At 41.9% G+C, this 144,179-nt stretch overlaps 1 protein-coding gene and 1 long non-coding RNA gene across 3 annotated transcripts; both read right to left on the minus strand.

Annotated features, from left to right (window-relative positions):
- Positions 1-9,910: 9,910 nt before the first annotated feature.
- Positions 9,911-27,922, minus strand: LOC310909591. The gene is made up of 3 exons (XR_014590112.1): positions 27,812-27,922; positions 12,784-12,844; positions 9,911-10,013 (listed from the first exon to the last, which is right to left on the minus strand). It is a non-coding gene; the product is annotated as an uncharacterized lncRNA (long non-coding RNA).
- Positions 27,923-45,284: 17,362 nt separating this feature from the next.
- Positions 45,285-115,489, minus strand: FAM53A (family with sequence similarity 53 member A). 2 transcript variants are annotated; one of them, XM_083862394.1, is made up of 5 exons: positions 115,417-115,489; positions 94,625-94,869; positions 87,851-87,905; positions 83,271-84,070; positions 45,285-46,485 (listed from the first exon to the last, which is right to left on the minus strand). In XM_083862394.1, exons 2-5 carry the CDS (start codon positions 94,700-94,702, stop codon positions 46,162-46,164), a joined length of 1,257 nt encoding a protein of 418 aa, XP_083718520.1. In that variant the 5' UTR covers positions 94,703-94,869; positions 115,417-115,489; the 3' UTR covers positions 45,285-46,161. The 2 variants fall into 2 exon arrangements, with proteins under 2 accessions (XP_083718520.1, XP_083718519.1); XM_083862393.1 differs by having other exon boundaries at positions 83,271-84,073.
- Positions 115,490-144,179: the final 28,690 nt, after the last annotated feature.

Raw genomic sequence — 144,179 nt, forward strand, 5'->3', positions numbered from 1 at the left:
CAGCAAAGTAGGGTGACTTGTCTTTTGCCAGGGAGGTTTTCTCCTTTTCTTCCCCTTAGTGGTGCTAAAGATCCCACGTTTTCCAGAATGAAGGACTTAACTGGAAGTCAGCTGAAAGAAGGGTTGCCTTTGGATGAGTCCAGGTTCAGCAAAGAAGGATTTGAAGTACAGGTTGCCCTGGAATGACTCTCACTGCACCTCTCACAGGACAGTCTGTTCTCACGCTCACACCCTTGTTTCATGTCTTTCAGGCAGATTCAACTCTCTCCAAATAATTCCTGGATTAAAAGTGCAGGCTCATGCTCATCCAGTGCTCAACGCCTCTTATTTCTTCTGCAGGAGGAATGAAGCTCAATAAACTGTGTAACATGCTGAGCTCAATAAGCTAAGTAACAACTCAGCATTACCCAAAAATAGGCCAGGTGTGAAGAGAACCAGAATTTCCTGAAGCTAAACTGCATGTTCATGCAATGGAACACCTTTCTCTATCACATCCAGTGCTGCAGGGGCTTTTTTCCTTTCTTTTTTTTTTTTTTTTTTTTTTTTTTTTTTTTTTTTTTTTTAAGAGAACTTTTGTTTTCAGAAAATGATCAAATCAATAACAGCATTAAACATGGATCATGGTAACAAGGAACTGGTGGAAGTTTATGGCCACTCAATCCACTTAACTCTGCCGAAGCAATAAACCAGCACTGGGGTTATAAATTGTTGAGCTGAGTCTGCAGTTTTGAAATGTTATCCAAAATCAATTGCCTCCCTCCTATTAGACCATTCGTTGTCAACAACTTTGTTAAAGAATAAGCCAGTGGTTCACATCTGCTTGGGAGCAGAGTCAGGCTTGAGCTGTTTCCCTGGCTACTCAAGCTGAATCCACATCTGTTATCATTAACGTGAATGTGGGTAGGAAAGCAAAAAAACTATGCTGGAAATGAAATCAAGCTCTCCTCCCACTGCCCGAAGCACATAAATCTTCTCAGTTAATGGTGCCACAGAATAGGTCTGATTGACTGCAGCGGGGTCAGGGATGCACCAGGAATGTGGGGTCAAGCCCCGTGTACCACTGACTTTTGGGAGGAGGTGTGTGTGTCACTGCAGCCCCCCCCCAAATCTGCTGCTCAGTGCCCATCCAAAGTCATTAGTATCTATCTCCACGCAGCGCTGACGGCCCCCGCAGACCCTCTGCTTTGCTCCGTTGCCATGTGAGCAGCTGTGGGAGGAGCTGGGCTCTTCAGAAGGCCCAGAAGTATGGGAAACTCAGCTGGGGTCAGTGGTCACAGGTCATCAGTGGGGAGATGGCTCCTATCTGAGGTCAGCTCCATCCTTTCTCTCCATGGGACAGAGACACTGCATGTAAGGGGGAAGATGAACCTGTGAAATACGACCCAGGACAAGAGGAAGAGAATAGCTGGGGTACACCAACCCTGGGGCAGGGGGTCACTACAAAGTTTGGGTCACACCAGACCTGGCCTGGTGTCCTGGGCACATCCCTGCTGTGCCAATGTGCTTCCTTGTCTGGGTATAGCTCAGCACAGCACTTGGCAGTGTAGTGGTGGTGGGGTATTGTGTGCTGCAGTGAGGGTGGACACTGCAACGGCCTGATGTCAACCCACTTCACCTTGTTTCTCCAGTGGGACCACCAGGAGTCAGGATTTTAGCACAGACCACACTTTGAACATTAAAACTAGCAAATAAATACAATCAGCAAGGCTTCTCACACCAGTTTTATGCTGTTGACTCTTTGAGGACATCAGTGATGTATCTCCTGGACTTGCAACACCAACTGCAACTACATCAAGCATTTTGCATTCACTTTTCATCATTTGACAGCACCATTGCTCAAAAAAGAGGCCACTGATTTGCACTTCTGTAGCTGAGCAAAAGAGGTAGATGACCAGGTTGTTTGCAGAAACACCAAGAGCCCAGCTATGTCATTCACACAGCAGTGGTACTCCTGGACAGCAAGAAATTAGGTTTGGAACAGAAAGAAAATTTATTTAAAGCTGTTCTTAACTATACTCTTCTTAAATTTTTTTTTTTTTTTTTTTTTTTTTTTTTTTTTTTTTTTTTTTTTTTTTTTTTTTGCCCCTGGTAGCTTTTCCACTGGTGTCCAAGCAGATGACTCTGGCATTCTGGATTCACCTTTTCTGTCAAGGGTGTCATGAAGGCAGCTAATCCATAAAGAAACTTAGGAAGAGCTGAATTTGATGACTAGGACACAATGTCACACAGGTATTCTTGCCTGGTTTTTAGCACTATTCTCTACATTTTCAAGACAGCAGAGCCACCTTACCCAGAGATGGGAAAGCAGAGACCAGCAGACCTCACACTGAGATGGGAAAGTACAGACCAGGAGATCTCCAAACAGCTTTTTTCCTTGCTCTCACCACCATATTACACGTGTAAAGTACAAGTGGGCATAAAACCTTCATGTTAACATCATTCAAAGCCCAGCTCTACCCTCACACTGCTCTTTCCTCTGGAGCACATCCCATCCTCCTGTGTGCAGTTATTTATATTTCTTCATGCTGTCCTTTCCGGCAGGCTGTTCTACTTAACACCCCCCCAGCAGAGCATTCCCAGCAGGACCTCTCTGCAGCAGCACTGCTTTTAACCTACCATCATAATGACCATAATTTACTGCCATTGTATTGCTACCCCCTCTCAATGTTAAACATTAACCTTGGGCCCACTATTGACTGCAGAAGGCATCTGCTGCAATCATATGGGAAATACTGGGCATTATTTTGCTCTTCAGGAGATGGAGGCATACAGAGGTCCATGCTGTGTTGTTTCGGGGAAGAGCAGAAAATGTCTGTGCATAGCCATTTTTAAAATCAGCCTCTAAATTGAGCTTTCATAACTTCTGCTTCCAAAGGTTGGTTCGGTAAAGCACGAAATCTTTTCCACAGCCATAGGATTCAGAAAGCACAGAAGTTTCCTTGATGATCAACCTTGTTAGCTTGAAGGACCTATTCTTTCAGAGTCCTCACTGTGTGGCAAGAAGAAAGAAGAAATGAGTTCTTGGATGTAAAAACCCTCCTTCTGTTCAGGTTTGAATAAAGAAAGGGTCACTGCCCCTGAAGGCTTGCCTCTCTCTTTTCCTTTTCTTAGACCACATAAATAGAAGAGTAACACCAGCCCATAAGCTGAATACATCAGGTTCTGATCACACACCAAAGCTTTTGCAACACATGAAACTCATATTTGCCATCACGTGCACAGGGTGTAAAGTCCACATTAATGCTACCCAGGATTGAATGGGAAGATTCTTGTTGTTTTGTGGTGTGTATCTCCCATACATAATCTCCAAACAACACTCTGCCCTGGGAAGGAAAATTTGAGAATGTTTTGAACTTTTTTCAACCTGCAAATTGAAGGCTGGTGGTAGGATTAGTAGGTACCTATGAAAGTACTAGCAAGTGGGAATCCTGAAAAATATCTCCTTTTCCTTTGTCTTCAAAAGCCTTGACAAGCTTCTCTCTCCCTGCTTTTATCCCACCCAAACTTACCAGTAAAATCCCTCCCACCAAGTCATCCATGACTTCCAGCCTTCTTTTACTTTTTTGGTGTTTTGAAAACACCTACCATGCATAAAAGCAAGGGAAATCTAATTGGCTCATCCTCCTCTCTCTCCCTGTACAGCTCACAGTGGCAGACTGGAGGCATCCCACAATAACATCCTTCATGTGAGTGCATCCAGCAACTTCAGTGTGAGGGCTCCCACCTCTATTGCACTTAGGAGCATTTAAATATCCTAAGATGGTCCTGTTTGCAAACCCAAACAGTTTATGGTCAGAGCAGTGAAAATCTTATTGTTCTCCCACGTAATAGGGATGCAATTTATTCCACATTTTTGGGGATGGAAGGGACATTAAATATTATCCAATTCTAACCTCCCTGCCATGGGCAGGAACACCTTTCACTGCACCAAGTTGTTCAAAGCCCCACTCAACCTGGCCCTGAACATCTCCAGGGATGGAGCATCCAAAACTTCTCTGGGCAGCCCGTGCCTCTGCCTCTCCACACTCATAGTAAAGAATTTCTTCCTAACAGCTAAACTAAATCTGTATCTACCATTTTTCAATTTAAAGCCATTCACCCTTGTCCTATCAACACATCCCCTTGTAAAGTTCCTCTTAATTTCTTTTGTAGCCCTCTAGGTACTCACAGGCTGCTCTAAGGTCTCTCCACTCCCTCTCCCCTCCTCCCCCTATTTTCACTGGAGAGGTGCTAAAGCCCTCTGAACATTCTCATGGCCTCTTCTGGACTCACTTCAGCAGGTTCATGTCCTTCTTATGCTGGAGATCCCAGAGCTGGATGCAGCTCTGCAGTTGGGGTTTCACCAGAGAAGAGGAGCAGAATCCCCTCCCTCATCTGGTCTCTTTCTTTTGTACCCTCTAGTGAATACATTCAGTTTAATCACAACGTCCCTCATCTGTTCTTTTTCTCTTCTGTTTTTTCTCTTGCCAGCTTTGTGAAGTGTTTGGGTTCTTTTTGTTGGAGAAAAGTGAAGCAAAAGGCATTAAATATGTTTGCCTTCTCTAGGTCATCTGTACCACTCCTGTTTCTCATTAGATAATGGGCTTATGCCTGCTGCTGTCTTTCTCTTACTTTACTGTATTTATAGCACCTTTCTCCTTGTATCCTAACACTCCACACTGGTTGTAATTCATTTAGCACGGAAACCTTTGTGCCCCATATGCTTATTTTATTCCTTGATCTCATCCTCAGTAATGTGACCTCATTCTCCTTTTTAAAATTATTCTTCTGGGACTCTCCTATTCTTACCCTACCCTCTGGCTATCCACAGTGGGTAGAGGTGGATCTTCTACTGTGAGCAATATCCCCTGGCTGAGATGCTTGCTGCCCATGAGGGCAGCTCCTCGCCCCTGGTCCTGCTGAGAAAACCTTGTCAAGTTGTGGGATCTCACTCAAACAGCAAGGCTTTGTCCAGCACACAGCACTTAAGTTGTTCCAAATCCTTCCAGGACCCACAGGAAGGAGATGTGCCCCATATAGATGATGAAGGCAATGGTTTTCCCCTGCATTCAGTACTGGTGAGGTCACATCTTGAATCTTGGATTCAGTTTTGAGCCCCTAACAAGAAAAAAGATATTGAGATGCTGGAGTAAGTCCGGAGAGGGGAAGCAGAGCTGGAGAATGGTCTGGAGTACAAATTTTACAAGAAGGGGCTGAGGGAACTGGAGGTGTTTAGCCTGGAGAAAAGGAGGCTCAGGAACTTATCCCTTCCTACAACTCCCTGAAAAGAGGTTGTGGTGAGGTGGAGCTCAGGCTCTTCTCACACGTAACAAGTGACAGAACAAAAGCAAATATCCTCAGGTTACATGAGGGGAAGTTTAAATGGAGTATTAGGAAAAATTTCTTCACTGCAAGGGTGGTCAGGCATTGGAATAGGCTGCCTAGGGTGAAGTCACCTTCCCTGGAAGTGTTCAAATGTGCATGGATGTGAGAGATGGGGTCATGGTGGTGCTGGGTTAACAGCTGGACTTGATGAACATATGGTCTTTTCCAACCTTAATATTTCTATGATTCTATATACCAGGGATATGCCAAAGGAGATCCTCCGTATCCCATGTTGCTGACATGTTGTGAGAGCCAAGGATGGGAAATGGTGGGCCTCAATCCCACCAGCACAGGACAAGGGAGCATCCAGAGAGAGGGGATCAAGGCATTGCAGAAAAGTCTCTGGCCCAAATCAGTGAGTAAAAGCCACATTTGCCCTCCAGTTTTCATGTCTGATGGATACCTTAATTTCAGCTAGATACTTGGTTTTCTTCTGCAGCAGAGATGGGCATTTGCCTGTGCAGATTCTCTGCAGCAAAGTTAAAAGGATGCAGGTCTGCCTTGCTCCACTCCTCCTCCCCACTCACACAGGAACCAACACTTCCTAAAACCACCTCTGTAAAGTCTGCAGGGAGTTAACACAACAACAGGGGCTGTAAAAAATTGTGTTTAAAACTTTAAAATAGATATCTCCTTTGGCAAAATCATCTGACATGGAAAGCCCCATGGTACAGATAACTCAAACAGCACCAGGAGCTTTGTGTGTGTTCAGTCAGTGTGTGCTGCAGATGGGGGATGTTGGAGCAAGAGTCTCACCCATATTTGACTTGCTGAAGACATGAGGGGGTTGTAGCCTTACCTGTTCCCTCCTCAGTGCTCAGTAGCTCCCACACTGAAGTCCCTGCAGTGTTCTGTTGTACCCAGCAGCAGCTGAAATGCCTTAGGCCCCTTTCATGCAGTTTCAGTGGGGGTGGCCCTTGGAAACACTGGTAAGGGAATAATTAAAAATAATAATTTAAAAAAGCAGATAAAGAACTGATCACAGTCCCAGTACAAGCAGGACATGAAGAAAAGTTGATTGCAGCCCTCTAGGTAGGACACCCTAGACTTTCTCTGTCCAGTTTGGGTTTGATGAAAACTACAGTTATTCTGCTAATACTTGGTCTCTCCAGGTAGCTTTCCTCCACAACACAAGATGTCAAATAATTTGCAAAATGTTTGTAATTGCATTCATACATGCTGGCTGTACTGGCCATGTGGGTTCTTTGGGAAGTACCTCAATCCAAGTGCCTCCTCAAATCTTTTCCTCTCTGAGATTGCAAGGACTCAGGACTCAGAAGCTGAGGGGAGGGAAAGCTGTTGTGATTTCTGAAATAGGGTGTTCTGTTTCAGGGCACCTAGAGGCAAATAGCTCCAGAGAGCCCTGTCTCTGTCATTAGAGACCACAGTTAATGCAGGGCTGAGAACACAAATCAACAGCACTTGTGGAGTGCTCTTCCAGCTTTCCTAGATGAAAACCTGATTCTAAAACATTTTAAAGATGAGTTTTTATAACACTCACTTATCACATGTATGTCTGAGTACTGTGGTGTGTTGAAGTATCAGTTTTAATATCACAGCACCACTCTCCTGCTGACATATCCCTAAATGATCTCAAACCTCTCTTTATCCAGAAAAGGTTGGGGCTTTATTGCCTTAATTCCTTACATTCAGATAAACTCCAAGGAGTTTCCCAAAGTCAGCCTTGAGCCTGGAGGGAGATCAGCAGGGCTGGTTGTTTTTCAGCCCACAGCTGATCCAGGGCCTGGTTGCTGCCTGTCTCACCCAGTGAGACCTTGGTTGAACCAGCCTGGCCCCACCAGCTACCGTATCAGGTTGTGTGAATGCAATCTAAATTCAGCAGGCAGCCCTAATTAATGCTCCTCATGTTTATTTGACTCACCGAAGATACACATCGACCTAAGTAGTAAATCTCATCGTTGCATAGGAACTACAGGGATCAGTTCCTTTCCAAATGTGTCCTGGATAGAGCCCAAGATATCCAATACTGTGGGGAAAACACATATTGAGTGTCAAATAAAAGCAACAGCGGCTCTGCAACAAATGGCAACTTCCTCTTGGAAGAGTCAAAGATGGCTGTGACTGCTGATGGTTTAAAATGTGCTTTCAGATTATTAATAGATACAATTTAAAATAGTTCCTCTCACTCCAATTCCTGCTTTAACTCATACCCAACTGCTAAACATACTGTGGCTGCTCCTGCTAATACACTCTCTAACAAATCACAGCCATGCATAGGTTTCCTCTCAGTATTTCCAATTTACTCTTTAATGGGAGACAAATGTATCTTATTTGCTGACTGCTCAATGAGTTTGAAAGAATTTCCAGGCATGCAGTGGGATGGTGCTTATTAGAGTTGCTTGCAAATTGTTTTACTTGCTTAAATCTGTGGCCATAGGATATTCACTAACACCTAGATGCTGGACTGGCTGGTGCAACACTAACATGTAAATCAGCATATTTTGTAAAAGAAATAGAAATTTTGGTAGGACTGTTCCTATTTACATTTGACAAGAGTCAGAAACCAACATATTGAACTGACGAGATGTACATGTAAATAGTTGCTTTGCTTGTGTAGTTGTAGTATAGTAATTGTTGTCTGGCTTCTCATCATAGAAATTCACTGAGTAGCTGATCCTGGCAACTTCAGGTCTGTTGAATTTCATGCTCCTGAGGTTTACTATTGATTATTCAGAGGGACTCTTTGTTTTGGTGGCCATGCAAAAGAAATATGCCTCTCTGTGGATTTGTATGTGTATTTTGGGATTTGGGGGTTTTTTTATAACTTTTTCTGAGTGTGACAACTCCACCAGGAAATATTTCCAAGCACAGACTTCCTGACATAAATATTTATATTATCACCTGCCTTTCCACCTGCTCCCAGCCACTGGGTCAGAGGTAGGAAGTATGGATTAAGGGCTGGGGACAAGGAGAAATGCAGCAGGGAGAGAAGCTGAGCAGGCTGAGCCTGAGGCAAGGGTACTGGGGGCGTGAGAACAGCTGGAGGAGTTGAGGGAGGGCAAGGCATGGAGTCATGGGCAGGGGATTTGTAAAAATATAAGATAAAAAATTTAATTTGGGGCAGGATGGAAGCAGGCTTTCATTGGCAAATCTCTTGGTGTCCATCACTCTTCCCTCACAAAGGAAGGGTGGTTTGTGGGTGCTGGGTTTTGTGTGGGCTGTGGGTCCGTGGCTGCAGACATTGCAAAGCAACAAAGAGCCAGATGCGGCGAGTTTGATCAGAGTCAGATGGGGTTTGGGGGAATAAAGCACCCCAAAATAGGTGGTCATTGGAATAGAAACAAAAAGAGAAATTGTACATTGACCCTGAATTCATGTGACCGAAAAAAAAAAAAGGAATAAATCCCTCATTTTTCCAGCATGAAAACCTACACTGTTTTTAGAGACTAAAAGGCCTTAGATCTTATTGCTTTGTCTTTCTTACTGCTAGTAGGGCATTCAGGCTTAAGAAAACCATTAAGGATATGCTTTCTCAGGGTATCCGAGGCTTCTTGCTGTACAATAACAGGGGAAAAAATGAATTAATATTATTCTGTTGGTTTCACAAACTGAGAGAGGGGACTTTGAGGTTTTCCTCTCTTAGAAAAGTTTTACTTTTCAGATCTCAACTGTACCAAAATCACCCACATTTAATGCAGAATAGCCCTATCAGTGTGTAGCATGTATTTGAAATATAGAGGCATGCCAGATGAAAACCAGCAGTGTGAAATCAGTGCAGCAAGAGAAAAAGGCAAGGATCGGATCAGACCCTCTGGGCTGGCTGCTGGCAAGCCTGCAGCCTGTGTGTGCTCTCCCCTCTACTCCCAGTGCCCTTGATTTCTCAGGCTGCTTTGAAAGACAAAAAGAAAGTTGGTAATCATACACCGACAGATGGTTCCTTGGTTAGTTACTCTTTATTTAGATGGAAACAACTGCAATTCATCAGCTTTTTTTTTTTTTCTTTTTTTTTTTTTTTTTTGTAGCTACATCATGGTGAACTTTCAACTCCTAATCTATTTCTAAGAAGTATTGTGTAGCAAGCGTCTATTAATAACAAACCTTGGGCTGAGTGGAAATTTCCTTTTCTGTATTAATATTCCAGTTTTTGAGATGTTTTCACACAATTTTGTTTCACTTTTCAACTGTAGAACTATCCAGAAAGTTTTCCAGTGAATATCATATTAAAGATATTGCTTATATGCCTATAAATAGAACTTAGATATTTCTTTCTTATTCTTGGATTTGCTTTCTTTATCTTAATTATGAATTGATAGCTAATTAACTGCTTGTTTCTTATTTTGATCATGAACAATCTTGTTTGATTATTGATATGCTTGTATCACCTTCCTAGGCATATCAGAGTCAAACTGTTTCTATGAATTGTCCTTTTGAATAGTATTTTAGAGAACTCGATATGCATTTAATCTAAGAATGTCCAAAAATAACATTTCTAGATGAAAGCCTGAAACCAAGATTTGGAATGAGTGACTTAAATTTGAAGAGTGGCTGTCTGCAATAAATGGAAAAAAAAGCTTGTATTACATACCTGCTCGTGCCTAGAGGTTCATTTTCCTTTTGGCTCTTTTGGGTTGATGTAGGATTTCACTGCATGTTTTAGACCAAGTGAACAGTGATTTCTCCAAGATTCACTAATTAAAGGAAAATCTTGTTTTAAAAAATCCGAACAACAAGAGATTCAGATTCTTTGGGGGCTTTTGTTTCACATTTCCCATCATCCATCATTACAGGCCAGCACCAGAATTACTGAGTGCAAACAAAGCTGCAGATGAAGTAGTGTCCAAATTTTCTTTAACAGACACAGAGGAGACTTTCACTGATACATTTTTTTTTCAGCAGCACAAACTCAAAATATCAGAATTACTCAGTTTTTCAGGCATTAAAATAGCTTGAATAATAATAATAATAATAAAAGTTACCTTGATCTTTCAAAAATACATTAAAATATTTTAGATTTGAAAAACAGAAGGGCACCATCTCTATGCTTAGTTACCATAAAGCACTTAATGCATTTGTGGCTATTCCTTTTTTAAGGAATTCATTCTGAATATTTTGAGGGGAAAATCTCAGAGAACTCAAATGGTCAATTTAATGTCTTTAATTCTAAAAGAATGCAAGTGAGCTCTAAATCATCTTCCATTTGGACCTGATCTACCTCAAATCCAGTCCATAGCTGACCATTTTCACATCACTCAATATTATGCAAGTTCAACTTGGAAATTCTTCCCTATTAACACTATCAAATTTTTGCCTCAAGGTTTGTTCTTTAATGGGCAAAGTGAAAGAAAGAGTCCCTTTTTCACAGGATATGCCACACTGCTGGCCTTCTAGACAAAAGCTGTGTACTGGTTACCCATGAGGTGCAGCATGCTGTTAGGAGATGGGATCATTGGCATGAACAACTCCCTTCATTACAAACTGCTGTGTTCTTCATCTCCCTTTGGCAAAAAGCTCCCATTGATAAAGCTCAGCAGGCAACTGGGCATTCCCCCTGTTGTTTTATCCTCAGTTCACCTGTCTTGGCTTGAGCTGGCCCAAGTGCTGCTGAAAGGCATTGGGATGATGCCATGTTTTTGCATGGACGAAGAAGATTCAGTGGGAGGTCCCTTAGACAACACCTATCCAAAGGCCTGGACCACTATTTCAAGGATTCGTTTTGTGCATGTCCTCCTTGCAGGAGAGCTCAAGGTAGCCAGGACCTGCTGACCTTCTCCAGCTCCTCATGGTGAGCAGTGGTCACATCCCCAGCACTCAGCTCAGAGACTTGCCCTGCAGGCACCTCCCTTCCCCTGACTCCACAGATCCTCCAGCTGCCCTCCTTCTCCTCCTCTTCCCCTCTTTGGCACTGATCTGAAACCCCCATGGGTCACACAGTGGGCAATGAGATTAAGGCTGGGATTTGTAAAGATGATGCCTTTTTAGAGAGCTTAATAGGCCAGATGCTCAGCTGAGGATCAGGCCATCTGTCCATTCAAGCCCTACCTGTACAGCAGGTTATTGCTAAGAGAGAGAGGGTGACAATTTGGGACTGCAACCCTAAAACCCAGGGACACAAAAAACTTCAATGAAAAAATGGCAGATGATGTTCCTGGCTGATATAGGGACTAGTAAGGAGACAAGCCCAACTGCATGCATGGCAAAGGATTTCTTTGCTCTTCCAGCAGATATTAAGGAGCCTGAGAGTCAGCAAAACTCATAATTATGCTCACTTTTAAATCCTTTACTCTACCAGAGTATAGTGAAGTGAGCTCCCCCCCCGCCCCAGAAATGAGAGTCAGGCCCAGACTCCAAAGCCAGCTGCTGCTTTAGTGCAGTGATCTGTCTCCATACTCCCTGATAAGCAGTCTATGCCCTGTGACTTATAATAAAAGGGAACGGTGGTCCCTGCACAAACCCAGAGAAGAGGTATTGATTTGCAAATAGTTTAAAAGAATATTCAAGGGTCATGAGCTGACCCTTTTTCAGCTCTGACATTTTATATCAGGGGGGATCCCATTGAGATGGGAATTCATATCCTAGACATTGTTTTGTCCTGTTTCATAAATAAATTGAATAGCTTAATTGATTGACACCCACTGCACTTTCCCAGCTTCCTCAGGCTCAAAAGTACACTGCTGTTTTCTGCCATAAATAATATGAACTTTCAATCAGCCGCCAGGCACAAAAAGGAACTGAAAATTCTTCATACAATAGCTGCAATCTGGCATACGAGGCAGTGCAGGTCTGAAGGGAGAGCAGTATTTGGTGTCACCAGGTATTCTTTTTTTTCCTGTGGCACCAATAGAATTTTCCTACCCAAATGACCCAGATCCTAAAGAAGCACCCAGGGGGCCCTGAAAGGGGGAAGACTGGTTTGTCCTGGAGTTTATGTGTGGGTGAAGAACCTGGTTTACAATACTGTGAACACAACGTGGAACCACAAGCTAGACCATGGAAATGCTGGTACAGGATTCCTTCATATCTCAGATTCTGATCCAATTTCATCTCAACCTGAGTGACATTATTCTCCTCCAAGCTCCCATCTGTCCCCAGACCTCACTTCTCTGATTATTACAAATCATCTCCTAATTTTCAGTCCATGCTTATTTGTGTTCAACTAAGATAAATCTGTTCTCATATTTATACTTTTACTTGAAGTTCTTTTCCTCTTTGGATATTTAGTCCCCAGTGCATTTTGTTTTCATTGCCCCTCCTCATTCTTGGTTGCACTAAGGGAATGAGCTACACATTTTATATCTCTTATTTTTAATACAATTTAATGGCCTTTTCCATAATTCTGGTGACTTTTTGAGAGCTCTTGGCTTAGATATAGCCCACACTTTCAAAAAACAGATGCAAAAAGAGTGTGAAAGTGTTGAGGACTTCCTCTCAAGGAAGGAAGGTGTGGATGTAAGTGCTTACCTTCAGTTGCCCAAGTTGGAAAATGTTACCTTCTGACCTCCCTGTGCTTTAATTTCCTCATCTGTAAAACAGAAAGAACAACACAGACCTCAAAGGGGAGTAATTAAGTTTTCCAAAGTGCTCCAAGATCTTCAAGTGAAAAGTTCAGTTCTAAATGTGAAGCCCTTTTGTCTGTTGTTCTTTACATGTTACTTCTTAAGTAGTGCAAACCCTGGAGTGAGGGCACTGAGCCAGACTAAAGCCAAGGCAAGTTCCTCCATTGATTACAGTGGGAACCCTTTATGCAAAAGGTTTCATAAGGGGTGGCAGGCATCTGTTGCTAAGACAGAGCAACAAACACTGGGAGAGAAAGAATACTGACTGAAACCATTGCAAGGCCAAGTGAGAAGATCAGTAGTTTTCCTTTAGAAATAGCAGCAAACAGTTAAATCTATTTTTCTTGCTTTGCTTCAGCAGAAATTTCTCCAAGGATGATCACCATTGCACACCCTCATCTGTAATTAATAAATGTTTGGAAGGACACTTTCCCACTCAACATATGAAATTATAGATGATCCCTTAATTCCCCAGACATTTGCAAGCCTTGTCTTGTCAGAATTGAATTTACTACAGCTGATTACCCTGAGAATGCACTGACCTTCTTAGCTCCTGCTGTGGTCTTTATTTTTTCCATGGCAGATAATATGGGGACCAGAAACTGGGGACTTGGTAGTAGGGATTATGTGATACTAATGAGACAAAGCTTATTGTTGATGTTAACTGTTATTACCACTAAAAAAAGTGCACAACTCCAGACAGATGGACTTCACTTTGTTACACCAGGAGGGAGCGAATGCATTTTGACAGTAGCAGCATCTATTTAAAATCTGGACCACATCTGGTGCCTCTCTGAGGCAGACCATATCTGATCAATCAGAATTATGGCTCTTCAGTCTCCAGACGAGTTAGAAGAAATTCATTATCTGTTTTGAGGCCTGCTTCTCTTTCATCTACTAAAAAAATGAATTGTCTTTGGATCCATTTAGCTACTGAAAGAAAAAAAAAAAAAAAAAAAAAAAAAAGGACAGTAATTAAACTAACTAGCAAGCTCCACATCTGAAGATATGATTAATTCTTTGAAACACAGTGCATGTAGGTACTTGGCTCACGCTAGGCTTCAGTCAACAGTTTCTTAGCTGATGAAATAGATAGCCTAGGACTTATCTCCATTTCTGGTTAATTCATAAGCTCTTGGAAATACCCACATGAATTTCTCCAAACTCTGTCAGAAGTCAATATTTGTCTTTCAGTAACATTTAGCCCCTGGGCATGGGGCTTGAGAGTTACCACCATGGGGCCTCCTGCTCCTGGGGATGTCACCCCTGTCCTGTGCATCCCCTTCTAGACCAGCAGTTTCCAATGCTGAAAATTGACACCAAGTGCTGTGAATTCTTCTGTGTGTGGTCTGCTGAACCCAAGAAGGTGGTAAGAGCCTGGGCTTACAAATAAGCAAAAGTAGAATGCAAAAGGATCCTCTTCTGGATCACTTTCATTTCTTCAGTTTTTTCTGATTACAATTTCTTCTTGCCTTTGCTGATGAGCACAATGATCACACACCAAGTGGAACTCAGCTTCTGAAGTTCTTATCACTGCTTCCATCTTTACCGTGTTTTAAGAGCACAGTTCAGAAAGAAGCCTTGTGAAAACAATTGACTTGATCTCCCTCATTTGCAACTTTTCAAACAAAAGTTTTATTAAAAGATAAAGCATTTTTCTAGGTAAAGTTAGTGAGAATAACTAAAGTTAGCGAGAGGTGGAGAAACACAGGTTTTATGTGCATAAATATATCCTTGGAAGAACAAATTAAAATGCTCATCAACATTTGTGAAATATTTCTCAAAATTCTTTGTCAAACTGTTATTTTTAATTTCTGCTAATGAAACCAAGGGAAATTATCTACTTTTCTGAGTGAGGTGGAGGCAGTGAATGTAACCTTCCAGAGGAGCATCAGGTGTGCAAAAGAGACCAAGGCTGGCATTAATTTCTTCTGTAGCACTGATAGCTCAGGAGCAAATGATTTTGACTGCCTGTTGATCATGTCCAGATGGGTAAAGCACAAAATGAGGTTATAATAGCTGCCTGCCTCAATGCTAAAGCACCCTCAAAATTAGGTGGGGCAGCTCCAAAGCCATTTATCTACCATGGGTGCAGGACTGTCATGGGAAAATTGACTCATGATGATATATGTCAAAATCTCCTGCTGGTAGTAGTAACTCCTCTGGAATTTCTACAAATCATAGATGACAATTTTCTAACCAAGAAATAAAAGCTAACGGTAACTAAGGTGGAAATGATTATGTTGGATCCCTGTCTGAGTCAGTTAAAAACACATGGTATTTCAACACAGCCAGGTTCACAAAGCTGAAACAAGTACAAGCCAGTTGTAAGGAAGGACTGAAGACTAAATGTGATGCATGCAATGAAAATTTTAAAATTATTTTGCTAGATGTAAAAAAAACCAGATAACAACAAAATCAGACTAAAACTGTATGTAAAGAAGCAAGCATGGTTCCAAAAATCTAGAATAGAAATGGATGAAAAATAAGCAATAATAATGGATGGATGTTTAGAAGACAGATATTGTAAACACTGAAAATACATCCTGGAGCTATACAAAATTAATAAGGAAGCAAAAGGATGCAAGGAAATATATATGGACAAAAAAAAAAGGCAGTAAGGGACAGATGTTTGAGTCCATTGGGACCAAGAGTAACCCTACTAATACTAAAAGCCCATGAATAGTAAGAGCACCAGAATAATCAGTAATAATGCAAAAAATCAGAAGTGTTTAACCAATATGTATCTTCCCTTCCCAGGAGTAAACCAGGACATGTTTATATCATAAGGAAAGAATGAATATTTTCTACTCAGGTCATTATCAAAATGGAAAGAAAACAGTCACTACTAAGTAACTTTTTAACAACCAGATACGTGGCACCAGGACTACTAAAAGTGCAGGTTAGGAAGTTCCTCTGGATGCTGCTTTTAGTAACTCAGGCCCAGCAGTGGCAGAAACATGAGAAAAAGCAAATACTATTGCAATGTTTGGACAGGGTGAAGGAAATGATCAAATAAGCATAAATCTGTCAGCCTGGCACTCACTAAGGGTTGCAATAACAGAAAATTTTTACAAGACTTAACTACTAAAGATTTCAAGGAGGTACTCTAAATATTTTGCAATTTATGGAAAACAGAGCTTCAAAAAGTTCCTGTTATATAATCACTGCCAAAGACAGAGACAGATAAGACCTGTTGATTTCACTTGTTCTCATCTCCAAAAAAGATGGGAAATATTCCGCGTATTCACCAAGTAAGAAATATTTGGGGTTTAGAAAAATGTGACACAAAATACAGACTTACTTTCTTTGAAAAACATTTGTTATCAATCTTAGAAGGATGAAGGAGGTCTTAATTAATGCTTGTATGATTTGACCTAATTTTTAATTTTAAATTACCAGCTGTAATCTGTAAAATTTTTATTTAGTTGTGATGATGAAGTAATAGCTTTTTGTCAGTATTCTCTTTTAAGAATGGTTTAAGTGTTTAAAGCAGTGCAATCCAAAACACCTGTATCAGAGCTGATACAAAATTCTCTCTCTTGTTACATAGGTTTCAGTAATTAACCTCTGATATAAAGAAATAAAGAATTTGCAAAAGAAGTGGAAGAGAAACAGTCAGTTCCATCTAATTTCCACCCAAGCCAGAAACAGGCATGAAGCATGCTCTCCAAAAATAACCGAAACGCTTCCTCTTTTTTTTTTCCTTTAAAATCTGTCATTTCTCTGCTGAAATAAGGCATATCCATTCCTTGAGATGAAGAGATAAATTCCCTTTTTGTCCTGAACTTTCTGAAATAGTCCCCAGTCCCAGATGGAGCGTGCAATGGCAGGTTACGGAGTTCAGGGAGTGACTGTGGCTCGTGCTGCCATCGCTTTGTGCCACGGTTTCTGCATTTCCCAACAGCCCTTTCACCATATGGAGATGAAACCCACTTTCAAACTCTGAACCATCACACCTGCTTTAAAACTGTCTGTGACTTGAGGGGTGGGATTGGGATCCAAGATTAGGGAGCACAGCAAAGTGCCCAAATTTCCATTGTGGTCAGTGGAAATGGAACCAACACAGTCTGAGAGATCTGGAGAGCTATTTTCCTGTAGAATGCACTCACTCTTATCAGCAGGTTAAATTCCACACAAGTCCCTTTAACATCTAATTTTTTCAGAGAAATTGATCCAATGTTTTGCAGCAGGAAAACAGAGCCCTCTTTTCCAAGGCAATGCTTCAATCTATGTTTCTCTCTAATAAAATTTCTCCCAAGGGCCACAGAGAATACATTGCTGCTGCTTTAAAGGAAATGTTCTTTTAAAGACCCCAGAGTTCCTCAGCTTTTATAAACTCCTCTCCTTCACAGCTCTGTACCCTCAAATCTTAATGTCTCATGGGTGCAACTACACTAAGATTTTTGCAAACACCATTCAAGGATTAGTAAAACCAAAGCTTTGCATTGATATCAGTCTGCTTTTGGCTCTTTATAATTTATTCCTCCTTACTTCTAGATGTGCCTGACTCTCTTAAAGGAAAAGGACAATCTTCTCCCAAATGCTGTGTGTGCCATTCCATCTCCAGCTGGGAAATAACAGCATTGGAGCCAGGCTTGCAGGGGTTGCAAATCCCTTGTACCAAGGCTGTCCTGCCCAGACAGACAAAGCCCAGCCACTCCTGCCCTGCAGCAGCGAGCTTGGAAATGACAGCAGTTTTTGCTCAGGTCACCCTGAGCCATAACCTTCGGTGTGAACTCCTCCACTTTCAGGAGCAAGGTGGGAGGTGCACGGCATGAGAACGCCTGAGGGAAGGAGGCACATTTGCACCACATCTCTGATCATCAAGATACGCTGCCAGGAGACTGTTTATGGGTATGCAGTTATCACACTGTGATTTGCAATATTCCAAAATACGGTATAACAAAGGACCCCGAACTGAGACAATGCCCCGCAGCACCAACTCTGGTGGTAGAAACAGATTCTCCACACCTGCTGACTTCACACCCAAACCCACATCTGTTTAATAAACAGCAGAAGGAATAAAAAATACCAGCTCTGGAGTTTCATCAACAATTAAAGTAAACTTGTTGTTATGTCAACAATCAGCTATTTCTGCTTAATGACTGTCATGCACATTCACATGAGAATGTTTCTGAGTTGCTCTTATCTGGGACAAGGGCATGATACAGGTGCAATTTTAAAAACACTCAACCTGACATGGATTACTTTAAAAAGACTCCCATGGTGGAACTCAGACACAAAGTTATCTTGCTCATATGTATAGTATCAGCACATTTTCATCCCTGATTGAGTTTGAATTTTAAAGTTAATTACATTAAGTTAGACAAGATGAGGAGATTTTCAAGTGTGCTGACAGTCTTTTTGCTTTGCAAGCCATGCCAAATGCATGATTAGCACCTTACAACTTTACAATCTCCTGATCTCCATCCCTTTCTTTTTTCTTTCTTTTTGCTGAAATACTGCATTTTAATTTGTTTATTAAAAAAAATATTAAACACAAAATGTTAACTGTTTTTATGGCTCTTACAAGAACAAACATTCAAGCAAGACACTGAGCTGGACCAAGAGTGTAACAAAGCATTACAGTCCTAATTCCTAAAACCAAGGAAAAATCCAAAATCGTGGCAGATGTCAAGGTTCCTCCAGCTGATTATTACAGATCTCAGTAATCTGAGAACTTTAATGGACCTAGCCCAAACCCTTCAGCTGTTAAATCAGCCTACAAAAGAGAACCCTTTGCTGGGGTCCCACTGAAGCACCGTCTGCCGTCAGCTGGGGACAGGTCCTGCTGGGTCCCAGCAATGCTGGGACATGCTCCCCTTTCAAAGCCAGCCAAATCCATTTGTGTCACACGCTCTGCCTGCCCAGGACTGTCCCCTTTCTGCCCCTGTGCCCATTTGGCAGGGCCCCCAGCCCTTCCTCCAGCCCATGCTCCTGTCACACACACAGATTGCAGCCTGAGCACTGTTTTGGCACCTCAAACACACAACACCTGTTTTGAAGGTTAACAGATAGTGACAAGTATAATCACAGCTTCTGCTGAAGTTTCAGCTTGCCAGACAACCAATTATGCTATTATTTTCAATAGTTTTTTCTTCCCACACCCATAACCCATCACTTTTGCAAGGCAGTGCCACAGGCAGCTGCAACATGCTCTGTTTTGGAAAGGTGTTCACCTTTCCTTAGACTCCCTCCTGATGGTCAGCAGCTCTCAGTTCCATGCCATGGCATTTCTCTGGGATGTTGCTCCTCAAAGGTCACGGTACAAGGATGCTCCAGGAGCTTTTCCTACCTTATGTCCATCAGGTGAGGTCATGCCTAGAGCTCTGTCCTCACATTTCACATTTTGGGGCCCTGGGGTCTGTGGCCAAGAGCAGTCACGAGCTGCCCCAGTTGTGGTGGTGCTGCAGGACTGGGATTGGAGCCAAGGTCACAGCCAGGGCAGGAGGAGGAGGCTCATATATCCTTGTCTAAAGGTTCCCACGACCAGAAAGTTCCTCATAATCTCAGCACAGGGGGCTTTCATTTGTCAGTGAGCATGCTTTGACAGAGGTCTTCTCCCCAGGCAGGCAGCTGGGCTCATTTCTTGTGCAGGAAGAGAAGGAAAAGGGACTTAAAAATGGGAGTGTAGTAACACCCCCAGCTCCCCCAGCTCCTACAATGCACAGTTCACTTGTGTTCAGTCCTGCAGCCTCAGTGAGAACACAATTCCTGGCCATTACAGTGTGAATAAAAACACTGCCCTAAACCTTCATATTTTCAGTATTAGGCCTCCAAAAACTTCAGAGCAGAAGCAATTACTCATTTTTCAGTGCACCATTTTGATTTCATCTTGGCACAGAAAGGAGAGACCAAGCGTTCCCTTCCTTTCCTGGAAGAAGGTCTAAAGATACCTGCAACACATCCAAGGTCCATTTCAAGGTCCATCCCTATTGCAAACCCTGCTGACCTGAGCTGAGCAGCACAGACACAAGTGGGGGTTCTTTCTGCAGGGTGTCTAACACACTCTGCAATTGAATCCCTGGGGCAGAAAAAAAAAAAAACATTGGGCATGGTGGATGTAACCTGGAAGGACAGGGGATAAAAACCAGGTTGTTACTTCACAAAACAGGGGCATACAACTTTTTGAAAAGGCCTTTATTTTTCCAATTAAACTGAAAAAAAGAGGAAGCTTTCAATACTCATTTAAGGAGTCATTAATCCTGTCACCAAAAATAAAACAAATATAGTAGCATGGAAAACAGCCATGATGAGATGACAGTCTGCAGCACTCTTCTCCAGTGAAATCCACTGCTCGTTTCCACTGGACCTGATGTACTTTCTGTAGGACTACACAAAATAAGTAGCCCTGTCCCCGTGTTGTCACCTCCATGAGTGGGGACAACAGCCATGTTTAGAAGGTTTGCAGATGGTGACAGGGACAGGACTGGCATTTTCATTTTGGAAAGTCAGAGGCTCAGGATGTGCCTAGAAAAAAATTACATTACTGCTGCTTATGATGTGCCAGCATAGGAAAACTCAGAGGACTATTTCTTTTGGGGTGGGAAGGATGGATAGGGAATAAGGTTTTCTCTTTGCTTGTTTTCCTGCCACCTGGGATGCAGATGAGCATGGCAATCTCCTAATTTTGGGGAAGGCAATGATTCCTCTGTAACTTTCTGGCAAAATACCAGTTTGGAGAATCCACAATTTCCGTGCAGACAGGAAGATGATGGCAGCACAGTTTCCAGTGGCCTCCCTTACTTGCTCAGAGTTAAGGAAGTTCATAGAGGGGGTAGTCCTGGGGGACCTGGAGTCATCAGATGCCAAAACCTTGTGTCAGCTTTTCCTGAGCTAAGGTTGCACTGGGGATACTTGCAGGCATCATATCCCAGAAAACAAACAGAGGGGCTTGGCATGGGGAAGCGAAGCTGAGGAGATAAACAGCTGTCAACAAGAAGCCCAGATTCCACCTGCCCTGTGCAGTGAGAGGCCTGGGAGAGAGCAAGGAGAACAGGAAAGTAGGATCAGCTCCTCTGCATTTCAGAGTGGCTTCATGGTTCAATTGGCTTCAAGAGATGTGAGATCAGCTTGTCTTACCTGCTGTATTTCCTACATGGACCACGGGGTGGGAGGGGAGTCATGGAACATGACCAAAATTGCAGATGGTGGTTGCCTGACAGGGAGGTTCACAGCAGTTCATGACCCACTTGATTCTGGTGTGGGACTTCCACTCCTCCACATGCTAAAATGTTGGCCACTGTTGTGGATGCTCAAGCGGATGCTGTGTATGAAGAAACAGAACAGCTCAGCAAAACAGTCTGCAGGAGGGAAGAGGTTATTTAAAGGGTGTTTGCCCAGGCTCTGCACCACCAGTGCTGTGTTTGGAGGCTGACAACCCTACTGGGGGGAGCAGTACGAGGTGAGGAGTTAAGTGCAAGTTTTCATCAGCCTTTTCCAACCACAACACTGCAGCTAAATTTAAACAAAATCTGTTCCCGTCCATTCTGCCTGCCGTGCTCTTCCCTGTCACACATGAGGCGACCTGAATTTGATACACCCCCCAGACATTCATTTATTTATTTTCAACCTGTTCACCTGGTGACCACCCACCCCTCCAGAACACCCCATGACCTCTAGAGCAGAGAGTGTGCCAGGGGCACCCAACCACCAATGCATGGGAAAGGACAGAAAAATGCAATAAATCTGCTATTAAGGTGCATTCATAATCTCCAGGAATTAAGGTTGTCCAGTTCTCAGTTGGCTTGGGTAACCATGGAGTACCTTCTTCACTAAAAGTAAGGCTTAGACTTAAATGAAAGCTGTTCCCAAAGAGAGGAAAACTTCACTAACTTTATTTTTTTCTGAGTGCAGATTTCCTTTGCAAATGCTGTTCCTTTTTCTGAGAGACACAGAGGAAATATCTGCTCAGACCTCCTGTGTCCTCAGCTGCAGGACAGGTCAGTGAAGAGCAATGAAACAGCCTACCAGCAGAGCCCATGCTATTAAATTCAAACCAGCGATGCCACACAAGTTTTCCCCGTATCATATAATCAAATAAAACCAAAATTTCCATTCCTTTTCCATCCTGCACTAATGCCACTAGAACGGCGTGTAGGATAACACCAGGAAAGTTACTGCTGCAAAGTAAGGGTTTAGTTTACACACTGCATGAGCTGGGGGTTATTACCCATTTAATACACTTTTTTGTCAGGTATCAGAGGCAGAGCTTTTAAGAAAAACATCTGTTTACATACTGCCTATTACTAACACTGCCAGTTAAAATATTCTGTGGTATATTGTTAATAGGATACCAGAAAAGCCCAAAACAGGAAGAACTCCATTAACAAAAACATAGAGCATGTCCTCAGCAGAAGGAAGAGACAAAACACACCTATATTTCACAATGGTATCCAAAATTTTCCCATTTGGCAAGGACAAAATATTATCCTGAACACAGCACTTTTGAATGAAATCCAAGATGGGTGGGTGGAAATGCCAGACCCATTTATTTTTTCTTAAAAAATTTCTGAAAAAAAGCAATAATTTATGAAACTTTTCTTACTGGTGAAAAATGAGAAAAGGCAAGGCAAGGACAACAAAAAATCCTTGCTACTTATAATCCTGTGAAAGCAGTTTTTGTAATTACTAGCCCAGGAGAGACCTAGGCTCTGAGTTGGGTTTCCCAGTGTTTAATTAATTAAAGTAATACAGAATGACATTAAAGAGTCTGTTTGTTTTGCCATGGTCAGTTATGACCTGACATGGGACCTGTGACCAAACTACCAGGATTTTCATGTGTCTGGTCCTGTCATGCTGGGATTTGGTTTTTATTAAGTAACTCTGCAAAATCTTCACGTTCTCCAAACAAAACCAAGGCTGTGAGCACTCAGTGACATTGAGCACAATCCCCCTGAAGGGCCCAACAGCTTTCAAACACACACCTGCCCAATCTTTTCCCCAAAGATGACATGAAGACTCATCTGTTTTAGCTGGTTACATTAAAGAATAAAGAGGATATTTGCTTTTCCATAATTTTCCTTTAGAGTCTACATAGTGTCATAAACAACAATGGTGGGCTCTGGGAGGATTTTAAAAAATCTCCTCCTGCTTTGAAAATCAGAAGTGAGGCTCTTTGGCACAACACAGGCAAGTGTGCAGAGAATCACTCTGGTAGCTGGACCCAACCTCTTCTACATTTCTGCTTAGCTGAAACTAATCAACTAAATAATTACTGATTAATGCTGGTTAATGCTGAATCACTCTGTCAACCTACAAATGATCTACAGGAGCTACACAGGACACATGACCAAAGCCTTCACCCCGGGATAATCTGGAAGAAGGCTCATATTTCTGATTCAATATCTGTTTTTGCCAGAGAGGATAAATGATTTCTGCAATGCAGACTTGGAGACAGCTCTACTGATGATAACTTGTCAACAGGGTAGCAGAAAGGCAAGGACATTAGCCCTTCAGTTCCTCTGTATGGAAATGTGGATGCATTTCTGGGCTGCTGCTCAAGCCCAAATACCAGCTGTGTTTGGAGCACCAGATAAATAAAGCCACCTACATCCCTTATGAATAACCAAAAATGGTGGACAACAGGGGAGCACCTCCTCAGGCCTCCAGACAAGGGCCATAGCTGAGCTGAGAGCAGAGACTGCTCCCTGACAGCGGGCTGAGGGCACTCCCACACCACTGAGTCATTCCCTATCACCAGGAAAGCAGAATCCATCCCTGGTGGCTTCTCAGGACAGGGTGACCCCAGCATGGAGGTGGCAGAGGGAGAGCATCCACTTTCTTGACTCATCTCTGAGTAGCACTTGGCACCACAGAGCAACACTGTGGGAGACACCAGCCTTGTTCTGACGTGGAGCATCTTCCCCAGTCCCTGCCATGACTCTGCAGTGCCAGGCCTGCCCACAGCCACTCACCACAAGGACACCTCCTGTACATACATTTTAAATATAGAGAGGTGATCCACTCTCCCACCACCGTGCAGCTCAGTGATGCTTAGCCAATTAGATTGATCCGAGTGTCCTAAGTGGAATATAGTCAGCATTTAAGTAGATCATTGACAAAAATAGAAAATCAGAAGGACCTAGGAGCTATTTTGGTCTAGCCTTTGACTGTAAATGGTGTGGCTGATAGCTGAGATGACTGGCTCCATTACAAGTAAAAGCCCCTTCTAGAGTAAACAGATGAACTGACTCAAATAGACCAGCTTCAGTTTTTACATTTTTAAAAGCCTTTTCCTATGAGTACTCTTAACAAGGTCTGCAATGCCTTATCCCAAGGTCCCTTACAAGTGAAACAATTAACCTCTACTCTCACCAAATACCTTCTCTTTTTCAATGTATCCAGTTATTGATGTACATAACCATTTTTAGATTACACCTTTTCATTCTGAACAACAATATCCATATATGAAAATACAGCTCATATCTTCTAGTGCTATAGAGAATTTAGTTTCCAGTGGATAAGATTGCTGCATGAAACCATGTTTGGGAATGCAATATCCAGCCTCTGATCTTTGACTGCTTTAATATTGGCTTCCCACTGTAGCATTTGAGAAATGTTAATGGTCTCTTTTTTTGAACAGCCAACACCTGTGAGAGGGAGGGAAGTGGTATTATCTCTGTTTTACAGAGGATCGCTGGTAGCAGAAACAAGCAAAGGTCAAGGTTATCTGCAATGTCTACAGCTCAGCCAGAAATAGTTCTTCTGGGTTATATGATGGGTATTAAAAAGGTAAGAAAGTTGGTCAAAATATTTCTTGGAAACCAAACTTAGAAGAATGCTTAATCCAGAAAAAAAAATAAAACAAAAACCAGCAAACTAAAACAAACCACCAACACAAATCCCAGAGGATGGAAGCTCAATTAAAGCACTGAAATAGAGAGTATTTTTCCAAGCTGTGAGGATAACCTTACCATGATCTCCTAAAAATGGAGTCCTTCAGTCCTTCATTTAAGAGTTTCACTACAAGCTCATTTGGGAACTCTGAACTTGATACAAAATGATGTTGTATGGTTGAACCATGGGAGAAGTCAGACTGAAAGAACATCATGGTCACTTCTAGCCTGAAAGTCTGTGACAGATCTATGACATTCATATGGATAGTTCTTGATCCAAGCAGGTGCTGAATTATTTCAGCATTTAAGTGTTTTGCTGCTGGCTCTGATAGGATTCTGTGCTCCTACCATGCTGCTTTCCAGCTCTTTATCTTCAGGAGAATGCCCTGCTGGTAAGGGCTGACATGAGCTTTGTCTTCCAGACACTATTTTATTATAAATCGTACCAGATCCAGAAATAGACTGACAATCCAAGATAAGAGAGTGACAAAATATCAGTTTACAGCCTCTTGCTCAAGACAGGCACATCCCAGAAACACTATCAGAACACATGGACAAACTGCTTGTTCACATTGCTCCAGCATGCCAAGGATTCTCAAGTCTACTTGCCTGGACAACTTCCAACAGTACCTGGGATGCCAGAATTGTGCTTTAGTAGATGACACCTCCTAATATGTCACCTTGGACTCATGTCTCTTGTGGAGGAACCTATTAGAGCTCAGCCTAATTGCAAAATCATGGAATAATTTAGGATGGAAGGCACCTCTGGAGACCCCTAAACCAACTCTTACTTAAAATAGGATCACCTCCAGAGTTGTCTGCTCCACTTTTGAGTATCTTCAAGGATGAAGAATCCCCAGACTGAAACTACTGAAAGAAGAGTCATAAGTGATGGAAACAATCTCTTGCCAGTGATAGAGGGTCTGGCAAGAGGCAGTAACAAAGGAGAGCAGAGGAGGTTCCCAGCTGCAGTTCAGAAGGCTCAGACTGGCAGCTTTGGGATGTGTGACTGGAGATGGGGTATAAACTCCACTCTTGGAAGTTTTCCAGGGTAGGTGACACAAAGGCTGTGCTGGCCTCACCTCTTCTGGCCTGCTTTGAATACAGGTTAGATCAGAGATCCCCAGAGGTCCCTCCCAACCAGTGTGTCTGTAATGCTGTCAATAGATTGTTCAATGGATCAATCAATCAATCAGTGGAAGCCAATGTAGTTTTTGCCAAGTTGTACCTGAAAACTGTCTGATATTTTGGAAGGATTGCCAGCCATGGGGGATAGAGCAGCTTGATTCACTGCAGCTGGGTTTTGAAAAACACTGATAATTAGTAAAGTCTCCAAATAATTTATTGTCATGGACTATCATAAAGTCATACCAGATTAAAACATAGGGAATTAAAAGAAGAATAAAGGATGATATGAATGCACACATACACATAGGAGTCCATATTTTTGCATACATTTGTATATTCTGACATATATAACAGAAGAAGAGTTTCTGGAAAATCCCCCAACACCTTGTAACTTGTGCTGGAATTTCAGGTATTTAGTGCAATCATAGTCATCTGGAAAGAGAATGAGTGATGGGTGAAATGACCAATGATCAAGTATTAAAAGTTATCCAAGGTTTTTTGATCTAAGCCTGAATGTGAGTAATTGTGGAAAGATGACAATGAGTAGCCAGGCAATGAAGCCACAGTTAAAAGTCAATACTCAATAAACAGAGATTAATTTATGTGGGAGGAATCATCCTATCCATACACAGAAAAAGAATTGACATAATTGTGAATAATTATCTGAAAATTCCAGGCCAGAGGCTTTGAAAAAGGAGAGTGATAGGGTTTATCAGAGGAGAGCAGAGAACAAAATTAAAAGTCCATTGCACACCCTCAAATTTTGTGGAGGGAAATGCTGGTCAGAGACCTGGAGTGGCATTTGTGTGCCAAGTGACAGCATGAGCTCTGCAGCTTGCAAAGAGCTGATGGTGGGGTGTGTCCCCACATGCAGTGACACCAGAAACTGGCTGTTCCATCTGTAGGTTGCCTTTCCCCTGACCCTGGCATAGGTTCCCTGCAAAAAGCATAACTGAAAAATTCATAGCTGTGCACCCCAGTGCCACCCATAACCTGTGCAGAAGACAGGGCAATTAGCAGCCTGACAGCACTTAAATATTTCATTTTTCATGGCCAAATTTCATGTATGTGACAAGGTCCCCCAGAAAACCCCTCCATTTCAGCTTGCAGAAGGAGAGAGAGAGAAGGGAAGGAAGCAAGAGACAGACCTCTGACTCACAGGTGCTCAAGTGTGATAAGAATAAAAGTGAAATGGCTCAACATAAGATGCATCTTTCACACCCACAGGCTCCATGATGGGACTGTAACAACCATGTAGTGTTCAAGTGGCATCAGGAGGGCAAACAGCAGGGATTCCAGTTTAAGGCCACCACTGTTTACTTATAAATAGTATCAGTGGGTGGAAACTCCTATTTCCAGTTTTGTAAGAGAACTAATTGCTCTAGAAATCTCTGCTCTCTGCAGAAAAATCAGTGTCAGGGGCTGTGGCAGGTTCAACGGCCTGGAGGACAAGGTCTGGGCACCAAGAGCAGTGGACAGGACACTACATTCCATGGGCCAAATTTGGGCTGGTGCACAAAATTTGACTTGCCTGTAGCTGTTCCCAGGTAATGAGTCCAGTGAAAGAAAAGCTGTCTGCCTCTTGGATCATGAAGAGCTTTCTCCATCTCTGGGCCACGTGTTGCCATAAGAGGCAGGGACCTGGACTGCCAAGTGTTTTTCTGACAGCTGAACAATTTTGTGTCTGATGGACAACTCTTTTTAGAAAGATTTTCATACAAAGTGCTTAAATATACCAGGAGATTTACAACACGGGGTTATTAAGAGCTAGGATGTCAAAATGGTTGGGCTCAGAACTCCCACCCATTCTCAAACCCACTTTTCCAGACACTACATCCAGACCCTTGAGCTCTTGGTATGATAACAATCATCCAGATGGATTTGGGCTTCTACTCCTAGTATAACCAATGTGTGAGTCATGGGTGCAGTAGTATTTTTGGCAGTAATACTTTGACTTCTACTTACAGAATGTTGTTCTGCTTCTTAGAAAATGTTGTCACGGAGTCCGGCAAAACCAAGCAATGCCACTTTTGCATTTTAGTTGTGCCTGACAGGTTTCAGAAATCAAAACTCAACCCCACAAAGTTTTGCAAGCAGAGAGTGTGACAGGAAAGTTGGCCAGAACCCAAGCCCGTCCTGACAGGGGAAACTGGCTCAGCTGTTTCTGAAAACACCTACTCAGTTCACCCATGCACCGAGCAGTTTTACAAGTTAGTCATTAACCACCTCACCCCCACTGAGCCACACAGACTATAACAACCTCATGTTGTGGCTCTCTGCAGCCAAGTGCCTTGCAGGTGTGCAATGGATCCAAATCCTCACACACTCTTTTGGAGTCTTGGGCAGGAGGAAAAGAAGGGGTCTTGGGAGGGAACTCCCATCATGGTTTCAGTGGGACTCCAGCTGACAGAGGAGTCGGGAGTGTCTGTGGGTGCAGAGCCAAGTGCTGAAGGTGAGTTACAGAAGGTCAGCTGAAGCACTACAGAACCTGAGAACAGCTGCACTGTGTGATACTGCTTGCTGGCAGGAGCTTACCTAGGGCATGAGAAAAGAGCTCTTCTTCCACCTGGAAAAGACTCAAAGCCTCATGGTGCTTGGAAGATGTCTCAAACACAGGGCATCAGGGCATGTACCCACACAGGAAAGAGTTGTGGGGATAGACAGGTGCCAGGTGGAGAGAAATGAGACCTGGTAATTCAGGCATGCAGGCGAGCCCTCACTCCCACTTCTTGTTCACAACTTAAGGATACACAACTTAAGTGTATCCTTATCACTATACCATGCCTCCAGTCTCCAGGACAAATTCTGCATCACAGAATTTTCTCATATTTTCAGAGGCCAGTTAAATCTGGAAGGGCTGGAATAGATCACACAGAAGAGGACCAGCCCTTTTTTGCTCAATTTTGAAGAGATCTGCTTTGAGAGAGCTGTGGAGCCATGGCTCTTTGTCCCCTCATTAGCACAGGTGAAGATTTCCTGACCACCTTCTGGTACTGTGGGACACTGCAGTGAAAAGCTGGAGAGAACATTTCATAAACAAAAGGCTTCCCTCTCCTTCACATCAGCAACATTACTGAAGGAAACAAACCAAAAAGTGACAGGGGGCTGAGATAATGCCCTGCACCCTTGTACCCCAAAACCCCATTGCAGACAGGGGCTGTGGGGGCACTGACTGTCTGTCCTCTTCTAAGTGAGTCGGAGTGTGGGCTGGCAGGTGGCATGTCTCCAGCTGGAGATGGGCTCCAGGCACAGCCAGGCAGTGAGCTGAGCCACTCAGCCCTCCAGGCTCACCTCAGGCCCCGAAGGAAGGAGTTCCACTTCCATCTGGCAGCTCTCAGAGCAGCAAATCAAGCGACGCCTTGTTGGTTTTAAGACAAAAGGGGAGGGAAAGAACAAAAGGTCAGAGAGGGACTGATTTCCGCCTCTCGTTGGCCTCCCTGTGGGTCTTTCCTGTTTGTTGGAAAGTTTTCTGAGGGCTGCAGATGAGCCTCCAGTGCAGCCTCTGCTCCAGACAGCCTCGAGCACTTGGGAGAAGGAAATGACTCCGAATTTGGCAGTGTGAGGCTCATCTTTGCTGGAATGGCCTGCCACTCCCCCAGGACCAGAAAGCTTTTTGCCATAGGCCTCCAAGCAAAGGCAAACACCCACTGAAACTCTGGCTCTTGAAAGGATGTAGGCAACCCCTGTGTCTGGCAGAGTCATGGCTGTCAAGGAGCCAACAGCACCTCTAGAAATGAGACCCTTCTGCCGTGGGATCACAGAGGGTTTCTCATGAAAGTGACTCCAAGGGAATGAAGATCTCACCCCTCAAGGCTGCTGAGTTTGCTTGTCATGCTCATCTGTGAACACTTTTACCCTATAAACCTCAGGCGTGTGGCCCAATAGTTATGGAAGGACATTGCCCTGTCCAGATTGCATTGGCAAGGAGGCAGCATTTGCTGCAGCACTTCTAGAGCCCTTGTTCCTGCAGTAATGCTTGTAGGGCTCTGGTTTAAGGTGATTTTTTTTTTTTTTAATAGGAGCCAAACCTCAGTTTTCAAACACAAGAGCCACTTTTCCCTAGAAAAAGGCAAATGTGGTTGGGAGGCCTAGCTTATGAGCACAAGATCCTATAAAGCTAAGAGAAAGAATCAGAGGAGATCCTGCAGGGAGCAAGTGCTGTGTGCCCAAAGCACCCTGCAAAGGTAGGAGCTCGTCCTTGCTGGTCTCACTAGTACACAGAGATGCCTCTCAAAATGGGACAGTTACAGGTGCACTGCATTAAAGATGTCCTTACCCTAATCAGCTTTTCGGGATGACGAATTCCTCCTTTAATTGCTCTTCCCCAGTCCTGGGCATTCGGGGCTGTTGCCTTGTGGGGCTCTTCCCTCCCACAGCCTTTGCATGGTCAAGTCCCTCTCTGGCCAGAGGAACAGCCTCCAGAACAACTGTGAGCTGTTCCAGCTCCCCTGGCACAGCCCAGCTCATGCCACCCAGCCCCAGGGAGGTGACACTCAGCCTCAGAAGGGCTGTTTGCCCCAAGGCAAACCTCAGAAGTGTCCCCTGGGGACAGGTCACTGCCAAGGGACACTCTTGAGCTGGGGTGATATATCCCACATGGGCAGTGGCCTCCAGCCCTGCCAGTGTGGTACAGGTGGCCACAGCAACTGCAAGCTGTCCTGAAACTGGAGCCTTTACAACTAGTTAAATAACAGATATGGTCCATTAGTTTGGCAGGCCAACAGGCCCCTGTGCCAAAAAGCCCATCTCTACTCAAAAGGGACACTGTTAACAGTAACTCAAGAGGATGCAACAGAATAAAATAAACAACAGTTGAGGCAGTTGGTGTAATTGGCCAGCAGACGAAAATAAATTTATGCCAGCTTGTGAATACAGCTGCTGAGCATGATTCAGTGAGTAAATCGTGTGGCACAGAGCACAGGACAGGCAGGAATAAAATTAAGTAAGAGACAAAAGCCAGGCTGCCTCTTGGAGAATATAGCCCCTCCAACCACCCAGCTTTTCCCATTTCTGCCCATTTCACTCTCATGTGTCCCCTCATGTTATTAATGTATGGGTTTCCCAGCCAGCCATAATGTTTTTCAGGAGGGACATATGCTTGAACTGCTGCTAAAACAAATACCCAAACCCCACAAAACCCAAGCAGAATTTAAAAAAAAGAAAATGTTCAACAGAAAATCCCAACCATTTCAAGTGCTCTTTGAGCACCATACATGAATAACAAAGAGTGAGCCTGCCATTTATTCCTTTGCGGATCACTTTTAAGATCAGCTTTTGTTCTGTGCTTTTTAGAGCAGCTCAAGTCCAATGGACAAAAATTCCATTCCCAGGAGCACACAAGAAAGAACTGGGAGCCCTGGGCTGCACATTTCACCTTTACTTTTTCATTCTACCCTATAAATGTTCGGCATGGTCTTAACTAACTGAGCCAGCGTCTTCCTTTATGCACTGGGGCTGACAGCTTGGAAACTGGAATTCTGCAAGCAGGAGAGGAGGATGGAGGCTGTAGATTATGTGAATCACCTAGAAAAAAAGAGACCTCAGCCAGAATGGATGGGACCCTACCAAACATTAACATAACTTCTGCTTTGCAGATGTTGCTTCCTGATTTTTAGTCAGCAGAGAAAAGAGCTCCCCTTTTCTCATCCTGCCCTGGATATGTAGAAGGTGTTTTAAGACACCTGTTTATCTCCTGGTTTAGCTGCAAACCACTTGCTCTTATCAGCTCTCTCTGTGAAACAGCAGTCTGTCTTTTTTTTTTTTTTTTTTTTGCAGAGAAGCTCCAGTTCTTGCTGGCACAAAGATGGCTTCAAAGGCAGCAGAACCCCAATGCTCAGGCTGTCTTCCACCTTCAAAGGGACATCCCAGCTTGTTGACAGCTCAAGCCCACCCTTTGCAGAGAGCTGGGGGTTCTCCTTCCTCCAGAAACAAGCTCCTAGGCAGAGTTTGTTTTCTTGCCTTTTTCCTCAAACTGATGGGGGCTTGTTTCCCCCTGGTTTATTCACTCTATCTTTTTCAAAACAGTCAGTCAAATCACAGTGCAAAGCAATGAGGTCGCTATGAACTCCACAGAAGATGTTATCACTACCATCCTATGATTCCCTCAGTCTTTGCTTTGACTGCCTTGTTTTCCTGAGCCATATGGGAGGGTAGTGCCTCTCAGCAAAATATAGGCATGAGAAGTCTCAAGGTCCCTACCTCAGATAACAAAGACACCAGCATTTCCTTGACAATTATAACTCTAAGAAATAGATTTTTTCCTCTTTTTAGTTATAGAAGAAATATTTGGGCCAGATTTTCAAAGTGTATTTCAAGTCCCAGGTAGGCATGGCAAATAAATGGCCTGGATTTTTCCCTAGATCTGAGACACTCTTTGAAAAATCAGGTCATAAAAGTGAGAGTGGGAGCTGCTGAAGGCAGAGACCTTCTACCAAACCTTGCCCTAAACAGCTTCCTGTGCAGACAGTCACTTCACTTTTCAGCCTCCCATGGAGCTTGGGAAATAATGTCACACTGGCAGCATCAGACAGCTGTAGGAGGTAGGGACCACTAAAGTTAATGTTGTTAGGTACAGGTGACACTTTTAAGCAGATATGTTTTCATGCTCTGATAGGATGAAACCAAGGCCAGGAAGACCCACAGCAGGTGTCTAGCCTGGATTTGTATGCCCAGTACAAAAACCATTTCCTTCTTTGACTATGACAAAAACAACTGTAGAGTGGCCACAGAGTCTCCAGGCACAAGGCATTGTAGGGCAAGGTGAACTAATTAACAATGGGCTGTGCATGTTTGAAACAACAACGTTGCTCTGGGAAAGCTCTTGGTGGGCACGTGTGGCTGTGCACAGACACGTGAGGGCACTGGCTGCTGCTCCTCAGTGAGGAGGCTCTAAAGCCTGTCTTTGTACCTGCACAGTCACTCATCCAAAGTCCTCCAACTGCCTTGCAAACATTAATTGTCAGCTTGCATGGTGAGGATGCAGGTAAATATCAACTGCCCTGTTTTACAGACAGGTCGACCGTTGCATAATGTCAGCTGATGCCATTCAGAAACTAAAACCAAAAGGTCATTTTCTGTTTTAAGGACTACGTCCCTTTCCCTAGATTATGCAATTTTTTGTGTGTGTTATATAACCGTTTTTCCTGGTACTTTACATGTGTGCCTATCCTAAATTCTGCTGCCTTCCCTGATTGTCTGTTCTGCAACCACAGATAAGTGTCCTGCTTATTTATTGGAGATATCCCTTATCTGCAGGCTTTCATCACATGTTGGAGTCCCCAGCAGTTCCCAGCCCCAGAGAGCAGCACCAAGCCCCATGTGCAGGTACTCAGGGAGGCTGTTTGGACCCAAACCTTGAGTAGATATCATTGAGGCAGCCTGTGAAACAGACAATCACATATATCTAATGACTGTCTAGACACATCTGGAAATCTGAAATCCTGCATCAAGCCTGGGTGGGAGGCACATCTGCCCAAGTAACAACTGGTAAATTTAAGCTGTCTCTGGAGGCTAATGTTCAGGGTTTGGCACAAATTTCCCCATTTATTTAGAGAAATGCCAGTGTGATCAGAGGATTTGCAATTCCCCAGACCTCCCTAGGTTGGTGGGTGTGTTAAACCACACCTCATAAAGGGAAAAGTTGTGATCTCAGGACAGACAGCTACTGCAGAGTGACACAACCATAGGGATGTGTATCTCAGTTGTGGGGCAATTTCTGCTTGTATTAGTGGGACCTTCAGCTGCTGCTTCATTATTGAAGTGTGCAGTGACAGCCAGCTTCAGAATAACCTTGTTTGCAGCAGGTGCAGCTCCAGATTTCATATCTCCGAGTTCATCTTTTGTTTGCTTTTCTCTTGTTGGCCAAACTTCTGGTAGAGCTCTGCTCAGGGTGACAGCACCAAGTTACAAAAGCTGTGTAGATAAGGAGCAGGAAATGAGTTTCTCTAATGGATATAAAATTCAGCATCCAGATATCAAGGTCAAGCAGAAAATGAGATTTTTTTTCCCCTCCATTTTTATGGTTTTTTTAAACAGGGCAAAACAAGAGTGATATTCTTGTCACAACTCCAATGTAGCTGGTGACAAGAGACATGAGAGGTTATACTTGACTCTCCAGAGTCAAGTCCCACAGAGGATGTCCACAGGAAAATAGCTACTTTAGAGAAGACAAAATCTGAAGTCCAGGATGATCACCATGGGAGCAGCAGGAAGACTGATTTCCCAAGGAAAACCATGGTCTGACAGAACTCACTCATCCACCTCTTTTATTGTCCTGTTGCCCTTGGACCTGGGGCAAGCAGGCTGCACATTTCCTCTGCCCCTACACTGCACAAGGTGTTATTATTCAAAATAACTAGGCAAGGCACCACGCAGCCTTTGCATTTTTTTAGCACCCATTGTAGAAATTCTGTTTTCATCCCACCACAGTGGCAGATCATGCATTTGGACCCGTATCTATCAATCCAATAGCTATGGTGGTGCTTGAGGCTAAACCACCATCTTCTGGGCAAGCTAACTTCAGCTTTAAACCAATTCTTCTCCCATAAGGACAATATGATGTTTCTGTTCCTGATGACAAATACCTGGAAATTATCACAGTTCAGCACAAGTTAGAAAGATGAAGAGTTGGTATCACATAGGAAAGGTGCCCTCCCTGCCCAGCAGCAGTTAAAGTTATACAACACATTCTAGGTTTCCCAAAGGACCATTTTACTCTTAGACAGGCCCTTAAACTTTTTTCTTTTTCTTTCATGCTGCACAGAAGGAAAAACACTAGCCTTCCTGATTGAAAACTGTGTTTCAAGCAGTAAAAGCTGGAGATACTGAGAGGAAACATAAGCTCGAGAAGGAACTGTGCCCCAACGAGTGCCCTGTTGTGAGATAAGTTTTTCTTTTAGTGATGAATCAACATAATAATCCATCTGTAACACTAGATGCGTCTGCCTGTACTACAGCAAAGGGCCATCTGCCCATCTGCATATATGTTCAAAATGCTGCTGGGACAACCATGATGGTCTCTTAATGAAAGGCACTTGGCAATTAGTACTTCAGTGAAATCGTGCCTGGGTGGCTCTGAACCCTCATTTGTCCTTCCCACTCCAACGCAACAAGTGTCTGTAACTTTTCCTCTTTGTTTTTATTCCAGCAATTTCTCTTTAAAGCCCTGTTGGGGAGGGGTGGACACGTTCTGATGCCTGCAACAGCAGGAGCCAAAGCAAGTTGTAATCAACATATGTCCTGTGTGAGCTGCACGGCCGCGAATTAGCAGGACAAACCGCTCCTCGTTTCCAAAATACCCACCTGCTCGGGGGCCAGGCTGCAGCAAAGCCATCCACTACGTGGCTCCATCTGTCTGACAAACAGGCTGCACATTTGCTGAAAGCTGAATCATTTTGCCTCTATTTACTTCCTTTCTTTTCCCCCCTCTTCTCCCCCGCTCTTCTAATTGGGGCTGGTTTGAAAGGTGCAGACACCCACAAAAACAATGCAGCACAATGAGGCCACGGCTGACGTTCGTTAAACTGCTCCAACTGAAACCCGCTGGGGCTGAGCGGGCAGAGGGGAGACAGACCTAGTCAGCCTCCAGTCAGAGAGGGAAAGTTTAAAATAAAAATTAGTCAGGCTACAAAACGGTGCAGAAAATCCATTAGAGAAGCCTTGAGTTACAGTTAGAGGAAGTAGCTGCATCCAGGATGCCAAGGGTAGCACACGGGTCCTGCTGGGAACACCAGGGGAAAGAAAATGTCAGATGTTAAAAGTCCTTAGGACCAGCTCTCCAGCACCACTCAGCAAAGGGGAGATCAAACCACCCTTGAGTCCACTCCCAGCTCTGCTGCAGCTCTGTCAGGAGTTTTAAGGTATAGATCAAGCACAGGCCTTGAGCACAGTCCTCAGGGTGTACAAGAAAATATTGAAAACTGTGAGCATTGGCATTGCAGGGCCTAAGCAGGCACAAGTAGGAAAGTACAGCCTCTTGTATGAGGCCTTCCTTGGGCGTCCACAGCCAAAAATCGGCCTGACAGTCCTGTGGTCAGTAAAAGAAGCATATTTCTATCCCTGCTGCAAAAAAACAAATGATGGCCAGGAATTGCTCCCAGTCTGGAAAGCACAGACTGCTGCATGGAACTTCTAAGCCAGGACATACTGTGGTCATGAATTTCCTTCATCTAATCACTTAACCTCATTAGGGAAATGACAGATTTCTCCACTAATCAGACCTTTCATTTCACTTACAAAGGAGAGACTAAAAAAGGGAACTAATTGTGATTCTGAAAGACATTTTACTAAAAACTTTCAACACTCTACCAGGCAGTAAAGACACATTATTTTCCCAGTAGTCTGGACTATCTCCATAGTAATCAGTTATGTTTTCAGATGGACTACTCACAAAATGCACTAAAATTAGACTGTAAAAGCTATTTGCAAGGATTATCATTGGTAAAAACACCAACTTTCTGGTGACTGAGTGAGACATGGAGAATGAGTCAGGTTTCAAACAAGGTTTTGACAAGTCAAAAAGAATGTTTCTGGAGAAAGCACCTACTCTTTACAGGTGATGGTGAGATTTTTCTTCATTCTTTGCCACCACGTCATTGGTTTTCTGCCTAGCACAGCATGACGAGGATCTGAAAGATGCATCAAGTTAATATTTAGGATAGGAAGACTGTGGGAGAACAAGGTTCACTACACAACCGAAAGTGTTGACACATGCAGCCAATACTGTTGCCAAGTCCAGTAAATTTCTCTGTGGGTTGTTCTGCTCAAACCTGGCTCAATGTCTTTAGAGGTGGAACTCTTCCATTCTTTCTGTCTGCGATTCTCTCTTTTCCTTTAGCTTCGGAAACCCATATACTACTCTGCCCATCCAAGACAACCTTCTTTCCCCACAGACATTTCACCACGATGAGCAGCTTTGCCCCAGCCCCCCATGAGCCCCCACTGCCTGCCTGTCCCTCTTGATTCCCCCTCTCCAAGCAATTCAATTTATCATCCAAGAGCCCAACAATTTACATGCCAAATTGTAGTTCAAAGTTTGCAGGAGTGGATTTCAACACCTGAAACGGTGCTTGGCCTTCAGCCAGATGAATTGCTGATACTATTTTCCCATCCTTTCTCCCACTTCTGCCCAAAAGGAGGGTGCTGAGTTCCCTGAATCCATGTGCCCAGTGCCCTGGCTGCACTGAGGGCAGAGCATCCCTGCCCTTGTCATTCACTGAACTGTGATGGGGGTTTTGATGTCAGTGTGGATACAGGAAGGGCTTTCCAGGAACAATTCTACAGGAGTGTGTGTTGTGCAACCACTTACATGCAGTGACAAAGGGAGAGGTGCTGGTGCAGCTCATCCATTCATAGTGGTTATCTCTGGAGAGATTTAGTTTTATGGCTTCAGTGGGGAGAGCTCCCAGGCACTGAAATGTGTTTGCCAAGGGGCGAGAAACACTATGACTGACAGGGAGCCACAAGGCAGGGAGAAGGGGCCCAGCCCTTTGTAAAAGGTCTATGAGGGATCCCAACCCTGTTTCAGCCCAGCCCAGAGCCACCAGTCCCTGTCCCAGTGATGCTGTAGGGTGCCAGACCACAGCTCCCCACCACAGACACTGTGGAGCCAGGATAGTCATGGGGGCTGATGTCTGTCCCATCCAGCCCTGTGCCTGGACTGCCCCACTCCCTGGCTGGGGCCACCCAGCCCTTGCTCCCCAACATTGATGTCCAAGCCTGAGACCCCATTCCATAGCCTGGCAGGGGGATGCAGCTGTCCCTGTCCTGGAACCCCACATACCCCGTGGGAGCTGAGCTCAGGTGGCACGACCCACCCAGCTGTCTCCCAAACCTGGAGCTTCCCACCTCCCTGCAGAACAAATCTGACACCAGGGCAATGAGGAGAGGTGGGCACACCACCCCAGGAGCCCCAGCACATGGTCAGAGGGATTAAAACAGGGGTAGAAACACGGGATGAGCCAACTGGCTGTGGCAGAGCCTGGATGTTTGCTGCAACACCACAATTTTTCATACCCCTTCAGTGCCCAGTTTCAGACAAAACTTTTCTCATTGCATGGAAGAGATGGGGGTGGGAGGGAAGAGCAGGGCCACAGGCAGGGGAGTCACCCAGCCTGCTTTACCAAACCAGTGCACCCACCTTGGGAATCCAGCATTCCTCCCCTAAACAAGTGGAATCTGGGGACATGCCATGGGGCCAAAGGCAAACTCTCAGCAGGCAAATGGCAAAGCTCATCGCAAAGCCCCGCGGGCACACACAAGGGCCTGGCCAAGGGCAGGCTCATGGTACAAAGCCCAGCTTCCAGCCTCAGCCGTGGTCCAGCTGCCTTCCTGTGCCCCTCTCAATTTGCATAACTATCCCTGGGAGGAGCGGGGCAGCCCCGCAGCCGAACAGCTGGCCATTGGCAAAATGGATTATATCACCCTTTTGTCCCCATGTCTGGCTCACTCCCTTTGCATATTCAAGCTTTTTTCCCCCACCCGGGCATCTCCAGTGCCGGGAACTCGAGGTGCTCCCGGCTCAGCAATTGAGTTTGTTCGGGAATACAAATATCCCGGTGAGGAGAATGGAAACAGATCCACTGGGACAGAGCCCTCACTGTGAGGGAGGCTGGGAGCGTGGAAATGAGGTTGGATGTTACCATTTGCAAGTGGATTTAGAAACAGGTGTAACGCCGAATACTGGAATCTGGGAAAATGCAGCACTACACAAATTAGGAAGAAAAAAAAAAAAAAGATACATTTTGAAGTTGCTCTTTTCCTGTCTGAGAGTCGCTGCTACCATTCTGAACAGCTCTTGCTATGTGAGATGTGTGTCTTCAGAAGTTCAAGGTCTAGACAGCTTTGTGTATGCACAAGTAAGATGAACAGTCCTGTGCTTTCCTGCCTATGGGCTAAACTCACACTTTTTTCCTCAAGGGCAATAGTTTTAGGAAAATTATCTTGGCAAGAACTCAAAGAGATTGGTGCCTCAAGACTGTCCCAGCCATTCCCACTAGCCCTGAGTAAGGCTCACTTGAAGAAATTCCTTCCTTTAGAATGAATGTGTGTTTCAGACCAAAAATATGCTGGGTAGAATAACTTGCATTTGCTGCTGTTCAAATATTTTGCCACAACCCTTTTGGTTTAAATTATGATTGCCTATAGTGGACTTTTTTTCCTATTAAATTTTTGCTATTTCTGTTGAATTCTGTGTGTTTTCCCTCTTTCTTCCTGCCACCATTTTCTCAGCTGTCTAGACAGACTCCAATATAATGACATTTGAAAGCAGAACATCCACATCAGACAGGCAAGTCAGGCACACTCACCTTGCCCTGTATGATGGAGAGGAGCTCCCAGATCAACAACATTTCTTATTACAAGGTCCTGATTTCAGAGTTGTTTCCAATGAGTTAAAGGTGTTCAGGCTGAAGTTCTTCCATGACAGGTATTTGCTTTGGATTATTTCCTTCCATTTGTTGAAAAAAACCTAAACTGGTTCAACACCAAAACCGAAACAAGCCACTAACCATCTAGGTAGGACAACATCTATAGGGACTCACGTTCCTGTGATCATCACTACATTCGTGTAACAAATCAGCATTTGTGATTTCTATAAAGTTTCATCCAATTTTGACCTTTCCTTTAAGGTGGAGAAACACAGCAGTTTGTAAACTCTTATTTGAGACTGGAAATTTCAGCATCTCAGCTCTCTAAACATTTCACATGGGATGGGCACACACCTGCTGTCCCAACCCTCTTTCACTGTCCAGGTAGCCCACACACCACCCAAATCCATCCAACAAACCAGCTCTGGACATAATTTTCCAAACTGAGAGAAGATAATGGATGTAACTGAGCAGTTACATCCATTATCTGTGCTTTCCAGAGGATAGAACAGAATGATGGAGATGGGGAGACATTAGGGATGCTTATGAGTCAGAGGGGAAAACCAGAACTAGATCATCTTGTAACAGCCAGACTAAATTCCAGAGTAAATCCTATGCTCCCTAGGCATGGCTATTGCTTTCTTGGCAAGTGAAAAGCTATGAAGACATCTGAAAAGCATGTATCTTATTTCCTCTCTGGTGGATGCATTCTATCAGACAATAAATGCAGCAATCTTGGGCTGTATGCTTGCATAGAGACTGGCTCTGATGTGGGCCATGCAGAATGACTCAGAGTCATTTGGGTTGGAAAAACCCTCCAAAGTCATTGATTCCAACCTTCTGACCAACCACCACCTTGTCAACTGGACCACAGCACTGAGTGCCATGTTCATTCATCTCTTGAACACCTCCAGGGACAGTGACTCCACCACCTCCCTGGGCAGTCTGTTCCAAGGCTTAACAACTCTTTTTATGAAGGAATTTTTTCTGATGTCCAAATTGAACCTCCCCTGGAGCAGCTTGAGGCTCTGTCCTCTCATCCTCTCACTGGTTGTCTGGGAGAAGAGGGTGGTCCCCACCCAGCTCAAACCTCCTTACAGGGAGTTGTAGAGTGACAAGGTCCCTTTTCAGCCTTTTTTTCTCCAGGCTTTTTCTCTCCGGCTCCCTCAGCTGCTCCTCATGGGGTTTACAAGGGTCATGACAATGCTGATGGCCAAATCTGGACAATTAGCATATTTTCCTATCTTATTTCAGGGGAGGATTTATATCACATAATGTTTTCAAAACTGTCCTAGAGGTAGATGAACATTGAAAAGTCCATCAGAACTAACAAACAGCAGAGTCAAGGCTGCCTACAGACTCACAGTTTGCTCTTGTCCACCTTTCTGCATTATGCAAGATTGTCCATTCATGTAACAACATGCTCTGTTTTCCATGGGAACATGTCTCAGTGCAAGGAAAGAGCTTTGGGACAATGAAGCAGAGACATGCAGCAAAATCAAAAGCAAGGGCTACAGCCCTGACCTTTCCCTTGCTGTACCCACCTCACCATGAGCTCTCACACTTCTAGAAACATGTTCAGTGTCCCAAACCCTCACCTGATGCGGAGTAGATGTAAGATGAAGCAAGGAAGAGAGAAAGGAAAAAAAAAAAAAAAAAAAAAAAAAAAAAAAAAATCCCAGCCCATACCTGAGTGCTCTGGGAGTGCATCCTCACTCACTGCTGCAGGGAGTTCAGCCCAGTCGGTTTGGGAAAGTGGGACACAAGTTTTGAGTACTCTACAGAACAGCCCTCACTTCAATTCACATCACTGCTCACATCACACAAACTTACCTGAATGAGGAGACCACAGCTCTTCATCCAAACTGAGGCATCATGAAACATTTAAACTTACGGTTTGGGTTTTAAAAAGTTTGAGAAATGAAATGCTGCTCTAAGGAAGTTTTAAACTTGTTTCCATGGAGTTCATGCCATACTTCCCTGGCTCAAGCACTCACAGTGTAGATCTCAAAGGCATTTTACAACAGCAAAAATCCATAAAATTACTGCTGATGGGTCCAAGAAGCTGCAGATAGTGAAAGCAGCCCCATTTTCTCCTAGTAAATACCCAGCATTTCAGCATGCCAGTGACTATTGTGATGACCAGATGGTGGTGGGAGCAGTAAGCTGGATGATGTTAACCACACAAAAACTCCAAAACAACTGATGTTCCAAACTCACTTTGAAAACACACCGAAATGGGCTGCTCAGCATATGACAGCAAAGCTCCACTGAAACTGCATTTTGTGTCCTTTAAACAACCAACAAGCCCCACCAAGGGGTGCAAGGATGAGCAGCCACAGCAAGGAGGGCCACAGATCCCAACTATTTAAGGCTCATCCCTTTATAATGGTGATGAAAAGGTGCAGAGACGTGGTGGAAGTGTCAGCCTGCAGGTCCTGGACCAGGTCCAGGTAAGGTGAGCGTGTGTAACACGTCAGCAGAGCAGCTGTGTCCTCTTCTAATGACAAGACCTCGAAGGAAACATCCCAAGTGATCTGCTGAGCTGCACTGGATGATTCCTAATGAAAGGATGAGCCCCGCTGTGAGAGCCCACTGTGCAAGCACACAGATCTAGACTCAGGTACTTTTAAAAACAAACAATATGTCGTTTGCAAAATAAACACAGTGAACAGATTGAGAAAAATTATTTTGGCATCTGCCGACCTCCACTGAGGGCTTTCCAACAAACCTGTGGGTTTTCAGAGGAACTGCAGAGACCATCTTTACACCAACAGGTAAGCAGCAACTTCACCTGTGATTTGAAAGCAACAGTAAATTCACTAGGCACCAGCCCTCAGACTGGACCTGCATACACAAAAATACGTCTTTACGTTTTTCTGAGAGATGATTTAGCCCAACATCAAACCATAGAGGCCTATATCCTAACAATGTCAGCTCTGAGCAGGATCCACAGATCCCAGCTGAACCATGCATGGGAGCTCCTTCCTTTCTGCTCTGCTTGCCACCTTATTTTCAGCTTCTCTTCCTCCAGCAGTTATTTACCTTGAAACTTCAAGGCTTGCTAGGAGATTCAAGCTGCACAGATCCAGAGGAAAATGGGACAGGATCCAGAAGAAAAGGACTGTGGAAAGTCAGCCAGCCATGTCCCCTGCCCCAAAACAAAGCTTTTAACACAGCGATTGCTGCTGACAGATGCTTGCTCTTAACAGATCTCCATTTGTGGAACAGCTACCACTGGCACCCCACACATCTGTTCAGTGACTCCCTACCCTTTTTTTATTATTATTTGGGCTTAGAAGAAACTACCACTCATCCCAGCTACAATTTAAGCCCCATTTACCATATGATTTCAAACTCAGTCCTATCACTGCATCCTCACAAGTGCCTTTTGCCACATTTTCAAGGTATCAGTCACACCACTCTCCATGGCACTTTCCTGCCTTATGTGCAGTGTCTCAAGTTGCATCTCCAAAGTAAAGGATTATCTTGAATCTCACCAAATACACCACGATTTGTGAATCCCAGCCTGAAGTTTTTCTACCACCAGCAGCACCAGCTTTATCTGAAACAGTGCTTACAAGCTGTCACAACTCAGAATTCGTGCAGTTGTTTTACCCTACCTAAATTTAGCACCTTGCTAAAAAGGATCTTGTCTTTCCCCACCATCTCCTCCCTGCTGCAACCATTTCTACAAGTTGCCAAGACTATTTTGAATTCTAATACTATCTTATCTTAAACATCTCTCCAGCTTCCTGTTGACTGTAGATTTAACGTGCATACTACTTCGTTATCCAGGTTGTAATAAAAATGAAAGATAAGTGACCTAGAGCAACTCCCTCAACCCCACGCAACACAGCCTTCCGTTCTGACACTGGGTGCAAGATGGAAGGAAACCACTCCCAGAGCAGAGCTGCTTACAGCCCACTCAGCTGCTTCCAAGCACAATTCAGTCTCTGAAATCACATTTTCCCTTCTTGCAAACCATCCTCTGTTTGCCCAACAGTCACTACACCAGCCTATAAGCAAATGCAGAGGTGCCATGTTCACCATCTGTGATTTTGTTTTAGAGCAGGACTTCAGATCTCATGGGGCAGATGCAAAGTCCAAGCCTGCCCCATCTGAAGGAAGTTTCAAACAATTCCTTTTGCTGTTGGTTCTCAGGGGGGGATTGCATTGGAATCTGCAGACAAAGTGCACAGATTCCTTCCAGCAGATTTCTTCATTTGCCAGTGTCACTGCACAGCTGTTCAACTGCTTATTTTCCTGTCACCGACTAACACGAGCCTAAACTAGATAATTACTACTTCCTACTGTCATGAAATTCATTCTTCAGTATCCAAACCCACTCCTTTCTGTTTGTTTCCATGAAAGGGCTATTTAGAGTTTTAACAGCCGGCTTAGCGGGAGACTGAGTCCTGTGTTACCACGAGCAAATGTATCTGTAACTTCCCTTGGGAAACCCCTTCCTACTCTAAGGATCAGGGTAGGAATGTGGCCTTGTGTTGACTGAAAACAGCACACCTACAAAAGCAACTCATCAACACCACAGGCAGGCTGTATTTCAAAGCTTGAACAAATATTATCTGGTTGTCTACCCTTGCCTTTGCTTTATCACCATCTTATTGATAGCTTCAGCTCTTGTTGCTTTTTCACTGACAATGCACATCTCAACCTCCTTCTATCTGTGTCCTCTGAGGCATTTTCTTCTTTTACTTCTTCCAGCAGCTTGTCTTCCTTAGGGGAGGAAGAGCTAAATGGATTGCCACATTAGCTTTCTCATTCCATGCCATTACACTTTTAACTAGTGCTTGCAAATAGGTAAATTAGCTTTTAAGTGATCCCAGTTGTACCATTGGCCTTTGCTACAATCCTGCATTAAAGCTGATTCACTTTTACTTACCTCTATTGCTCAATTAAGAACACACAGAGAGGAAAAGCAGTTCTGCAGCCAGCAGCTGCAGGAGTGAGCTGGGCTGTTCCATTGCCCAGTGTCTCATCACCACACTGCAGCACTTTTCCCATCTACCCACAAGAGGAACAGGCTGTACCTCACTCACTGTTTCTGGAAGAAGCACCAAGAATAGGGATCCTCCATCAACTAAGATTATTCCAAGTGGCTGTATGTGCCAGCACCTGTCTGCTCTGCGCTGTCCCACAGCAGGCATCTGCAGGGTGAGACATTCCCAACAGCAGCTTCTGAAGGAACTCAAGTCTTTGCTCCAACAGCAACTCCTTTATTTACTCATCCAGAAAAAAAAAGAGAATGATTTTCATGAACAGTGAGTGGCTTCACTGCTCCCACACAATATGCAGTAACACACCAAGAACCTGGCAAGGCTCTGCAGTGTTCTTGCACCTCACTACGCACACATGCCAGTATCAATAGCACAGATCATTGCCACTTGCAGTAGGAGCCATAAAAGGAAAAAGAAAAATGTTAGAGCATCTTACTGAATACCTACCCTTTTTAAATTTTGTTTAGATTCTGAGTTATGTGCACTTGTTCAGTAATTAAGGGCCAATCCTTTTATGATCAAGGCTGACCTGAACCCCATGGCTGCATCCTGTATCATACCATGCCCCAACCTTTGGCACATCCCTCATGGTATATTTTTCATATTTTAATCATATTCCATTAGCTGACTGGTTGCTGTATTTTGGTTTTATGGCAAAAGCTCCAGTAGAAGTTGGCTCATTCAAGTACACTAACATGATGGACTCAAATGCCATTATCAAAGTTTACTTTGCCTATCCCATTTAACACAATTTTGAGATCAATTTCCCCCTTGTTCAGGAAGTTATTTATTATAGCTGAACTAAAAAAAATAAGTATGTGTTGCAATAATTTGCAATGAGTGCAGTATGACATTTGAGATGATTCCAGTGTATGTAATCATTGAGACACTTTTGGGATCCAACATGAGTTATTCTGCAGCTCTCCAGACAAATCTGATGTCACTTTTGTTTCAGATGACCAGAAATCTGCCCTTCCCCTCCACCAAATTCCACATGTAAGTACCACGTTACAGAATCTACATTTTTAACCAGTAAAATCCATGAACAGACACAAGTGCAAAGCAAAATGTCATTTTATTTAATTCAAGGACTATTTTCCTTCTAGTATTGCTGAAGGGATCACCTCCTGGGGAATTGATCATTACAAAGTCCCTGTCTAAAAGTTCAAGTGCTCTTGTTGTACATTCTTTTGAAACACAGAAAACATAATGACCAAGTAGGTGGGCAGCTACTTGCAGTTTTAGCCCACCTAAATTAGCATTGCTTCAGGCTAGAAAACAATTCAAGTAGTAAAATAATGAAAAATGTTAACCTTTAAGGTCACTACCATATTTTGATCAAAAAGTCCTGAATGTATGAAAAGAACATTTGTACATGTTATGAAGTTGTTTTTTAACCAGACACTGTCAAAGGTGGCAGTTGAGTATTTTGGACCAGTTGTCAACCAGATATTGAAGAGTTCTATCTGAAGGTTTATTACCAATTTCATTATGCAATTCACTTTTCACATTAAGCTCTTTAACAAAAGCAACATAGACCCGCACCAGAATCACTGTAGACAGATTTAGTTTTATAGAATGCCCTTCTGAAAATTCGTTTCAAAATAGAGATGCTTTTTCTCCAGAACTGTAAAAGCCATAAAAATGCAAAATATTTGTTAGGAAATTTTTAATCAAAATTATTCCTTAATGTTCAAAATAACATTTAACCTCCTACTTTTTTTGTTGTTATTGTTGTCGTCATCCACATATTGACCAATAGACTAAACAGGTAACAATGGTTCACGTTTTTCCCCCACCTGAAACATTTCTTCTAACACAGGCCCAAAGATAGGCAATACAGAGATTCAGGGACATGGATTATGCATGGCAAAGGTAATCCTCTATCACTTTAATTTAGAACAATTCTGATTCTAGCACACAACTTGGAGTCTCAGTTGTTTTCGATCTGCTCTAGGTCCAAGTCCCCACAGTCTAGAGGGAAGATTCCTTCTTCAGTGCTCTCACAATCACTCGTGTCCTCGTCGCTTTCACACACCACGTCTGCTTTCTTATAATCCCTTGTTTTGAAGCTCCGTTGGCACGAGCTGTGGTGCCTCCCTTCCTCCAGCTGCTCTTTCATGGGGCTGGAGCCGGGGGTGATGATGTTCATAAGATCGTTTGAGTCACATGGGGATGACACAATTGTCTTCATTTGTGTGTCATCATCGTCATCTTCATAGTCAAGGGAGCAAAGACTTTTGGAATTTTTTAAAGTCTGCAATAAAAAAGAAAAAAAAAAGAGAAACCATGACTATATTAACCATGACTGGACAGGAGGAACAGAATAAATTCTTGACATTCTTGAATGGTTTGAGTGTATGTACTCGAGAGTGCCACGTGTTTAAAGCAATCCTGGAAATGAGAGGCATGAAGAAATAGGAAGAATGGTATTTACTTACTACACAGTCAAGCTTTGCATGGATATTTTGCCTAGATTGCCATTTGTGAGAAAAACAGTCCCCTTTTTTATGCAGGAAGATCCAAAAATGTACCCCTGGCCAACTACATGAGGAAAGAGAGACACCCACCCCAAGTTTGCTGTATTGGGTTTCTGGCAAATCCAGAGCAGAGCATTTGGTGACACCAGCATTTAGGTCAGACAGCTGCACTGCAGCCTGGTCAACAATTAATTTCCCCTGCAGAGAATGAATCCTCAGGCATCACCTCAGTGAGGCTGCCAGGACAACTGGCACATTTGGGTAATCTCAAACAGAAGAAACCCAAGCCTCTACTGGGAGCATCTTGCTCCAGAGTCAGCTTAGTTTGTCTTTCAGCTGGGTACTGTCTGAACAAGAGCTCAGGAGCAATTCTGTTTAAATTCAACGGATATTAAAACTAGAGGGGCACTCATCTTTATTTGTACAACAGCAAAAGAAAAGAAAAACTCAGTAAATGTGCTACCTCTGTACCAGAGATAAAAGAAAAATGCCTAAGCTCCTTACAGAGCTGTAAGGAATCCTTGGCTAGAATCCAGAAAGAGCATTTAAGAAAAAACAAACACATAGAGAGCAGAACTTAAATTTTAACAAGTGAGAAACTTCCAAACTGTGCCTCATGCAAGCACCCAGTGAGAGGAAGGTGAAATATCCATGGCTCCTCTGAGAGGTGGTGCAAGACAGAATAATGTCACACTCATTTTCAGTCTCTCACTGGTTAAGTGATTCCAGTCTCATACACGGCAAGCATTGTATTACAAGGAGATCCACAGGGAACAAGACCAACTTTCACACCCATTTCCAGCTTCCTCCCCCAATTTGTCATTTCTTAAGTATTTTATATTTGTTTATTTGAAATGGGAACATTGCAACATTCCTAGTATGCTGTATTCCAGATGCTCTTCCAGAGAGCAGTGTAATGGTTCCTACTTCACCAATGCACATCAGCACCCATGTAAGGGGGATTACCAGCATCTCTGGGTATTTTTTAAACAAGACTTTTTGAATTCAGAAGAAATTTCAATTACCCTTGTCTGTATACAGCTGGTCAAAAGAGGAAAGCTCACTAGAGTGAGGGGATTAGCCTGATCCCTTAGGTTGATGTTACACATGGAACACCTTGCAGACAATCCCACTGCCACGCTGCAAGGTCATACAGCTCCTTGGACATCCCTACATCAAACCCACACAAAGTTCACTGGGGGAAAGCTCAGGTAAAGGCTAAAGGCAGCGCACTCAAGGTTTGAAGCTCAGTCACGGCACAGGCAGGCTGAGGGTGATCAGCAGCACTGGGATGGGATGGGATGGTGGCCCCATCACCTGTACCCTCCACAGGGAAGGCACTGCAGCAGCATTCCCTGAGCCTGCACCACATTTAACACACCAATGCAACACATTTCTCTACTGATCAGAGGTTTGTTTTGCTCTTCTCCTGCTCAAGCAGTTTTCATATCTCACAACACAAATTACATAATTAGTTAACAAGTCGTACATTTCCAGCCAGAAAGATCTATAAGGGATAATCTTGTTCATTTGAACAGACAAACAAGACCTCACCTAGGAGTTGATTTATGTAACTCCAAGGCCTGCATCTGAAGATGAGCTCTCAGGAAAAAAAAAAAAAAAAAAAAAAAAAACCACACCACCCCACCAAACAAACAAACCACTGCTGGTCATAGTTCTGTCAGGAGGAATTCAGAGTCTTTGTTAGCTATGGTTAAAACCCATATCCAATTTTGCATGTGACTAACGCCAACAAGATGAATAACCTTTGCATGATCAAGAAGATTGCTATTTTCAAATTTCACTCTCCTGTGAAAACAGTTTTGTTATAATATGCATTCCTGTTTTCTAAATGCTTCTTTGTAGCTCACAGATAGAAACATTTGAGAACATTTGAGTTTATTTCTATGACTAACAGGTACAAATTCCTCTCGTATTTACTTAAAAGCAAACCAGTATATTTTTAAAGTAAAAAATATTAAAGTATATCTTAATCCTAAGTCTATCTCATTGCTTTGAAAAACACAACAATGTGTGTTCCATCTCCATAGAGAGGACAATATTTTCAGTTCTTTAAACTTATAGTAGGTACTGAGAGGGAAAGGAACCAAATAAAAAGAAGCTTTGAAAGTTCTGCTTTCAGTGCTTTAGAAAGGAATTCCTGAGTCCCCCTTCAAAATATCTTTTATTCAATTTACTGCTAGAAATTAATCCAACCACACAGCTGTCTTTCTAGAAGGTTTGTGTACATAAATGGAAAATTGCCTGTTAGCTGTACTGTGCTGAAACCACTTGAATGGGAACTTTTAGCCAGTTTCAACACAACAGCAAGTGCATTCAACTGGTTCTTTGTTCACCCACTTGTCACAACCTCACCAAACTAAAAATAGGTGGATTTATTATCTCGCAGCACAATCCAGCTCCTTTCACAAAGCAAAAGGTAGAAATTGCAATGCATTCAGGCCCTCTGAACTGCAGCTCTCCATGTTACACTGGTACAGTACCACACCTTTCAAGAACAATTGGGCTCAGTGGGGAGCCTGCGAGTACTTGCTCAATGGTCCTCATTTTATAGACGATGCTGGACTAGCAAGACAAAAGAGTCCACAGTTGGCAATGGATAGAACTCAATCAGCTAGAAGTATTCTTTTGTGTGATGGAAAAAAAAGGAAAAAATAAAAAGAACCTCGGTTTTAAAAGAAGTGAGGCGATAAAATGTCTGAATATTAAGAAAAAAACCCCAACTTCGTACCAAAAACAATGGTGGGGAAGGAAATAAAAGAAATCTCTCTAGACCCTTGCCATACAAAGCAAACAAGAAAGGCCCAGAGCAGCTTGAAAGGAAGCTAATGTCTGTACTCTTTATTAAACCTTCAGTTCAGAAACCCGTAATACATCACTTTCCAAATATAAGAAGCAATAAAAAGGTTGTTTTTGTTTTACTAACAAAACTAGAGCATTTGCTACAGTAGTCAAGGGAAAAAAATAAGACACTTATGTGCATGAAAACCTAGTGCATAATGGGAGCAGCAGTTCTCATGCTTCTCCCCCAAGCCCCCATCATCCTCCAAGTCCACCCCTCGGCTTCGAGTGGGGGTGAAGATCCAGCTGCACTGAAGAGGTGCAGCTGCAGCAGCTGGCACACACTGAGGAGCAGAGGAAGCCTGAAACCAGCCCTCAGCCCATCCTATTGCTTTCTCAGCACCAGTTATCACCTCGGGATGATAGGCTGCTCCCTAAAGTCACAGGCTTGGGAAGAGAGGGAATTTATCAGACTAATCAGACTGGTTGTTTGGCTTGCTTCCTGTCCCATCCTGAGACTTTTGCCTATGATGGCACAAAAGATGCTGTTTTAAGATTGGCACACAGAATTTCTTGATTGTTAAAGTCTCTCTACCAGTAATATGAAATACGTTGATGGTGCAGTGGTCCTCATGATGAGGTGATTCTGGAATTTCCTGGAGTACCAGCATTTAATCCAAGAGCAAAACACTGAAGTAGCAGAACCCAAGCATGGAGCAATGTGGCTTGTTTGTTCCTTCCCTGTATCTAGCCAGTTGACAGAGATGGGGCAAGTCAGATGGGCTGCACTTCTCCCTTTGAGAGCTTCCTTACTCTTAAGGGTCCTTCCCTTACTTATGAGTCCTTACTTCACTTCCTTGAATTACATTTCCTGGAGACTAGTGAGACTGGCTCAAAAAATGCCTTTACTGATGGTAACTCATAGTTAAACTTCAGATTAGAAGCACCACAAACAGCACAATGCATTCATGTCTCAGACACCAACCTGTCCCCAAAGAGGTCACAGTTGAGTCTCAGCAACAACAAAATTCAACCATGGCACAAATTTGTTACTTGAAGAGATGCCATTCAATGAAGCTAAGGGGGAGGCTTAAGGAAGGACTTTATAAGAACTGACACAAAAGCCTGGTGCTGAGCAGCTCTCAGTGACACTGAGAACAAACCATCACCTGGCTGACATCACATCCAACCACACAGAGATGTGAAGGGTGTTCCTCCCTGTAAACTGAATTTTCACTTCATGTACCTGGTTACTTACATTAATACCTTCCCCTGTGACAAGTCAAGTTGGAGATATGTACAGTGTTGACTGTGAATGATCAGAAATGTCAACTGGTTGTATAGATTAAAAAATATCCCATCACAGTCCTAATCTCTGCATCTTCTACTATGCATGAAGTGAAAAATAGTGAGAAAAAAATGCTGTGTTTATGTAACAAGCTATTAATCTTTCTGTAGAGTAAATAAATCTCTCAACATTTGACTCTGACTTTTCTGTCTTGAATTGCACTGAGCATTTTGTGAACACTCCAGTGTTTGCAGATAACCTTTGCTTTCAACAAACTTGCAGCTAAGTAGAAATGCTGCTTCACTGGTACAAAGTGGTGCTGACAGGAGGAAAACAATATAGTATTCTCCATGATGTTATGTACTTGAGACTTGCTGATGCACTAGAAGTTAAAACCCAAAGTTAAGTGGGAAAGAATTTCTCCCTGTTCAAACAAGAAATGAAAAGGTGTAGAAACACGTTAAATTTTATAATTCAAGTGTCTTGGAAAGTACTGCAGGTCCAAAATCACTGCAGATTTTCAAGTTGTGCATTTGAAGTAAACCAAAAGAGCTGTAATTATTTTTCTTGTACCAGGTTAAAAAACAAGTAGTGAACAAAAACATTTCTATTTATGTATTATGTGGGAACCATCAAATCCCAAGAAAATTCCTGACACCTTCATGGGCAAAATCAAATCTCTCTTCAAATTTCTTTGGAAGCCAAAATGTTTTTTTCTTTTTTTAGCTCTGCTAAGTTATCCCTCGTTTTCCTGGAAATTTAACATGTACTTTTATATATTAAAAAGCCAATGGTTATGTCACCATCTATAGCTAGTAATCAGAAAAGGACTGGAATACTGGATATGAATGAGAAAGAGCAAACAGCCTCTAACATTCTGCCACATAATTAGACACTGAACTATAATAACCATTTCTTCCAGCAGAGAAAGAATTACTGCTGCAATTCTTCCAGTCAAATAAGGTAAATATCTATTTGCAATGCCAAAGACCCAGTTAAAAATCAATACAAGCTGACAGCAATACACAGCAATATGTCTACATCCTGAAATGACAATTGTTCGGTGCTTTGTCTCTGCTGTATCTTCAAAGATTATTTCACTTTTTTTAGATGTAGGTGCCCAGGAAGGGAAGGAAACTGCCATCAACGCATTTCACATCAGATGCTAAACAGCATCATGATGTAACAGGCTTTCATCTCCCACTAGCCAGACTGTTCTAGATTAAAGTGTGCACTTTTCTGGTGTAGTCTACCATGAAAGTTGATCTATTTATTGGCCTAGATATTTATGCTCATATTCTAAATTGTGCCACAGTGTCCTTATAAGTTTTGTTTATAAGCTGCAAGAACCTGTAGTTTAATTTGGCTTTCTATTTAGTGCCATTAGTTGAAAAAAATAATATGACTTAAAGAAATATTTAGGTGAAATGCTGAATTTACCTGATTATGCTCAGATATGCCAGAATATAAGGCTTATTGTGTGAAACTGAGAGAAACCACTGGAACAGTTAAAGAGTTCAAGTGAAAAAAATAAAATGCACAAAGACTGAGGGACAGGAGGGGAAATCGGGGTCCAGTTCCCTGACTGGACATCATTGCACCCACACAGGGTGCAGCACTGGTAAGGACATTTCAGAACTCTGGCACTGCAGCCTTCAGGGCTATAAAGCAACCTACTCACCTAGCCAGGAAACTTGCAACCAATTAACATCACTGCTATCACACCACAATCCAAACAGTCAAGCTGGAGGCATGGCAGATCCCAAATACATCAGGGATTACAAATACCATGGATGGAATTCAATCCAGATACCTACTGCCCCTTGCCCCAAACTCAGACTTAAAAATAATCCATCATAGGCACTGCATGTACCAAAGGAAATTTCACACTCAAACTAAATATCCTCTCAAAGTGTCTTTTCCTTTGAGTGGTTTGCAAAGATCTGAAAAACTGAGAGCATCCCCAGCCCCTCTCAGCTCACCCCTCTCCTCCTTACAGAGCACTCAGTGAAGCTCCAACACTAAGTAACATAAGAAATCAAGGAATTCAAGCAGATTTAAGAAAAATTTGTCAGCCTAAAAATGTTTAAACTGAATTTAAGCAGCCAAACCGCTACTGTCATTTCATAGTTATTCCTTTAAAAATTAAATTTTGGTCAGATGGGGCAATTTAGTGAAGGAAACTCAGTGCTGGGCTTTAGCAGCTTCTGCAAGTTCAGGACCATTCGTCTCAGGGGTTAACTTTTGTTTGCTTTTAAAGACAAATTGAAAGCTAAGCAAGTTAATGCAGTACTTAATGTAATACAGTCAAGACTGTGATTCAACACTAGTGCTAACATGGAGAGGGTGAACATATATAGCAATTTTCCCCTTTATAAAGCCCAGACCAACTTTAAACCACGTTTTTAAAAGTTTACAAGATTTTAATCAAGATGTTAGCCTCTTAGATTTTCTAATTCAGTGGATTTGTGAACTGCAACCTTTTACCTTCCCTATCTAAGTATAAATCACGCAAGTTTTTATTGTAAGAATGTGGAATTACACTCTACAAACATCAGGCCTACCTATTTCACCTGCATGTAATTAAGCAGAGAAAGTTTCAGCAATTCTCAGGAGCAGTCCAGCAGGCACCTACAGATGCTATGAATTATGCCATTAGCTACAACAGAGGGGGCTCACACAGAGCATTTAACCCTTCTGAAGTGACTAATGATCAATATAGTGCCAAAGTGGAACACAGTGACATTGCTTTGTTCAGCTGCACGACACAGTACAAAAGGCTTGGGCCAGGGAGAAGGAGGCTTAAGCCAAATAGGACAATTCCTAGATACAGCAGCAGTGTTCATCTGAAATGCACCCATGCATTAAAACAGAGGTTTCTTCAAAGGCAAAGCACCACCACAGAAAAATTATTCCAAAGGGCACTGAAAGAGCAGAGAAAGGGCTTGGAAGATGGGTTCTTGCTCTGGGTCTTGCTTCAGCAACAGCTGCAGTCAGGGGTCTCTGCAGTACCACAGAAATTCTTTTGCCTTAAGGTAAACCACTGTCTTTGCACACCTTCATCCAGATTATTTTCCTACTCACTGCTTGACCCTAAGCACATCTGTTATGGATAGTGAATTTATTCACCTTATGGATAGACTGAAAAGCTGGACAATATGGAATTGGGCCTCTACTATGCTTGAGCTGCACAAGCTCAAGAGGCTTTGGTCTGGCAAATCCAATCAGCCAACAGCACTAATGAGCAATAGTGTGATGAACAAACAGCTGCAGCACTTGTGTGCATACAGGGATGATAAACACATCTGGTTTTGTAGCAGAAGTACACAGAGGGAAACAATGTAAGCACATGCTCTCTCCCAGCAGAATTGATTCATGCTTTGCCAGACTCATTCCCTCTTTTCCTATTCAAGAACTATTACCTTTCCTTTCAGAAACAAAACAGGCTGCAGAAGCAAGAAAACTGTGTATTACTGTCTTCCTTAGTAATATGACAAAAATAATTTTACAAACATTTAGTTCAAATCAAATCTAATTAATCCAGACGAAAGATGCATCTCTTTTTCCACATTTTAGACTGGGAAATCAGAAGGCACGCACACATCATTAACATGAGCTACACACACATCCCTGAACAGAAACACGGGCACAAAAGGAGCAGCACAAGAAAACTGCTTAACAAGACTATGATTGCTTGCAGTACCATCTCTCAGTGTTCAGCATTCAGGAACCAAAAACAAAGACCACCCTGGGTAGTCAAAGCCTTCTGATGTATTATTCCTCTGACAGAGGAATTAACAGACTACAATCAGCTCTGAAACAAAATAAACAAAAAAGTTACCTCCAACCCCAGGGGTTTTAATAAGTTTCTCAGTTTCTAACTAGATACATTTAGACAAGAAGAGAAAAAGCTATACAATGTGCTCCCACAAAACTCCAACTAAAAAGTGACATTTCAAAGTTCGCTTTGCCATGCCAATCTCTGCTCTCAAGTAACACGGCTTAAGTTGACTGATTATGCACTGGAGTAACACAGGACAGGATTTGACCCTTGTAGCTTCAAAACATGACCATATTGGCTTCATTTCCTGCCATTTATGTGTCATCTATTTTTATAGAGAAGTTCTATTCCTGAGAAGTTTAGCCAAGGTCTTATTCCTTCATGACTTTGCTATGAGCTGCAAACAATTACTTTAACAACTGAACCACATATGCACCGATTGCTGCAGTGTACAACCATATATCAACTTCTCTTAAAACTCCTGCATGTTCTCTTTTCATTTTATTTTCATCCTCAGGTCCAATATTAAGTTGATATGATGGGTCAAACTTTGGAGAAATTAGAGAAGTAAACTCCAAATCCTGATTCCAATGCTACCCTCATTAGTTACTGACAGATGTCAGACTCACCTATATTATTGGGTTATGCTGGAACTCCATCATAACTAGCATTTTAAGGGATTCTATAATTGGGCCATAAAGTTCACTACTGCCAGGGGAGGGGGATGGGGAAAAAAAAAGGGAAAACTACCCCATCAGCTTGGGAACAGTTCCCCCTTCTTCAAACCAATTTTCCACTACAGAAATATTTGTCCAAAACAAAGCCCTAAGATCTTGTTATGCAAGTGCACAGAGGGACACATGGGCACAGACACGCAGACAAAGCACAAGTGCTGCCATGAATCTTTTGCTCAGCTCAATGCAAACCCCACAATTTAACAGTAAATTCTTCCAAGAGCATTAATTTAAACTGTAGGTGGACCTTTACCACTAATTATTTCCAGGGACAAGTTAAATTGAACACAATGTGTTTGTTTGAGAAGAACAGAATTAGTACCAGAGACTGAAGGTGGATGGTGCAAAGACTGCATTTTTCTAGCTCAGTATCTGATTTTGGATTATTTGAACATTTTTGAAATCATGTGGTTCAGCAAGTGTTCCTGACATTAAGTGACAAGACTGCTATATATTTTTAATACTGAGTCAACTTGTACTACAACTTCTGTTTGATAAATAAAATTCAGACAAGCTTGTTTATTGGTTCAAATACCAAAGCTGACAACATGTCAGCAGTTGATGCTCAGTATGATTTCTTAAAAAGTCAGGAAACCATATATGTGGGTCCTTTATCCTTCAGTGTAATACATGTTTTAAACACATCATACCAAGTTCAGAGGAGAAGCAAAGTATACACAACTTGTGTAAGGCAGAGTCAACACTCATATTCCTAAAACACTAAGGTAACACTTAAACTGAGCTCAACCTCTTACTGTATGGCCTCAGTTTTCCTCTATTGTGCAGTAAACCCAGAGTTTGCATGAAAAAGCTGCAGCATTCAAAAAAACCTGTACATTCAATTATTACATGTGCTTTGTTTTAAAGATTAGGATCTGTTTATGCTACCCCAGCTTGCAAACTTCCTAGCATACCATGAAGGCCTTTTGAGTTTTAGTCACATGGATACTAAAATAATGAAAACTGAAATCAGGAAACTCATCAGAAGTCTCATTTATTTACAATTCCTTTTCTGCTAATACTTCAGTTTTCTTGCAAAGCACATGTCATCAGAACAAAAATAAATTAGTGCTTTCAAATATAGAAACAGATGAGCTATTTGGTTATCTGTAGTTCACCTTAACACTAAACCATCACTTCCCAGGTCACTTTTGCAGAAAACATCTCCTTATTAACTATATTCCATTAGAAGTTGCATCTAACAGCAACATAAGAACAGAACAAGCTTCTCTTCAATTTGTCCATATTTGAAAAAACATGTAAGCAGGTCAGTATTTCCCATCCTAATGGAAAAATTGACATCACTAAGTGATGTAGAGAAATTCCAATCAGTTAATTTTCACAGGCTTGAGATATCTGTTCTGTTTTTATCATACCTATGCACCAGTGCACACATGCAGCAGGAATCGCTCAATGCAATGCAAGACAAACAAAAGACCAAGTGACAGTTAAATTTAAGACTTTTCCAAGTGACTTTAATAAGCCTCTCTGCAGAAAAAAGCCTCACATGAATCAATTTGGTTTAAGGTCTCTTTTAGATGATGATGCACCAAGTCAGAAAGTGACTGTCAAAAAGCAGGGGAAATTTCATAACAGATAACAGAGTATGGAAGAACAAAGTCTAGTCTCTGAGTTAAGTCCTTGCATTCAGGTACCACAAAGATGTACTTATCTAATAATTTGATTAACATGTTATTACAAAAATACTGAATATTTAAAGAACCCTCTCCCTGAATTACCCTGAGTTGAATTCAAAGATGTACAATTTCTTTTTCTAATGAATTTTAGAAGATTACACTGGGATTTTATTTTTTGCCAAAAAATCTGGAAAAAGTTCCCATATCAATACTGAAACACTACTCAACACTTTTGCTAGACATCATCTCCTGCAATTGAGAGCACAGGAAAAAAAAAAAATAGCTTAATCCCTTGCCACCTGCCAAAACCCAGATGGTAAAACCTGAGAAAAGTGCTCTCGCCTTTCTTTAAACCCTCTGGTGCAGCTTAGGTACATTAACTATAAGTACACTATATTTAACACTGAACCATAGTTCTTAACTCAGTATTGTATTGCTTTCCCAACAGCATCACCAATAATTTTAGTATAATCCAATTTTGTGATGGGATAAGTAATAATTAAAAAAAAAAATCCACAGCTGGCTGAAACCTGGCATGTGAGTCAATAGATGGCCCCTTTCTTTTCTCATAATGTCAAATGCAGCTGGTCTGGTACTCATTAGCTCTTTCAGCAATGAATACTTATTGTATACAGGAACTTGCAAGAAGGGAAAAGCAACTCTGCAGCAGATATTTAGCTGCCTCCTCTTCTTCTCAGCACACTGCTTACAGGAAAATACTATAAACACACATGCAGAGCTGGCTGCAGGTATGGCAAGGCAACACAGCGATGAGCAGCTCTGGTATCTGTAAGACATTTGTTACAGAATCCATTCACAAAAGAGGGGGGAAAGCTCCATCCTTAATGAGATTTCCTTTTCTTCCCTCTCCTCAGGGCTTATACTCCCTCAATGTCAGAGCACAGGGAACCTCCAGCACAAGGGCTCAGTTCATTAAATGCCATTTCGGGCCTAATTTCACATTGTGACCCACTCTGCCGAGGCAAAGAAAGCAAAACGCCAGATGCTCTCTGTGCCTGCCACCTCAGCAGCATTTCATTCACTGCTCCAAAAAACTTCCAGGCATCCATTCAAAACCAAGTACCCCCAGCCTGGTCTGTCCTGTCACAGGACAAAGTGCTGGCTTGTCTTCAGCTCACTTTTGAAGCTTGCCTATCATCTCCCAGCCCAGCCTACTCCTATCTCCTTTCCTTCTTCCCAAGCCTGCTGGAATTTGAACTTTAAATGGACACCCTCCATGGCAACAATAGATAAAAAAGGAGCCTTTGATTGTTCATGCGTTGCAGAAAAGAAAGGAGGAGATTCATCCTGGCTGCGACCTAGCAGAAACTCATCAAGCACAGCTCCCCTTCCATTGCAATGGGATGCCTGAGCCCGTAGCTGCTCATTCAAGCTCCCTGCCTCTATATTTCCATTCAAAGAGGATGAATTCTTCAGGTTTCCCCCTGTTAAGGAATTAAATGTTGATCCTGTGAATGAAGGGCAACGCCAAGCTTGGAAAGCTGCCAAAAGGTTCTGTAACACTCAGGAGTTTGGAGTTAATTCAATATTTATTGATACCTAGCAGGATTTATAGCTGCATTATTTATAAGGGGGGGAATCACAGAGCCATATTTAGACCTTGGTAATAAACTATTTTTAGCACCATCTGTTTTTCCAGTTTGTTCCCTTGCTTAAGCAAGAGCATACTTTTATCCAGCTCCCTTTTCCTTGCCTGTTTAAAAGAATCCACAGAGTCAGTATCAGAGCACAAGTTAGGATCACTCAGAATATTTATTGTGCAGCAATCCTCCTAATCATGTTCTGGAAATCAAACCTGCTGAGTAAGGACAGTCTTGGGCTGATGTAACACTATATGTTGTCTTCACAGAACTGAGCAGATTTTTTTAATGTAAGGGGCAATGTATTTCACACAAAGGAGGTTACTATCTGGAAAGAAACAACTGATCATTAACTGCATTAAGCCATCTGAAAAGTGGTTCACAACTCCTGGCAGTGCTTTTCTGGGACATGGTTGCCAAGTTTCACCCTCATTAAACACATAGATTTTTTTTTTTTTTTTTGTCACAAGTACATTCTGCCATGCCAGGCTGCTGTTAGGGTAGGAGACAAATCATAAGCAGCTGCTGCAAGCACCTTGTTTCAGAGATGAGTTTCAAGCTACAGCTGTTACCCACTCAAAAGCTCCCCCAAACCTCAAATTACCTCTGAGTTTACATTGATATTCTGCTTTTAGTGTGTGACACAACACTGGTGGCCTCTGCAGCATGACAAGGGACAGAATGAAGGGATTGCTGGCTCCTTGAACTCAGAGAAGCAAGGCTTTGGGTACTTCATGCTGATTAAGTTCTCAGAAATGCACTTGATAGCAGCAATATAATCAACTCACCTTCCTGGCTCACAGAAATTTTGTTTTCCCCCAAAGAGTTGCACAAATATTCAAAAGTTTCACTGCTAACTGTGTCAGACTAAGAAATTTTACTGTAGCAATGCAGAAAACTCATGTAAAATATGAGCTCATGGAGTTCTTACTTGTTACAAAGGGCAGCAGCAATAAGGGTTGCAAGCTGGTTTCCTAGGCCTTGCAGCACAGGTCAAAGCATTCCTAGGAAGCAGACTGCATGCACCACAAACCCAAAATAACTCCCAGCATGTAGTACATAGGTCAAAATTAAATTCTACTAATGCACAACAGAAACATATAGCCACTATAATGGGTTCCAACAAAGTCTTGAGGGCTTTGAAACTTTCAAGCAATCAATATTATTAATAGAACATCCATTTGGCACTGGCAAATTATGCAACAATAATTTCAGTGTGAAGGAAATATAACAGTGCTACCCAACCAGCTGCCCCTGGGATGTTCCCTTCCACTTCACTGCTTTATTTTTGCCTTTTTTTAGTGAAGGAAACAGTACACAGCACTTTAAACAGCAAGTACAACAAACTGCCAGGTACATCCTTGGCAGCACAAAACATGGACAGGCCATTCCCAGGATCAGAGCCAGGATGGTGAAGTCTGCTCCTGGTGAGAAGCATCTCCACAAGACCCAGCAGCAACCACTGTGCCCCATCTGCCAAAGCTCCCCCTGGTGTGACAAGAGGTCTGTCCCTCTCCAGGGAAAAAAAAAAAAAAAAAAGCTCTAAATCAGTGCTGCTTGGAGAGGACACCTCTCAAAGGACAGTCTGCCTCAACTGAGAGAGTTCAATAAAAGCTGTTCAAAGGACAGAACCAGTCTGCAGTACTTTGAGTGGCCACACAAAGCACATGGACAAAAGCCAGCACATACAGTAACTGTCGCAATAAATTTAAGATTTATTGCCAAGTATGTTTAAGAGTAAAAACTAAGATTACAACTTGTAGTTCAATTCCCTAAGGCTGTTGCATAACCTGCAAATATATTACAACATGAGAGCAAACTAATACTGGTGATTAACCAGGAATATAATCAGAGGATCTGGAAATCTTCAAAAATGCAGCTCGTTGCAAGCCTTATAGCAAAGCATCCAACTTTCATGGGGGCAAGGATACTCACTTGTTTGCACATAAGCATACACTTTTGTTAAGATTTGGACCTACCTGATTCCTTTTACAAAGCTGACACCTTCTTAGCTAGTACATATGCATATTTAGTGTGATTCTGCATTCAGACAGGACTGTAGGGACAGATGAATCACAGGCTCAGAAATCAACTGGAGAAGATGATGGCAAAAAGATCCAGGATCAGGCTCATTAAGATCTGCCCATCCACCCTTCCCTTACACACCAGATGGTTCTAGAAAGACAACAGTTATCTGTCCTTAAAAATCAGTGATCACAAAGAAAGGGCTTAGTGATTAACTCTCAAATCCTTACCCATTTGAGGAGTGGCTGGGTGCCAATGAAAGGAACTGTGGCAAGTAAGAAGAATCTGTACAAACTCCTTTTATATACTAGTCCTTTCAGGGATCTCTGTCCTCCACCCCAGTGACTAAGGGATCTGAGCAACTGGGATCCACAATGCCAACACTGAAACCCTCTGTCAATTATTCTTACATAGCAAGCCTATGTGAAATTGATTTATAGCTGGTTCTAACTGTATCAAATTATTGGCAAAAAACAGGAACCATTAGGAGACTGGTATTTTATTCTACTTAAGTAGCTAATAATCTGTAAGTGAAGTCTGATCTTATCTATCTTGAACCTCCAACTTGAAAAATAATGCCCCAAAAGTACTGGGGTACTTCGAACAAAATGTGACTTTTTAAAAAAAAGTCATACAACAAATGTATTTTTTCAATCTCAGTAAGTTTGTTACTACCACTTATAACATTTTGAACAGTATTACTTCAGTCCTCATGATGATCAGTATTTAGCAACATGTTTCCATATCAAGGCCTCCAATGGCAGAACACAAGGAAAAAAAGCACAGAAAGGCCTTTAAATGAATTGTGTATATGCTCTGTAAGCAGCCACAAACAAATCTTTATTCTGACTAGTGTCAGGAGACAAACATATCAATACTAACCTACAAGGTCACTAACATTAACTTATTCAGTGTTAACTCCTCCTGATTTGAAGTGGTATCACCCTTGTTCCTCCTAGTAGAAACATTTTATAGTGACATGTACACAAAATTCTCTGACAATATCCAACAGTTCACCATTTTCTCCAATTGCTGTATTTACACAAGCACATGCTGGCTTATGTCCACTACAAATGTCTGGAGACCACCTGAACAAGTCTGTGCTATACTTCACTCAAGGTAAAGGTGGGAATCCAACTCTTTAGTTGTTAAGATTTAAGAAGTGGATACATACTTCAGATATTGCAAGTATGCTTTACAAAGGATTCCTCCTACCCCCATCAAACGGAGAGTAACGTATTTACCAGATTAACCACACCCTGAAGGCTAATCTAATTGTTTTTGAATCAGACTGTATCACTACAAGACAACAGCAACACTACACTTGACATGCAGGCGCCCCATTGACTTGAGGACTCATTTCTCTTAAAACTGAATTCTTTCTGCTACCCACTCCTGCAGGGAGAGGACACCTCCCACAGAGCTCAACCACCACACACAGGTAAAGTAAGCTGAATTTAAACCAGGGTTTTGTCCAAAGGAGTTGAAAACCATCAGTTTGGATCTTGAAGCATTTATTGATGCCTCAAAAGATGGGAATCAATTAAGTTCTTTCCAGTATACTGAAGACATTCAAAATTATTAATTACTACCTAACTACTCAGGGTCTGTGCTTTCTGCTGTTAAAGGACCTTAGGCTCAGTAATAGAAAGGACAGAAAATTCTCATTTCTTCTTACGGTTATTCCAACTGCCCACCAGGTGTCCTCTCCCTAGGAGTGCAGAAAATTCAGTTCTTTTAGAATATGAATACCAGAGAATAGTATTTTTCAACATGAAGCACATATTTACTTTAGTTAGAAGTCTGAGGTGAGTCTAGAAGTGAAACACACTCCACTGCAAAGTAAAGTATTTCTGTTCATATTAAACTCCATTATTACATTCCTACTCACCTGACAAAGTACTTCTATTTAACAAGCTTAAGGGCCATTTACTGACCCAACTGCACACTTGCATGCCCTGAAAGCACACCTTACTGTGCCAACTATGTGAGCTTTGCAAAATTGAAAAAAAGTAAGTTTATTGCTCTGGGACATGCAATTTTAACAAGCCTTGGAAATTCAACTTAAAAAAAAAGTTTCAGTTCTACAGTAACACAGGCTCAAGTTACAAGTGTTACACAACCAAAATAATATTAAATGCTTAACACAATGGCCTGTGCATTGAGCACTTCAGGACAGTACAACCACTCTGAAATCCCTGAAACCTTCAAGAACATATTTTGATTGAGGAAAAGTACCCTTAAAACAAGTATGATGAATAACATTCTCAAAAAACCCCCAAACCTGCTAGGCAAGCTATTATGCAAAAGTAGACTCTAATTAAATGCTGAAAGGAGAGAAGGGGAAAAAAAAAAACCCACACTAAGTTTGTAGTTGAGGGGTTTGGAGCACATCAAGAATCTCAGCCTCTGGATCAATTTTGGTTTTGTGCACTAAAGAAGAATTTCAGTGAGGTTCTGTGTTGACTATGCTTCAAGCACATCTGATTTGTGCCACTCTCAGCACACACTACAGCAGTTACAAGTAACCTTGAAGCTCTACAAAATAGGACATGACAGTTAAGCCACAAGCACCTGTCATATGTTTTAAGATCTTTCATACTATTTGTACATCATAACACTGCTTCATATCACTTATTTTAACCTACTAGCTCAAATACCCTTGTAACATATATATTTTAAAAGGGATAATTTTTAACACACTGGCTGAAATGGAGTTACCCAAGACCAGCTGAAGTTCAGAAAATTTTCAGACCTGCTACGCAATTTACACCACAGTATTCTTGTTCTAATGCTGCCAAGACCACAAAGTTCTCCTGCTCTTTACTGGTAACATGAATTAAGTCTAGAAGACAAGCAAAGCACACATTGATCAATGTAAAACAGAACTGAAAACTGAGATAGTTAAAATATAACCAGACAAAGGAAAAAAGTCTCATACAGTATCAAAAGCCACACCTGAAGAACACTGGGAATATGCAAAACCCTTTCCCAGAAGGCCAGCACCTTTGCAGAGCTTAAAATTACTCAACCTCTGGTCTTAAAGGCTCTTTTAAACTCTGCATTTGTAAAACCTTTAGAGGCCCAAGCAACTATATACAGAATTTTTGGGTTGTGACAAACTAGACTACCTCTTGCATGAAAAAAGAACCACACAGGCTACATGCCTTCTGGTTTTACTACTCAGGCTTGGCTGAGGGAAGGCAGTTTCTTTAGTAAGGAGCTAGAAATGTTTTAAGTGTGGTACTGCAGCCCCCTGATACATGCATCCTCCTGGGTAAGGTGGAAGGAAGAGAGACTTCTGACCTACTGCAGGCACCAGTGACCCCAGAAGGGGCACACTGAGCCAGGTCTTGGTTCTAATGCAGACCTAAAGATCTACCAAGAGTGAGATCTACCACTTCTCCTTCCCCTTTCACTGACAGGCACAGGATGTTGTTCTCCTATTGCACCAGAACATCTTGTCCCTTTGAAAATGAAATAGTTGCACACAAAAAAAATTCTGCAAATAGAATTTCAACACTTTTATATTTCTGATCAAGGCAGACCATGCAATGATACCTGGAACACTCGGGTATTACAAACAGTCAATGTTAAAAATTTCAATAGGCCTCCAAAATATAACTCAATATTTTATCCCACTGAAACACATCATGAAAACACTGAGCAAGAGGGCCCATTTTTGCAACCCCCAAGATACACTCCTTTTTTAGAGGAAAACTAAGGGTTTGCATGTAAAAAGAAAGAACTAGGAAGAGGCACTACACTAAAAGAAGAGTGTCTGCATTCAGCTATTCTACAATAGTCACTGCCCTTCAAACCTCACACCCTTCTCACCTGATAACTGTTACATAGGCAAGCCTCACCTCATTCATGGGGCCTTCCTATAACTTCTCCCCTTAAAGTAATGAGTTGTCAAATTGGTGGTATGATTAGGGAAAAAAATAATTAAAATCCAGGATTCCTTTGGTTATACTGAAAAATAATTCATGTAAAAAATGTTAATGCTGTTTTCAAATTAAAACCAGAGGCTGTTTCCCTACTACAGGAGAAACGTTTGACAGACTGAAGATAACCCTTGTCAAATCATCCTGTATACCTTGCATTAATAAAGCACAGTTCAATTAAACATAAGTACAGCTGAGTACATTGCATTTCATGCAGCTGGAAGCAATGGTCCTAGGTCAGAGAAAGACCTTTGTACAAACATCCGCAAAAAAGTTCAGTGAGTTGATCCTCTCTCCCAGTTTCCAAAGTACTCTGCATTTTTGCTCCCACTATCATTCTTCTTTATAATGCCTAGAAGGAAGGATATCCTTTTGGATAAAAAAAAAAAAAAAAAAAAAAAAAAAAAAAAAAAAAAAAGAACTGCCAAGATTAGCTCTAAAATGTTTCAGTTACACTTGACAAAGTTGTTGAAATCGTTTTAGTTTACATCAGTTTATCAGTTCCTATATCTAATTTGAGTACTTGAGTACTTAGTCACTTGGTTGAAGTTTACAGGGTTGCCACATTAATAACTAAGTTATCAGTACACTGCTCAGCAATACTGGAAGCAAGCAGAAGCAGTTGCATTTCAGAACTGAGGATGCATTTGCTATTTTCTCAAAAGCATAGGAAGGCAGTTAAAATGGAAGAACTGTTAAGCAAACATCCGGATCGATGGAACAGTCATTTCACAGAGCACTGAATGAACCAAGTTATTTTTTAACTACTGCAAGTTCAAGATTCTTAAAAAAGGCTGTTGGGCGGATGAAGTGTGTCACATCAGTAACTGCAACAGGAACAACTAATGGAAAACTACCCAGGCTTCTGTTTCACACAGGGTGCTGCAGCTCAGACTCCAAAAGGTTTGGGCTAGGACAAGCTCTTCACATTTCTGCCATTTTATTATTGAAGTCAGAGCATTTTAGCCATTACAGGTTTATCAAAAGCACCCTGTCAGCAAGATACATCTTTTAACATAGCAAAACTAAGCTTAACACAAAGGCACCTATCCGCTACTTATCCAGTTGATGACTTGCACTAGAAATTTTATTTCATCCCTGATTACCTTTTACTGACTGTACTTCAGAGTTAAGAACTCTTCAGGAGCTGCATTTTGTTCTCTATCACTTCATTATTACAACAGGCCTAAGCTCCAAGGTTCCACCTTATTTGCCAGCTAATGCAAATATTTACTTGAACTATTTAATTGCATTTTTAAACCAGACAGCTGATGTCTGATCAAAGTATTTTCCTGAAAGTCACACACACAACACAGCAGATGTGTTCACGTGGCAAAGCAACCTCAAAATCTGTGGTGGGATCTCCAACACTGGGAACAGTGCAGAGAAACAATAACCATGACAACAGCAAATTACCTACAAAAAAAAAAAGCTACAACACCTCTTAATATCAAAACATCACAAGTCCTAACTTCATCCTGCATTGCCCAAATACAAGCAGTGTTTTTCACTCCAATCTTGATCTCAAGAGTAAATGTGAAACCAATTCCATCTGCTACACAAAATTTAATAATTTTATTTATATAAAAGTGAATCAATTTTGAGAATTATTCAGAAACTAAGAAAACCAAAGACTCCAGGATCTAAAAGCATGTTCAAATATTTCATTTTTTCATTTCTGCCTGCACAGAAAGTTGGACAACTCCAAATATCTGGATATAAAGAAACTAGCTAGAGTTGAAATAAAGTTAGTCTCATTTATTCTTGATTTTCTTCAGACTCACCTGAAAGTAACTGTACCAACTGCCATAAATTTTTTTTCATTGAACAAAAATTCTTTAATCCTTCACTTGAAAATGCATAGCAAAAACCTCATACAACGATTATCTGAATCCTGGTGAATCCCCACATAGATTCCAGAAAGACTCAAAATCCACACCAGAGGATTGCCTACCAGCACTGAGTGATCTTCCTATTGCTCCCTCTCCACAACCATACCAAAAAAGTCCTCAAATTTTAGAGGCTTCTTGGCACTCTCTATTCCTGGGTAATTCTTTTAAAAGAGACAAGATTCCTCTTGCTTTTTGCAAACTTAAACCATTCTCATTTCAAAATGGAAATTCTCCTCTATATCCACATATACGCAGGTCCTCACCCTTTTAATTTTTGCAACAAAAGCTCATTTCACATCAGGACTGCAGCTGCATTTGTTGTAAGCCAATTTTCTTCCTTCACCAAAAATCCCCAGCAGTCATTACAGTCAAGTAGTCTTACAGATACGAGTTTGAAGCAAGTTATTTTTCCTAATATGTTTATATACCACACTGAAGTTAAAAAGCCTTTTTGAACATCAAAAACCCCACAGAAGATGAGTCTCCTCCACTAATCCAGTTTAAACCTAGTACTTTCTTATCTTCTTGTGTGCACTGATCTCACAGGAAGCTTCTTGGGTGGAGACTTGAGAAAGTTTTCAAAAGTCTCTGAACTGTATCTGAATTACTAGTTTGGTTTTATTGCACATGCCTACTTTCTACCATCCAAACAGACCTTAAACCAGAATGCAGTTCCAGAGAAAAACCTCTGCCCTGGCACATCTTCATGCCCTTAGAGCTGAGGAGATGACACACCTCATATTCATATTCTCGTTACCCCAACTGACATAATCAAAGCAAGTTAAAAGACTTTTCCACAAGTAAGACAGGCAAGGGAGCTGAGTGACCAGACTTGAGTCCAAGGGAGCCCAGAACAGCAGCATGACACAACTAGTCTTGGAAGTTACGCCTTGTCCCAAAAGGAAAAGGGTGAGTTATCCAAAACCATGCTATGACACAGCACTTGGAATAAAAAGTCAAGTTATAGTCTGTACTAAAGGCCCTAACAGCAACAAAGTTGCACTGCCTACAAAAAAAAATAAACTAAGCATTGAACCTCAATTGCTTATTCCAGGAAAGACGAGTCCAGAAGAGAATAATTGTTTCTTCATCATAATCAGACAGTTTTCTAAGAACTATATCTCTTGTAGTTTCATGTACTTAAGAGCACTGGTATGTTCATCTCAAGTATGGTGCACAAACCTGCTCCCTACTCTAACACTGTCCTCCATGACCAGCTAAATCATCACTTAGGAGTTCTGCAAGATTCTACAGCAATACTGAGACCCTCATATAGAGCAGAAATATAATCAACACACAAAACAACTGCTCAAAGATGAAGGTGGCAATGTATTTTTGTGACAATGCATCTGAAGACAGATTAAAAAATGGGAAAATATGCCCCAAAGAGTACATTCTATTAACATACTTCATGAGTTAGAGCTGAGTGACATCAGCCACATAAGGGAAGGCTGGAATATTCATGAACTTGATCGAAGTGATATCATGGGCACATTTATAGAAAAGCACAAGGTCACACCATCAAACTGCATCACGAGGAATTAATCAGTTGGAAGGGGCAGAGCAGGACAAGAAAAACAAGTGACTGCAGCCACCAACACAAAACAGCCGTAAAAGGAGAGAGAATAGAAGTAAATAGGAAAAAAATAGTAGTCAGAGGTAGGCAAGGCTCACAGTCTGCTTCAGCAGAGCCTGGTTTACTGAGCATGGCAAAAGAGACAATCAGTAGTAACTTTCTCTAAGCAGGCACACTGCAGAGGGATCAGCTGGAAGGAAGAGCTAAAGAATCACATACTTGATAAGGACATGTGATATGATCAGCCATGAGTAAGTTTAAGAAACCACTCACAACCTTTTTCATGGCAGTTTTCTAACATATACCAACCATGTTAGGAATGAACAATAAAATCCAGTTCCAATTAAAATCCATGTTAGATGGTGCTCCTGTGCTAATCCTACAAGTAAAACACAACAAACCACAGGAACTTCTGCAATATTCACTTGATTTTCACAGGATATTGAAGCCCAGTAACCTGTGTAATCTCCTTCAACAGGAGACTTCAGCTTAGCTATACATCTGACAGTTAGTACTTCTTGGAAATTGATACTTCCACAGTGTGCAAGCCTAATGAATAAGGTTAAGGAAGAGAAACTAGCAGGGTGGGGAGTGTTACACAAGAGCAAATTTATCATAAATCTCAGGACATATTTAAATAGATCACAGAGAAATATTTTGACCACAAGCTGGCCAGTGAAGGGTGAAAGTAGCTTTACTCTGTGTACACAAAACCTTTTCAGATGGAGAGAAGAAAACTCCAAGTAGGTATGAGTCACATTGAAGAATTTAAATATGACTGCTTTGGAATTTACGTGTAGAAGGTAAAGGAGGTTTAAAGCAGAGGGAGTTAGCAGCAGCATTCAGTTCACTAACAGCTCCACTGAGGTTTGTTCTTACAGATTAGAGGTTATTACAAATACGACTGTTCGCTAAAAATGCATTTCAACATCCTGCCCCTCCTTCATTTCCTCTCTGTAATCCTTTGGTTTACAGTTTCCAAACATGAACTTCAAGGATCAAGTTATTTCTGCAGTAACCCAAAGGTAAAACCACTAACATGCATTACAAACCATATTATCATTACAAAACTGGACTTGACCCTCAGTCTGAATGAATATAGATCAAATGATCCCCCATGGAAGACATGATGAAGCCTCTTTCACAGCAAGGGAAAGACTTCACCATAACCAAAGAAAAACACCCCAATATGACAGCAGCTAAATCAGCCAAGCAGTACCGCTTGCAACACCTCCTGTAAGATATCAAAGCAAAAAAGGTTGCTTTGTTTTTAAATAAACAGAGAAGAAGCTCAAAGTGTCCCAAACCTGTCACTTGTTACACTCTGCAGACAATATATTGTAGCACTACTTTGAATCTCCTTCCTATTTAGGTCACAGTTCCTGCTACTCCCACAAGTTACTGTAGGATAGAGAAACACCTCAAATCACCACTATTACTTGTGGTGAATGAGACAGTATATTGATTTTTGCTTTGTGTAACTGGCAGTTGGTTTCATCACTACTCAGAAGAACAGGAATCTTAACTGAAATTATTTCACAGGTGCATGAGAAACTCTTAAAGTAGAAGATCCAGCACATATCAGTAGACTCATACCTGAAGACAAAAATAGTATTTATGCCTAAACAGACATCTGAAGCCAAAGGCCATCTCAAGAACGCCAGCTTTACAAAAAGTGCTGCTCAGGAAATTAATAATTGGAAGAGACAGGCATTGAGAGCTATTCACAGACCTAGAGAATACACTAAAAAGGTTGCAAAGGACATTCCTTCCTTCCCCCTCAAACTCTGGCATTCCCTCTTCAAGTACACTAGTATGTTTTTTTTAACCCATAGCTTTAAGGCACTAACTTCCAGACTATCAAACTGCTGACAGTGGCAATTAAAAAAAAAGAAAGATATTGCCAAATTCTGCTTGGGAACAGACCTTTTGGGCAGTTTTCACCCTTTTGCCACCATCCTCTAGCTGCTGACTGCCACACATGCAACTTGTCTCATGGTTCCTCAAAGGTCTTCATACTTTTCAGAATATGTATTAGGACAGAAAAAGCCAGAACTGTGCTAAATGGATTTCAATTTAATATGGTAATGTTAAAGATTCAAAACCACAGTCATTGATTGCAGAAGCAGAGTCACTAAAAAAGTACAAGTACAAGCCACAAAAAGAGTTGATCACATTAGCAGAAGGATGTCCTGTGTGTCTGGGAGCAAAGAGTGGACAGGGAGATGTTTGAGTGAGTTCACTTGGCTTCACAGATGCTGGACACTCTCAGCCCTGGCTGTCAAGATATGCCACAGCTACAACATCCAGCAAACATCAGGGTCACTAGATCCCAAGCCTACCTAGTCAGGAAATGCTTTGTATATAAGGCAGCTTCTACAGTAGCCTAAGAATAGCTCAGGGTATTTATATAGAACTAACTGTGGGTCATGACACCACACAAGAGGATCAGAGAACTCAGTTCCACTGGATCTTTCTGCTACAAGCCTTAGAATACTCCTGACTGCCATAATGAGGGTGGAGCAGGACTTAGCAATGCTCAGCACCAGGAAGGACAGCTGGTTTTCTGCACAGTTATTCTCTACAAGGATCTAAGCAGGATTTTGACACCAGACCAAAGAACTTGAAAAAAACCTCTTAAACAGAAAGCAGCAGAGCAGAGCTGCAAAAATAACTCAGAGCAAAGCCAAAGGGACTCAGAGAACAGCAATGTACACGAAGCAGAACCTGAGGAGTGGCAAGCTGTGTAAACTACTTAATTCTGCACATGTCCTGTTCTCACACAGTAATAGAGAAAGAATCACTCCTGCTTCCAACATTCAGTTCTGCTGTCCACCCTCTAAAAGAAAGAGAGCTTACAGCAGCAAGTAATAGTCCATAACATCCTTATGAAACATAAGCACATACAGGAACACAGATACAGTAATAGGGAAAGAAGCTGGCAACACTTAGGAGATAAAAACATGTTTTGACCATGTAAAATTAGCCAGCAGACATCATACTGGGATGCCGATTCCCAGTAAACAGAGACATGCATTTTGTAAAAATGCTTAAATGCCATCTAAAAAAAAAATTGACTCCCAGTAGAAGAGTTCCATACTTTAGGTTTGTACCACATAAGATTCATCCTAGAGGAAAAAGCCTTATGTGCAGACAAAGACTTCCTTTTTCAAGGCCTGTTACTGAAGGAGCTTTTCAAGTTCAAGAATCTTACCTTTTTTTTTAAGAACACAGCTGGGTAGAATAGCATCCAAATTCAACAGTATCAGAGGTAGAGACTAGAGGTTCTCCAAATCCTGTGTCAAACCATTAGACTAACCCCTTCAGGCAACAATGTTCAAGGTAAGAAAAACAGTCGTCTGTATTTGAAAAAATAACTAGGTCAAGAAAAGACTCTGCTGTGGTTAAAAAAACCCCACAAGGCCACTTCTTGACAAACTTTATGACCCGTGTAACTCCGGTTTGGAATGCAGTTATCAGTTATGCTTCAGCACAGAAAACTTAAATCTGTTCATGACAGCAAGATCATTTTAAGTAGCAAGACTGGAAAAAAAATGCTCCTCTGTAAGATTGCTCAACCTAAAAAAGTTTTTTCTAACAAATTAAGGAGTCAATTAATTAGAAGTCACAGCTATAAGCAAAGAACCTCTTTCATCATAATGAAGGAAGGAATTACACAAGATCTGGATTAGCCAAATTCAGATGCATCTGAAATGGAGCCCTAGACGGACAGCAATTCCCAACCCCCTGCCCTCCCCTTTTTAAAGTTACCTAGATATCCACCTTGTTCACGGCAGGAGAGGTAAAAGAACCGTATTTAAGTCTGGCATTATCTCCAAAACTCAGCAAACTGCAGATTAATCCTCAGGTACTTACATTGGTACCACAGTAAATCAAGGCTCAGTTAACCGGGCCTATTTACTAAAACAGGATTGGAAAAATTAAAAGCATGTTTGAATTCAAGCCTGGTAGAAGCTGAAGGTAATGGGACAGGACCTGCTGGTCCTGCCTGAAGGATCTGTCATCAATATGAACAGTTGCTCCCATAAGTCTGAGACTATACAAGAAGCCTCAGATGTGCCCTGGAGCTCTCAGCAAAAGCTTTCCTGCTCTACAACACTTATTTTGAAAGGCCTTCTCAAAAAGGGCTATTCCTTGGACAAGGTACAACGACTAACAGCTCTAGTGTCAAAAACCCATCAATAACCAAAGGAATTTCACTAGTTTTGTACCAAGCTCGGAGCTATACAGGAGCAACATCAGATGCACGGAAATAGCAGGGATTTCGAGACCACTCGTGTTCAGCAGATGCCAAATGCTATGGGCAGGACTCTCCCACAAGTGTGAGCTCTGATGATTAAGTGCCCCAGGCTACTCTCAGAAGAAGCCAAATACTGGCAACTGGAAACTTCTAGCTTACTGAAGTAATTATTTGTAGTACTTTGAACTAATCTAAAAATACATAGTCTTTGATATATCAAGGATCCTTCTCATCTAAATCAGTATGAAGCCAGCACTACACACACACCAATATAGGCAAAATACATCACTTGTCCCCCTCACTATAACGGTAATTACTTTTTAATAGACTACAGTTTCATTTTTAATAGATTACAGCTTAATCTGTGATGCCCTAAAATATACAAGAACTAAGCAAATAAAAGTCCAGAAGGTAATCCTGTGAGATCAACTCATACTGGTTTTGTACCATGATATATAAAGTTGGCATTTAAAGGTTTCACATATTAGATCAAATTATAAACTGGGTAGAGAATGTTTCTCTAAACCATCCCACTAAAAGTAAAAATACCTGTCAGATGCTAAAGCTTTGCACAGGACCAGGACACTAATTATCCATGATTCATTAGCCATCCCACAAATCTGTTACTGCTTCCTCATATGGAAAGTTCTTCAGGACTGTCATATTCTCAAGCCTGGCAAGTCAGAAGATGACTCACTCACTTTGAGACAAAACATTATTACCAAAATATAATGCCTGCTTCATACAGACATTGTAATCACCATTGTATTTGAAAGATGAAAACAAGGAAAAGGAATTCAGCTTCCCTTCCTTTGAGTCCTCCTCATACAAAACTCAAACCACAGGGGTGGCAAGGGGAGGGGAGTGAGGAAGGGAAAAACAAATGCTAAAGTGGCTTCTATAACCAAACCCTCCATAATTTCAAAGCATGTATGACACTAACATGCTGCAGAGTGACCACAGGAAAGCAGAGCTTCAGGGAAGATAATGTTTTATACCAGTGCCTTGTACACTGCTGTTTGCTTAAGGACATCCTTAAGCAACAAAAATTCAAGTAGCTGGAGAGCCCAAACTTAAAATTACACAATAGAAGTTGTGAAGTGTTTCACAGTTAGCATATCGAAAACTACAGCATCAAGTGATAAAGAAGGGTCTGTAATTTGGAAAAAGAGATACAGTTTAAGCCACTTTTTTTAATCTATAGAACTTACTGGAAAAAATTAATTTAACATCCCAATAAACACTTCATTGGATGGGGCAGGAGGAGTCTCAATTACATCCCAGACTCAAGAAGAACTGGAGGAAGTTGAGAAGCAGTAGTTTCAACATCTCATTTTGTATTTAATTACACATGTCCTTTTCTCTAGTTTCGTTCAACTGTAGAATTCTGAACTGTTAAGTTCAAGAAACTGATAGAGCAAACATTAATTACTATCAGAGATGCTTCTACTTGATTAAAACAAAATTTTTAAAGGAAAATCAAAAATACTGTGAAATTCAAGTATCCCTCTCAGTTCCATTGATGCTGTACCATCAAGCATAGAGGACCCAAACTCCTCATCCCAGTCTGCTGCTACAGAGTCTCCTGCATCTCCCTCTTGCAATAACTACTCTCTAAAGCCAGTACTGCTCTACCAGGAAGCCCTTACAGCTTACACCATCCATACATGTACTGCAGCCATAAAGGTTCACACAGACTGTTCAAAAGAAAGTGAATTCCACAGGGCAGTGACTCTGACAATTAAATCCACTTTGAGCTGTGTTACTTGGACAGAGCCCACAAGTTTTACAGGAAAAGCTCTGACAACTCAGGTCAGTAACTACACACCATTGACACCATCTGGGATCTTAAGCCCTACAAGATTTGTTGTCAAATTAAGTTATGACCTGTCCTGCCTTTCTTATAGGCAGATGTCGGAAGGTTTATACAGTGTTTGCCTCCTTCTGAAAAAAAGTATTAGATTAGATACCATTCTTCATTTTAAGAAACTCTTCTCACTTCCACAAAAATTCGTAACAACACACTGAAGAACTAAAAACCACACTTAAATCTCTGCCCCTTCCAGCAGCAAAGAAAGCTCCTAATGTTTGCTCCCCAAAAGCCCTTTAAAGTCAGTCATGGCACAAGGGTTGTCCTTAGGCACTGCTGCTATGCACATTTTGGTGAAAATCCTCAGCTCTTTGTACGAGAGTACTTCTGTTTTCACCTGGTACAGTGCCTGAACTAATTTTTTTTTAAATTAAAGCTTAATTCTGCTATGTTGCTTTGCTAGTTATTAAGCATAATATCCAGTTTCAAAATGAAGATTTTCACACGCTTCACATTAAAAACCATCTGGGAAGGGATGGAAAATGAACATCAGTTTTGCAACACCACAGTGTTAATAGGAACTGTGTAATTATAGATAAGCTTTTTAACTGATGTTAACAAAGTCACTCTTGAAATAGAAAAATTTAGAGACCTCCTACGTTACTTTCACACAACAGATGTGCAGTTCATCTATTTAGAATTAGAAGGATGAAAGAGCCGTACAACTATGCCTGAAATGACAGAATTCAACTCAAAACTGATTGTCAGATAGTAACATAACGCCCAGTGGAAAATACAGCTTTTTGACAAGGTTAAAAAGCTGTCTTTAAAGCTTAAGTCAACTACTTATGCCACAAATGCATACTCTAAAAATAGTTTCATATCCCCTTGAAAATACTACTGTTATTTAAACAAATTCCTGCTCAAACAATGGACACAGCAAGAGACAAGCAGTGGCTGCTACATGATTAAGAAGTTTAGAAGAATGCTATACTCATTTATAATGGCATAAAATAAAGTTGTGGTGGGGAGGTTGTTCTTTTGGTTGTTAGGGGTTTCTTTTAAATATCTGGAGCTTAAGCCCACTCACAGGCTTTTTATTCTGATGCAATACATGTTAAAGAATTTTTTAAGTTTTGAAACCAGCATTTGAGTATTTCTAGGATAAGTACTTCAACATAGGAAGTACTATCTGTATAACACCTTACAAAATAGGGCAAATAAGGCTTAAGATGACTGAAAAAGGTTCACCACTTTCTACAAAATACTCACTTCATCAACCTTATTTTACTGGAGTACTTTGAAGAGGTTTAAATTAAGAGACCTAACTATTGGGGAAAGGCTAAACATTTGACTGGAAATGGGGATCTAGCTGAACACCTCAGGACTCAGCACTACTGAAGTCCTCGAAGCTCTGATCCCTGGCTATTATTTTTCAGAGCAAATCTCCTGCTCATGTATAATTATCTAACTCATGGAAAAAAAAAAATTCCAGGCCAAAAAAGCAGAGTCATTCATAAATTTTTCACAAAGCAGAGAAGTGTAGTTGGATACAGGCTCCCAGGCTGTTGGTACCACATTTAATATCTGCTGTTCCTCCTCTTGCTCCTGCAGAAGTTGCTTTCAAATGGAGAATAAGACATCTCACTAGTTTTTATTAACTAGAGGAGCAGGAAGATTGAAGTTCTATTTCCATGAAATATCATGACAGTAGGAAACAGATACAAAAATACATGACACTATCTTAAGTGAGTTTATATAATTTTTATAGCTTAGGCAAAACTGCCCCTGCTTCCCACAAAAGACACTTATCTGTTACGGAAACCACATCCCTGGAGGCATTTAAAAGACTACAGTGGGCCATATACTAAAAAAATATATATTGTGAGAAGTAATCATGCATCAACAGAGAATGAGACAGGATGATTTTGGACATCTTTCTTCAGCCATGATTTCCACAATTGTTTTTTACAGATTGATAGCCAAATGTAAATAGCTACTCACACAAAATTTGATTCCAACTACTGTACACTATTTTTTATTTAATTTGAGAATATGGGAGGTTTAATCACACTACATAGCAGATGCACAATGCTTAACTTCAGAAAGGCAAATTTAACATACAATTTAAGTCCAAATACTTGGAGATTTATTAGACATCTGTTGTTAGAGAGGTGCAGAGCCCAGGAATAACCTGTGCTCTTCCAGCAGTGACAGTGGTGCTGGGACTGCCATGGGCCATCACTGAAGTTTGCTCAGAAAGTAAATGCCACAGGAGGAGGCATCTCAAGAAACTGCTCCTACCTTCCACATACCTGTTCCTCTCCAAAGAGAATTTCTTCATGATCTTAGCAATACTCTGGCCTCTTAATTGATTTACATCGAACAAATATAGCTTGACCAACCTCTAGCAGATAGAAGCCAACTTGCACTTCATTGTTCAAAATCCTGCAGGCATAGCAGGAGTTAAACTCTACTGAAGCTTAGAAAACCTGCAAGTATCTTTCTGTACCCATTTTCATTGAGACATTTGTCCTCCAAGACAAGATTACTCTTAAAGAAAAACCACACTGAACTATCCAAGTATTTAGCCTCTTGTACATAGGGAGATGTTGCATGGGCAAAGTGCAGAAAAATTCTACTTGAGGTCCATTGCTCACAATTTATTTCCAGCTGTAAATTATGTTTATACCTAGAATTACACAAAATGGATTTAAATCACTGTTTTACTTAGCTAGGCAATTTTGATACAATGTTGATATTTGAAATACAAATCAAGTTATCTTTTGCTTTCTTGGTTTATGATCGCTTACAGAAATTGCCACCACAGGAAGAAAAAAAAGCCCAAGTCCCCAGAGGGTTTTTCAAAGTAAAGGTAGGCCAGAATTAGCTCTATTCTTTAAATGTTAAGTTAAAGGCTCCCCTAGTAATAGGTATTAAATTTTCAAAAAAGAACTAAAATTCTGTTCCTGGCTCAATTGCTTCATTCATAGCTTTTCTTTTCAGTCTTAATCTTACACAAAGGGAAACTACTAGTGTTACGCATCTATATTTGCTACCATTTTATTGATCCAAATCAATCCCAGCCCAATCCTTCTGTACATATTACTCATCTGTATTGTATTTTCCACAAACCATATTCCAAAACCCAAGGGCATTGAGGGTGCCCTGCAGCACAAGATACCCACATACAGTGCAAGGCCATCTACCATCTATTTTATCTGAGCAGTGCTGCACCATCAGTGCACCACTGAATTGCAACATGCCATACACAGGTAGAAAAATCAGACCTACATTCTGACCAAGAGATGCTGTAGTACATCTTGCAAGTGAATCACAAGAGCTGAAGTGATTACCTGCTGCAGTGGTGTTAAAGACCTTCCCCAAATCACACTGCACTCATGTGCAGGGCACACAACAGCCCTGGCTGACTCCACAAGCAGAAATTACATCTACCCCAAACAACCTGTTTGTTCCCACTTAGACAGGAGGCTACAAGAGACAAGCTTTACATAAGCATCTCAAGCTATTTAAAGCAACATGTTTACTATTTCCAGAACACAATCTGAATGAACTTCATGAGCCAGCACTTAACCTACTTTAGCCAGTGCAACCCTGAGTCACAGGGCAGGCACCCTGTGAGCTCATGAGGGACTGGCTATCACCTCTTTATCGTGCACATGCTAAAACAGCAACCTGGGAGAGAGCTGAACAAAAGGGAGCAGCTCTTTCAGTGCACTAATCACAAGAAGAATTCAAAGAAGCAAGAATGCTTCCACATTTTCTTTGCTTAAACTTAGTGAGGTCACAGTATGGCTAATTCATAAATCTGTCCCCATACTAACCATTACAGTAACCTCAAAGGACAAAAACCAGTCATTGCTGGCAGTTCTCAGACTGCAACCACTTATTTTGCTACCCTGGCTTATATACCTAAATAAAATAAATAGTACTACAGCTCACCCTTGTATCTATTCACACTGGTTTCTACAAAGTGGCCCACACAAAGTGAAACAAGTAAGTGGATGCAGAGATTGCACAACAGAGATCAGGAGTTACCAGGAAAGTCTCTGTAATAAGAGCAGCAGCCACCTGACCCAAGTTCAGTTGCAACACTGCTCATCTGCTCTGCCCTTTATTAAGTACTGCCTCCTCCTCCCACCCTTCAGGGACACATATCCACCCCAACATTCACCTCTGCTTTCTATATGTTCTTAAACTGCTGTGGAAATCACCATCAACTAGTCCTGCTGCTTATTCTCACATGTAAGTGATACTAATTTTGCTATTTTGGTCAAAGTTGAATGAACATATTTGAGTCATTTGTTCACACTCACCCTGTGAGAAGCCCTTGTTACTATATAGAGCCATTACATCACTGCTATCTGCAGCACAAAGGCAACACTCATAAGGCAATTTGAGCTCAATTTACTTTAAGGATCAAAGTTATCCAAGTGTTTTGCCTCTTGAAGAGCTGAAATTTCAAGAAAGACTTGATCAAGCATTCAGGTGTTGCAGGGATGAAGAACTGCTTACAAAAATTAAACTGTTGTGTAACACTGTGGGGGCTCCAAGATATGGGGTAAAAAAAGCTAATTATCAACAGAAAACATCTCAGTGGTTGTCAGACTTTGAACCACTGATGCACTCTCTGAAGCCCCCAAGATGCACCCTGGGAGGAGCCAGGCCATGCTGCAGGAAGTATCACATTGCACATTCATTGTTCCTGCATCCCTCAAAGCAGCTGCTGTGGTTGGGCAGGGTGCCAGCTGCAGTTTTGTCCTGACCTGGTGTGGCACTCAGGATCTCTCAGTACCAAGAAAATCCAGTAGCATAAAATCCAGATGACTTTAAAGCATTTCTAAGAAAAGAAGCACCCTGTACTAGGAAATTACAACTTCAGTCTCTGAGTTACTTGACTGTTTAGAGACTCTTGAAACTCTTTGTTGTGTTGCCTTATCAGTCTAATGTTAATTAATGCATGAGATGTCCCAGGATTCAATAGCTGAAACTACTACTTATGTGAATAAAGTCAGGTATTTGGTATTAACTATTTAAACAGACCAAGCACCACTTCACAGAAAACACAAATAGTCTGGGATTTTTAAGTATGATACCAGAATTATTACTTTCTGGAACCTCATGCCACCACAATGGGGGAGGAATAACACAAGAATGTTGAACACCAAAAAGACTTCAAACTACAGTGTTTTGTTTGATCTAAAACAGAATTAAATCTCACTCTCACAGTAAAACTTGCTTACACACAAAAAAACCCATGTGCAACCTCTTGGCTGCTCTTCCCTTGTCGCACCTCAGGATCAACTGACGTGACTCAAGAAGCAGAACACTGGAAAAAACTCAGCACTTTCCACTTCAGTAAAGAAACATTCCTCTCCTCTCATGGTGCAGTTAGCAGTCTAAACACCACCTTGACTCATTCTGTGGCAGCCTCTGAGCCAGAGCAGATCTGCTGCAGGAGAGCACAAGCCCAGAGAGACTTTGCCACACGCAGACATCTCCAAAGAGCAGGGTGACTGCAGGGATGTGTCTGCTGCCACGGGGGAAGGCTGACACTGCTCACTGCAGCCAGCTTCTGCCTGGGGTGGCTGTGAACAAATGCTCAGCGGGCACAGACACCGTGTTCTGCTGTGCTGCAACTCCTACAGCTCTTCCTGCACACAAAACTGAATGGAGAAAGTAATTTTGAGCCTTCAGGGGCTGAAAACAGCTATCGTATTTTGTTATCTTTTCCTACAGACTCTTCCACTTGTTTTTACAGCTGTCTTCATGTCCTAGAAGGTCTGATGTTTCACAAGTTTGTATTTTCAGCTTCTAGTCCAGAAAAAGATCCTTCCAGAATTTAGCACTATGTGAGAGCTAAGCAGGGGTGTACAGCAATCTGCCTGAACACTTCAGTCTCTTTCTACATACATGAATCACTCACTTTACTGGATATTAATGTAGCATTTTCCATGAGAATTGAAGATATGGCATATTCCTTCCCAAGAGGGCATGAAAACCTAAATCAGAGGAGGAGTGCAGTGAAGTGTGAAGGTCTGTGGAAGAATAAAACTAAGTCAAAGTACATAGAAATAAACAGTTTATGGTATTCAGAGCTGCCCAATTTCTTTATCTCTTCTAAATAAAGGCAGAAATCAGAATATTAAAGATGCAACAGTGGAAGGAGCAAGCCATGAGCAAGGACAGAAATTAAGAATAGGCATGAATAAATTAATAACCTGAATTTTCTTATCAATGAATTCTGAGCTTAAAAAGCAATGACAATGGAAACTTTGCTTTCAAAATCAGACTTTTGATTTTCTAGCACTAACATTTATCAGATTATTAGGGACCAAAGCAGCAACCAACAAGTATGTTTTCAGAACTTAACTAGCAAAAAAACCAGTTCAGGAATGAAAAAAGCCCAAAACAAAAACAAGAAAACAAGACACATCAAACTAAAACCACTTTTCATCCCCTTCTGCCTCTAAATTTTCACCTGACCACAGCTATTCAAGATCTTCATTCAGATGTAACAGCCTTTGCTTCAAGCTAAAGTAAATAATTCATTTAGTGCTGATAAACAGTGATTTGATAGAACTCCTTGCTGAGAAGCCTGCTGCAACTTCAGCAGGTGTTTGCATCAACCTCTCAGGATACCAGAGCATTGGCAGAAATGTCTGCAGCCCCAGAACCTTCATCTTCAAGCAGTTGTGGCTCTAGTATACCACCTCCAAATCTGTCATAAATCATATTTGACCCATGTTAAGTTCTCCATAAGCACTATTATCTAACTGCTGACCTGGTTTTGAGCAACTACTCGGTAAAAGTTGAGCTTTTTGGGAAGATTTGATAACATCAAAATATTTCCAGTAAAGCTTTAAAACAAAAATCCTTGAAAGTGCTTGTTTTCAACAGAGGTCTTTCATTAACTGACTTGGAAGTGAATTTGAAATCACAGAGAAAAAGTATTTTTGGAAACAATAAGGAGCCATCAAGATACATGAAAGGAAGGTCTTACTGAACTTTCCCTAATGGTAGCCCTGATCTTCCCTGAGCTCTATGCAGATAGAGGACACCTTGTGTGACACTTCAAAACAAGCCTTCTGTAGTATCAGCTCATGATATTTTGCACAGCAGTAATTTCACTTAAGACCACAATATAAGTTACAAAGCATATACTTTTGCCAGGGTTTGAGGCATGCAGAGAAGTTAAGATATAAAGACTTCCAACAATAAAATGGGTAAGCAAGCTGACATTCTAAAAAAACCCCTGTTATTTCTTGGAAACTTAATTCAATTCTTACTTCAAATGTTTCCAGTACTTGCCTAGTTTTTAAACAGATGTTTTCACCGAAAGTTTAGCATGTTTGGAAATTGATATATTTCCAAGCTATAGTTTGTGCCTTTGATTAAATACACAGTAGTATCTTAATAGGAAGATTCTACTGAAATAGCTGCAAAGAAAATATCAGGCCTTGATACTGCAGAATAAATTACTTATGAAATCATCACTTCAGTATAGTCTTACAGGAAAAAGTAGTCAAGACTGGCTAGATATTAGTGTCATATACACTTCTGCAGCAAATCTAAACAGCCAAAAAGTTTCCTGTAGACATGGGCTATAACAGGTTTCCTCCATACACATTGCTGTACGGATTATTTAAAAGGTGTAAGATCTGAGCAACTGAAGCTATTCAGTAGCCTGAAATATTGCATCTCACCTCCAGAGCCTGAAGAATGCAAGCATCTAGTCTAGCCAAAAAAAGGGGCAGGTTTTAAATTTTACATAAAGAAACCTGCACTAGACCACACAGGCAGTTAAAAGGCAAATCCAATAATACTTCTGGTCTAGATTAGCAAACTAATCCCAGCAGTGATTAACACAGAGAAACAGGTAAGATCTGATTAGCTAACTAGTAAACTTGCATCTTAGCCAAAACTTAGAACACTGTCTAGTCATATCTAGAACAGAACTGGTTACCAACCCTGTCAGTAACTGAACAGATTTTTCTACCCCCACAGCTTCACCAAAAATGTTATATTTTTAAAGAAGAACAACTTTTAAGATGTAAGGAAGTTGTTTAACAAAAGTAGAAGGGAAGGACAGTTATCATAGAGACCTTTACCCAAGCGGATATAAATTAGTTAGCAACAGATAGTTCCAGTATTTATCTTACTGGTATTTTTCCCCATGTATTTTGATGTAAAGCCTACTAATACTGGGGTATCACAAGCTGCGTGTTTTAGCCAACATTGTGCCCTGTTCAGCTTTCCTTTTGCACAGTGCATCATATCCAGGGACACTGGTGCACAACTATGTATCTTCCTTACAATTTTATTGCTGCTTTTGGTATCAAACTGCCTCCTCACCAGTAGTCATAACAGATCTGTCACACAAGCCTTCTAAGTCTGGTATCTCTTGAAGGCAGCAGGGTTACAGTCACAAGCACAAAGTGTTCTCTGACCATGTTAGATTCAGTTTTACATTCTGAACTGTAGCGCTCAACTCTATGGCTTCTAAAGAAACCTCAAAAAGTGAGCTCTGTTACATGCACTTGTATTACATGCAAAGTATAGGCATGAACTGAAGTTTTCTAGTTTCTTTTCTAGAATCAGCACCTTTACTCTCATGAGGAGGGAGACAGAATTCCAAATAAAATTCTCAAATAAAACACCTCTCCATTGAGCTGGAGCACCTGGAGTTGTCATTATTAGAACACTATCTCTTTACAACTGCTTAATAGCAGCTTCTTTAATCCATTTATGCAGGGGTTTGCTTGCTCTTATTTAGCTTTATGGAATTATTCAAACTAAGAGCAGGCTTAATCAAACAGATTTGCACTAAGATTCCTCAGAAATCATCGCATTTGGGAACACGGTGGTATAAATTCTTTGCTACTGTGTCTACTCCATTGCCATGATTTCCCTGCTTTTCAAAAAGCAAGTCATGTCTCTGTGGCCTCTGCTTTAAGCATCTTTTCAGACCCCTCAGCATTCTATAACAAGAAGAATGGACTTCAAGAACTGTGTTTCACAGGCAAAATATAAGTTGCTTTAGGGTATAGTGCAAGCAACCTGATCTCCTGCTGAAGGTGATACGGGGCACAAGCAAATCTGCAACAACCACACAACAGTGCCGCTGATCTAGAGCCAGCCTTTCTGCAAGAGCTCCCTTCCCACAGCGAGGAAAGTAAAATCTCACCCGTGTCATTTTAAAAAAGTCTAACGATGGCCTGTTCCATCGTACATCCTCCTCCCGTCTGCGCTTCAGCCGGCTTTTCTTTTCGTTCAGGACGCAGGGCTGCGAGCGGCACCTCAGCAGGCCCTGCCGCCGGCTGAGCTCGGGTGTGGAGGTGGGAGTGCTGTTGGCTGAAGGCAAGAGATTTCCTGTCTCGGTGATGTGCTCCTGGGAGAGGGAGAGGCGGCGCCTTGGGTTAAAGTCACAAGGGCCTCCGGAATTCCAGCGGGTGCTGGAGCTCGTGCTGCCCTCGCTGCTGTCCACAAACCCGCTGCTGGCCGAGGAAGGTCTGGGTACCGGAGACGTGTTGAAGCTGGTGATGGTGAAGACGTTGTTTAGGGACAGGATGTTCTGTGGCAGGCTGATGCTTGTGCTTCTCTGCAAGGTGGCACTTCCGTGGCTGTTGCAGCGCTGCAAGGTCGCGCTGCCGCCGCTGTTACAGCGTCTCTTAGACACAGGAGTCCAAACCTTGGAGCTGCCGGGCTTCCAGGGCGAGCGGCACCGAGCCAGCTCGTCCGGCTCCGACAGGGACCGGCAGTGGCGCTTGGTGGGCGGTGCCAGGGGCTGACCCGAGTTCTCGTTGAGGTTTAACTCGCTGATCCATCCTGACACCATGGACGTGCTGGAGGGTTCCTGCTGCCATGGCACGCTGCCATTGCTGGCAGCGCTGGTGCTGAACGGGCACGCTGGGAAAGGGTAAGCTGAATTCCTGGTTGTGTCAGGATGGATTGGGTAACCCCCATTTAAAGCTTTCCAGGGACTGTCTTCTGAAAGCAAAAAAAGATACAGGTGATAAAGATGAAAAGGGAAAAGGACAATTTGTTTTAAGCCTAGTTTAATGTAAAATCACCTTTAGAAGGATGAGCCATAAATACCGTGCTCTCAATCAAAACTTCACTCCCCCCAAAAAAGTAGAAAATTCAAAAAACCACAAAGACCAAAGTATTTCATCAGAAACCAATCCAGGTATTCCAATATATATATGTACCTTATTAATACTTTTTCCTTTATACTGAATTACAATTTTTTTTTCAATGAGCAACAGGGACAGTTTCCTAGTGTACAGCACATACAACAATTTAAATCATGTAATAGCAAACAACCTCAGGTACAACCAAAACAGATTAACAACATGAGACACCATCATGGAACCTTTTTTTTAAATGCAAGAGCAAGATAATCACTTCAGACTGCTGTTCTTCATTTAGCTCTTACACTTTTCTATTAAGAACACTTCATTAAAGAAAACTTGCAAAGGGTGTTCACATTCTCTGCTCAGAGAAGCTTTACTTTAAATTAGAAGCAGTATAAAGTTAAATCAGACTGAAGACTGTTGCCTTCCCCCCCTTACACTCTGAATATAAGAAAATAACCCAGATCTTAATTTAATGCATAAAATAAAGTACCCCTTAAGAACCTCCTGCAAGTTTTACTGTGAACGCAGCCATAGTGCACAACTTCTCATCTGAAGTGGCAGTGCTGGGTTAAAAGCAGTCTGCCAGCACAGCCTCTCACTCTTTTGTGAAGCGTTTCTTTGAGAACATTCTGCACATTTTACAGCTGTTCCTCCACATTATACAATGAAGTGTAAGAAGAACTACAGCAGACTTTGGATTTGCAAATTGAAAAGCAGCAAAACTGTTGGCCAGCTAACAGTGCTTCATGCTTGGTTAGAAAATTTGCTAATTTAAACCAATTAGCCAAATAAGTTTCATTTATCCCGGCTTTAAAGAAAGGACATTTAAAATACCCATTTTTTCTCATACACCTATTTTAAGAAGCTAGATAGAACCTAAACACTAAATACTAATATATTCTTATGGTTGACTTTCTAAACTAAGTTTTAGAGTAATCAACAGCTAAAAGATTTGCTGAGTAGCTTTAAAAGTTGCAAACCCAAATAGTTGTACATGTTCCATGCCCAAAGTATGTCATGGATTATCCTGTTTATTTGGATCTTATTTAAAGAACACCCTATTGTCTCAAAATCATTTAACTGTGCAGACAGCTGGCCTATTCAAACATGTTTTATTAGAATTCCTCTGTCCTTCCTCCTCCATTCTTTCAGATGGGTACAACCACATACTGTGCTTTGCCTTAAGCATGCAAGCTCTTCAAGGCAGGGACCATCCATAATTCAATGCAAGTAAAAGAGCCAACACAACGGGACCCAGATAATGTTTGAAACTCCTAGCATCTACTGTAGGACAATTTCCTAGCTCAGGAAATTTCAGGACTCACCTGATTTTTTAAAATCCTTAGGAAGCTTTCTTCCAGGCTAGGAGGCTTATTTAAAAGTTTAATGTAGAAAAAAAAAGTCAAGAGTTGAACCTATGTTTCAATTGTTTACATGGCAGAAGCATCTAATCATTTAGCCTGGAAAACAGCTCTAAGATCAGAGTCCAACCATTAACTTAACTCCACCAAGTTCACCACTAAACCATGTCCCAAGTGCCATATCTACATGTCTTTTAAATACCTGCAAGGATGGTGACTCCCCCACTGCCCTGGGCAGCCAGTTTCAATACTTGACAACCCTTCCAGTGAAGAAATTTTTGCTAACATCCAGTCTAGGCCTCCCCTGGTGCAATTTGAGGCCTCTTGTCCTGTCACCTGTTTAGGAGAAGCCTTTCCCTCATTGCCCAAGACAGGTCAGCTTGTTAGAGAAGTGGATCAGGTTGGTCAAGCAGGACCTGCCTTCCATAAAGTCCAGACTGAAAGGCCTGTAGTGCCCTGATCCTCCTTCAGGCCCTTCCGGTAGATGGGTGTCACATTTGGTCACCTCCAGTCACCTGGGACCTACCCAGGGAGCCAGGACTGCTGGTAGATGGAGAGTGGCTCAGTGAGCCCATCCATGAACTCCCTCAGTCCTCTTGGGTGGATCCCATCCAGACCTGGGTGGGTCTCAGTGATATAACAGATCTCTGACCATTTCCCCTTGGATTATGGGGGCTTTATTCTGCTCCCCATCCCTGTCTTCCACCTCAGGGAGCTGAGTACCCAAAGAACAACTGGTCTTACTGTTAAAGAAGGCATTAAGCACCAAAGCTTTTCATCATCCTTTGTCCCTATATTCTTCCTTGCATCCAGTCAAAGATGGAGATTCTCCTTAGCCCTCCTTTTGTTGCTAATTCATTTATAGAAATATTTTTATTGTGTTTTATGGCAGTAGCCAGATTAGGGTCTTGTTGGACTCTGGCCTTTCTAATTTTCTTCCTGCATAAACTGACAACATCCTTGTAGCCCTCCTGAGTTGCCTTTCCCTCCCTCCGAAGGTCAACTCTCCCGGCTTTATGTTTTTTAGCCTTGAGCTCCAACCAAAGCTCTCTGTTCAATCAGGCCAATCTTCTCCCCCACTGGCTCATCTTTCAGCACATGGGATACCCTGCTCCTGCACCTTTACCATTTCCTGCTTAAAAAACATATCCACCCTTCTAGACTCCTCTGTCATTCAGGACTGTGACTGCCTCTCAAGGGATTTTGCCAACCAGCTTCCCACACAGGCTGAAGTCTGCCCCCCAGAAGTTCAAGGTGGCAGTTCTTCTAATCCCTGACTCTTTCTTTCTCCAAGGATCAAAAACCCCAGTGACTGTACCCAAGGCAGCCTCTGACCACCACATCAGCACCAATCCTTCTCTGTTCCAAACCAGCAGGTCCAGCAGAGTGTCTCCCCTGGCTGAGCTCATTCATCAGCTGCATCAGGGAGTTTTCTTCCACACAGTCCAGGAACCTCCTAGGCTGCTTCCCCTCTGCTGTATTGTATTTCCAGAAGACATCTGGCAAGTTGAAGTACCTCACAACGACAAGAACTACCAATTGTGAGGCTTCTCCCAGCTGCTTACAGAATATTTTCTGTCTCTCTTCATCCTGGTTGGGTGGTCTATAACAAGACACCCACCAGGATACCTGCCTAGTTGGTAATGCTATTTAAGACAAAGCACCATTTGCCTTTGAGACCTCACAAACCAAGATTCACGTTTTATGAGCAATCCCACTGAGCAAATAAAAGTCCTCCATGCTCAGAGAAAACATAACATGCAAAATTCAAAGTCCACCCCTTAATGAGGCAGTACAGTTTACATATCAATAACTGGAACTTTTGTTTTTGCTAGATAAAACTTATTCTAATAGGACCAAGGGGGAATAAAAGCAAATAACACTTCTATGAGGGCACCTGGACTCCAGTTTATGGTTTGCATCATGCTGGATGGTCTATGTGGCAAAGAATATAATAAGGTATACAAAGATTTCTACTAGCTGAGAAATCTGAAGATGTTTAACATGAAAAACAGCATTAGTGTGCTTCTGTACACCAAGGCAGATATTGAACAAAAAAAAAGTGTTACAAGGGCTTTTTACTATGCAAAGCAGATCACAAGTACAAAACTAACAACCAGCTATTCCCAGTATTGTTCAAAGACCAGCTTAAACCAGCAGGCTCTACAGCAGCATGCTCCATCCCCCTCACCTTATTTACAAAAGAAAGGCTGCTTGCTATACCAATTACCTCAGTAAAACACAGCTAAGGTTTCTGAAGAACTTACCATTGATTTCGAAAGGGAACAAGCTGCCACTTTTGTTCAGCTTCTCAGATGAGTACTGAAATCAATCAGAAAAAGAAAGTTTTAACTGTGGAAAGCGTCAGCATTCACTTCAAGGAAACTGCATGCAGTTTTTAGTTTTCCTATATGTATATGTAACAATGTCTTTAAAAAGATGGAGTTTTCCAGTGTAACTTGAAGAAATTCCTGAACAGCTGATCTTTATAAATAAGCCTCTGGCACTTAATTATTTGTAATGTTTTCTGATGCACTGCTACGTATCAAACTGTTTCAAGAGTTACAACATTAGCCCATATGAATAAACTGGAAAATTAGAAGTGATAATTCATCCTTAATGAAAAAGCTTTGATCCAATTCTTGTTTCAATAGAGAAGAAATTACAATCTGGTGGTTTGGTTTTCATTTTCAATCTTAAGGCTAGAAGGCAAAACACTTCATCCTCAACTAAAGGACAAGAATAGCTTATCTAATTTAAAATACAAGGTCTTTAAGTTCACCACCATAAACATGGTTCCAATGAGGCTTTATTAGTATTTTACATTTTCTTATAATCAATGCAGTGAAACTTTTTTTATTTCTTCAAAGTAGAAAAGCCAATAAAAAAATCTTTCCTATTATCAAAATATCTTTAGCAGACTGACTGCTTTTTAAATCTCAGCTTATTGGTGAAAAACAACACAACAGCCACACTTAAAACAAGGTTTGTGTGTAAAGGCCTCGAATGAAGCCTCACCAGTAGCATCTGCACAGTAAGACAAGTTTATAACTAATTTACCTAAAAAATATTACTGCAAAGGCACTCAATGGTCTAGATTTCTCAGACAAAGCACAGAGCTTGCAATCCAGCCTCCTATAAAGGAGCTATAAATAAGTGGCTCACAGCTCCATCAGCCCAAGGGTCATTATTCACTCCCCCACCACCATCTCAGGATGGAGAGGAAGATTGCTTTAAAAAACAGCAACACACTTTATGTGAACATTGTTCTTTGTGTACAGCCAAAGAAGATAGCATTGTACATACACTTCCTTTCCAGATACAAAGTCAATTTTTAAACAAACATCCTTGGGCTACAAAGCTTTTTTTTTTCCTCTGTACAGCAGCACATAGTGCTAGTGACAACTTTATATCCTTGAGCCCCACAGAGACACACACTGAGCTGTGGTAATATTCCCTTGGTGTTATTGTTTCACAGGTAGGAAATAACAGAACAGATGAAATGATAAGAGTGATGAGATTTTTAATCTTATTTTTCATCAGCATCTGCATATGAGACAAACCATTTCAATTTTACTGTGTAAATACATCTGTAGATGCATTTATAACCTCCTTTAAAGAAGCTACTTTATGTCAAGAGTAGAACCCCAAGTTTAAACCTCCATTGGATTTGCTGTGAATTAGCCCAATTCAAACTATTTGAAGTCTGCAACTTGCTGGCTCTATAGAATTACACTTAAAAAGCCAGTATCCATCATTTACTTTAATCAGGTACCAGCTTCATGTGAAACACAGAAGCACATTAAGGTAACAGTAGTTACATTTCAGTTGTCCCTGAATGGGAAATGGACAAATTAGAGACTTACAGATAAGTTATTCCAACAAACTCTTCCTTTCCAGCATTCCCCAAGTGAAAGGCAGTATCAACCTATTCAACTATCAGACAGAAGCTATGGAAAATGTGTTTTTGTTACAAAATTCAGTGTCAAAAAGTCTCACTCCTGAGCCAGATGAAAAGGGCAGCAAGACAAGTTAATATGAGCATAATAGTCAGGGATGTTTAAAGGACTATTTATTCACAGAGGCTAAGATATTCAATGCTTATAAGGAAAAGAACCTCAAGGACAATCCTATGTGGCAGTTGATACTTCGTTTTTACAGTTTTCAGCCAAATGCATCTTTAATAAGGATCTCTTCATGAATGCCCAAGTTTTTTGATTAACTGTACTTTTACCACCTCAAAAAGCCCTGTCCATCAGGTAGAGACTAAACTACTTTATCTTTGACAGCTGCACAGCACTGAAACCATTTTTCAGGGAAAAAGCAGGATCACATACACACAGACAATTTGTCCTCCAGAGAACTCCAGTGTTCTCTAACTCAGACTGCAACCTTATCCTTACAGCTGTCCAGCTTCTGGAGAAGTCAGTGCTCAGTTCCATGACAGAGCAGACATATTTCCTCTGCAACTTGGGATCCTTTATACAGAATCCTGCTCAGTCACAAAAAAATTCTTTGCTAATTCTTTGGAGATTCAGACCAGAAACTGTAAGAGCATCACATGTGACATCACATGCTGAAAGGGAGAGTAAAGCTGCACCATTTCCAGCAAAAGCTCAAAGCACTGAAATCAAGGTTGAGTGATTAAGAGGACAGTAAGTAACAAATCCCCTTTACAATATATTCTTGTCTTTCTATAACTGAAACTAAAATACTTGGAAACAATGTCTGCTGGTGTATATTTGCCACATCTGAAAGCCCAAACTTGAGGAGACCCTGTCAGGCTGTAAATTCTTTATAGGAAGGAGGATTTTTTATCTATACAGCACATGGCACAAGTCCCACTTAGATATTACTGTAACAGGGCACTGAACCAGTTTATCAGCTCTCCTGGGCCGGCCACACTTTACCCTCCCCCACTCATTCCCTTTGTGCTAAGATCTACCTGAAGCTTCCTCAATGAATACTTTATTTTGTGATTATCCTTCAAAAGAGCTTGCAATTGCTAAGAACCTTGATAGGGAAGTCTGCTACCCTCTGTGTAAAGGAAATTTTCCTTAGAATAAGGCCAAATTATTCAACAAGGTCACTTTCCTGAAGAGGAAACATCCATCTTGCAACTACTGCTTTTTGAATAGATGTTGAAACATCCACCAAGATCTCATGCCTCTGGAGAATTTATTAGGGAAATAATGGCATATTTTAAGACAGACACACAAAACAATGAAACTACAAGTTTCACCTGAGGTTAGAATTGTTTACTCCATGCCAAGAAATGGATCTAGTTGTTCACAAATAGAATCTCTTTTGTGCAGCTGGAGAGACTATGTTCAAAAGGAAAGGAAACGTGTGGTACAACATTTAGGACAGTGCAAGTTTCAGCTGGTTTTTTGAATCTTAACAGCTGCTCTTTCATTAAAATACTCACTCAAAAAGACACCTAGTCTGAATTAAGTGGAAGAGCCATGCAAGTGAGGCTGACAACAAATTATAATTTACATCACTAATTTTAAGTGTTCTTTGCTAGCAGAAGCCAACTGTAACAAAAATAATTCTGGCTATTCTTCTACACTCCAATGTACTGCATTAAGGACTTCACAGCCTGTGCTATCTCTCCTCATTATTCTCAGAATGACAACTTCATCTTCATACTTTTAAAATTAATGGCATTAATTTCAAGGCATTTTTTCCAGTTTCCAAGTATATTTGAGTTCCTCCAATTTATCAGCATCCTTTCCAAACCAAAGGGAAGCCATTGTTTATCATTCAAATACTAATTTAACCACCACCATACAGATGTGACTCAGTTTGAGTAGGTCATGCCAGAGCTCCTTTTCTGTACCAAATACCCTCCAAATATGACTGGATATGAAATAGTGATGAGGAACACTTTGACCTTTTCTCAGGATGTAAAGAAGTGATTAAATAGTCTGACCAGTGGCTTTTCCTCTGAGGAAGTCAATCTAATTCTACATCTTTCAACACAAATAAGACTCAAAAATTAAAAATAACAAAATCCCACATTCCTTGAAGGGGTTTTACAGTAAAACTTGTTCCTTCCACAAGCCCTTGACTGGCAGTGCTCATGTTTCTTTCTTAAAACCACATCTTGAAGTCCTACAGCTCACATGCTGTTACTCCACAAACCAACATGAGATTCTCTACACAAATATGAAAAAAGGCACAAGTTTAGTCAGAATATACAGAAAAATCCAGGACTTTTGAGCTTTATGAAAGTTTTGAGAGTTCAAGGGAATAGAGACCAGTTATTTGATTTAGTGCTGCTGTCAACCCATGAAAGCCACTATGTGCTCACAGAACTCTTTTGTGAGGTAGAGTTGAGCAACCAGGGACACTATCATGTGACCTACAGTACCCAAATTGAGGAAAAGAGCTTGGGACAACCTTCCTGCTTCTACAACAGCTCATTCAGTAATTTTCCTGAAGGCAGGTGCAGGACAAGGCTGTACAACATAACTGAGCATGCACTCAGTGGCTGAATTACACCAGCTTGGAAAATTAGCATGTCATTTAACAGAGCAGTAAAAAGCTGCAGCCAGTATTTTACAACATCAAAGGGAGGTACTTGATCCCCACACAGCTTACACAAGTGAAAAAGAGTACTATGTCCTGTACATGTTATTTTTATGCCCAGTTCGGCTGCACAGTAAATAGCTTTGAAAGAGCTATTCCTTTTCCTTTTATAACCCTCATTCATGAGCTATATTACAGAATAGCTTTTCCCCAGCTATTTTATCTACTTGTGCCAAGACGCTTGTGCAGATGCACTGCAAAAGGTACCACAAAGCTGATAAGGTTTTAACTATATTAACCCAGGCAAGAAAAGTTGGTCCTAATCCTCAATCAGCCTACAATGAGGTTCACCACATGGTGTCACAGAACTTTGTGCCAGCACAAGTAACAAAAGATGCAGGCAAGATCACTTCAGAATTGCTCCAAATGCTGCTGCTATTAGAAGAAACTACAGCATTAACCTGAACCTTGCCAAAAAACATAAATTGCTAGCAGTGATACCAGACCATCACCAGCGGCCTCTTTCTCTTAGTGAAATTTAGCAATTGCCTTCAACAGTGGAAAAAGCACACTTTTTATCATCTTAGGTTCACATTTCAGTCAGGAAGTCATTTGCTTCCATGAATCCTTTTTAGTAGGGAGCAACCTACTTGCACACTTCTTTCACACTTGCTTCTCTATTTCCACACCTCACTATGCAATTTCCACACTTCTTCAGGGTGCTATTGTGTACAAACAGAACCTGCTCCTGTCCTCAGAACCTATTTTCTGTTAGAGCTAAAGCACTTATAAAACCAATTACTTGACAGATAAAAGGAGGAGAGGAACAGGAGAAGGGCGAGGAGGAAACAACTGATGAGACATCGTGCCATTTTCCGCTCCACTTGTTCTTTTTCATGCTTTGTCGTAAGTCCAGATAAGGACAGGAATAAAAAACAACCAACCTACAACACTTTACAGCATGCCAACACACTCCTGTACAGACTCCAAACAGTGTAAAAACAGTAATATGCCCTTCTCTGCTATTAGAGGCCTGTGGTCCAAAACCTACAGTAGTGATTATTGGTAAAAAGAAATTAAAAGGTGCTGCTACATGTTTGTAACTAAACACTGCTACTGGTTATAAGTCATTACTGGCTCACAATTAGGCTCCAGAGTTTAGTTACAAATGGTGACTTTTGTCACAGATTATCCTACAAACTGCAAGTGCTTCAAACCAGACAAAATAAATGCAGGCTCAATACTCACTTCTCCTGAGAGTTATCATCATTTCAACACCTTAAATCTGCATTTCAAGAATAGCACATAAGGGGAAGGTGAAGTAAAAGTAAAACTAATTATTGGAAGAACACTAAATGGACCCGCTACAGTTTTGAAAATAAAACTGCTTGATTAATGTCTACTGTTAGATATCCTTATTGGACAAGGAACTGCACACATGAGAATTGCAGGTGCTTTTGCACAACCTCCACCACATTGAAGTTATGCTTCACCTGCTTTGAGCTCATGAAATAAATAAGGAAGCAGTTCAGTTGTTTAAGTAAGTTACAGAGAATTTTAAAGTAACTGACATACTTCAGCTCCAATATTTGATTATTTTAAAAAGTAACAGAACCAGAGTCAAACCACACCTTGACATTTATTCAAATTAAGTTTTTTGTGTCCCATTGGAACATTAAAGTTTGACCTACAGAAGGGTGTCACTGTAATTAAAGTCAGTAAAACAAAATTAGTGCATTCCATACAGAGCCATGGTTTTGGGGTTCTCGGGTAGGCACCTAAAACTGACAAGAGACTGTTCTGCACTACTCATTCTGGAGTAGGTATTTCATTCACAAGAGAAATGTGAATAGAATAGATTCCTTCGTGCCTGATTTGCACGCTTGAACCACACAATGTACCCAGAGATTCAAACAGCAAGACCAACACCATAAACTACAAAGTTTTTCAGAGCACCAGGCATCTGAAACACTGAAAAAAATCAAGGATCTACTCCACTAACATCAACCACCGTCTGGTAAAAACCTGACTTTTAGTTTAATTGTATTTACTTGATGACCTGCTCTCCTTCTGCTCAGTGCTGATATTACCTACACTGCAGTAGGGATTTTTGTAAGTAAATATTCTTGTCAGATATAATCAGGCACCTGGTCTATATGGGTTGAAGAAAACTACAACCCATACAAATACATGTGCATTTTGCTAGCAAAAAAAGGAATCCTGAGAAGCTTGGATAATCCTTTTCAGCCATTAGAACACTATTTCATGAAGAGAATTGCAGTAGCAAGGTTAAAAAAAAAATCATTAAAGTAAAAAACCATCACTTCAAAAAAAGGGACTAAAGACCGAAGATCCATTTCTTCCCCTTACAACTCTCACCCAACCCTGCAAACCAGTTCTAACTTAAATACTTGAATTCTGGCTGATCTGCATTCTTGAATTTGTTATGCAGTTGTGAGTTACTTGGCATTACACATTTATGTCATGTTGTTTTGGTAGATCCTTACCAGATTAATATTGTATGTTTTACAGGTCAGATCATCCAAGCTCTGGTTCTGCAGCTTTTCTGTTATTAGTGTTACCATGGTAGTTGCTCCTTTTCCACTGCTCACACAAGTGTTGGAGGCTCTTCAGTCTCTTCTTTTAACACTCATGAGCCATTTCTGTTTTGGTCTAGAATCTTGAGATTTATGCTTCCATCTTACTGCCAAAGTTTATTTCCAAATGCTGTCAGTGTATCATGTCTGGTTTCCTGTAAAATTGGATTAGAAAAAAAGTCAGAAAAATTCTTGCATATATTATTAGTATTGTAATAACACAACTCTTATTTGCACTATTCCTTCGTCCAAATATATCACTTTGTGACCAATGCTGACAGCCTGGCATTTCAGATTACACATCTCTACTCATGAAAAAATGAGGTTTCACTGATTAAAATTTCAGGAAAGAAAAAGATGAGACTCATTAATGGTGAAGATCAGAGTGCTATTTGGCCATTTCCTGCTACTGAACTGCTTCCACCCAGGAGTTTAATCCAAGGCAGAGGGAAAGCTTTCCCTCATTTAAACTACTGAAGCCTAAACCAAGTATATTAGAATAGCATATGACACAGGCACTTACAAACCATACTGTTCTGCACATTTAACACTATTTTGGCATTTTTCATCACTAATCCCTTCTTAAAAAGCAAAGTGAAGCAGTGGGTAACAAACACTATACCTGCTTCCCAAACCCTCACCTACTTTTAATATCTTGCCCTGTGGTTTTTTTCAGCTTTGTCTTTAAAGGTTACATAATTGTTACCTGTCAGCAAACACCAGATCTGGTAACCAGGACAGATTCCCATACACATAAAAGTATCACAGACAACAGCTTTGATATCTTCATTCTGTGAACAGTCATCTAAATCAAAAGCACTGGGTTCACCAGCTGCCTCTTTTTATCCTAAACATCCTCTGCATATTTTCTTCCTCTCTAGTGACCTGCATTAACCATGCTTGATGATTTAAGTTGGCCAAGCATATTCAGGGACCACTTATGGAATATAAAGTGGGAAGAGATCTTCACAGAGATATTTCCATTTTTAAACACAAGGCTTTGGGAAGGAACATTGATGTTACTGGGACCACAAGTTTACTTACATTTTCTAGTTTTAATCTACAGTTTAAAAAAGCCCAGAAAATTTTTTCAAGTAATGTTTCCATAAAGATATTGCCTCTTCTACACTACTAATTAGCTGTTTAAATAACCAGTAGTAGCAAGGAAAAAAAAAAAAAACAACTTGAGGCTATGAGTCATGTTAAACTCACTTAAAACTAAAATATTAATAGTAGTAATGGTGATATTAGACTATCTTTTAAACCTGTTGTCTTAAGTACATCCCCAAATAAGATTTTTATATGCTAACCATGCACTATTTCACCTTCACAGCAGTCTGCTACACACCAGCCTCCCTCAGCCTGAGAGTTGTCCCATCAATGTAACTTCTGCCCAACTTTTGGTCTTGTTCTTTTATCTACCTTTTTTTTGGCTGTAAGGTAGAATGCTTAGAAATGCTCTTCCACCACAAATAATGCTACCCAGATAGTGGAAATTCAACTGATCTGTTTTTACATCATGTGTCCTATCTTCCAGGAAAGCACACAACTTTAAATATTTACATCTTGTTCTGAAATTATACCAGGTCAAATATTAGAAACCCCTCAAGTTCACACACTCCCTGGTAAAGGTGGCACATACTTTGTTCAACGTGAGCAGTCAAAGCTAAGTGTGGTTCATGAAATACTGAAGCAAAGTTTGAGGGCAAGGATGTGAACACAGCAGGATCTAGAGCAGCACAATCAAACATTGCTGTGTCCCTTTTAAACCTGGTGGAGTTTAAGGTAAATCTGGAATAGAAGTCACAAGAAAGGCTGACTGGAGGTCAGATGTTGTTCCTTTACACACTGAAATCATACTGAAGAGCTCCATAACTGGTGCAAAGACTTCTAGATCTGTGTTAAGGATGAATGTTTCCACTAGTAAGAGGCTACTGCTAAGAACCAGCTGAAAAGTTCAGCACATGTTTAGCTCCTTCTATTTGGAAAGGCCATAGAAGAATTTGTGGGGTTTTATTTCCCTCAAGGGAGAAAAAAAAAACAACAAAAAAACCCCACACAACTCTAAATCCAATAAAACTAACAAAGATGGGAGAAAAACTGATCTGTAATCAGTTAATTAGAGTTCTATTTTGCTTAGTACTTCAGATCTTCAAATGTTTCACTGCAATTTTAAGTCTGCTTAATACAAGCTAAAATAAGGAAAGACTAGACAGAATGACCTTAGACTTTAGTTAATGAACCAACTGAATCAAAGGATAAAGGGAAAGCAAATGAAATCACAGAAGCACAGCACTTTCAGAATCATGCTGAATTGTAGTTACCCACATTCATAAATCCTACCAGCTACTGAAAAGACTATTCGAGCACTGCAACCATTCAGGCCCTTTCTGACAGCATGGAACCCAATCTGAAACACAAGCCATGTGGAAAGCCCCCCAAAAAAGTTTTATTTTAGCAACTCACATTTACAACAATTTTCAAATGGAGACATGCTCCATTGACAAATACTTTATTTTTAAGTATGGGGTTAGGATGAAAAGGTGCTAGTCAAAAGGCCTTCATCTATCTGCTCCCACTTTTTCCTGCTCCCCACCACAAATAAATTCCATTCCTCAATATGAAGCACAACCCTGATAGCAGGGGGTGTAGTTCAGATCAGAAGCACACTTTACAAGTGAATTCCCTTCTCGCCTTTCTTAAATGTGTTTGATCAGTACATTGGTATTAACTGTTTCACACTAGAAATCTGTTCTTACTGGGCAGTTCTTGTTAAGGATGACACAATGAGTGTTAAGTGGTCAAAGTGTCACCAACACACTCCTACCACTGAAATGTCACCATCACACTCCCACCACTGAAAGCCATTCTAGGTTGCAGTTTGATGTACCTCAGCTGCCGTCACAACTGCCAACACATTCTCCTCTCTGGCTATTTGTGGCCCACAGCAGTGTGCCAGCACAAGTGTTTCTGCTCATCACAGAGAACTAGATCAAGGAATTTTTATAGCTGGATGAAACCAAAACACTTCCTTTTGTTTCTGGGAAATGTTGGCTTTCCAGCTGGATCATCTCCCCAGCCTGGTTTGCCATGAACTGGACACAAATGCTTGTGTGGGCGCATTGTGGGATGCTGACACTGCTTGTCCAAGTACCTGCCCAACTACAGCGTCAGAAAAAAGAGAAATTCACCACACAAGAAAGCCAGTTGACATCAGCATTTCCTTCACTGAGCCACACAGATCCCACTGTAATTAGAAATTGGGCATCTCCTCCTGAAGCATGGTTTGAACATGTTTTGCTCCCATCTTCCTTTCCCAATTTGTACTCCTTTGACTGGTCAAACTTAACCAGTTCAAAGGGATGTGAAATCCTCCCTGCAGCCTCAGCACTTAAACTGAGTGACCAAGCTCTTGGTTCACTCTGATTTGTGCTATGTATACTCTACAAGGAATTGTTTCCCTCATCTTTGCTAATTAATATTGGCTGCCAGGGGACAAAAGATTCTTCAGAATGACTTCACTCAACTGTGGTCATTTTAAATTTTATTATTATGTATTTATAAGCTTTTTGTCCCTCAGTACCTCCTAGAGGGAAGTTCCTCACTTAATTTTCCTAATTTTGAGGGTTTAGTTTATAGTTTATTTCAAGACTCTCTGCTATGGTATGTATTTAATGGATCCACAGAGAGGAGAGTAAGCTGTTTATTTTATGTACTTTTTCCACCATGCTATTTTTCTAGAGCTGGTTAGAAGCAGCCAACTTTATTTTTCAGTCTCTCCTTATAGTACTCTTTATGCTTATCAGGCTGAATCCCTCTCAAACTGCTCAGCACTTCATACTAATTGGATTTCTAGTAATATGAACCATTTGACCATCCCTGTTAGGGCAATGAGGATGCTGCTGAATTTGCACGTTTTCAGCTGCCTCGTGGCAGAGATCTTGGCACCATCCAGGCCTGCCCCAGTCTCCACAGAGCCTGGAAGCACAGCCCACAGGTAACACACCTCTGCTGTCACCAAGTCTCCACAGACAGCAGCAGAGCCAGGAGCTGCCAGTTCAAACAGGAATATCCTCCAAGCCTTGAGTTAATCACAATAGGCCTTGGAGCTCCAACTTGGATAGAGTCCTACAAGATTATGGCCATCTTTCCCTTAACACACCATCCTTTGTGGAGCCTGATTAGGTGGGATAGAGAGCAAGCTGAGACCTCCAAGATAAACACATATAACAAAAGATGTTACTCAGTCTCTGTCCTGGGAGAGACTTAATCTTCCTACGATCTCCTTGAGCTGGGGCGCAGAGGTGAGAGGTGGGGAGGAAGAGGAGCTATTTTATTGTTGTTGTTGAAAGGCAGACTAATCAAAAGGAATAAATGGAATATAAAAATCAAACTCCAAATGCAAGCCAAAGCTAACATTCCTCAAAGCTGGAGAATGAGCTGTGATGGAGTCAGTATCGCCATTGTCTGATTTAAAGTTCTTTTCTATTCATTCTGAAGGCTGAGAAAAGTAGATTCATTTTTATATCTCTATAGTACTACTAAAGGGGAGAGAGATTACTTCTTTAAAAGTTTAGCTACAAGTAGTAATGACTTGTAAAGTCTCTGCCAAAATTAACAGTGGAGATAGAACAGAAGCGCTCATGTCATGAATTCTGTATCTTCTCAGTGACATCACTAGTGTCTTTTTTGGGGAAAACTACTAAAAATACAGATTATCCAACCTCCCAGTCAATTAAAGGATGTCAGAGGCTCATTCAGTTTGACAAGCCACTTTCAAAGAGATGAAGAGTCCTGATGAAGAACACAAAGCCAACACAAAAAAAAAATTCTCTCCTTGGCTCTAAGAAAGTAAGGCAGCCAGACTCATTTCCAACCCACTCCTCCTCCTCCTCTGCATCCTGCAGGACAAAATGTTCCAGGAACAGCTCATCTCGATGGGAAAATTTACATTTGTTTGAAACACTTCTAACAAATTCTTCTCTGTTTCTGGAAGTTCTATCCTGGATAAAGAAGAAGCAATCACAAGATTTTTAGATGATTTCCCCATAATTCAAATGTAGGTGTTTCTTGATGATCACTATCCCATTATTTTTCTGCCTATGGAATTAAAATGACCTGTGAGAACACAGAGGATTGTTTCCTGTGTTACTTCACATTATTTCCTACTCTTTGCTCCAAGTGCTACATGGAACCTTTATTACCAACAATCCCATACATGCACTTAGCTTGCTCCCAGCAGAAGAAAAGGATTAGCTGGAGTCAAAATTCCAATTCGGATAAGTAGGTCCTTTAAAATATTATCTCTGCTTCAGCAAGCCAAAGGAGCTAATTGCTGCAGCAGTACTAACTCCAGATCTAGATGATTTTGCTACTAGACTCTAGATGAAAGGTGATGTGATTTTTTGCCTCCTGGCACTTTCTGCAGCATCCAAGAAGAACTTCAAAATTGAAACATCACACGAAACTGATCAAGTTTTAACAGGGCACTGTCCATCCCATCCCACTTATCCCTGAAGCAACACTAAGTTGGAAGACCAGCTTTTCTGAGACTGCTAAGCTAATACTTTATGCCATCTGACAAAAAGCTACAAAATGTCTAGTTTCCTGCAATGCAGAACTCCAACGTTCAAAAGGGAAGAGAACATTCTATTTCTAGAAATATGTATTATTTACTACAGTGCTAAGAAGTTCACAGAGAGGCTAAGCATTTCTTACAACATAAGTCTATTATTAATAACTTTTAGCCCAGAAAAGTTGTTGATAGCGGGCATTTAAAAGAGAATTATTTGGACTCTATCCTTTCCAGCACTAATCTGCAGGGTGGCTATTCTGCAAACCTTCCAAAATTCCACATCAAGTTAAAAAAAATCTGTTTTAATTATAAAGTTTCCTACAGCTATAAAGTTATCAATCAACATTTTGGGGGATTGGTACTAAAATGGGACACAGAGAAGAGAGTTTATAATCCTAGTTCGTATTCTGTAGAGGCCATTTCACAACTATCTAAAACAATCTGTTTAAATTGTAGTTCTCCCTGAAGAGTTCAGATGTGACAAAATAAAGCCTTAACACCACACCCTACACATTCTAAAACTCTGAACATAACAACCAAAGAGCGTAGTTTCAACATTTGCAATTTAGAGCTGCTCTAAAAAGACTGAAGACAGAGTTACAGAACCTCTTCACTTTCTCCATGCAGTGTTTTCATAAGCCAGTTTTTATTAAAAGGAAACTTCAACATTATGAGGTGTTCACAAACTTGGATTCAGGTTGACTCCAGCACAAAACTCCACAAAGGGACAAGAAAAATAGGAGATATTCTTTACATCAACTTATGGCCACTGGAGACAGTTTTCAGATATTCCATAGGCTCTGGAAGCACAAGGAGTATCAAGAGCTCAAAACTGTCTGCTGAAGAACATACGTCAACTATTGTCCAAGGCAGGACTACAGATCATCACTCTAAAGTTAAAAATTAGGGTTTGGGTTGTTAATGCCTCCAGAGATAGAGGAGAATAAATATTAGGTCAACTTACCTCAAATGCAGAAAATCACTACTAAGTCCAGATTTTCACTGTTTTGACCCTAAAGGATCATCACTAGGACCAACTGGTCACTGAGGCAGCTGAGACAAAATATAAATTGCTACTAAAATAAAGTTGCATCCTACACACTCACTTCTACTCCATATCCTACACTTCAGATCCAAGAGCTCCTATGAGAAGGAAGGGAAGCCTCAACCATCACACACAGCCTTTGGATTCCACTTAAAAGAGGGGTGATATGCTGGAATGAGGTTAAAGGTAATATTTCAGTATTACTTTTGATAGTATGGTTTCCCATTCCATTGTAACTGTACAACCCACCCAGCTTAGATGAGAACACATACAAAACAATGACTTAAAATAATTTAATACATTTGGAATTAGAATCAAAATATTTTACATGCTGAGCTGTTGTCTGTAATAAATATACCCCCTTTAATTTCTCAAGTTACTGTCAGTGCTTTGGGTTTGGTTTTAAAACAAGATACTTGAGAGTCTCCTTCCAGAAAGGAAAAAGAAGGGTGGAGATAGGCAATGTTAAACCTTTGTCACAGTTTATAAAGTACACTTCTCAAAGCAACAGAAGTGAAGTAAGCTCGAGAGACTTTTACCAGGTCATACCTAATTAAAGCAAGGAATATTTCACTGCAGAAAACTAGGGCTAAGAACTCAACTCAGCCAGAGGTTAAAGCATTTTTTATTGCCAACTCATATCAGTAAGAAGTCAGTCTCTCAGGTTTAAACCTGTCTTTCAGACCTGATGAAGACCAAATACTCATACCACAGACAAGTCATCCTGCATCTTTCAAAGTATCTTTGTCAGACAGGACAACAGATGAGCTGTGCCTTGTGTCTGATGCTGTACAAAGCTGCTGCTCCAAGATGCTCATGTTACTTATGCTCTTTCCTAAAATAATCCACCACAATGACAGGCAAGGATTTCATTAATTTCGCTGAAGAATATTTACATATACTCTGTTTGGAGCTCCATTTGAATGAGCCATCAGCACTGGCCCATGACCAGTCATCTCCCTGCAATGTGAGATTTGGACTCTTTCTCCTCAGCTCTACTGCAGAAACCCCAAGGCTACGATGTGATGTTGAGGAACAGAAGTCTCATCTACTGAGGCTTGAACACATGAACACCAAGCCCTTGGCTTTTGCTGTAATTATGAACTAAATGAGCTAACAGTCATTATTTCAATACTACACTACTCAAATCAAGAGCTATTGCCTATTTAAGCAATTCAGAACAGAACCTAGTGGGCAATCACCACTTCTTTACTGTAACTTTCAGGGTATTTTACTAAAAGCTCAAAGCTCAGGTCCTACACAAATTACTTTCACCTCCACATACTGCTTTTATAGATATACTATTTAAAACCAATGGAAGTATTTACTTCATAGACTAAGCCTCCAGTAAGATACAAAATACAGACTCAAATAGTAATTTATACTGATAATATTAGTGTTTGGAGAAATCTACCAGACTTCCACTAAAGTCAGTGATCCAGACTGTACAAGATCCATGAGATTGTTTTTTTATTCTAAGGCTTGAAGAATAAAAAAAAAACAGATCAACTGGCCCTACTACCAAGATATTTGCTTCACTCCACCAGTAAGAAAAGCCCGAGAAAAAAAATAAAAATAATAAAAATAACGAATAGTATCACCTACTTTCTCTTAGTGTTTGCCCTTAAAACTGAGAAGTAAAACAGGCACATATACATACTTTAAAAATACCCAGGGCTGAAAAAAATAGCCCTGACCCTTAATTTGTATAGCAGTGACAACAATGATTATCCCATGCATATCCTGCATCTCTGATAGAATGAAATAATACCAGCACTGAAGTACTGTTCTATTACCAAAGCCTATAGGCTGGGAGCTGAGGGATTATACAAATCTCTTCCATACATCCTGCTCCCAAAACACACACAGCTAATAAACCTCCTCCTGTTCGCCTTCAGGTTCATTCTGAGGAGTTTTAGACATCTGGTCGGCTTGTTTAAAATAAAAAGCCCAACTAGTAGGTTTGTTTTTATGATCCCAAGTGTGAAATGTTCTTGCTGGAGGCCTCAGGCCAGGTGAAAAACACTTATGTTAAGATGCTACTTCATGGCATTTCAGGGATCTAATGAGCTATATAATCTGCACACAGCAAAGTCTCCCTTCATTAGCGTGCATACATGCATATATGGAAATTAAAAATGAGGAACCTAGGGTAGTCCAAATATTTTTCAGTAAACAGTACAGCTGGTGAACTGCAGATAGCACTAAATTTAGAACTCAAGTTCTGAGCAGTATTCTGAGCAGTAAATATCCATACATCTCAATGCTTACAGCAACATGAAGCACGTTCCTCCAAGGCTCACTGTACTTACTTCTCATACTATGAATAATATCTCCTTCTCATGACAAAGTATTATGCCCAATTTAGCAGTTTAAGGAAAGTGTCTTTGTCTCAAAATTGGAAGTCTGCAGATCACTGTGCAGTGATACTGAATAAGCATTTGGATGTGTGTACTCTTATTTTAGCAGTCCACAAATACACTGTTTACATATTTCCCTATAAAACCCTAAAGTATAAAGAAAGCAAATTACATGAAGAGTTTACACAGCAGTAAAATTCCATGCAGGCTTGCATGAAGTAGCTAAAGCTTGCTGCTACATTATCTGTGTGGAAAGAGCATGGAAATGCACAGAACAGATATGAAATATCTGACAACCAAGTTCCATCTCATGGCCCAAACTTGGTCTCTATCATGGCTCACCATCTGCAACGTGTCACTGAAGAAACTAATTCATATGGCAGGAGATACCACCTCAAGAGGTGGCACACACAGATCCCAAGTTCTACAACACCCATCTAGTTACCAGATCCATCAGAACCCAGAAAATAAAACCCAAGTACCACACAGCTTTCAAGTAGCAAGAATTTTCTTTTAAATAAAGAGATCTTGGTATCACACTACAAATAGCAAAGCTGAGTGGTAGTTTGAAGAATTTCTTGTTGTGGCTCTTTACTTTGCTAAACTATGGTTCCTATTAACTTAGCAGTTGGTTTCCAACTTCTGTTTTGCACATACCACAAGCTTTTGAATGGTGAAGTCTCCGAAGGGATTTGCACTACATATAATCTGCTCTACATGTGAGCTCTCAGTCCACAAATGACCCAAGCATGAGCAGACCACAAATTAAAGGCCATTAAAATAATGGAATGAAATACAAAGACAAAGGCAGTACACATCAATACTGTGTGTGCTTCCAGCATTCAATTCAGACCTTACTTCAAGTGTCACCAGGGACATCTCTCTTGCCAGACCTATTAAAGGTACTTCAATAAAATTTACTTCAGTTGAGCTATGCAGCTCTTACTAGCTCACTAGACTATTTGGAAATCCAGATAAGTACTTTGTCTCTCTGCAGTCAGCCTTGAGCAGCACACTGAACAGCTGGATTCAGGAAACACTGTGTTAGAGGTCAAGACACAAACCAAGGGGTAGACATTGCAGTAGGTATTTAGAAAAAGCATTCGTAACTATTACATCAACTAATGAAATTTCACGAGACAAAGTTACACCATGTCAGAGAAGAAAAAAGTGAACTATTTTAGCTACATTAGTATGATTGGTTTTTTTTCTTAAATGCTGGAAGATCACCTTTGCTTGATGGAAAAGCTCAGTATTTTCTGTGTACTTCCTCAACACTACCTGATGTACTGAATGAACAACTCATTACTTCTACAAGCAAATTCTATGGAAAGATTAACTTGTCAAAGGGGATTCATAGAAGTCACCAGAACTCCAAATTAAAGTTTACTCACAGAGGATGGGCTACGAAGCCTTAATGTAAAGCCATGGCCCTGGTACAGGAAGCAAACAGGCACAAGGTGCCAACTAGTACACAAATACTACAGACCATAGTTCAGTCAGTATAAACCAAAATAACTATTTTACTTCAGCACAAAAACACTAGGAGAGAAAAATATGAGTGTTGAGGAAGGCCTTGACTTTTAATCTACCCTGACTGGGACAGAAATTTAGCAGCTTTGAATGGCAGCAGGTAAGTCACTTGGCAAGTCCAGCACATTAAATTCACAGACAGCAACTGTGTAAAGGGGGACCAGACCAAGAGAGTTTGGAAGGGAAATGGGACCTCCCACTTGGGCAGTTATCTTTACAGAGGACAGCATTCTGATAAGATCAACTTTGGTAACCAAGCTAAGTCACAAAACAGTCAAGATTTATCTGATCAAGTCAACAGTAAGAGATATGTGTTCTTTCAAATGATCTTTCAGTGCTGACAAAAAGTGTATTCCATCTAAGTTTCCTTTAAAATGAGCCTCTGAAATTACATCTGGGTTCCTGGCACCTTCACATATGCAAAGGTTAAGCCACTCCATAATCTGCATAAAGCAGTAACATCTTTTCTGCTGAAGATCTGAAACGAATGACTGTGTTAGGGGAAGTCACTGGCTGAGCACCTGGACTCAAGAAGCACTGAAGTGATAAACAAGCTTCTGACAGCTGCAGCCTTTTGTGCAGGTGCAACAGGCATTTACTTCATTGCAGTTTGGCTCAGTTCAACAGCTACTTTAGAACTCAGAAATGGGTTTGGTATTATTTGATCAGCTTGTGCTCCAGTGAGAAAAGGACAAAGGGAAGGCCCTCCCAGACTAGTTCCAAAGTTTAAGACTGTATATTTAACAGGACTATAAAGTTTAATCTCAAGGATACATGGCATTTTGCAGTCAACTATGTTAGTTGCATAAATTGCAATACCACAATTTATACAGAAAAACCTACCACAACCATGAACACATCTTGAAACAGCTTTTCTGAACACAGCTCCCCCATAATCCTGTTTAAGGTCTGTAACACAAACAACTATTAACCTAAAGTACACTCAGCACAAATTTCACCATCCACATTTTCTTTAACTTCCCAACACCTGGTGATGCTCCCTTACTGTTCTGGTAACATTTTGTGGGTTCACAGTGGTCACTGAGGTAACCCTATCTAACAAACATTCCATATCTTTAAGAAAAGGATCAGACTTACTAAACCTCTGCTCAATTTAACACTGCAGCATGGTTTCAAAGCATAGCTGTCCATCTCCTTAGAGCATCCAGTGGAAAGAATGGTTGGAAGATTAATTATTCCAGCTTGTAGCCAGACACAACAGAACTTTAAACTACACTCAAATACATCTGTGTGATGAGAATAAACTGATACACATGCAGTGACTGTAAATAAGAGCAAGTCTAAGGGAATTACTGAATGGCAGAGATGTAAGGAAAGTTTAGAGGAAGAGGTGCTGGAGAAAAAAACAACAAATAGCACTTACAGAACTGTGTCAAACAACCCCACAGAGGCAGGGCTCAGACAAATCCATTTCTATGCAGCACAAGATTCATTATGTGCATCGAGTTCGACAGGGGAGATAATATGAGAACTAAGATTTCAAACAGAGAAAATTGCACCTACAGAGATGTCAAAAAATACTTACAAATACAAATCTAAGAAAAATACTCTAAAGAAAAGCTGCTCCAAGTAGTGGAGCTTATCCTTTGACACATGGCTTGCAATGAAAGAGCAATTTCATCTCAAGAATGTACACCTTCAAAGAACTCCAACTACAGATGACTTCAGTCACTCTGTAACACCTGGAATTATTTGCAAGGTACCAGACTTAGGTCATGTGATATATTTAAATACAGAGTAAAACAGGACATGGTTGGGGCTTTTTAGAAACAAAACAAATGAACAAAAAGGGGTCTGGACATCAGTCTGAGGTTAGGCCTGTCTTCATTCTATGTCTGCATTAAGAAAAAGGTCAGAATTCGTGCAACCAGTCTCCAATTCCCCCATATTTAAGTAGAACCTCTGGGAAGAGTGGGAACCTTTTGCAAACACTAGAGGTGTGCAGCACCCACCTGGTTCACTGGGACATCAGTGTAACAGGGTTTAGGGACAGGGAGGAATCTGTGAGCCCACACACCTAAATTTTACAGACTTGTGCTGCTGGGAGGTAAGCAAAGGCAGTCCTTGGGGGACAATCAGCCAGAGAGCAGTTGCCAGTGGTGTGTGGGAGAACACAGAGCAGGAACCCAGCCCAGTTCCATTTCTGTGCTTCCCGTGATCTGATCTGCTGCTGGCAGAGGAGGTTGTACATGTAGGAGAACAGCAGGAAGGACTGCAAGACAGCATCAAAATCCTGCATAACTCTGACAAGCTGGAAAACGGTTCTGCAAGTAAAAGGACACAACTGAGTTCTGAAAGGCACACTCAGGCAGGATTAAATGAACAAATAGGAAGGCAAGTTCTTCAGAAGAAAGCTGTGAGCTAGGTGGGATCAACGGGCTGACCTTGAAATGAGTGTTAAGCTGGTGTAAAAAAGTCCAGTGTATGGGGATGCATAAACAGGAGTATCAGCTCCAGGGCACATAAAGCCATTTTTACACTGTACTCAGCACAGAAGGTCTGAGCTGCAGTACAGACTTGGGTTTTGAGCACCACACTTGAAGCATAATGTGAACTAACTTGAGAGAACAACAAGAATGATCAGAGCTGAAAAAAACCTGACCTCTCAGGAAGACCTGAAAACACTAGTTTTGTTTAGGACAAAAGTATCACAAGGGTGGAGGGCGAGACACAAGGAAACAGAAACACCGCAAAGAACAATACAAATATTTTTTGAAGTTTACTTGCTACAGGGGAAGGAATAGCTGTCCCTTACATCCAGGGAACTAGGCAATAAGCTTGACCTGCATTAAGAAAATGTCTGGTTTCATATTTAGAACAAGTTTTAATACTGAAGACAGCAAAGCACTGGACAAGTAGAAAGAAGAGCTGCTCAGGTTTCTGTTATGAATCATGTTAGGATGTGCAATACCAGTATGGGGCAGGAGACTCACAACTAGCCCACACCTTTCATAGTGCTATTTTTTTTTTTTAATTACAAACTCAGTTTCAAGCCCCTGTGATGTTTTTGCTTATCCTCCTACAATGTTTTATAAGTTTCAATGAATTAGATGTTACTTTTCTGATTTTTTAAATTAAAACTTCAGGATTTGCATTATCAGGTTATTTTATTATTACCAAAAAAAAAAAAAAAAAAGTCACAGATGCCCCATACTTTCTTCACACAGAAATAAATCCCCTCCTGTGGCAGCATGCAAGTTTCAGCAATATTGCAGTATCCTGCTGCATCTTCCTTCTGACCAAGAGAAGCCAGAAGCCTATTACTTCAGAAAGACATGCGTGCTTTGCCTTCCAACAACCCAGCAGGGTGATGTAATGGCTTTCACTGATGTGGTGTCAAGGCACTGTCACACAAACATGTGCACGCACCTTTTACACCCACTGCCGCAGGCTGGGTTAGGACTTCCTGAGGACAGAAAATGCTGCACTCGGCAGCCAAATACTCCAAAACAAAAATTAAGATATGCAGCACTTTACAGATGGGGAGTTGAAGCAAAGAGCATTAGTTACAGCCAGAGTCCACATCTGACCTGCAGCATCTAAGTCACTAAACCACAGAGGAATTAACTCTTAAGAGCTCAAGCATAAATAAAAAGCATAAAACAAGACAAAGCACTATCTTTTTTCATCCTCTGTAATAGTTTAGTACTACACATATTTATCCAGGTACTTTCCTGCTTTATTAAATGACATTCTTCTGATTTGTGAAGCACAAAAACAAAAGAGGAGTAGCAGTCCACTTTACCCTCCCTGCAGCTCAGCGATTTCTTATCCAAATATTGAACCAGAAAGGTCTGGTCAGGATGGGGTGCTAATGGAAGAAAAGGATGAACTCAGCAGGCACATCTGCAGCCAAGCTCAAGGGGACTGCTCTGCATCCTGGGAAGGGAACAGGCCAAGTACCAGGTTGGCACTGGAAGATGCTGGCTCATGTTCAAGTGTCACCACAACTTCCAAACCAGTGACACCCCTGTTGTCTCTTAACCTCTGGTAGCCTCTTACAACAGGCAGCAGCTCTTCAGTTCAGCCTCTAAGTTACTCAAACTTCTCAAATTCATCAGGGTTCAAGTCTGTTGTTTCATTTCATTGTTTTTAAGAAAGGAAAAGATGAAGTGCTGGGTACTTGTTCCTTTCCCCCTTCCCACTGTAAGAAATACATGCTGTACTTTAGTCAATTCATGTAAATAGTTCCTGAATGCTGTTTTCATTACCCTTCTCTCCTCTCATTTACTAAATACTGCATCAAATTACGCTCTGAAGCAGGGCAGCAGTCCTGAGGCATGCTCACACACCACTACCTTCCACCTCAACAGACAGCAATGAATTATTTGCTACTGCTATCACACTGGGATAACTGGGCAAAGAGCTTCCTTTTCTTCTAAAACTCTATATTGTAATTTTAACTGTCAGTTCATCAAAAACACTGTTCAAACACACAAATAGGTCTCAGGTATCTAAACAGAGACCAGCACTTTAGAAAACCAATAAATCTCACCCTCAAACAGTCCACAAATCAGAAGTTTCCTACATTATGAAAACATAATATGATACAAAATCCACCTGCAACCTCAACAGCCATTTACATACTGAAATGCTGAGCTGCAGAAGGCAGAACTCCAGATGCAGACCCACCATCCTGCCTCAACTATGTTCCCACAATTCCATTGCATAACCTACATCACACCTGAGTCTCCAAACTTTAACCTCTTCCATATTCTGCATACTACTTTTGGACAGTGGAAGCTGATAAGGCCACAGAGTTTGACAGATCCAAATGACACACAGCTTTTGTCACGTGCAACTTTCCTTAAACATGATAAACTTCCATCCCTCTAAAACCAAAGGAGGTCAGGTCAACAGAAACCTTGAAGACAGACAGAGAAATGCATTTTTCATTGGGAAAGCAGGGGGAGTTAAAGAAAAAAGAACCTTTAAAAGAAGAATTTTCATTGCAAACAAACATTTAAGGGTAGAATAAAGAACAAAAATATCAGAGGGTATCTAGTAGTAAAACTGTATGAGATGGATGAATACTTCACCAAGACAAAATCTAAAGCCACAGTTAAGAAGGTGAAATAACACATGTGCACAGCACTGAAGGAATGATTCAGAGCCACTGACATCAACACAAGCTGTGCAGAGCAAAAATTAAACATGCTGCAATAATAATTTGAACTGCCCAAATTAGGTTAAAAAATACATTTACCCTACAAATTAAAAAACCTCCCAAACCCCTCGAAGGCATTAATGCTGCTCACAATGCTATTTGAGATGCAGATTAGGGACTTGAAGTTAATATAACACCAACAGAAGTTTCTATTATTCCTATTAATGACTGAAGGGGAGGTGACAGTAGAAGAAAAGCCACAGCCCTGTTATATGAGGTCTCATTAGGACAGTACACATTTCCCTTAAATTTTAATACCTTCACTTTAATGTAGAACTGGAAAAGGTAAAAATGTGATCTTTCATAACCCAAGAAAACTGGACTGAATTAACAAATAAACAGCAAATTGGTTGTCAAGGCAGGCTGGATGAGAGGGGTCTTAAGGAGAAACAGGTTTTCTTTTTTAAAAAAATAGAATTCAGATCCTGTCTTCCAGCATCATAGATCTCAGGCTAAAGCACAAAAGTAAAGGTTTAGACAGTGGTACTGCAGTTATTTCTTCAACTATTTCCTGTACCAGCCGGGTGTTCTGATTCTGAAGCTCAGCAAATATAGAAACAGCTCTCTTACAGCTCAAATGCCCTCCCCACAATGACGTGGAGGTCTTGGTACACACAGTCAATTTTGCAAATGACACTTCTAATGAAAGCTGCAGGCAAAACACAGTTTGATTTCACACCTTTGGCTCTATCTGCACAGACAGACCCACACACACTCACTGAAGAGCAGTTGCCATCACTGGCACTGCTGTCCCAAGCTCTGGGCCTGATACACCATTGACAACTCTCCCCAGTGCTCTCCTACAGTTTAGCTCTCACAGGAGCTTAAAACAAAGTTGTCACACCAGGTTCAGAGCAATGATGTGAACATCAGGTGATCTGAACCCTTGATCTTACTGTTAACACCCAACCTGCAAAACGTGGCAGCTGCATTTTACCAGAATACATTCAAGTTCAAACAGAAGAAAGCCAATTATATTAGTTTTGTTTTTACAACTCAGTAAATATCCTAACTGAAACATTCCATATTACCTTAAAGCATAGCATTCAACTGCTTGCTTAAAAAAAACAGTGCTGTCAGTAAACTGAGAGCCATAACCCAGATAATGTATTTAGTAACAACCCTGCCTACTTCCTCCCCTCAACCTAAAAATTAGCAGAAACATGGCCTTCACAAGTTTACACCCACTGCAAAGCATTAGCAGTTATCTGAGCAGCTTCTTGTCAGCTTGCTAATGATATTATTCCTCGAAACAACCAAAAAAGCCAAAACAGCACCAAATGTAGAAAGGGCTACGTTAAGAGTTGACAGATACCTTGATTTCAGGTTTCTCTGTACTTAACAGTACCAAAATATCCAGTTGGATCATCACAAAAATAAATGTAGAGCAGCCTAGAAAGGAGTTAAAAATATGCCACACCCTCCCCCTTTTTTTTTTCCAGGTTTCCTCTTGAGTGAGGAGAAAATCCTTAAAGAAACCATTTTCTGAAAATATGACTTGTCTCAATTCCCCTAACAGTGTTTACAGTTAAAAGAAACTAACAAAGTTAAGGTGCCTTTTTTTTTTTTTTAAAGACTCATCACTGGATTGCAGTACTTCAGTGCTAAGATCCCATTAAGGACACAAACTTTATGACAACCAAAAAAGCACATTGTCCACTAAAGGGCTCCCTCACAGGTGTACAGAGTCAAAAGACTAAAACTTATCTACCAACAAAGTACCAGACACTGCACTGAGTTCAAGAACCTGCATTTCTAGCTATGAACTTCTTCCCTAGAATTAAACAGGGCTTCCCTGTGCTGATTAACCCGTCCTTCAGGAGTGCTCATAAAGCCCTCCACAGGTTTCTGTGAGTAGTTTCAGTCCTCCCAGTAAGGTTATGTTACTTGCAATATCCAAAGTAAAAGTTGCAGATAATTCCACAACAGGCAGGAATATCTTGCATTTTGAAATAAACTACCTGCAAGATCTTACATGACTACCAGATCTCAAAAATGCAGTAATCATAAAAATCCAAGAAGTTTATTTCACAAAAATAAAAATTACAGTTTAAAGCAAACAAAACTTTGTCTAAAAAGAAAGCACAGAACTTATGAGCTTGCAGAGGAGAGAGAAGCTCCCTGTTGCCTTAAAACAAAATTTCCATTTATATAATGACCATCAACAAACACAAAAAGAAAAGTAAATCATAACAAATATTAATATTGTTCACAAAAGGCTTAGGGAGACTTCTTAAGGAGACTAGTTTTTAGGACAACTCAAAGCAGAACCACAGAGGACAAATTTTTAGAACAAAAAAATCAAAGCCAGCATCCAAAAAGAGTGGAGGAGCAAGGAAAGAATTGTGTTTGGAAAGTTTTAAGTACACCATGATTCTAAAGGGAATAATCTATCAAACCACAGGAGGTGACTAGAACTGCCATCATCACTGCTAACACAAAGGAATGTAGATTGGGGGGAGGCAACAGAGGAAGGGGGAGAAAGCACAGAGAAGGGAAAAGAAGGAACTAAAAAAAGGGAGCCACAGTAATGGCTACCAGACTCTCAAGGAATTCCTAAAGGAAAGAATAAATCCTTCAAGGTTTTGTTTTAAATAAAGCAATCCATGCAATAAATTGCAGTCTCCTCAGTACAGTCAGGCTTTCAGTTTATCTGCCCACCATATTTTCATAAATGCAGTTTTACACCTCTACTAAACTTCCAAAGCTTAACAAAACGGTTGCAAATATAAATATTTCTTCTTTCATCCTCTTCATTCCTCTGAATCATAGTACCCTGCAGAAAAACAGCTTTTTGAAAGGAAGTAGGGGAGCTTAACCATCCTGAATTTAAAACATCCCTTTACAATTATTTAACCAACTTTAATTCCCCAGTTAAAGAGACAGTAACTATGGGTTAGGCACTGGCAGGTAAAGGCCGCTAGAGGACTGCCAGATTACCACAGGAACATCCCAAAAGTCTATCATATCACAGGGGGCTGATCTTGCAGATTACTATTTTGAGTTTGTGTCTAATAGGCAGCAATTACTGCCACACGATGAAGAGTAGCATCTTGCTACCCATGGAAAAAAAAAATAGGGCTCATTAAAAACAGCAGACATGTTAACATGAACAGTATTTCAAGGAAATTCAAAATGAGTGAGTAGTGAACTCATTTTCTAGTTCAGAGTTCCACCAGCTTATGTAGAGCTACTTAAAATGTATGTTTTAGTCTCCTGCCTCTGAGCACAATTCTTGCAGGCATTTTTGGAAGCTCAATAACCGTGAGGATACAAGCTCTTTGGGCCAGAACAAGTACACTGCATCTCCAATAAAACCAGATCAAGTAACATGCTTCATCAGGAAAGTTTTTGCTACTCAGCAAACGTTGCGATCCACATTTCATAAGCCCGACTAGAAGCAAGCAGACCATTCGCAATTAAAACACACCAGAAACATTTCAGCTTGCCACAAGAGATACAAACTTACTGCTCCTTGCCAAAAATGGCAAATTTTTCTGACAAAAATATTTGCTATCAGTCAGGCAAATGAACGGGAGGCAATGCAACAGTAATGGCTCTAAAAACTGTTCTCAGGAGTTGATTTTAATGTAAGCACAGCGAACCAGAAAATGGATTTGACCAGCTGGCTCAACTCATCCCCAGGCACAGGACCTGGCGCTCACTCATGGTGAAACCAGGGACAGAATCACCCAGTCCCTCTCAACCCTGCACCCCCAAAGCTGAGGTGCTGCTCCAAAGCTTCTGGATGCTGGGATGGGATGTCCTTCCCTGAAGGGGAAAACCCCTGGACGTTTCCATCCCAAGGCCAGGAGTGCAGATCCCTGAGCACCAGACCCGAGGAGCCTCCACAGCGGGTGACTGCTCTACCTCACAGGACCTAAAGCGACCTCCTGAAACAGCACCCAGAATTTCAACCACACGTCTCCAGCCAGCCTTCCAGCAGGCCAGAAGACATTTAATAAGCCAAATAACCAGAACAAAGCCATGTTATTGCCCTTAGAAAAGCTGGGATAACACAAAGAGCCCATTCACTTGCCCACTGAGCCCAACTGGTCCTTACACTTCGAGGCCATAAAAACTAGAAATCAACTTTCCTATTGCTGAGGGGAGGGGAAGGAAGAAAACAACCACCCTTTCCACCCAGGAATCATTATGGAAGGCAGCTATTGTGGGAAAAAAACAGGCACCTCCAGGGAGGCAACGCTATCCTTGAGGCAGAGAGGGGGGAATCGCCTCAAAACCGGCGGGGTACGTGCCTGCAGACATGTGTGTGCAGGGCAGCGGCACAAAGGAATATCCGAGCCCCGCCGCGGCCGGGCACCTTCCCTTCCTTTCCCTTTCCTTCCCCGCACGGCCGGGCCAGGCCAGGCCCCCGGGAGACACGGCAGCGCCGCGCAGCCGGCCCGGATCCCACCCCGGCAGCGCCTATTACCGCTAATAACTTCATTTTCGGGGGTGATGGGTTCTCTGCCTCCCGGCGAGGCGGCCGCCTCCGGCTCCCAGCGGGCGCCCGGCAGCAGCCCCAGCTGTGCGGGGGGAGCGCGGCCCGGGCCGAGCGCGGACAATAACAACGAAATGCACGATATCCACACCGCTTTACCGATCATCTCTCGAGGTAACCGGAGGGATGAGCGGCATGCAGCCCTGCGGCAGCAGGAGGTGCCGCTGCAGGGAAGCGCAGCCTCGGGGTGACACCCCCGCCCCGCAGGGTCCCCCGGGCCGCGCTCGCTGCCCCGCCCGCCCGGAGCTGCGCGGTGCGTACGGGCTACCGGGCTCCGCGGAGGGGGCCGAGGATGGCCGGGCCGCTTTCCCTCTGCTCCGTACTGCCTGCGGGCCGACAGCGGGGTTTGATGCCTGTCGGGCTGCTGCCTGCAGGGCTGTTATTACCTGTCCGGCCGCTGCCTACACGGCTGTTACCTGTTACCCGCCCGAGCGTTACCTGCCGGCCGCGCTCCTTTACCCCCCGCCCCGTGCCCCCCCAACGGCAGCCGCCGGTACCTGAGCGGCCGTGCCGCCTCCCCCGCGCGTATGGACCGGGCTGCTCAATGGCAACCGAACAAAACACCGCCGGCCACGCCCCCTCCACCGCCCGCCCGCGCCCATTGGCCGCGCCGCCCGCTCGCCGAACCTTGACCCGCCCTGCCATTGGCCAGCGGCGCGGTTCGGCCCCGCCCACATAGGGGCGGGGGGCGGGCGCTGTCCCGGTCGCGGCAGGGACGCGCAGCTGTGGTGCCGGGTGGGGTGGGGAACGCGCGTTGGACTACAGGCCCCAGGAGGCCTTGCGGTGACGCGCCTCTGTCATTGGCTGGACAGCGCGCGCGCGGAGGGGCGAGGGGCGCGCGGCGGGGAAGATGCGCTTCGCGCGCGGGGGTGATGACGTCATTGCCTGCCCGGATGGAGCCGCAAGGGGGATGCGCATCCTCCTCCTCCTCGTCTTTTTCCTTCTCATCTTCCTTCTGGTCTTCTTCCTCCTCTTCCTCTTTCTCTTCCTATTCCTCCTCTTCTGATTTCTCTTCCTCCTCCTTCTGGCTCTGGGCACCCTTTCTGCCTGTGCTTATTTTACTCCTGGCCTTATTGCGGATTCTGGTGCATGGGAAATTGTAGTTCATCTGCTTCCACGATCCTTGTCCGTATCCTTGGCAGGGATTTGGCCCCATCCTTGTAATCAGTTTCTGTTCGCACAATTCCCCATTGAAAACAAGTTATCCCTGAAGCATTTCATTGCTAAATCCTATCCAATTTTAATTTTTTTTTTATTATTTTAATAAGAATGAAGTAATGACAGTGTGTTCGCCTTTCACAAGCAAGGCCGAGGCGTGACCCCCGAGGCCCCCTCAGAGCCCCCCGGGCCGGGCCGCTCCCGCTGCTCCCGTTCCCGTTCCCTTCCCGGCGGTTCCCGGTGCCGTGTCCGTGTGCCTACAGTGCCCTCTGCTTGCCCGCTCCCTGCTCCCGGCCACACCGCCGGGAATCCCTCCCTCATCGCCCCCGAGATGCGGGGCAGAACCGCCCAGCGCCTGCTGCTCGCCCCACAAGGCCCGTTCCTGTGGGAGTTTCTCCAGGCGGCCCTGAGTCAGCCCGAGCGAGGAAGTGGGATGTGCTTGGACAACAATTACGCCGTGCACTTGTCGGGGCAGAGGCTGCTTTATGTGGGTGCATAATCCTTAACGTCATGAGAAACCAAACCCTGATTTACTGCTGCCCACAGGCCTGACATTACTGCGGTGCAGGTATTTCTTATTCATGCTAACTGTTATCAAGCTCCTTGTCCCTGTGACAACCATCTGTCGGTTCAGCCTTCTGCAACCTGTTCTTCTGTGTTTGCACATGGAGTTGTATTTCAATCACCTTTCCTTCGACCCACGAGTTTTTCAGCTGAATTTACCTTATTTCCCTGTGAGATTCTTCTGAATTACAGGACAGTGCTGCAAGAGATGCCTGAGTTAATGTCACAATGCAGAGTGCAAACCAAAATTGTGTTCCTGGGCAATGCTTACTTCGGCCAGCTTACTTTCAAATTTGAACCTTAAGGGACCAAAAAATTAAACCGAATTTTATTTTAAACAACATTACCAGGTTTTACTCTGCTGGCCTTCATCACTGTCCTCCTGTCTTTTGCACTCTGTTCAACCCCACAGTACTTTTTTCACATAGTTTTCCAAGATTCCTTCCCCTGATTATACAATGAATATTTAAATCAGTGTTCTAGTTCTCTGTAAGATCAACACATACCTCTCTCTTCAGAAAGATCTTGCAAGAGATTACAGGTACACAGAAGAAAGTACACAGCTTTCTCCCATTGCTCAGTCCTGGCTCTTGAAATGCTTTGTGATTGTGCTCATTTTGCTTCTGGCTTTATTGTGGATTCTGGTGCATGGGAAATTGTAGTTCATCTGCTTCCATGATCCTGTCGGTATCCTTGGCAGGGATTTGGCTCCATCCTGTAATCAGTTTTTGTTCGCAGAATTCCCCACTGAAAACAAGTTATCCCTGAAGCATTTCATTGCTAAATCCTTGTCCAAATTTAGAATTAACAAATTTTTTTTGTTTGTTTTAAATGAAGTCATGATACAATTTGTCTTTCACAACCATTATAAGTATTGCACTGGACTAGAGCAGCTCAGGTGTGAGACTTTGACATAAAACTGTTTTTCCTTTACCTATGACTTTAACCATTTCCATAGTTTGCAAACATTTGTGTCCCCATTAATACTTTCCTCCAGACTCCTACACTATTTCTGTATCAAGCAAGGTAAAACTAGAGGGAACTTCTTGTATCTGAAATTGAAGTTTCTTGATTGCAACTGTTCAGTCACAGCCGTGGCTGCAGCACTGGGGGAGGCACGAGAAAGGGGCACAGCTGCACTTCCCCAGCAGCCAGTGCTGCTGCTCTCAGCTTCCACAGGCTGGGTATTTCCATCTAGGGCAAAATTTTGCAGAATTAAACTATCTTATGCATTAGATAAATCCCTGAACTTCTTTCTCTTCTTCTGTAATGCTCCCCTGTAATTTCTCCCATAATTTATCACTTTCCATTCTCCTCTCCAACTTTATCTGGTTTTTTTCCCAATGTAACAATGGCTCTTTACTGGCTTCTTTTCATATAGAATTGCTTTTACCTCCCTGTAGTCAAAAACCATGTGGGAAGATGAGCCTTTAACTAGAGATGTTACAGAGATGGTGCCTCCTATGATCCCAAAACTTATCAGATGGGGAAACCACATACAATGGTCAATGAAAACTACAGGACAGGGTGGGAGAGAGGAGTGAGTGATCATGTCTGAGACAGGACAGGTGGTAGCTCTAATCAATGTCACTCAGTATTCAACCAGAGTCTTCTCTTGTTTTATACCCAAGAGTAAAGCCCTGGCAGGGATCCAGTTTATAATTCGGATCTTGGTAAACACAGACCTAAATTTCCCTCATGACAAGGTTTGATAGTAATTGTCTAGCACTTTAAATATCTAATTACAAACATGCTACCACATGGTAAAGTGGTCCGTGTCTGTTCACTCAACTGTGTGTCTTCAGGAAGGGCCATCTGTTTCCAACAAAACAGTGAGACACGAATGTAGGCAGGTTTCTAAATTAAAAAGAAAAAAAAAAAAAAAAAGAGAGAGGAGGAAAGAAAACAAACTAAAGAGAGACAAAAAGCTGTCTTTGCAATAAAGCACAAGCTGAAATAGGTCCAACCAGAATGAACCTCAGGAGACAGTTTTCACCTAGGGAACCAGTGGATGTATGTCTCCTCTAAGATGTCCCTCTGAGCATTATTTTATGCACCTAAACAGCTGCATTAAGAATATGGAAGTCTTCACTACAGGATGAGTTTGGTCCATCTTGACCCCCACGTTCCATAAAGAAATAACAGCTCTTCTAATGTCCTGTTTCCACATCCAGGTCATGGATCCAGGTATTCAAGAAAGGGAATGTTTTCCCCTCCTTTAGAGCATGGCAGGTAGACATGAGTGACACTCTGGCATTGCCTCTCAGGCAAAAACAACAGACAGACCTGAATGCTATGGGTGTGTGTTACTGCCTATCTAGGCAAATTACCACCTAAGATCAGGAAGGGAAGCAGAGGAGACTGTACCACTCAGTTCTTTTTTTGTTATTATTTTCATACTGTTTGTAGACAAGGAGCCCAGCAGCTATTTGATGTAAGGTCATGAAGTGCAAAAATAGTTCAGACACCCTGTAACGTGCACAACTGCTCGTAAAGGTCAGATGAGCATTTCCAACACTATTTCAAACTGATTGCAAAGTGTTTTGCTGTGGACACTGATTAGGTCAACATTAGAATGCCAAAACAGTGTATTTGCTGCATGCAGTATTCTTTTAGCAGTGATTACAGAAGCAAGACAAGCAGATTGGAATAGCAGATCTCAGTTGGGATAGCAAGTCTCAGGTAAATTTACCCCAAATCATGCTATTTCTCTTCTTATAGCAGTCACAGTTGGCCATTCATCTGCTTCCTTATAAAATGTATATAGTGGCAAAGGGGCCTCTGTTTTAAAGGAGGCATTTATGAAGGCCTGTCAGAAAGAGTCCAGATCCAATAAAATCCTTCACTGATCCTGTTTCCCTCAGGATCACTTTGCACTCCCCCATGAGGAGCAAGAGGGCAATGTGGATTCCATCTCCCAGCCCAGGGAGTCCCCACGCAAGGAGTGAAGAAAGACACTGGACTGACCGTGAAGTCTGAAACAGAGCAGATACAGGAGACACTGCTTGGGTACCGAGTTCACTGTGATGTTCTTCCTGTTTTGAGAGAATGTTCGAGCATGGCTGAGCCCCACCAAATCTGCTTTTCACACTTCTCCATTCTCTCTGTTGGGTGGTTTCACAGGTTCTGGGCACAAGAGGAAGTTCTGCCACTAGTTATATGTATCAGTTGGTGGGTTTAATGTAGACCTTGCTTAGACTGCTCAAATAGATGAAGTTATTGTATAAGGTACTTTTCCTTACATTCATGAGCTTGCTATAGATGAGATAAAGTGATAAGAATGCTAAATAAATAAGCTGGAGCTGAGAAGCAGAGCAGTGTTCAGCATCAAAATCTGAAACAAGCAGAGGGCTGACATCCAGGGATATTAGAGTCAGGGGTCTCTCACATACCACTATGAGCTGGCTAGATATTATGTTCCTTGTGAACTCTTAAAAGGATTTTGAAAACGTTGAGTTAATCATGACCAGATCAGTTTTTATTGAATTTCATGGAAGGGTGAGTCCATCCTGTGCCCCCTGCACACAGCTGACTTTTCCTACACCCAGCCTTTCACCTCCATTACCTGTTATTCCAGCTACACACTTGCCTATTTCTTCTTAAATTGAGCCAACTGGCCAGGATGTATTTCCTTCTTCAGAGTGTGAATTAGCCACCGGATTTCAAAAAGGGCCAATCAAGCTCCATGTGCTGAGCCAATACAGCATTGTTCAGCTTTTCACTGCAGTCCCTGAGGAACAGCCCCACTCCTGAGAACTCTAAACCACTAAGAGTTCAGCCAAAGCATCTTCTGCCTACTCAAGTTTCTAGTCCTTCCTACATACGTTTCCAAGTGCCTTGTTCTTTTTGCTGTATACAGCACTTCCTTCCTAGACTTTCCAACACTTGTCTGCTTTTCCAAATGGCTTGTTCATCTCTTGACTGAGCTTTTCCTCAGCCCAGACCTTTTCTCCAGTTTGTGTCTCCTTGAAAAAGCCAGGGGCAGCACAGGTGCATCAGGTACGTGCACCCTGCTGCTGGAGCTCTCAGGTTTGCAGTTTTTCTGCCAGGACAGGGCTTGCAGAGTTTCTGCAAACTCCTCCAGTGACTTCCAATACAAGGCATAGGGAAGGCATATAACTAACAAACAAATCTGATTAATAAGCCCTGTTACTTAAAGCCCACTCTGCACAACATATCACACTTGTTATGGTTCACCATCCTTAATATAGTATTACTGTGTGAGCCATTTCATCTGCTTCTCATTTTTATGAGTTGAGATTGGGTTTTTTTTGTTTGGTTTGGGCTGGTTTTGGTTGATTTTACTTCATTTTGGGTTTTGTTTTATTGTTTTGGTTTGGGCTTTTTTGTGTTTTTGTGGGGTTTTTTGGTTGGTGGTTTTTTTTGTTTGGTTGGGGTTTTTTGTTTTCTTTTTTGTTTGTGGTTTTTTGCTGTTGTCATTTTTTGGGGTTTTGTTGTTGTTATTGTTGTGCAGTTTTTTGTTTGCTTTGTTTCGTTTTGGTTTTTGTTTCATGGAGATGGTAGTTAGCACTGTTCTGGTACTTTTCTGCTTTTACTTACCCAGGAATCTGAGAGAGCAATTAGCAAATTGATTTTCCTGCAGAAACACACTGGATAAATATCTTGTTAGTGTTAGAATTGTTTATACCTGCATAGGTATTGTTTTCTTTTATTCTGCCTCAAACTTGGCTGTGAAGTGGTAGATGTGCAGTGGGCAGTGTCACAGTGTCAGGCCTTAATATCTTTTATCATCTCTTAGGAAACAATGATCTTTCAAACATGAAACTTCACTGGAGAACAAAGTGATTGCAAGCCAATAATATCTGTATGTCAGTTCATCTCATTCCTAAATTGACTGTGGTTAGATAAAGCAGGGACTATTTTAATCCTCAAATCAAAACAGGAATATAGGGATGAATTTTCTTTGTGTTTCAGCCAAGCAGAGTGATATGTACCCAAGATTTTAACCATGAATTCTTCACATAGCTTTGTGTGTAGTGATCATGGGGGATATTCAAGTATTGAAGGGTTTTCTCTTACATCTTATATTTCTGTATAATTTCCCATGCAGAAAGCAGTTCAAACACCATGTTTCTACTCATGCTCCCAGACCTGCCTGCTCTGCTCCAGCTGAAATCACAGCCTGTCAGAAATCCTGTCCTTGACACAAAAGTGAGAGATCGAGCCCACTGTGACTCAAACAGAACTTTTCATTTTCTCTCAGTTTTCCCCTCAACTAACACAATCTCATCCCCTCCAAACCCACCCACTGCCATGTCCAGCCATGTCCCTTAGCCACACCAGCCTCCTCCTCCTAACTCTGGTGGTTCTGTTTTTGTGCTCTATTTTAGTTCTATCAACCACAAACTAACCATCTTTTCATTCAAAGCCCTTCACAGCTGGTTGTGCCTCTGTCTACCTTTCACTAAAGCAAAGGCTGTTCAGCCTCTTGAGCCCCCCAGACACTCTGAACTGCACCAGTGTGACCTCTGCTTACCTCAGGCCTTTACATTTAACAAAGGTACTCATATAGGAAGCCCAAAGGTTTCAATTAAACTAAAGCATTTTCATTCTCAGGAGGGTAACCTGTGTTTCACAAGCACAAAACAAGAGTGATCACCATGGCCTGAGGCTTTTTTATGATGACCTGAATGATTCAGGAGGTCAGCCAGGCCGCTGGCTGTAGAGGAGAGGGATAAAAAAAGACAAATTAATCTTCATGTCCCTTCTTCTCTGACTGGGAGGGAAATGTCTTCCTGACCCCCAATCAACCCTGTGCAAGGGAGCAAGAGACATCCATCAGTCCTGTAGAAGGAGGGGTTTCCTCATCACCTCCAAGCATTCACATGAACTGTTCTATGTTTTGAACTATGAGACATATAGGATGTTTCTGAAGAAGGGAGGAGATAATATTGGAACTGGTACATTTTAAAATCTCTTTTAACAAAACTTGGTGTCTTTTGAATGTGTTTCAAGGCTGACTGACTAAGATGCAAGTCCTGGCTGAAACTTTTTCTGCACTTAGAGTAGGAGAAAGCCTCACAAATTTGGGGTTTTTTTTCTGTGTCCTCTATTGTCTGAGAACACATGAGCTGATTAAGAAGCCTTGTCTTCAGTGGAAATATTTGTGGGGTGTTTTCTATTCAGTTGAGTACTTCCATGAATTTTGTGCAATCTCCAAAAGGTCTCTGAACCTCTACCAAATTCAGTTGAAGTTGCCCAACTGGTTTTAAATCTGTTACATCGTGTACAGATATGCACAGACAGGCACAGATGACATGCAACAGTGGCTGTGTGTTATCACAGAAGCACAGAATGGCTTGGCTTTGAAGGGACCTCTAAAGGCCATCTACCCAAACCCCCTGCAATGATCAGGGACGTCTTCAACTTGATCAGGTTGCTCAGAGCTCCAGCCCATCTGGCCTTGAATGTGTCCAGGGATGGGGCATCTCCCTCTGGATAATCTGAGCCACTGTTTCAGCAGCCTCATAATAAAAAATTTCTTCCTTACATCTGCTATAAATCTACTCTTTTTTTTCCTCCTTCATCTCTGATATCATTGGTTAAAGGCAGAAGATTTAATTATAGCTGTTATTTGAATACTGAACAGGAGTTGCTACAAGTCCAGCAAAGGCTGCCCACCAAGATTTACTCCCAGAAAGAAGGAACTGAGCAGTAGGAGTGTGGCACAGGTACTGGGCTCAGAAAGCAGCAGTGAAACCCTCCAGCTCCAAACCCACAGGGCGAGGCTCCATGGTTTCCTCTTGAAGCTAATGAAGCATCTCAGGGCTTAGTTTAAAGCAAAGGCAAGTGCAGCGCATTGCTGTGTAAGCAGCAATAATTATTTTAAATCACAAGAAAATGTCTGATTTCAAACTGCAATAGATCAACACAATGAGGACCACTGGAATTATAATAAAGATTAGCCATGGTACCTCTGTCTTACTTATAAACTACAAAAAGACATCTCTTAGCTTCTGTGAGCCTCTTGGCAAGGATTATGCACTTACTCTGTGTTGGTGCACTGCCCAGCACAACAGTGACCTGGACCATCACTAGAGTTCCTAGGTATTTTGGGTAGATAGATAATCTACAAGCAAAAAATTGTTTTAAAAGTTCAGAGCAGTAGAGTATTTTCTGTGTAGCAAAAAAAATGTAGCTTGTCCTCCCAGAAAAATCACTTAAAATATTCTGTATACAGATCTGTAGATCCCAAATGCAAGGAGGCACTGAAAACAGCTAAAATAATTCCTCTCTCCCCACCTCAAGAGCTATCATCAAATATGTGTTTTAAAGAAGAAGTGTAATCTTTAAGTGTATTTTTTCTCTTTCAGTTCTTTTTTTAATGTTCTAAAGACAGCGGGTACTTATTTAAAATAAGCATCTCAAATTTTGTCATTGAAATAGCTGTTCTGATTTTTTTACATTTTTTAACTCACTATGTATGTCTGTATGCTGAGGTCTTCTGTGAAAAAAATTAAAGGCAAGCTTAAATGTATTTTTTTTTTCCTGGTTACCAACCTTGTACAAATTAAAAGCACATTAGCCACTTTGAAAATAAATCGAACTGCAGTTCAACTTCTTTGGAGTTTTAGTTTGAAGATAGCAGTGGCATTCCACTGACTAAGCCACTTGAGTGAATTTCCTGATTTTGCTTAGTTGCTTAATTTCCTGTTGGGCTCACATTTTGCCTAATTCAAGACAAAAAGACCCCTATAAATGGGATAAATGATTAAAATTGCAGAGCTGGACATAATAATTTGATTGCAGTTCAGCATGTGCCTCTCTGAACAGAGGTAGAATTTCTGAGACATGCATATAAGTAACTCTAAAAATGTCTTTAATTCAGCATTTTCTCCCCTTATTGAATTACCCATCTATGTATCTGGTAATATCTGTTATCAAAGGTCTTCTCCTTGTGTCCAGGGTTTAATGTGTGTCCGTGACAAGTTTCCCCCTGTTATGACATCACTCTTGAGGCTCTAAAACAGGACAAAATGTAAAACAATAGGAAGTGCTGTGGTCTGTTCTTCATAAAAGCTCTCTAGCAGTAATTAGGAGTACATTTAAAGCAGATCTCCTTCTCTGCCTCATTTTTGCAGTGATAGGCTTTAACTTTTAAATGCTCAGGATTGTGATGGGACGAAATAATGCCTTAGCCATAGCTTATAAATCATGGCTATATAATACATGGAATTTAATTCCCTAACCTGATGGTTCCACACACCTTTCCATTATGTATTGCCTACCATGCTGTACAAAATTACTGGGCTATAAAAACTTAAACTCTTGGCTTTTTTCCTTGCTTCCTTCCTCAGTGAAGAGCACTGCCAGCGTGGGTTTATGTATCAGTTAAGTCAGGGGAAGACTTTATGAACTTAAAAATGCACTTTGCAGCTTTTCCTGAACACTATCAGCCTGGGCTGAGCCGGATCTTTTCTGGGAAGGCTTTCCAGGCAGCTCTCCCTGAAAACACAGTCTTTCCACAGCACTAGCCATGGTCCAAGAGCTCCCAGCATGTCACCGTGTGGGGCTGGAAGCTTCAGGGATTTGAATCCCATATAGACCAAGGCTAAACTAAAGTAATTGCAATGCCCCATTACAAGGTCAGTTTCTGTAATATCTCTTCTTCAAGTATCTTTTTGGTCAAGGACTTGGTGGTGGATTGAATACCAAATTAATACTGTTGAACTGAACTCTCATATTTGTTAAACTAAAATATTAGCTCGGATTTGGATGCTTGAGCCTGATGATTCTGAAAGGGATGATTCTGAAATGTGAACCACATTTCCAGCAGCCTGATGTGCTTCAAAGGTGACAGACAGAGCCTTCAGGAAATGAAAATGCTGTGTCTTCTTTCATGAAGAATATTATTATTATTATTATGAATTGCTCTGTATCTGTCTTCTTTATCAGATGGTCTGTTAGAGGCAGAGATCTTCTCACAATGTTAAACATCTGGTTAATGGCCTAGGACTTGATCACTGTTTACAGATATTTCTAACAGGAACTGAGATCAAAGATCAAGTTAATGGAAGAAAGAACAATGAAAGATGAGAGCCAGTCCTCTTTTAGGAGGGACCAGATTCTGCCCTTGTAGAGCTTTTTCTGAGAAGTATTTTTCCATCTCTGATGACTGTAAGCCAGATTCTGTGATCTTTATATTGAACAGTTTTGTGTTTAAAACTATGTCAATAAGACTGCATTTCATTTGGGTGCATTTTTAAGGCACCGCTCTTTCACTTCTGAAAAATCCATTTTACCTAGCAAGAGCTATATAATACTGCCTCTAAAAATACTGTGCCTGGGCATCCTTATGGCCATGAACCAAGGGTACTGTCTTTTTTGTTGTTGTGGGACTGGTCTGAAGGTTGCATTACCTTCTGACTTCCTGCAAATAGAAGAATGTAGGTAGAGAGAGGAAAATAATTTCTCAGAAGAACCAACTACACACGGATCCAACAGCCTCTTGAAACTTTACAAACTAGGTAGCTCTGAGAGTGGGCTTCAGGTTTCCATCTATATAGGAGCAAATTTAACTATATATATATATAACATAAACATGACCAAGATACTATGACTGATTTGGGTGGTTCTGTTTTTATGTTATTTTATTTTTAAGCTTGGTGGGAGCAGCCATGGTCTAAATTAAACCCAACACTTCCACATAATTGAACAGGGATTTACAGAAGATGTAGACACTTTTCATGCCAAATGTTGTGCACGTACAGAATGAGAACCAACAATTACAGTTAATTTCTGAGCCCACAGTTCTGTACACAAGAAGCAGCAATGTGCCTCCTTAGCACAACCAATGCATGGGGGAAGGCGTTTTATAGGGGTTTTATGCATTTTCCTCAATGCTGTCTGGACCTGGAAGTTGTGAAATGCCTCGGATTTCTTTTGCATGTGTTCGTCCAGGCTGGCAGGAAAGTCTGCAGGCTGGGACAGCAAAGGGCCCGGCAGCATCCGAGAGCTTGAAGTGCAAGTTATGGCAGACAAAAGCAGCGCCTGTTGCATTCCACCTGTTATCTCCGGGAGTCAGCAGCGCTGCCTTCCCCCTCCAGCTGCCGGCAAGTCCTGGCAGCGCCGAGATAACATTTAGTTCAAGATCTGCCCCTGCCAGGTTATCGACGGAGTGAGGAAAACGAATACCTGGAGGGAGCAAGGGTAGGTTTTCAGTTTGCTTAATTTATGGGCCGAGTCTCGCCTGGTACAATGGAAGTCCCGCTGTCAGTGCTTTCACCAGCTTTTACAGGATGTCGTTTTGGGACATGAAAGGAGGCTTGAAGAACACTTTGCGGTGATGGTGGCTGACCTACTGCATTTCTGGTTACAATTAACAGCACATTCTCACCCACTCTCTCTGATTCTGCTTGTTCACAGGCCCAGGGGCAACCGGAATATCTTTCTTTTGTCCCACACTCCTTCATCACCATGGCAACAAATGGGCAAATATTATAGTGTTTTCGGGATTTTTTTTTTTTTTTTTTTAATTTGCAAGTAGACTGGTGAGTTTTCAAGACCACACACACAGCCACACAGTACGTGTAGTTCAAACTCAGGGATTAGCACATTAAAACCATGAGTTTAACCAGTAACTCGGGCTGTGGCCTGGCTCCAGGCCAATGCCCACTGGAAAATGTCCTCGCAAAGTCACACAGCACAGTGGTGACAACACAGGAATGTGGGCCGTGTCCAGCGTGGCCTGTGGTTGTTGTCACCAGCAATTACAGGGAGACTGAGGTCCTCCCCAGGACCACCCTGAGTCCATCCTAATTGTGCCACTGGTGGAAACAAAGGTCAGCTCCTGCGCAGGGGTTTAAAAGTTGAATTTGCACCCCCAAGGGGACACTACAGCCCAGAGCCCGCGGGGACGCCACAGTCACTAATCACTATGGCCTGGCAATCAAAGCCACCACCTGCTTTAATAAAAGCTGTCCCCAAGTGAAGGGGCAAAAGGAGTAACGCCAGGAGTTCATCCATCATCTGCTGGGAATGAAGGGAGGGGACTCACCTCTGTCTCTGTGCCCACTGAAACCCCGGGGTCACCAGGACCTCCCCCCCAGGCAATGCTGGTCCATGCAGCAGTTAATTACAGCACTGGGGCTAAAGGCACACGTGGGGTTCCCGTTTCTGGATTGGAGTTGGGAAGAGACCCTCACCAGCTCCAGCTGCTGGAAGGTGTCTTGGCATGGCCATTGGGCTGATGGATCATCTGGCATCCGACCCAAGGGAGACTTGAAGGCTCTCATCTGCAGCCTCTGGATCCAGGAGCCAGCCAGAAGCGCTGAGTCTCTCCCTAACCCGCCGTTCCCTAAGCACCCTGCAACATTTGTATCGCTTGGGTATTTCATGGGAAAGTTTTCTTTTTGTTGGTTACGTGTTGCTGCTTGCACATGTTTTTTTCCCCCATGTATCTAGACCATCTATTCTTTTCAAGTGACAGATACTAAAAGTAGTAAGCTGTAAAAACATGTACCACCAGAGCTATAAAGAAAATCTCTTGGGAGATGGTAAAACAAACCCAGTCCCAAACACCCTCCCCTGGCCCGCGTTGCCAAACCACCTCCTTTTCTACCGCCCTGCCAACAACTCAATTCTTCCACAATACCTACAGGGAGGGAGGTGGTAGCAGATTAAAAAGGCAGGTTCCTCCCTCGCCGAGGTTTCCCAGCACGTATTGCCGGCCTGGGGAATACGGGGGAAGGGCAGAGGAAAGGCTGGCTCTGCCCTGCGTAGGGCAGAGCAAGTTTTCAGCCCTATGAAATATATTAAGTCCCAATCGCGCTGGAGCCGGTGTTGAAAGATTTCAGCAAGGCCAGCACTTGACCTTTCGCAGACAATAGCCCCGGCCCTAATTGGCAAGTGCTCATTGTGCGGCTTCAGCTGTGCTGAACAGGCGGGTTTCATGCTCATTCCCCCGTGGGCTCAGGTCTGGGGCTGCGGGCGGGAAGCGGCCGAGGTTTGGGCATTCCCGATTGTTCTATAATGCCACCTGCTGACTCGAGGGCGACGGCAGCCAGTGTATCAAAAGTCCTTTCACGGAGCCCTGCTTTTAACTTTAGTGCTATTTATATTAATGGGATCATTCAATGCGCTTCACTCATGTCCTGATTTAGAGTCCAAGGACAGCCCCGAGTTACAAATCCTGAGTGAGCACCGTTAGATATATTGGACACAAACTATACTGGCTTTTTGTGCTTCAGCTGGGTTGAGGCTACGAAATATAATGAGGAGGTGATTGAAAAAGGTCCTGAAACTCAAAATATTAACATGTCTGTTTATACCACATTATGCTTCTTGGTGACTGAAGCAAGCACAAGCATCTGTGTGTCAGCACTATAATGTGTCTTCACCAAGTGGCCAAGGTGGTAGGAGGGGGCAGACACAAGGGGTTATTTTGTCTGGGAGGCACAGATCTTGCTCCAGCTAGAAGCATCCACAGAGATTCATGCAAGGATACATAGATTAAGGAGGTTCCATCCAGAAAAAGGCTCTGTATCATCTACTTTTGCAAAGCCTGGGAAAGTGCAAACACAGACCTGGAGTGGATGATACACTGCTAATTTAATCCTTTAGCAAATTGAAAAATCACAACCCTTTTATCTGACAAAATTTGCACTTCCTGAACTCATCCAATTATGCAGTGAGTCCTTGTTCTTCACTTCCTTGTCTAGACCAAAATTCAGTTTTCACCTCCAGCTCTGGGTGAACCTTTTTACTGAAGGATCATCTCCACTGTAGGGTGTAAGTGCTCCCAGCACACTTCAGCTATTCTTATTGCTCTGCCTGTCCCCTCACATCCACTCTGGTTCTCTTTCCAGGTTTTGCTCCTGGCACCAGCCTTATTTATCTGCTCCATAAATAACTGTTCATCCAGGTCTCCACCAGCACCTGCAGCAAATCTTTGTGTCTTTCTCATGAGCTCCGGGCTGACACTCAGGGTACAATTTTCAGAGGTTTTCTGACACGGGCAGCTTGGTGCTCTCCAGCACAGCAGAGACAGGCACTGCGAGGCCTTTGCTCTGCTCTCCTCCTTCTGGCACCTTTTTGGGGTCTAATTTTTTGTGCTGGCCTCCCACGCACTTCATAAAAGACGCACATTCAAGCAGGCTTTGTGCCCGGAACGCAATTAAGCATCCAACTGTCCGATCTGTGTGGCCAAATCGACGCGTTCCCGGGGCTTCTCAGGTGCAGGTTCACACTGGTTCATCAGGTTTCCATAGGGGGGAGGAAATGTAATTTAGCTCTTTCAGTCTTAGTCATTGAAAAGAAAAGAGGAGTAAGTGAAGCTTGTCTCTGGCTATAGGAATGGCAAACAAACCAGCCATGATCCTTTATCTTAAAGTGAAATTTGCAAGTGAACGAGGCATTATAATTGATGCAGATTTAAAGATTTAAGGTGAGGCTATTCTGTGTTTCCTTTGAATGACAAACCTTATCTCACTTTTCCCATCCCCTCCCTTTTTCTTCCCTTGCACGGCAAAATGGTTGACAATAATTTCTTCAGGCCCAGTCCTCAGAACTGCTATTCCCTACAACTTCAGCAAGTGTTTTTAGCAGTTGGAGGTGTTTAGCAAGCCTGAAAAAAATCCCTCCATCAAACTTCTCCTTCATCACAAGCTGACCACAGAAGTGTCACAATACCTGTGATGAGCAGTTTTGCTGTGTGCTCTGTTAGTCTGTACCACTAACAAAACATTACATGTGATAAAAACAACCCAAAATCACAACACAGAAAATAACTATCATCTCTACTGAAGATAGATCTGATGTGTTTAATTCCAGAACCAAATCAAACTTGAGCTCTGGAGTATTAGCTGTGCACCCTGGTAAACTGGCAGAGCCTTTCATCATGAAGCTGTGGCCTGTACCCATCAGTATCTTCCCAGAGAATGCCTGGCATGGCTTGGGGAATAGCAGGCATTCCTAAAAGGCACTGTGGATAGTACAGAGCAAACCACAGCACCACAGACCTTCTGTACCACTTTTCTTTGGGGCTGAAAATATCTGCTCTGTTGTATTTAGCAACATAGCTGTCACCACCACGGAAAGGGACATTTTCACCTCCTAGGCCTTACCAGGGGGCAAAAGTCTTAAACTATAAACTCTGTTATGAGTTTAACTCTGAATCTGAAACACTAAAACCACAGTGTAAGACCTGGTCTCTTCCGTTTGTTGAGGCAGAGAGAGCAGTGAGGTTAGAAGATAGATAGGAATGGCTGATGGTGCAAAAGTAAGTCTTAGATGAATGGAAAAGTAAAACTAAAAATATTTTATAACGCTGCTACTAAATGACAGAGAGCCATTAGCATATTAATGCCTTGTGTGATTACTGTGTGAGGGACATTGCTCATCCATCCAGAGATGGATCCATCTAGAGATGGATTGTAACCTTTACCTCTGTCACACCAGTTCCTTTGCATACACTTGGGCCTTTGCCCCTCAGCTGTAACCAGGCACGGAGAAAAAAGGTGTGTGAAGGAATAAAAGCTGCAAAACCACTCAGACTTCAATCAAAGCAAGAGGCCACAGGAGCTCTAGGTCCTCCCATTTTGATTTGCATTTTCCAGCTACTGCAGAGGAAAATGAGATCTCATCTGACTGAAGGCAACACTGGCCACTTGAATGTTTGACTCCACAGACACAGATGAGCCTTTGATGCATTAGCACAGGTTTGAAAGAGGTACATAAAGAGAGAAACAACACATTGGAGAGCAAATGGAAGCTAAGTACACCTTGGCAAACTGAGCTCTAGGGGATTTTTCTTATAACTAGGAATTATTGAAGTTTCTCTGAAAATGCTCTGTTGTATATAATAAAAGGACAGTTTCACTAACTGAATGGGTCAACTTTACTAGGTTATATACATTAAGAGTAAGAAGAGTAAGAAAGGCCCAAATCACAAGATTTAAAACAATCCATCTAGGAAAAGTCCTTACTTTTGGTCAGTGCATTTAGTGAAAAACAATTCCTATTGCACAAGAGCAGGAGGAGGTGGAAGTGGAAAACAGTCAATGAGGAAAACATGTTTCCCATTTTTTAAAAAGCTGTCAGCCTCTGCAATGATGCCCAGGAGCTGCATCCAGCACCTCACTGTTTCCCCAGCTTGCAGTTTTCCAAATTACTGTCATCTTCTTCCTTGCTCTGCCCTCCGTGGCTGTTGGAAGCCCATTCTGTCTAATTTTTCTACCCTCTTAAATGTCCCTCCTTGTCTTGTCGTCTCATTTACCCAGAAATACCATCAACAGGTCTTTTGTCCACTTCTCTACAACCTTAATATTGCCAAGCAAACCAAATAAACCAAGTGCAGCATCCTCACTGTCAGAAGCCCTGAAACACCAGGCCTGGGAGTGTGAAGTGTTATAGGACAGTTATAACACAGAAACAAAGAAAATAAATACCACACTGTGAAGATTTTAAGTAATTCCTATGTAAAAACTTAAATTTTTAAATTCTGGCACACTTCTGTACAGCTGTTTAGTATTAGTTATTAAACTGTGTGATACAAAATGAAAAGGTAAATTTGCTTTAGTGGGCAGACATCTTCTGAGTAAATCAGAATGATCAGAATGTTGAAGGTTTAATAAAGTTTTAAATTATATTTTCTATTTATTTGTTATATATTTATTGTGTTTTCAATGCTTGAAATGAGACTCAGAGAGAACATGAGAAAAATCTGGTTTGGGTGTTTATCTGAAGAACCAAGAGTCTGAAAACACACTTTGAACTAACATTTGCAGAAGTTCTGCCCAATCTTTCAGCTGCTGAGATTATTAATGCAAATTAAAGCAATACTGCTATTTTCATTCCAGTTTGAAAATAAAGGCTGGATGAGGAGTCCCATTAGAGACCAAAAGTAGCTACCTACTGTTTGCAGCAAACACTAGATGGGATATTTTTCTGAGAAAAGGGGAAGCACCAGTACAGGACAGCCTGCTCGGTGGTCTGGTTTAGAGCAATCTCAAGCCTTTGCTCGCTGGTAATCTTCCCAACTCAACTCCAGATGTTAAGGCTGGCTGGCTGGAGGGAGGAATGGAAGATATGGAGAAGAAAATGCAGATATCCAGATATCCAAGATTACAAGTTATGCAGACTCAGGCATTCATAAAAGATGGGAGCTTGCCAGCTCCTCCACATATGGGATGGAGATTTGAAAGTGGGAAACAGCTGCTGTTGTCCTGTGCTGCCTCCCAGGCCATGGAATTTGTGCCAGTAGCCCACCACAGCCAGAGATGGAGAAAGACCCTCAGTGCAGAAGGCCAGCTAGATGGCGGAGTTAGAGGACAATCAATAGAGGACAATCTCATCCAGGAGAATCATCCCTGGCCATCAGATTACATCTGACCCCTGACAGTGACAGCTGGGCTCCTGTTACACCCACTGGGATGATGTCAACCACCTTCTTGGGGAAGCACTGGTTTGTAAAACCCACATGTGACTGTCACACTGTCACATTCATTACAGCAAGAGTTTCCTGAATCCCCCTCTATGACTGATGAGGTTTTACATTTCCCCAGACATCTCCAGAAGGAACGTGGGCCTTTGTCCGGCTCCAGTCCCATATCCCAGCTCATTTCACAGGCAGCTCAGGCTGTTCCTGTCTGCAACCCCGGGATGCTGAAATCCTGCACCACACACTGCACTTTGATGTGGCATTGGCAAAGGGAGGATGTTCCCCTCTAGCAATGCACAGAGTGAAACCATGCAGTGAAATGCCGTGTCCAGGCAGGGTCAGGACAGATTCCACGGCTTTTGTGCTGCCTCCTCTTCACTTTTCCCTTCCTGTAGCAATTATTGCTCATCAGCGCAGATTAACAATTGCACAAGCAAACCCTCAGAACAAATGAAATCAGGGCTGAGGGCCAATCTTAGTCAGTGGAGCTCTGCCACTGACTTTAAATGGGATTGGGATTTAGCCCTGCAGCCTTTCCCTGCGTTTCCTCTTTTTACCCATTCATGTGCTGCACATGTGTAGCTCTCTGGCAGCTCCTCTGGCTTTGTTTGGGATGAGGCACTCACAGGTACAAGCTCCAAAACTTGCACCCACAACCTTCTGGCATTCTTCTCCACCGACTCCCTGGTCCTGGCTTTCTGGGAAGAGTTGTTCCAGCCATTTTATGATATCTTTTAAAAGATAGAAGGCTAAAGACAAAAATAGCTCCCAATCCATACATATGGGTTTCTGCTGGGCTGTGAATAATTTAAAGGTCTTCTCACCTCATCTCTTGTTTATCTCGTAGCCTCAGGCCTCATCTACATGAAAGAGTTGCACCCATTCAAGTAGATGTTAATTTAAACCAATTCATTAAACTAATAGAAACCCCAGAGCGAGCAGAGGGAGGGATGCTCCCGTGTTAAACCCAGGCTCCTATCGGTTTGCTTTAATCTGGTGAGAAACTAAACCAAAGTAAGGAGCGCCCATGGACAGGTTTGCTCTGGTTTTACAGAACACATGGAACAGAGCAATGCAAATCACGCCAGGGAGTTCTCACTGGCAGAGCTCTGCTGTTCACTCCCTGCAGGGACAAGCTCAGACATTCAGCAGAGATTGGAACCACCAAAAAAAAAAAAAAAAAATAAAAAAAAAAAAAATTTAAAAAAAAAAAAAAAATCATCATGAGCCTCCAACATACACCCCGGGCCATGAGCCTTGAGCTGGGCTGTGTTGTGGAGGTGTCACACCTCCCACCCAACCCAGGGGCTCTGTTGCAGGTCTGCACTTTTTGGCCAGTGTCCCTGCAGGTGGTAATAAAGCCACACAAGTGTTTTCATGCCATGGTTAAGAGGGGCTATATGAGAAGCCAGGTAAAGTGTAAAAAACTGCTACTGTAAAAAAACCCGAAAAACCTGCAATGTCAGTGGGAGCCAAAAAGTGAAAGAATTGCAAGGAACACCACCCCAAAGTCACACAGAAAAATCACTATTCAATGAAAAAAAGCCCACAAAGAAAAGAGGGGAGAGATGGGACTGGAACATTTTTGCATCACAGTTCTGCCTTCTTTTCAGCAAGAGGAAAGGACTAAATCACCTGTTGTCAGTATTGAATGAGGACTACAAAGAACATGAAGCCAGACTCCTCTCACGTGTGCCTAGGGGGAGAATGAGAGGCAGCAGATCCGATCTCCATCAGCAAAATTCCAATCAATTAAGTAACTTCCAAGAAGGTACTTAATGTGAGCAGTTAAACAGGAGGCCAAAGAGATGGTGGTATCTCTGTCCATAGAGATAATCAAAACTAAACCATACAAGACACCAAGCAACTTGATCTAATGTAGAAGCGTAGGGTGAAGGTTTGATGTGGTGGCTTTGAGTCCCTGTCAATTTATTCTGATTTATTCAAGTAAAATACAGCAGAAATTTCCTTTCTGAAGGCAGCTTCCCTGATGTTCTAAAGTCACACAGCTGGTAAATTCACCTGGCTATTATCCAGTTATTCACTCATCCTGAAGAGAGAAGGCAAAAAGAAAATACTAAGAGCCCTGTGTGTCTGCAAAATGGTGCCAGTTGGTGTAGTGCAATTCCATGGGGCAACACAGAAGATTTTCCATCAGGAAAGTGCAAGTGGGACACTGGAAGCCTACAGAAAGCTTCTTAGCATCCACCTCCTTGCTGAGTGGGTCACACCAAGATGTCTTGGCTCCAGGGTCAACTCTAGTCTTGAGAAGTCACTGGAAGTTTTGCTGCTGGGGATGATATTATTTGGCTTTCCCTTGGTAAGCACTGGGGTGTAGGTGGCTGCTGGCTGGTTCTGGCACTTCAAACCTACACCTGTAGCACCACACCATGGTAGCAACCACCCCTCTAGCAGCAGCCACAGCTCCCAAATTTCCATCATTGTGAGTGCTCAAGGCAGGAAGAGAGACAGAGTCACTGTTAATATGGGCAAAACCCCTTAGGCCATGTAGGGGCAGCATAAATATAACAAAATCCTCACTATTTCAGTGAAGAGAAAAACAGAGGGATGATTTTGCAAAAAGTATATGGATTTTGCCAATATTTGAATATTTTTGGATTTGTTTTCATTTCTATATATATACACACATATTCTATGAAAAACATTTGTGTTGTTTACATGAGTTTTTCATCATACTGGAGAAATCCTGCAAGATCTGTTTTTATATCACTGTGGTTCTTTTCATGCACGGATCTTTTATCAATTATCATGCCGAAGCTTTCATGGGTTCAAAGACATGAAAAATAAATTTCCAGGAGGAAGGCATGCCAAGGGCCATGAAACACAAAGGAATGATGTCCAACTCAGGAAGCCTTTTAGCCATGGATAGCTGGAAAGTGGGATAGAGTACCAGAGAAATCTCAGCACATAGTGCTGTCCTTGTTTTCTGTTCCAGCACCCAGCACAGTTGGAATACTGGCTATGTGCTGCCTTCATGTTCTCAGCCTGACCCTCACATCTCTGGTCTAAGTGATGGTGTGTGCTCCCTTGGTTTCTCATCTGCTCTCCCAGGGAATTGATTCCTGGGCTTTGTCCCTGCTACAGGACCTTCCCTCACACAGACTGAGGGTACAGCAGCTCCCCCTGTGTCCCCACCCCTCCCTCATTCCCACCCTTTGCTGCATGCATTCAGATCCCTTCGAGATGCACACACCTCTTTTATTCTCTGTGTGCTTTTCTGCCTGCTCAGCCTGTTGATTCAGTGTGCCAGAGCTGGCCCACAGGAGAGGAAGAGAGAGCACAGCTGGAAGCAGACAGAAGAGCAAGATTTTCCCTCCCCATGACCTGCTGTTCTCTCTGCTTCTGCAATAAGACAACTTCTGCCTTTGGGCACAGCTCCACCACTCCTGAAGATCTCTGGTACCTCTCCAGTGCAGTCACTCAGCCTCCTGCTCCCCCATTTTTGCACAAGCTCTGGATCATTTTGTGACCTTCACTGAGCTGAACCAACTGGCTGATGCACCAGTTATTTGGCCTAAAGAAGGGTCTGACAACTACAACTGATGGTACAAAAATGGCAGGTCCACGTGGTTGTCTTGAGATCTCCTCCAGCCTTAAATGATGTTGGGCATTGCTTAGACCTTGTTGCAGCTGTTGAATTTGACTCACCTCTCCCACCCCACTCCCCAGAACAGATGTGGTTGTAAATTATTGCCAGATTAGAAGGATCAGTGAAGACCATAAGAGTGCAAGAGCAAATAACAGGTTGTAAATTCTGTTGGGGTTGTGACTTCTGTAAACAGCTTCCAAGTGGCTCTGACCTTGAGCAGAGCACAGTCCTGAGTGTCTGTGCAACATGGACAGAGGAGGGGTCTGCTCTGCTGCACTTCTTTGACAATCCAAGACAACTGTGAAGGATGAAGGAGTAAGTGCAAGTAGATCTCATAGAGCTCCCCAGAAGTCTGCTGATCCTCATCTTGCCCCTGGATGTTCAGGGGAGATGCTAAAGTCAATCAAATCCCTACTGAAGATGCAAGAATTTGCATCTCAGCCCCCAGCTGGGCCAGATGGGTGCCTGGTGAAGCCCTGTGTTCAGAAACAACACTCAGTAAGTTCAGAAAGGCAGCCCAGCACAGTTAACACACTGCTATAGCCTAGAATGAGAAGTCAGACAGAGGCAGAAAACCTGGCATAACACCACTTGAATTATTTCTCTGTCACAGGTGGTGTTTGTGGCCTTCCCAAACACCTAATCTGGGAGCCATCTGAAGTCAGTGGGAGGTTTCAATTTACTGCAGATCTCATATCAGACCACTCATCTAAAAAGCATTGGGATACAAGTATCTTTCAGTTTTTGAAGTCAGTAGAACTTGCTGCCTTGGTCAAATTTGTACAGATGTTAAGCTGATTTCTAGTATGATGTCTAGGCATAATTGAGGGGAGAGGGTGCTTAGAGAAGGAATCTTAATAAAATTATTTTTTAAAGTATAGAAGTGATCCTCCTATTGCCAGGAAGATAGTATTTATTCATAGTCCATTGGTCTGAAGACCAATATCAGTATTTTATTTTAGTCAGTTTATATTTTCTGAGAAAGTACTGCAAAAAGTTGACAGAGGCTTTAAGAAATTATACTGAAATAGGTAGAGTAGTTGTCACTGGGCTTGTCTCTTGTTTGGTTAAAGTTCAGAACTCAAGCAGTGGTAAGCTTTGCATGGCAAAAAGACACTTCGGATTTGGAGTCACAAGAGACCCCTCTGTATTTCATGTCTGCTCCATTAAATATGCCCACCCCGTACAATTGATCAAACCACTGGACACAGAAGATAAAATATATATTTTATTTGTATTTAATATCTGTTGCAGGTATTGCATACTCACAGCTGTAAAATGAAGAAAATAAGTGAGAATATAAAAAGTTTCTTCCAGTCACATGCTGACAAAACAAGAACCTGTATCTCATCTTGTTTGGACAGCAGGGGAAAGATGAGAGGGGGGCAACCAGAGCAGCTGCGAATAACTATGTCTGTTTCAAATTCAGAACCAATCATCTTCTTGGTGTATTTTCTGACAAATAATTTTCTTGTCCAACAATTTTTAGGTTGATCCTGTTGCACTGCTGGGATAATCATCCTGACACTGCAGATAACAGGATTGTGATCATAAATCTTAAGATTCAAGTACATTCACCATGGTTGAGTGACCATCAGCATTTTGAGGGAATGAGAATATTTTTCCCCTGAAAAGATGATGGCACGAAGGGCACATATGCAGAAAGTGAAGCCTCAGAAATACAGAACAATGCATCATTTTTATTTCAATTTGCCATGCACTCCTTATCATTTCACCCACATTCTGCCCACTAATTAAGGGGAAGAGGCTTGGCTGGTGCAACTGATTCTGGATGGATCTATTTGTGGCTGTTGCTATTGCAGCAACAGCAAAAGTGCATTTTTAATAGAAGAATCTAGGCTCTGTCACAGAACGTGACTTATTCTGTGAACAATTATTTTTATCTACAGAGTGAAAGAACCTTTACACCAGACTGGTGTTGTGTGGGGCTATTCCAGTCGTGCACATGTAAGTGATGAAGGGAAATACACTTCTTTTCATTATTTAGCCCTGCTTGGTACAATTCTGCCTTTTCTGCACAGAAGAGGAGAAATCAGGTATTTAAGTAATATTAATATTACAGAATTATGGAGCTGGGTTTTCTGCCTTTTAAAGATAGTTTGTCTTCTGCAAGCAAAATGAGAAAAAAGTACAAAATAGCACTGGGTTGTTTATCAACATAAAACACTCAGCTGATGAGATGCACTAATCCACAGTCAAACCCTGGATAAAGGCCCAGCTGACTCCTATTTAAGCCACCACCTTACTCCACAGCTTTTATATGTCAAATCCCTGACAGTACCTACAATTTGAGCCAATTCCACAGTTAACCACAGCCCTGCATATCCATGGTGATCAAACAAATGCTCACCTTCCAAAACGTGAGGAATTTGACATTAATAAAGGCATGTTGCTCCCTGCTAGGTAATGCATGAGCTGGCCAGACGTGCCACATTATATCACTTGCAGACTGGCAGCATCACAAGGCAAGTGTGTTAACTGGGATACTGCTGTGAGAAGGGGAAGGGGATGTCTGGGTTTACTTTCTTCCCCAAGGACCTTTCCAGCAGCCAGCATCTTCTCCGTTGCACATAATTCTCTTTTACTAGAAACACCTGGTAGGTCTTGTAATTCCTGTCCTCATGTTGCAGAGTGCTCTCCCTTCTCACATCACTCTCCTCAGGCCACACAAGACACCCTCTTTAAAAGAACACAGAGCTAAAAACCAGAAGAGGTGGAAGCAGATGACTCCCCAAAAAACAGAGCAAGGCTATAAGCTGTGCTGCAGCCTCAGCCAACAGGAGTCTAACAAGGAATTCCTCTTTGCTTCCATTTCCCCTGGACTGCAGGCTGCTGGTAAAGCAAACAGAGCACTGCTGCTGCACAGGATGCCCAAGTTTTACTGGAAAAAGTTAGTTGAGTCAATGACTTAACAGTTTGTTCCAATTACAAGAACAATGACCTGGAGTACAACAAAAGCTTCTTACCTTCTTTTCTGTAATTGCAAAGCTCATGCACCAGGACCCTCATACCCCCGGCTGCATGGTTTATATATTCTGTGCGCGTGGGAGTGAGTGCTCAGGGATTTGGGAGGGGTGGGGGAAAGGGGGAAGAGTCCAAACAAAACATTTAAATGTAATTCCTTTGATGGTGCAGCTGTGAGAGAGCAACTGAGATGATTTTGCTGTATTTCAGAAGTTTTCCTGTCCTTTATTAACTAGAAATCATGTTTCCCTGGCCAGGCTCAAGTCAATCTCTCATGCCTGCACAGCAGAACTGGGTTCTAAATTCCCAAACAACAACAACTGCTTAATTTTCCCCCTTCTTATGATCCCATCTCCCCCTTTCTCTCCCAAACATGGAATACCAGAAACATCTCCTAACCAGTGCAAACAGAACAGCAAAAATGAACCCAATTTGCTTTGTGAGAAAAGTGCTGAATAGCACCCAGATGAGAATGATGAGTTGAGGCATTGGAATCCCTTGCAAGGAAAATGGCTTCCTGGTTAATTCTCAATTCCTTTACATGTTTGTACACTCCTTTACATGGTGCCATGAATCCTGGTCTCCAGGGCACAAGAGGCACAGAGCAGAACCAGCTCAGGGAGATGCAGCAGCATCAGGAGTTGTGGCAGGGCAGGTGGGTAAAGCAGCCCTGCTCCCAATCCATGCAGCTCCTCCAGGAGTGCAGATCCCTGATGATTTCAACACCTCCAGGCTTTTGCATGGAGCAGGGAGCTCCCCACCTGCTCTGTCAAACACCTGCCCTGTCAGACCCAAGCAATGGCACTAAGTGACTTCACAGGGGTTTTTTTTTTCAGAACAGAGCACGCTGCAAGGCAGTTCCTGCACTCTTGCCTTGGCTTCCTTGACCTTGCAGCTCCCCACTCACAAACCATCCAGCCATTTCTCTCTAGCCTTGATTAAATCTGGAGCTATGCTGACACAGTGCTGCAGCACTGGGCTGGTGTCACTGGACAGCAGAAAAATGACCACAGACAAGGCAAGGAGTCAGCACGTGCAGCGGGGGGGAAGCAGGGGACAGCTGGATTTCTGTTTTACCCTCCACATTCAACAACACACATGAAGGTTTTTCAATCCCTCTTCCAGAATAAATAGTGCAGCTGAACCTTTCCTGATGCCTGGAAGTGATGCCAAGATGTTTTTTTCCTTTTATTTTATATACCTTTTATATAACTTTTATGTATCCTCAGTATTCTTAACATGCATACTTGTAATTCCTTAAGTCTGATAACTTAGTATTTTGTTAGGCCAGGAGACCAAACATCCTAAAGGCCTTGTAGTAGGAGACCAGAAAACCCTACACTATCTTGGGAAACCAAGGTCCTCTCTAAAACATATCCTTTAAACTGGAGATTTGGCCCATCCAGGGGAGAATTCCTCAAATGGGGGAATATCACACCATTCATCCAGGCCTCCCATTGGGGCATCCATGGTAGATATGCTAATTTGTAAGGTCTATAAATTGTATCTGTGATCTATCTTGTGTGTGTGCATTGTGTGGTATCCCACCTTGGCAAAGTGGTGCACCAATAAGGATCTTTATTAAAATATCAAGGTTAAAACCCCTTATCCCATAACGTGTCTGGCTCTCAATTTTTAAGACCAGGAAAAGTCATCAGAAAGAGCAAAGAGAGGACACAAAAGCATCTCCTCAACTGCAGACAAGCAGTGGCCTGACAAGCCTGACACGATTATGGAGCACAAGCTGGACGCCCTCCCTTCCCAAACCATTCATCCTCATCTTCCCAGCCCAGCACCTGGCTCCCTGGCTGAGCTCCCCACCACCTCTGTTATTTGCATGGTTACTGTCACGTCTGTGGAAACAAGAAACTTGTGTCACAGTCCGAGCTGCATCTCAGAGCATCCCGAGGCGGGGGGGCGCAGGGAGGGACAGGGTTACCTAGGAGCTCCGGGATTTTCTCCGAGAGACTTGGTTCATTTTCTCTGAAGCTTCTGTGTTTTCTTTTTTCCCCTTTCGCCCCACTTCTCTCAATGGTCTGGTGCCCTCGGAGAGTCCAGGAGCAGACACCAGCTGGCCCTAGCAAAGGCCACATCCCCCACTGCCTGTGTTGTTCTCTCCAGCTCGCCTATATGGATCCCTTAATTGCATGCATGTCTTTCAGGCTATTCTCCATGCATGAGCTGTCAGCAAAACCTTGCTGGAAACACTGGAATTTCACATTTTTCATGGAGATTTTCCATATCAAATGGGCAGTTTCACATTTTCCATGAAATTCCTAATGACTACAAAAAAAAATACAGCCCCAGTGTTTGGAAGGGCTTGCTCAGCTTGCCTTCGGGCACTGTTTGCGTGTTAAATGCATGTGTGTGAATTTACTTAGCATATCATTTCAGGGATGGGATTGGAATATTTTTTTTTTTTTTGCTGTTGTTGCAGATGACAGGAGAGAAGCATGCATTCATCCATTCATTCATAAACCCAACTTGTGGCACGGCATGCTGGGGAAGGGATCTTTCGCATCATTTTTAAAACAGAGAGAGAGCAAAGCCCTGTCAACTGACAATATCCATCCAAGCTGTCATTGCCAATCACTTGAATGGACTGCAGCAGAGAGTATTTTCCACAATGAGATACCAATGGGGGTGACCATTAGGTCAGGAATCTTATTTTCTCAGCTCACCAACCCCTGCAAATAAATTCTCACCAAAAGGAGAGAAAAGCCTCATTGATTTGACAAGCGATCAGACACTGCAGTTGTCATTTTCCCAGCAGTTGCTGGCATATTTTTTTGCCTGGTGTGTGAGATATGAATTTCGTGACTTAACCTATCAAACTCTTAAAGGGATCATCCCTTTTTCATCTGCATCCTCATGAAAAGCAGAACTCACAGCAGCAAGACCCTGAAAGCAAAATACTGTTCTCAGCTTTAATATTATTAGTTAATTTACAACAAAGTTCATGCAGGTGCCCTACTTTGTTGCTAATAGTGAGACATACTTATTTGACCAGCAAGAATGTGGATTTTTTCCCCTCACCATTACCCATTTTGATTTTTAAAACACATTTTTTTAATGTTGCTGGTATTGTTCCCTTATGAATGCATCACAGCCAAACCAAAAAAGGCTACGAAAGCAAGAAAAACCACATTCTTCAATGAAAGAAGTCACATTTTCTTAGTGTTCTTAGAGACATAAGTTTTCATAATTTTTAAAATACTGCATTATTGTTAAAACAAACAAACAAACAACTATATGCTGAATTCCAGCAAACAGCCTAAATTCTAACCATGGATCCAGTGAAACACATTTTGCTGGCAGACAAAATGTATTTTCTTCCACACTACCCAAATCTACTTCATCTCTTCGACTTAGAGCTTGAAAATTCATCTCAGATTTGCTGTGGAGTTTTTTTGAGGGAACATGTTAGCAGAAATAATTTATTACTGATGTAAAAACATAGACTTTGTGATGTTTTTACAGGCAGGTTCTTTGGGAATATTTTCTGACCATGAGGAGACCCCGGTTCACAGCTAAGAGCCTGCAGGGAAGTGAGTCCCTGGTTTAGCTGCCTTCCCACAACAGGCACATCAAGGATCTGAATCCAACTTCCCCAGTGGTAGTTTTGATTTTTTTCATTAAAAACAAAAGTTTTGTCTGTAGATAGTTTTTACACTGTGAGAAGGTTGTCCCTGCCCAGTTGTAGACACTTTCTGAGGAGCTCACCATCACTTGAACTCAACCACTTCAACCAGACTGGATTAGGATTTGCAAAACCTGAGATTCCAGCCCTTTAGTTCCCAACTGTAAAACTAGCACTAAGTCTCACTTAGTCTATGGCATTATTATAATTCAGAGAAATAATGGGATCCACTTCAGAGAAGTAATGGGATCCACTCATACTGGAAGCACTTCTATCAACAATTCAGAAGATTTTTAAAATATTATATATATGTGTGTGTGTATGTGTAAATAAATATTTTAATTCCAGTAATTGATGTACTGAAATTTACAATTGGGAAGAGAACATGACCAAATCAGAATGTTTCTTTACAAGTATTCTAAGGAATGGTCAGAATCCATTAAAAATAGATTAAAGATCAGATAAAGCCTCACATCTGTGCCTCACGCATGGTCTAGCATCAAGATTGCTGCTGCCAGTTTAGTTTCTCCAGGAAGAATGAGAAGAAGGAGTTTTATTCTCAAATGTCAGAATAATAATAATTTATTATTTTGGTAAATTGATAGGTCACTAGACTTAGTATCAAATTCTTCTAAGCACTATTAGGCCATTCTTTGTTAATCAATACTGCACATTTCTTACTAGTCTTATCATTGGAGTACATTGTTCCAGAAATTTTAGCAGCATATTGAGGCATGAGTCTGCTTCCAGATAAGCCTAGCTGGCCTAATGTTTTTTCTTTTTTATTTCAAGATAAGTGCTCCAGTACAGGGCAGGGCAGAGCATTTTATTCCTGATATACCTATCAATTCTAGCTTTGCCATATCCTTGCAATACAATATTCAGCTGCTCAGGCTCTGAGCAG

Source organism: Zosterops lateralis (genome assembly GCF_965231275.1).
Source record: "Zosterops lateralis genome assembly, chromosome: 5".
NCBI lineage: Eukaryota > Metazoa > Chordata > Aves > Passeriformes > Zosteropidae > Zosterops > Zosterops lateralis.

Excerpts from the sequence above, each read along its gene's own strand:
- FAM53A (XM_083862393.1), bottom strand. The coding sequence starts at position 94,702 with ATGGTAACACTAATAACAGAAAAGCTGCAGAACCAGAGCTTGGATGAT. Across the intron at positions 84,074-87,850 it reads GTTCCCTTTCGAAATCAATG|AAGACAGTCCCTGGAAAGCT; the intron begins GTAAGTTCTTCA and ends TTTTGCTTTCAG. Across the intron at positions 46,486-83,270 it reads ACTTTTTTAAAATGACACGG|ACTTTAAAAAATTCCAAAAG; the intron begins GTGAGATTTTAC and ends TTTTTATTGCAG.